General features: G+C 41.2%; 2 protein-coding genes and 1 non-coding gene across 13 annotated transcripts; 1 reads left to right on the forward strand and 2 right to left on the reverse strand.

Moving 5' to 3' along the window:
- Nucleotides 1-7,641: 7,641 nt before the first annotated feature.
- On the reverse strand, nucleotides 7,642-12,715 carry Dbi (diazepam binding inhibitor, acyl-CoA binding protein). 2 transcript variants are annotated; one of them, XM_046456879.2, is made up of 4 exons: nucleotides 12,560-12,715; nucleotides 11,304-11,421; nucleotides 9,287-9,349; nucleotides 7,642-7,936 (listed from the first exon to the last, which is right to left on the reverse strand). In XM_046456879.2, the coding sequence occupies exons 1-4, from the start codon at nucleotides 12,566-12,568 to the stop codon at nucleotides 7,863-7,865; spliced, it is 264 nt and encodes an 87-aa protein (XP_046312835.1). In that variant the 5' UTR covers nucleotides 12,569-12,715; the 3' UTR covers nucleotides 7,642-7,862. The 2 variants fall into 2 exon arrangements, with proteins under 2 accessions (XP_046312835.1, XP_046312836.1); XM_046456880.2 differs by lacking the exon at nucleotides 12,560-12,715 and adding an exon at nucleotides 12,402-12,519.
- On the forward strand, nucleotides 12,693-72,677 carry CUNH2orf76 (chromosome unknown C2orf76 homolog). Of its 10 annotated transcripts, none has more exons than XM_058583275.1 (8): nucleotides 12,693-12,823; nucleotides 39,559-39,628; nucleotides 41,239-41,383; nucleotides 49,557-49,607; nucleotides 53,430-53,467; nucleotides 54,992-55,069; nucleotides 57,600-57,681; nucleotides 72,455-72,677. In XM_058583275.1, the coding sequence occupies exons 2-8, from the start codon at nucleotides 39,608-39,610 to the stop codon at nucleotides 72,487-72,489; spliced, it is 450 nt and encodes a 149-aa protein (XP_058439258.1). In that variant the 5' UTR covers nucleotides 12,693-12,823; nucleotides 39,559-39,607; the 3' UTR covers nucleotides 72,490-72,677. The 10 variants fall into 10 exon arrangements, with proteins under 10 accessions (XP_058439258.1, XP_046312832.1, XP_046312826.1 ...); XM_046456876.2 differs by lacking the exon at nucleotides 72,455-72,677 and adding an exon at nucleotides 65,971-66,147; XM_046456870.2 differs by lacking the exon at nucleotides 72,455-72,677 and adding an exon at nucleotides 65,060-65,959.
- Nucleotides 21,718-21,873, reverse strand: LOC124101142 (small nucleolar RNA SNORA29). The gene has a single exon (XR_006854542.1). It is a non-coding gene; the product is annotated as a small nucleolar RNA SNORA29 (small nucleolar RNA).
- Nucleotides 72,678-107,889: the final 35,212 nt, after the last annotated feature.

The raw sequence follows: 107,889 nt of genomic DNA on the forward strand, positions 1-107,889 counted from the left end.
TCCTCTTCATCTCTCCACATGTGTTCTTTCTGAAATGAGGGGTTTGGTTGGAGCTTCACAGACCAAGGAGTATGTATGTCCCTTGATCAAGTACATTACTGATGGAGCTATGATTGTAACTTAGGACTTCCCAGCTCTGACACCTATTCTATTTTCTACATTATTGTCCTCCAGTTTTTCTTTAGAATTACTATCCATGTCCTTCTTCATATTAAGACCTTTTTTTTTTTTTTTTTGGTGGTGGTGCTGGGGATTGAACCCAGGGCTTTGTGCACACAAAGGCAAGCACTCTACCAACTGAGCTCCCCATATCCTTCTTCATGAAACTCTGTAATGCCTACTCCTGGTGTAGGTAGGGTAAACATCCCTGCCCTGTTGACTTGAGATTTGGCCACAGACTCATTTTGTCTTGGTTTGGTTTTTGTACTGATGCTTTTTGTAGTTCAGGGCCTCATACATGCTAGGCAGTGCTCAACCACTGAGCTACATTTCTAGCCCGAGACTTGTTTAGATCAATGAAATGAGAGCAGATATGACCAAAGCTGTCTTTGACAAGATTAAAGAGCTTGGTTTGCCTCTTGGACTTTCTTTAGTCTTCCAGCAGAAGAACATTCCCCCGTTAGTTGCTGGTTCAAAATGAAGATATACATGGAGCAGACCTGAACCCAGACCTCAGCCTGGAGTTGAACTCGGCTGATCTCAGGAAAGTCTATCAGGGTTGTGACTGATCTGCAGACTTTTAAGTGAGGCCTTGAGTTTGGAGGATTATTTGTTACAGAGCATTATGATAGCCAAATACTGACTAATACGTTCACCAGGCTGGTAAACTCAGGAGAAAGAGTTAAGGATACGATTTTATACTCTTTCTGTTGAAAGTAACAAGAAGCTGTTTTATGTCAGTGTGAAAAAGGAATGTATTGGCTAGCATTTATGAACATTCCAGGATGGAATGTTCTTGCACAGCTGGATCCAGAACCCAGATAATGTTGTGAAGCTTTGTGTTTCTTTCAATCCATCAACTGCTTCACTTCTTTTTGAATATTGGCATCATTTTTTTGTTTTTGTTTTTGCTATGGGAGAGAGCTTCTCCTATGCAGCTTGGAAAAAATGGCACAAACAGTTCTGGCATATAGCATCCCTACAAGTGGAGGGTCCAGAAGTTGGGTGGACTTGTTACCTAGGCATGGCCAGTTAAGGCGCTTAATGCCTCTAGCATGGGACTGGTACGGAGATGCTCAGGTAACCCAAGTCATCAGTCTTCCCTGGGACTTTCATGCTAAGACTCTCAGGAAAATACTAATACACTAGGGATCTGATAGCATTCTGGTACAAGGAATAGGGATGGCAAGGTGGAAGTAAGGGATTACCCCTCAAGAAAGGGGTGCTAGTCCAAGAAAACATAAGAATGGAAGACATATAGTCTCTCCCATTACGAAGTCTGAGCTTCTTCAACAAGAATGTCTCAATTCGCAAAATCTTGAGAACATTGATTCATTCTTTATTCATTCAAACTCTTGTATTGATGTTCCTGTTGTGTATCAGGCACTTAAATATCCTCCTTCAATCCTGCAACTTACGAATTATCCCTGTTTTATAGACACAGAAAATAAAAAACTTGTTCAAGACACACAAAGAACAGAAGTTCTTTTGCTGTGATTTAATCTCAAGTCTATCTGCAATGCCCACCCCCAAATACTGCCTGATAAACTGTTATGGCCGCATCCTTCAGGGCCACCTTGGGCAAAAGTGTGTTAAAGGACAGTATAATCAGCCCCTGCAATCTCCTCCCACAATTTCTTATGGCAAATCTCCTACTGAATGCTGATGGCCTGTACTGGTGGGTGACTTCTCAGTGTGGCCGCACTGGTAGCAACCTTGGTTCTAGCTCTTTCATTTTGTTTTTGTACTGGGGACTAAACTCAGGGGCACTTTACCACTGAACTACATCTCCAGCCTTTTTTATTTTTTATTTTGAGACCTGTCTCACTAAATTGCTGAGGCTCTTGCTAAATTGTTGAAGCTGGCCTTGAACTTGAGATATTCCTGCCTTAGCCTCCTGTGTTGCTGGGATTACAGGCAGGCACTACCATGCCCAGCTCCCTTCAGAAAAGGGAGGCTGGGTATGATGGTGCATGCCTGCAATCTTAGCTTCTTGGGAGGCTGAGGCAGAAGGACTGCAAGTTTAAAGCCAGCCTGGGCAACTTAGTGAGAGCCTGTTTTGAAATAAAATCTAAGAAGGACTGGGGATATAGCTCGGTGGTAGAGCATTTGCCTAGCAAGCCCCTAGGTTCAATTCCCAGCACTGCTCTTCACCACAAGAACAAAAACAAAAACAATAAAACAAAACAAAACAAAAAGAATCTGTAAAGTTCTTCCTTTAAAAGTGCATTGAGATTCTTGAGTCCAACCGCCAGTACAAAAAAAAAGGGGGGGGACTTTGAGAGATGGAGGAAGGGAGGGAAATGGAAGGTACTGGGGAATAAGATTGATCAAATTATATTATGTGCACATATGAATATGGTACAATGAATAATGAATCTCATTATTATGTACAATTATAATGCACTAATAAAAAGTGCCTTGAGAAATTCATTCATGTAACTTTTATTAAAGTACACTGTTACATTTGTTCTACTTTATTATTAATCTCTTTCTATGCCTAATTTATCAGTGAGTTTATCACAAATATGTATGTATAGGAGAAAACATAGTATCTGTGGGGTTTGGCACCATCTACTGGGGGTCTTAGAACATATCCACCATGGTTTAGGGGGGACCACTATATTTCCAAGTAAGGTCATATTTATAAGCACAGGAATTAGGACTTGGACATGATTTTTGCCAGCGGGGGAGGGGGGTACACAATTACATCCACCACAGCAGGGTATTCGGGGGACCTCACAACGACCCCATTAGGCTGCTTCACACCCGCCCCCCCCCCTTAAGTACAGAGTCCTTTTCTGTCTTTGATGCTCAGCAATTTCCCTGGAAACACTTTATGGTGCTATCTTTATTAGCCTCAGAAAAAGGAGAGTATTTTCAGTCTAGACTCGTGAGCATTCCTTACTTAACAAGGCTACTTATTGAAAATCACAAAACATAAGAAAAAGCTGCAGACTGACTCCTGGTCTCCCAAGTATCAGGCTGTTCCAAGGCAAGGACTTGCGAGGCAGAGGAGTATCTGCTTGGAGCAGAGCAGAGAGGCCCACCTAGGGCACTGCTGTCACAGTGGTTTGTGTGACACTCTTTCAGGGCAAGGGTAAGTCACACCCTGGGGTCCAGGGATCACAGAAATAAGCAAGGGAAGAAACATTGTGACCTTCTCTACCGTGGTGCTGCCCACTGGGCAAGAGGATCTTAACCCAACTTAGACTTAAAGGCGCAACTCTGTGAAAGCCCGCCCCCGATGGTGACCTCTCTTGGTTCATCCTCCACCCCAAGTGCCTATAATTTAATTTTGAGAAGCTTTAATCATCTGGCTGCTTATGCCGCCCCCTCACAACTTCCCAGCCTGGCTGTGGTCAGGCTAGCCACCCCAAAGGCCTTCTCTTTCACTCCTCTGGCTTTCCTGGGACATATAATCTTCTGTTCAGTCCTGTTTTATTGGTAAAGAAACTAAGGCTCACAGAGGTGACATAGCTTCCCTGTGTCTATTTAACTTGGACAGTGGCCAAGCCAACATCCCCTAACTTACAATCCAGTGACTCTTCCATGTTCCTTTGAGATAACTGGTTCTGGATCTTGGAACTACTTTGGCGTGGAGGACATCCTTGGATGACCCACGCTTGTCCGCCTGGCTTACTCATCAATTCCTGGAGCACTGTCGAGGCAAGGTGCAGCACTGTGAGGCGCCAGGCCAGGACTCGTCCAGATGGTGGGGAGGGAAAGAGGTGAGCATGCGTGCTAGGAAGACCTCAGGTTGCTGCTGGCAGGCATTGTGTTAAGCACTTTTTCTGCTTTGTCAGCCCTATGGGGTACAGATTGTGCTCATTTTCCAGATGACGGAAATGAGTCTCCAAGAAAACAAGGATCCAGCACCTGAGAATGAAGTAGGATTCATAAGTCTGTCAAGAATTCAGATTTGAAGTAAGACATGTCATGGAGGTGCCACAGAGGACTGTCACAATGAAAGTGAAAATGGCCGAACCCCCAACTGCTATCTCACTAGCTCCCCAGGGGCAGTCTCTGGATGACGCCTGTGGTAGCCACAGAAGCAGAACAGCCCCAGAGGCTGGAGCTGACTCGCTCCCAGAACACCACGCTGATTTTACTTTCTGAGAAACCAGTACAACGGCTTGCTGGTGAGCAGGGGGGGCACTTCACTAACTTGACTTAAGTCCCAGAATCACCTGAGGTTCTTAAAAGTACAGCTCACCTGGGCCTCACTCCAGCTTGAAGATGTGATCTGGTTTTGTAAGACGCTCCTCAGGAATGGGTCCCACAGCCAAGGGCAGGATTTCACAAGAACACCTTATGCTACTCTTGTTATCAGACACACAGCAAAGCTGCAGAGCTGAGTGGTCATGGGAAGGGACATAAAAGGGACATGTGGGACATTCCCATCAAAGAGCCGTGGTTATGGATCTATTTATGTCATCTCAGCCTTAGTTTTTCATCTGAATAATGGGCACAGCAATCCCCATTATCTGTGGTTTTGCTTTCTGTGGTGTCAGCTGCCTGAGGTCAACCATGGTCCACAAATATTGAGTGAAAAATTCAATAATGAACAAGTCATAAGTCTTAAATAATAGTTTATAACTTAAATCACTATAATTGTTCTATTTTTATCAGTTATTGTTACTATCTCACTGTGCCTAATTTATAAACCAGCAGAGATATGTATGCTATAGTTTGGATATGAGGTGCCCCCCGCCCCTCGCAAAAGCTCATGTGTTAATGCAGGAATGTTCAGAGGTGAAGTAACTGGATTGGGAGAATCATAACCTCATCACTGGATTAATCCATTTGATGGATTAATAATTTGAATGGATTGCTGGATGGTAACTTTAGGGAAGTAGGGCTTAGCTGGAGGAAGTAGGTCACTGGGGGTGTGGCCTGGGCTATATTTCTGATTCTATCTATCTCCTGGTTGCCATGAACTGAGCAGCTTTCTTTTGCCATGCTCTTCCATGTCAGCCAGCCACGGACTAAGACCTCTGAAACCATGAGCCCAAATCTTTTTCCTCCTTTGTGTTGTTCTTGTCAGGTATTTTGGTGACAGCGACACAAAGCCGACTGACTACACAGCATGTCGCAGATTAAAAAAAAAACCATATATATATATATATATATATATATATATATACACATACGGATTTTGGTAGTATCTGTGGTTTCAGGCATCCATGCAACATCTTAGAATATATTACTAAAAATTAACAAATGACTATGAGGCTTAATCCCCCTATCAGAGGACTGAGGGGTTAAATGCAAGAACTGAAGTGAAGAACTGGAGTCAGATCCTGGCCCTAGCAGGTTCTCAGTAAATGATGGTCACTAACCAGAGGCCACAGCAGCTGTGGCCCTAAAGGGTCTCGGGTCCAAGACTTTTCATTTCCATCCCAAGAAAGGGAACAATAAGTAGTCAAAACATGGTCTCAGCACAGGGTAACTGCACAGAGCCAAACTGCGGCATCTTTGTGAGGGCTTCCTTAGACCCTTCTTTGATACTGGTCAGTGATGACATGCAGACTTTGTGCCTGGGAGCTAGCCTGCTGGCTTAGCTGCCTTGCACAAGCCAGAAAGAGGCAGGTGCTTCTGATCCCCGCCATCTTTATCAGTGGAGTGATGCTTGCTCACGGACTAAGTCCTCGATACATGCAATTATTGCAAGGGAGGTTTCCAGGGATTAGAGATGGTTTGAAAGCTGATGGGAACAAGATTCCTTATCAAGTGCCACACTTTGAGTGCACACTCCATGCCAGAAGCTTCTCATACTAACCCACCAAACCCTCACCACTCTGGACAGCTGTGCCTGGACTGAGCCTGGAGCCAGATCTGGCTGGACAGGAACAACAGCCTGCACTCCATTTAAGGCTGTTTCTCCTTTAACTTTTTTTTTTTTTTTGGCTTGGAACTAAGACCTGGAGCCTTGTGCATGTTGAGCACATTCCCAGCTGGTGAGATTTCCCTCAGTTTTTTTTTTTTTTTTTACTTGTTTATTTTTTGAGATGAGGTTTTGCCATCTCCTATTGCCTGGTCTGATCTTGAACTTGGTCTCAAGTGATCCTCTCTCCTGAGCCTCCCAAGTAGTTGGAACTGCAGATGTGTGCCACTACACTGGGTTCTTTTGATTTATTCTTGAGACAATAACTGAGCCAAGGAAATGATCCAAACATGGTTCATGTTATTTGGTGGCTGTGGCTCCCCATTGCTTCCCTAGGATCTCATGGACGTGCCTGAGTTTGGTTGCATTAGCAGTCTCACTGGAGTGTGGAGGCAGGTGCAAATGTCGCTGCCATTCAGTAAGTTCCCTGCTTTGGATGCATAGGTGGGTTTTGGACTTTGGCCCATATGCTTTCTTGGAGCAACTTCCCATCTGCACCTCAGTGGCCGGGCCAGAACTGGGGGTGCTAATTCTTGACGGCTATTGATTTACTCAGATCACCTTTTATCATAACTGCTCCTGGGCACTCCCCATGGCCTAGGATCAAATTCCATACTTGCAAGCCCCTTCTCTCCCCAGTCCTATTTTACAGAGGGTGTGCCAAACTCAGCCACCCCAAGTAGCTGTCCCCTGTGTTCCTTCCTTTCTGGAGGTTCAGGCTGGGAACCAGGGTGATCTGCATTTGAAAGCTGGTTCTTAGTTCCTTTACCAGTAGCAGGATGGTGGGCAAGTTATTCTCAGGCCCACTGTTCTTCTGAGGGTGAGGCTGAATTACTGTCTAAGATCAGAGCCTAGTCTATGGATGGAAGAAGCCTGAGAGCTATCTGGCCTGAGTATCTCCCAAATTCTTTTTAGCTTCAGTATCTTCACCTGCAAAACAAGAAAACCATGACTCCTGTGGGACTGCAGAATTGATGGAAGGGAAACATCTGGCAATTTTGATCTTGTCCACTCTTTTTCTTCCTCCTTCCTTTCCAATAACTAAAGTCCTCCAAACTCCAGCATTTCTTGTCTGCAGCCTCCTGGAGTCCTGCTCCCCCATCTCCCTGCTGAGGAATTCTTTGGCTCACTGATCAAACTCACTCCCACTCCAGCTGGTGGCCACGCTTCCTTAGGAACTTTACCTGGGGAAGCCTCATGCCAGATGTGCACCCTCTTCCTGATAGGGGCTCCCCACTCTCTTTGTTTATTTGGATCCATGGACTGGTTGGCCCTTGGACAAAACTTCAAAACTTTTCAACCCGACTCCCCTCCAAACCTGAGGCCAGCCATGTCCCTGACAGATGGCTGGAAGTATCTGCAAACGGAAGTCTCAGCTAGCCCACCCAATCTTCCTCAGTACAGAAGAAGCCACTTCTATAACCCTTTTCCTTGCCACCAAGGCTGAGTCCACCAGGGGCCTGGGAACAGGTGAGACCACCAGGATACAGAGGACGGCAGGTGGAAGTACTGCCAGAGAACGTCTTTAGAAAAAGGAGGTGAGGATGAGAGATGGTACAGGGTGAATCATTTCAAGAATCCAGATTACCGAAGGCTTCAAGTAACAAACATACTTTTAATAATCTCAGATACAAACTATTCAGGGAGGGTCAGTCATCAATTCTGCCCCTAATTTGTGAGAGCCACATGCTGGGAAGCCTTGATAAACTGGGTTAACTGATTATTTTCACTCTTCACATCATTCATGGTATTAGAAGAAAAAAAGGCATTATATCATTTTAGGTTCAATGTGTGGCTGGCAACCAAATCCAGTCTCTTACATCCCATATTTCTTCTTTAGCTCTTCCACTTTGTCGACGTAAGCTTTCATGGCACTTTCCTTGGAAGTTCCTAGAAGGAATCAACAGGATTATCTGTCAGGGAGGCAGTGTGGTAGAAAAGCAGCAGGTTTTAAGGCCCTCATCAGCTCCAGTTGAATTTTCCAGGGCTGAGTTTCTCCTCCATGTGGAGGGGGGTTACCCACATCTCAGAAATCTGCTGATAATTAGACTTAAAAACACCTGATAATTGTGGCCCTGAGTTATACTCTGTAACACACTGAACTCATCATGCATGGAGGGGCAGATCCAATGCTTGTCCCCCATGGGTCTCCCATGACAGGGTGAGACTTAGCCTTCCAAGTCAAGCAAGCAACTGTCACCATGGTGACTTTACTTGTCCTGATGATTTCATGCTTGGTTTTACTCAATCAAATATTTCTGTGTTGGGCTCTTATCTCCTAGAGCTACTAAGCTGGCAGCAAAAGAGCAAAGCTAGCCACACTCTTCTCACCAGAGAGAAGCTAGAAGAGGTTTGAGAGTCTGAGCAAAGGCAGCTGATTCTTGGAGGGGAATGAGGCAAATCTTTCTTTTCCCTGCTGCAGCATAAAAGACACTGAATATATCTTCTAAGACAGTCACACCCAGTTCCCTGGGATTCTCTGGTAAAAAGAGAGGCCCTCTGGGACTTATTCTGAAGTGCCTGATGAAAATGAACAATTAGACGGGCATCGCCCCCCCCCGCCCCCCCAACCCCGCTTGCAAATCCTAGGAGTATATTTATTGTATTGTGGTCTTTTCTGAATTCATGGACTTCTCATTTGCAGGAAGACAGCAGGCTTATTCAGCAACTAGCTAGTGAGGACACAAAAGCTGCCAGGAGCTTTGATGCCAACTTTGGGTCTTGCTGCCACGGGGACACGTGATTCAATAGAAACTTGGATACTTTTCGGCTGTTGGGGCTCAGTGAATAATAGCTTCATTCACTGAGCCTACCAGTGGCTGGCCAGGCATTACCTCATCCCTTTTTTCATGTGCCTTTCTGGCTGGAAGGGAACTGGGGAGGGCCATTCCAGCTAAGGGGTCACTGCTTGGCCTTCCTGTGGAGAGGGGGGTGTGGAATCCACCCTTATTCCAAATGTATCCAAAGACATTACCTCCCAGCCCATTCTCACTGGCCTAGACCCCTAGCCCTTCCCCTCCAGATGATACCCTTTTGCAGAGATGGCACTTTTAGAAAAGGCATGAAGAATATCTGGAGAGAAAGTAGGTGGCCTAGTTTTCCCCACTTGGGCTCAGGTCAGGCTGATTTCCAGCATGTGCCTCCTTTACTTTGTTTCCTTCCTGCCCGTGTGTACTCTACAATGAAGAGTCTTTCATTACTGGGCTTCACAAAAGAGGGAAACTGATTTGAAATAGTTACCTTTCAGCTGATTCCAGGCATCCCACTTGGCCTTGCCTTTGAAGTCCAATATTCCGGGCCGTTCTTAAAGAAGGCAAGGGAATACATTATTAGATTTGCTCAAGTTCTAACATTGAACTTCATCAACTTTCTTTCCATGAAAGTCATCTTTTATTAAACTGATTCCTTCTAGGTTCTCTCATGGAATTTAATGAGTCTTGCACAGTGGCTTCTGCCTTAACAGATCCAGGTATACAGAAATCCAAACTTAAGAATCTAGAGAAAACAGGAGGGAAACTGTTCTCATTACAGGAGAGTTTCTGAATTGCAAGTTACCTTCAAATTCTATCCTTTAAAAAAAAAAAAATCACTTAAAAAATTAAAGATCTATGCACATGGCTCAGAATTCAAAGCTACAAAGGTTAGCAGTATCAAAGTTCCTCCTACTTCTGCTTTCCGTCACCCAATTTCTCTCCCTAACGCATCATTGTTATCAGTCTTCTGGGTATTCTTGCATGTGAACTGTCTGTTCATATCCTGGTCCCATTGTTCTAGCAAGTTGTTAGACTATTTCCAGATGGGTAATCATCTGTAGTTGGGAAACATTCCCTTTCCTCCCCGATGATCTATTTCACTGCTAAGAGGAATGACTGCAGTGTCCATAACCTGGAACACTGTGTTGAAGAAAATAGCAAGTGCTCCTGAGTGCTTTCAAGGCAGCATTCCTCGGGGGACCTAAGAAGACTATACCCAGTCAATAGTAATCACCAGAATCCCAAGCAGCACTCACTGAGCCCTCTATCCACTGGGGGCCCTCTATCCACTGTGGGCATGTATATTTGCAATATCCAATTCAGGATCATTTGCCACTTGTGGCAACTAAGTTTCCCAGAAAAAGAGCTCATGTAGCTAGCACCTGAACTTTAGATACTATTTAACTATTTTCAGTTCTAATGTAAATAGTCATCAGTGGCTAGTGGCTACTGTATGAAAAGTACAGCTCTAGAGAGAGCCAATATCTCCAATCAGGCAGTGATAGACTCCATGTCCATCTACCTACATTTATATGAGAGCAAGTCCCTTTAGCTCAAACAGAGGCCACGCTCTGTGAAAATACTATGTGACAGAAAAGCATCTCAGCCCCTCTGGCCACACCCACTCCACTCTCTTTTCCCTATTTGGGAAGAGATAATTTATACACCTACTGTAAAACTCATCTTTGCTACAAGACCTTCCTTAACTAAGCCCTTGATGTGAACCATAGAGTCTCATTTGGCATTGCCCAAGATCCTTAGTTCTGGGCATTGCTGCAGCTGGCCAGCTGCCAGCCTACCAGCTCCACCCTCCACCCTAGCTCCTGAGGAACTGGGGCTATGGTTCCCCTCCTCTTGAAGGCTCGAGGGTCACTCCTTTGATGCTGACATGACCACTGACTTTTGAGTCCCTGCATGGAATGCATTAAGCTCTCACCTCACTGTACAGTTTTAATTCAGGAACTTAGTTTGTCTAAAAACTGCCCAAGTCAGGAAAGATAACATTGTAGATGATAGCTTCAAAATCTGCAACAAGATTTTTGGATAGGGAACAGAAATCATCAGGAAGGTACAGACTGTAGTTCACAAAAACATTCCTGACTGTCCCAAGACACCAGGTGCTTCTCTGCTTCTCCATAAGGCTTGGTGGGAGGACTGTCCACCCAGGGTGGAAGCAATACTGCTCAACAAAGCTAATTCTGAGCTGAAAGCCTGGAACAGAGCTCTTTTCCTGGGGTTTTATTTCCTCCCCAGTAGATGGAAACTTCTGGTGATAATTAGATAAGCCCTTCTAAAACCAGGATTGGAATTCTGCTACCTGAGTCACTGACGATCCAGGAATATGGTCTTTGGGGAAATTCCCTAGCTTAAACCCCAAGAACTGTGACCATGCCATCCCTGAAGAATAGAGCCTCTGGTAGTTTGAAAGTGAAGTTCCCACAGACTTCCAATCAAGGACTCCCAGCCACTGGCAAGCCCCTGCTTTGATGAGCAGTTCAGCATACCTGTATTTATGTCGCCCACAGTTGCTTGTTTGAAGTGGCTGTAGATGAACAGCATCTCATCATCTGCTGGCTGGGTCTTGAGGTGCTTAACCTCCTCAGCAGCTTTGTCAAACTCAGCCTAAGTGGGAGGGAGGGGAGAGGAATGAGAGTGGATTCCAAGTGGGATAGGGCAGAAAGTGGCCTGAATGGAGCCCAGGGACAGGATGAGAGGATGGAAAGGCAGCATTCCTAGTGCCATGCAGGACAGGAAAAGCAGCACCCCTCAAGAGTGTCTCCCTTCCCCACTACGGATTCAGTAAAATAAAGAGGGGAGGTGCATTAGTTCACTTATTCAACCTACAACTACTTTCTGGTGCTCCTACAACAGAAACATCAGGTGTTGGAAATACAGTGGTGAGAGAAGCAGGACAAGACTTGGCCTACAGTGGGTGGACACTGCGGAAAAGTAGCACGGCCAACTGCCTGGCCACCACTGGGCCAGACTAGGGAATGGCTGAGGTCCCAGTGAAGCCCTAACCTAAGGAGAGGGGTGGCACACTGTGCTCGAAACATCTGATAAAGGAACAGGACACAAATACAGTGTTCTCCAGCAGGAGTCCGCTGGCCCCTTTTCCCATGGGGCCTGGGAGTTCAGCGCTGACCTCTGTTCTAGTGCCCGGAGTGGGGAGAGGCAGGTGGGAGGAGCCAGAGATCGCCCCACATAGCTCGGTGCTGGACAAGGGTCTACATTAGAGGGCAGGGAAAGGCCTCTAGGTCACTTCTACCTGATCAGCCACTCTCCTCTCCCCGCACGCCAGACTTAGCTCTTACTTCTCCTGACCTCCACTACCCAGCTACGGTCTCTTTGCCTTCCCACCTGGCCTTGACTTCGCTCCCCCACCGCCAAGTCCCGCCAGATCCTTCCAAGTGTGGGGCTCAGTCTCCTTGCTCTTTCAGTACATGCAATCACCGTCCCGTCAATCACCCCATCTTTCTATTGAGGACCCTAGCCTCCCACTCTAGCCTGCTTCGCCACGAAGTCCACCCCATGGGCAACTTTCCAGCAGTTGCGGAGTGGGTAGCTGTTTTAGAAATCCACAAACGGAAAGTTCCGCTTACAAGGCTCGGTGCAAAGAATTAGGGCTGGGCATGGGTCCAGGAGCAATAGCAGGGCATCCGTGGGAAGGACTCCGCGGGGTTCTGCCAGCCGGACGAGATCCCCACTCTGGCCTCCCGCCCCGCTCCACCTTCGCAGTTTGGCAGGGCACGCGCTGTACCTGAGACATGCTGGCGGGGTTACAAGGATTCCTCGGAGTGGAAGCGGCAAGAGCAGGAAGCGACAGCTAACAGCGGACTGGCCAGCGCCTTTAAATGCACAGCCCCGGGAGTCCCAGTCTCGCTCGGGCGAGCATCAACAGCCAATCAGAAGCGGCTTCTACGTCGGGGGCGTGTTTAGGTTCATCTCCCCGCCAGCTCCGCCCAAGCTCACGAAAGGCAGATTGCGCACGCGCAGGGCAAGCCGCAGGGGACGTCGGGAGCAGGTGGGGAACGCCAAAGCAGTGGGTGTGCGGTGGTGCGGGTTATTGGTCCGCAGCCGGGTTGCGCTCCCAACAGATGTTGGGGGCTGCATACGGGTCTAAGGGGGAGGAGGCTGAGGCCCGAGGGCAGACGCCTTAAGGGTTTTAAAATCATGCCCGGCGCCAAGAGGCCGGAAGTTGCCGATCCGAATAAGTAACTTCTCAGGCCTGGGGATTGCAAGTGGGACCCGCTGCTCCCAGGGCTGATCCTCCGGAAATGGCCCCTGGTGAACTGTGTGATGGTAGCAAACTGGACTGGTCCCAGAAAGGCTAAGCCCAGGACTCTTCCTCTGAACTTTGGCACGTTCTTTGACCTGTTAGTTTGAAATCCTGATTTTAAACACGTTTGTGGTGCCATGCTTCATCTGGGGCGTTAAAGGCAGGGACAGTGGTTTGTCTTAGTGGACTTGGACAGGAACAGGTGCTCAGCAAACCTTTATTAAGTGACTTTTCATCCCGGATTTTTGTCGAACCTTTGTCAGCTAACTTGCACTGTACTAGACCTGGTGGAAACATCACTGTGCAAAACAGATGAATCCCTGGAATCATGGAACTTACAGTGGGTTAGTAATGCAATAAATTATATAGAGAGTTTTTAGGGACATAGAGTTGGACATTTTAAGTTGGAGGCAGGGTGTAGGGAAATTGATATTTGAGCAAGTCCCACAGGAGGGGAGGGAACGTTCTGGCAGAGAACAAGTGCAAAACAAAATGTGGGCAGGATATAAAGGAGGAGAGTAGAAAGGCATGAGGCTCGGGAGGTGGCAGACCAGCTAGATGATGCAGAGGTTGGCCATTCTACATTGGACTTTCATCCTGATGGAGATGACAAGTAATCAGAGGGTTTTGAGCAGAGATGATGAATGAGACAGGGATCCATCTTTGCAAGGTGGGTACAGAGGCTGATCTTAGTGGGAACAGAGGAGAGGCACTGGTGGATAGAGTAGTTTGAGGGTTGATGCTTTGGAGGCTAAGGGAAGAATTTTCAGGCAGTGGTTAAAAGGGAGTTGGTGAAGGAAGGGAAATGATGGAAAATGCCTTGGAGATCATTAATAAAGAGATCATTCTGAGAATAGGTTTAGAATTCTCTGTCAAAGGCAGGTCAGAGCCACCAGAGGCATCACCTGGCAGGTGGCTGAGGCGGAGGAACCTGATCAGATACCAGGGATTAAGGTGGTGTCTCCCCCCTCATTGCTTCTAGCACTGCATATAAGAAAAAGAAATGACTGGGCACAGGGTCTATGCCTGTCATCCCAGTGACTGGAGAGGCTGAGGCAGGATAGGAGGATTACAAGTTTGAGACCATCCTCAGCAACTTACTTGGTGAGACCCCTTGAAACTTAGTGAAACCCTGTCTCAAAAAGGGATGGGGACATGACTCAGAGGTTAAGTGTCTCGGGTTTCAATTCCCAGTACCAATAGTAATAATAATAATTATTATTATTTCTCTGCAATTCCTGATGTGTGACAAGAGGGCTACAGATCTCTACCTTTTTTAACCCCCCCCCCCCATTTACAGCTGTATGTGTTCAGAAAGGAAGGCCAGGTAGAAGCTTTTAGATGTCACTTCATAACTTAATGTAGGTCAGGCTTTATAAATGGGAAGAAGTGGAACTTTAATTGTAGGGAACAAACCCAGAGTTGTTAGTCTATGAATAATATTGTTTGAGAAAGCAAAACTAAATTAACAAGAACCTTGGGGTTGAATTTGGGAAAATTTTATTCCAACTGTAAGAAATGCAGGCTTCGTCCACAGTGATTCTTCAAAACTTCTTTTCCCTATTGAGGCCTAGGTGAATACTGTGGCAGATTGAAAATATTAGATAATCTTGGATAGTTTGTTTTTCTTATCATTTTTCCAAGATCAGTGGTGTGATTGATCTGCATTTGACTGGAGTCAAATGTAGAAAGCAAGGCTAGTGAGAGTGTTGACGTTAAATATACAGTCTCCAGTTCGAGTAGGGTTGATTGTTGTTGCTTGTTTGGAAGGCATTTCACCCTTCCAAAAGAATTTTTTTTTTCCACGTTGTGGTTTTGAGCTTCCCTGTTAATTCTACAGAAGTTATTTAAAGTAAATGAAGTATGAAATGAGTAAGGGTTGTAGATCCCAGGGAGGAGGATGCTAAGTGACCTTGACTAGGAAAAGAAAGAGTGCTTTTGCTTATTGCAGCGTGCATCCTAGGCCAAATTTCAAAGTAACTGGAGGTGTTCTTTTAGCATACTTTCTGCTTCCTTTCCTCACTTCTCAGTGATTATTTTTGTTACTTCTGTCTAGGGAAATTCCACCTTAAGCCCTTTAGTTGGTTCTTATATTCTAGGAAATAGGGATGGCATTCAAGCTGCCACCTGGGATTTCATTTTTTGGAGTCTGGGTGGGTGTTAAGCAGGATGTTTATCAACCTTTTAGCAACATTAGCAACAACAGCAGCATTCGAACTGTGCTGTTTATAAAACTCAACCATGCATATTATTCCATTCATGAGGCTCAAGAAGTCTGATGGCTTCTGTTTTCAGTTCATAAATAGTAAAAACAAGCTAGATGGATTGGCTAAATTACCTAAAATAAGGCATGCATCCTGTGTCCTGGGGGTTCAGATAGTTGTGTTGGATATCTAACAGCCCTGGCAGCAGGTGTAGGGCTGAGCCCTGGTTTCTCCCTTACATACACATTGGATTTCATTTTTAAATATAAATTTTAGGGTATATTTGAGGTCAATGGATTGTGTGAGTTTTTAATTCTGCATTTCTATAGGCCTTGAAAGGATCATTACTCTTCATAATCCTGAGAAGTTGCAAGATCTCCACAGCTACTCAGGAGGCTATAAGGCAGGAGGATTGCAAATTTGAGGCCAGTCTCAACAGTTTAATGAGAGCCTGTCTCAAAATAAAAAATAAAAAGGGCTGGAAATGTAGCTCATTGGTACTGGATTCAGGCTCTAGTGTGGGATAGATGGGGAGAGTATAAGATCCTCAGCTCTGTTTATGTCTCTATGAGCAACTAACACATGTTGTGATTATTTTATTTATAATTATTTTAATTTTCTACTTCTAAGTTTTCTCCCCTACATAAACTAGGGAGGATAGGGGTCACTGTGTATTGGCCACTGCCTTATCTTCAAGTGCCTGGTGCTTAGGTACTCAACATGATTGTTGGATGAATGAAGTGCTTTTCTCTCTCTGAAGATTTGTCCCTTCTGATTAGCTGTGAACTTGGAAACCAACTAAATTTGTTAGAAACAAATGTGAAACTGTGGGCTTGAATAAAGCAGATGAACTCTGTTGCAAGGTCCCATGATCTCTTTGTAGCAGTCCAGCCTTGGAAGCAGAGTGCCTGGAGGGTTAAAGGAAGATGGGCAACCTGCCCAGCCAACTTGACAGCCAAATTAACCTAGCCAGCCATAGAGAGGCTATTGTCATTGTTGTACCTTGCTTTTGCATCTGTGGGATACCATTTTGACCGCCCATAGACTTCACTTGCTGGCTTTCAGCTTGGTAGGTAAGATATATTAACAGGTGCAAGTGGTTCTTGCCCCATGGGTGAATAACAGTTTAATATTAGGTGTCTTGGTATAAACTAAACCTCTAATTTCTAAAAGTAATCGGATTATTTAGAAGTTACTAGAGAGATTCACTGGAAGGAAATGCATTCATAATTGATGAATTATGTTTATTCTGTATGTGTTTTCCTATTCTTGGAATGTGATTCCTGTGGCAGAGCTTCAGCAAAGATGGGAGGAGGCTTCGGGAAATGCTTCTGGGACTACAGAGGGGAGAGATGGATGGAGTGGAGGGTTGTGTGACGGCTGAGGGAGGTCAGGGCTGAAAGTGATGGGGCAAGAAGAGGCTGGGCAGTGCCCTCTTTGCCATTTATACCCTCTTCTTTAGAGGAATTGCAGCAAGGGGCATGAGATGAGAGTGAATGTGGGTGTGTGGGTGGCGTGCCCCGTGTGTCATTTTTCCCTTCCTTCCTTCTACCCAGGCAACGGGGGTGGGTGGTAGGATGATTGAGGAGAGATAGGGAGAAAACTCTAGTGGGAGATTCTGGTAGGGAAGTTTCCTAGGCTGGCTGGGGGTAAGGAAGGAAAGAAAACTCCCTATAGAATTGCTTATCCACAGTTTGTCATCCACTGGTCAGGCCCTTCCTGTATTCTTGATTAGAAATAGTTATGATTACAGGGCAGAAATAATGGAACATGATGTAAAATGTTTTGAGTTTAATAGTATAGTTCTTGGTCAACCTCACTACAAACATATATTCTACATTGTTTTCTGCATCTTTGCCTGTTTCCTAGTTGCATATGACAAGCACTTGGTAACTGCTTCCAAGTTAAGCTATTAGAGATGAATTTTCTAGGCCCCCCCTTTTTTTGATAGTACTTGGGATTGAACCCAGGACATCACATACTAGGCAAGTGCTCTACCCCTGACTTGGATTCCCCTTTTAAATTTTATTTTGAGATAGGATCTCTCCGAGTTGCCCCCAGGCTGGCGGTAAACTTGGAGTCCTCCTGCCTTAGCCTCCCAAGTAGCTGGAATTGCAGGAGTACACCACCACTATCAGGGAGATGAATTTTCCTACCTCTTTTATCACTTGCCATCAAGGAAATTAGAAATGTTTAAAACCTGGTGGCAAATACCATTAAAAAGAAACTGTTTTGAAATAATGCCATTTTAACAAAAGCTAATTTTTTTGAGATAACTAGATTCAAATGCAGTTGTAAGAAATAATACTGAGTGATCCCTTGTATCCATTACCTACTTCCTCCCAATGATAACTGCTATGATTTGAATATGATCATGTCCCCCAAAGGTCATTAAAACTCAATGTAAGAGTTTGGTCCCCAGGGTGGCTGCATTGGGAATGCAATCCTAGTGGCAGGTACTTAGGTCATTGGGGACTGTGAAACGTCATATACTTTTCCTGCTTTCTGTCATATGATGTGACCACTAGCTCCAACATGCCCTCCTGTCATGATGTTCTGCTCTTGCCAGAGCCCCAAAACAATGGGGCTACCCCATTTTGTACTTGTATCTAGAATCGTGAGCCAGAATAAATCTCTTTACTTCATAAGTAGGCTGTGTAAGGTATTTGTTGTAGTGATATGAGGCTGACTAATACAGTAACATCTTGCAAAACCATGTATAAGACCTAACAGTGCATTGATATATTTGGAGATAACAGAACACTTCCATCAACAAGGACCCCTTGTATTGCCCTATTAAAGCTGTTACCACTTCCTTCCTGCCTCTCTTCTTCCTTAGACCTCAAGAACATTATTTAAATGAAATCATGCAGTGTGTAACTTTTGGGGCTTGGTTTTTCACTCAGTAGTTCTCTGGATATTCCTCTACCTTGTCAGGTGTTATCAGTGGTTTGTTCCTCTTTGTTGTAGAGAGGTCCGTCACCTGGATGAATCAGTCCATTTAACCATTCCCTCCTTGAGAAGGATATCTGGATTGTTTCTACTCTTTGACTTTTGTGAATAAAGCTGTTGCTATCACATATACAGGATTTTGTGTGAGTGCACATTTCTCCTTTTCTGGAATAGATGTCCAGAGTGAATTTCTGGGTCATAGGTGGTGATTTCATGTACAGTTTTGTAAGAAATCGCCATACTGTTCCAGAGTGGTTGCATTATTTTAACATTCTCACCAGCAGTGAATCAACAGTGAATCTTCACATCCTTGCAAACATGGCGTCATTACTATTTTTTTTCCCAAGCCAAACTATCCAGCTTTTTTAAAAATACTTTTCATAAACAATCATGATATTTCAGGCAGGACATGGGCAGATAATTGTTAACAGTGTACAACAACTTTCAAACTCCCATCTTGGATGGACTACCAAAATTAGAGCCACTATAAAACCCAATGAAGTCTTCATTTGATCCTCTGAATAAGGACAGTTTAGAGTGAGGGTTGATGTTTTGTTTTTTTTTTTTTTTAAATTTATTTATTTTTAGTTCTCGGTGGACACAACATCTTTGTTGGTATGTGGTGCTGAGTATCGAACCCGGGCCGCACGCATGCCAGGCGAGCGCGCTACCGCTTGAGCCACATCCCCAGCCCCGAGGGTTGATGTTTCACCTTTAGCATGTTGTTTAACTACTTTTGAATTGATCCTGACTTCCAGGAAATAAAATGAAAATGGCAGAATTATTAATCTGAAGATCTGCAATCTAGAAAAGGAACTGCTGCTCTTTTAGTGGACATTATCTCAATGATGTCACTGGGAAGTCCTGGTTGTAAACCCAATTGGTGGGTGTCAGGTCTCAATAGATCTACGGGTTCAGGGAAGTTAAGTCTATGCAGTTGGCAGAGAGGAGAAGAGGACATAAAGATGATTTGAGTGTTTCCACACCACGAGGCATTTGTGCCAAGGCTATGTGTGCCAACATCAGGGAATTCCTCTTCCTCTGAGCCATGAGGAAATTTCTCAGTTTTCCTCCTCAGCAATCCAGGTTTGGAGACATTCTGTCGGTGCCGTCTGTTCCTTTTCCTCCAAATAACAATGAAGTGTTCTGTGTACTAGCAACATAGCTTAAAAAAAAAAAAAAAAAAAAAAAGTAAAACTCTTCCTTTTTATAAAGCTTGATTAAAAAAATAGTATTTCAAACTTTACAGTCCTCAGAAGTCCACAGTTATCAAAAATGCACACACTTCACTGGGCATCTCCAGTACCTTCTGCTTTCTGTGCCTGGTCTGTTGGGCATCTATATTTTCTGCAGGGTTATTCCCATCATTGCCAGCGTTAGCTCTTCCCTTTTGCCCTTTGGGTACTTTCTCTCCCTTCTTTGCAGGGGCCTTGGCTTGAGCTCTGGAGGAGCAGGTTTAGCAGACAACCTTGAGGATCTTCTCTGTGGTTCGTCTGCATCTTGGCTTGATCTCCTTTAGCATTTCCTCCAGCCTTTCCTCTGGGCATGGTGGAGACGCGATGGGCTGCAGGCACTGGATGCAGAAACGCAGTGTTGTGCAGTTTTGGTCAGTTCAGAGGTGTTCTTACCTCTTCTTCACACTGCTCTAGCACTGTCTTGGGTTTGCCATTTATCTGTTTTCTCCTGGGAAATGTTTTCTCATGTCTTCTGCCCATACTCTCATTTGATTTTTTAGAGTTGATTTTTGAGAATTCTTCATGTATTCTAGATACCAGTCCTTTGTTGTATAGGTAATTTGCAAATATTTTCTTCCAGGTTCTATTTATTTATTTATTTATTTTTTATCCTCCTAGCATTGTTTCACAGAGCCTAAATTTTTAAATTCTGATGAAGTACAGTTCACCAGTTTTTCTTTTTCTGGATTGTACTTTAGTGTTGCCTAGAACTCTTTGCCTCATCCTAGATCCTGAAGATTTTCCATTTTTCATTAACATTCTGTAGGTCTGTATTTTATATTTAACATAATATATTTTGAGTTAATTCTTGGTATAAAGTTTAAGATTTAGGTTAAAAGCCAGGCCCAGTGGTATGTGCTATAATCCCAGTCACTTGGGAGGCTGAGGCAGAAGGATCACTTGAGCCCAGGAGTTTAAGGCCAGCCTGGGCAACATAGCCAGACCCTGATCTTAAAGGAAATATTTAGATTTAAGGTTCTTTTTCCCCCTTGGTGTCCAATTGCTTCAGCACCATTTGTTGCAAAAGTGATTTTTCCTCTGTTGAATTGCTTTTGTACTTTTGTCAGTAATCTGTTAGGCATGCTTATGTGGTGTTTTCTGGGTTCTCTGTTCTGTTCCATTGATCTCTTCCCCTGTTCCTCCACCAATGTTGCACAGTGTTGATTACTGGAGCTACTACCATAGAGTTGAGTCATGTTTTTAAATCTACTCTGACCTTCTCTCTCAGTTGGTGTATTTAGATTATTTAGATTTAATGTAACTATTGACATATTAAGGCCTGCCATTTTATTTTTTGTTGCTTCTGTTCTATTTTATTTCTTTTTCTTACTTTTCTGACCGTTACTTGAGCATATTTTAGAGTTCCTTTTTTTTAAACTTATCTGTAGTGTTTTTGTGTGTATCTTGTGTAGTCTTTTAGTGGTTGCTCTAGGTAATGCATATTATTTGCAGTCATAGTCTTAGTGTCATCATTTTATCAGCTTGAGTGACGTAGAGAAAGTTTACCTCCCTTTATCACCCTCTGCCACCTCCATAATTGATAATTGCTGTAAATATTTCCTCTGTATACATTTTGAATCTTATCAGGTAATGTGGTAACTTTTCTCTTTGCATACATGCATATAATATTCATTTTTAATTATAATTTAGAAAACTCAGGAGGAAAAGGAATGTATTTGCCCACAGTTTTGCTTAGTTTCCTTCCATCCTGTTGGTTCAAGGTGCCTTTTCTAACTGCTTTCTTTTCTGTTTAGACTTTCTATAGCCATCCTTTTAGTTGAGATGTGCTGGTGATTAATTCTTTTAGTTTCCCTTTGTCTGAGAATATTTTGATTTCCCCCTTTATTTCTGAAAAGTGTCTTTATTGGACAAAGAATTTTGAGTTGACAGATTTTTTTCTCTCAGCATTCAAAGTGTGTGCACTTCCTTTTGGCCTCCATAATTTATGGTGAAAACCCTACTGTCATTTAAATTGTTTTTTCAATAGGCTCTTTTGCTCTAAGTCTTCTTCCAATATTTTTTTTCCTTTGCCTTTAGTAATGAAAAGTTTGTATTGTGTTTTGGTGTAGATTTCTTTGATTTTGTTCAGTTTACAGTTCCCTTCTCAAGTCTATAAGTTTATGTCTATAAATAAATTTGGGATGTTTTCAGTCTTATCTTTTTAGGTCCACCCTTTTGTCCCATCTTTTTGAACTCTGATGACAAGAGTGTTACAGTTCCACAGGAGATGTTTTTTTGCCTTTTTTTTCCCCCTCTGCTCAGTTATTTCATATAGAAGGAGAACATTTAAAAAATCCTCTTCAGATCATGGCAACTTTAATCTATCCCAAAAGCATAGCCACAGGTTCTGCTTATTTGCTTATTTTTTATGTCTTCTTTTTTCTCCATTGTTCAGATTGGGTAATTCCTATTGCTTTATCTTCTTGTTTACTTATTCTTTAATTTGTTCCTTCCATTCTGGTGTGAGCCTACCCATGGAATTTTTAAATTTTGGTTATTGCGATTTTTAGTTTTAAAATTTCTGTTTGGTTCTTTATATCTATTTCTTTGATAAAACCTCTTTTTCATTTATTTCCAGATTATATGTGATTGTGTGTTGAAGCATTTTTATGCTGCTTTAAACCTTTACCACATTATCCTAACATCTCTTGGTGTTGGCCTCAGTTGATTGAATTTTTGTTCAGGTGATTTCCACTTCTCAATGTGTCAAGTGATTTTTGTCACTTGAAGTCTAGGCATTTGTTGTTGGGTTCTGAGACTCTGGATCAATTTTAAATCTCTTGTGTTAGTGACTTTCTTTGACACTCTGGCAGAGGAAGGGGACAGCTAGCTTACTTGTTATTACCAGGCAGAGACAGAAATTCGGGTTCTCTGCTTGCTTCTTGTTGACAGCTGAGGTGGCAGTGGGAGTTCTGGCAGAGGTGGATGCTTCTGGGAGGATAGGAGTGCCTTGCTACTGATCCTGACATGTCTTCCAGGGACACTGAGCCAGGTGTGGGAGGGTGGCCTCATCTTGCCTCTCCAGTAGGCCTCACCTGTGCCCACCCATTGAGGGAAAGAGGCTCTTCTTACTGGGAGTCAGGGTAGAAGTATGTGTTCCTCAGATGGTCTTCACCAACACAGGGAAGAGTGGGAGTCAGGCTTGTTATGGCTCGGCTCCCTCTGGCCTTCTTTGGCACCACCCCGGCAGGGTCATTTGGCTTTACTCTCGTTAGGAGCCTGGCAAGGGTGGAGGTCTAAGCTCCCCACACAGGCTTTGCTGGTGTGGGTGGTGGTGGGACCACAGTTTTTCTTGATTTCCTGGCTAGAGTAGAGCAGTTACTATCTGAGAGTTTTCTCACTTGCTAGGCTGCCCCTTCCTGGTCCTTTGGCTAGAAAGAACAGGCTTTTGTTGAGGCTCTTCTTTTCTACGCCTGTTGGTGTTTCCAGTTGCTAATTTCCTTAACTCCAAGTCTGAGACCCAGGAAACTCACCACCATGTCAGGCCTTGGGTCTGGAGTTCCCTAACCTGTCTGCCCTCATCTCATCTTTCAGAGTCTTCTTATGTTTGTTTTATACATAATGCCCACAGTTTTCAGTTGTATTTAGCAGGAAGTATAGGGAAAAGTACATCTTCCACATATAGGACAGCACCATTTATAATTTATTTTTGTTATTGCCATGAAATATATTGGGTCCTGAATTAGTAACTTTTGTTGTGGCTTTTAAGTCTAGTAAAGAGTCATTGTTTCCCTGTTTTCTTTGGGAGAACATTAGCGTTGGGTTGGCCATTGGAAAGATGTGGCAAAGGTTGAAGATTATTATCTACTAAATATAATAGCAGATTTATTTTCTTAAAAAAATCCATGTGGTCAGGTATTTACTGGTTTGTTCATTAAACATGAGTTTCAGTAAAGCCAAATCTAATTTTAACTAGCATTTAATAAAACATCCACTTCTGAGTATTAGCTGTAGAAATAGTTTATTTTAAAAAGCATCCTTTCTGGCATGTGTGTTGCCAAAAGGAAGTTTTGAATTTATCTTTCCTAATAATATTTTCTGATTGCTGCAGTGAAACCAGTTGTTCTTTAGTGTGTCAGATACTTTATTGGTATAATACAGTGGGTAGCTCTTGATGGAAGTATGGAAGATTTGTATTTAGTTACTGAATTACTGAATTAGCATCATTCAGTAACTAACTTTGCTGTATTGTTAAGTGAGGCTTATGGTGATACATCTGAAGCATTTAGCACCATGTTTTACACATACACACACACACACACACACACTCTTACACACTGCGTCACTGTCATTGTTATTACCATTATTGATGAAGTTTATTGAAGCCGCAGCCTTGAAGCAAACTCTTTTTTTTTTTTAAAATATTTATTTTTTAGTTCTCGGCGGACACAACATCTTTGTTTTGCATGTGGTGCTGAGGATCGAACCCAGGCCGCACGCATGCCAGGCAAGCGCGCTACCGCTTGAGCCACATCCCCAGCCCTGAAGCAAACTCTTAACAAAACCAGAGGTCAAATAATCTGCTGTGGTTCTTATCATAAAGTCATAGAATTGAGATTAAGGAGTTTGTGGCCTTTCTTCATTGACACCATTGTGATTTGTCAAGAACTATTCTTTTTTAGCATGGATTGATATGTAAAAAGATATTTGCCTGATTTTTTTTTTTTTTTGTGGGGAGGGGGTACTGGTAGTGAGGCCTCACTGTAAGATAGTCCCATATTTTAATATGTTACTTTAAAAAAAATGAAAGTTTCATTTATTTATTTATTTTGGTACTGGGGACTGAACCAAGGACCTCATGCCTGCTAGACAAGCGTGCTGCTACTGAGCTACACCCCGAACCTGGTATTTTTAATTTAAATAAAGAAACACAATATTAAAACTGCCATTCATACCTCCTTTAGCCCTTCCATCACCCCTTAGAGTCTCTTTCACTTAAATCTTTCCAATTTGGCATTTGTGTTAGTTTCCTAGGGCATCCAGAACAAAGTAGCACACACAGGACAGCTTAAAACAACAGAAATTCAGTGTCTCACAGCTCTGGAGATCGCAAGTCCAGAATCAAGGTGTCGGAAGAGTTGTTTTCTTGTGAAGATACTGAGGGGGAATCTGTTCTAGGCTGCTGTGAGCCCCAGTTGTTCTCCGGTTTGTGGGTATATTACTTCAGTCTCCAGCTCCACATGATGGTCCCTGTGTGTTTGTCTTTACATGGTTGTTTTCTTGTAAGGACAACAGTTATGTTAGATTAGTCTGTACCCTCTACTATAACAGAATACCAGAGGCTGGGTAGTTTGTAAATAATAGCAATTTATCTCATGATTATGAAAGCTTCAAAGTCCAAGATCCAGGGCACTGGCAGATTTGGTATCTTGTGAAGGCCTGATTTCTGGTTCATAGATGGTAGCTTCTAGCTGGGTTCTCATGTGGTAGTCTGGGCAAGGCAGCTTTCTGGGCACCCAGAGAGATTATAATCCATCCTCAGGACCTAATGCCATTACATAAGTACTTAGGTTTCAGCATATAAGTTTTGGGGGAGTTCTGTCCACTGAATCAAGTGATAACATCCATTTTCAGCTCTTTGTGCCTGGAACTGAGGTTGAATAGCCACAGTGGACCAGTGGATGTCATTGGGTTCCAGCTTAGCCAAACCACCTGTGACTAAGGGTGGCCTAAGGATTTAAGCCTTTGAACGTTGGTGAATTGAGAGTCCTTAGGATACAGAAGCTTTGCTTCAAGTGGGAGATGGGGCATAATAGGTTAATCTCCCTTTTGACTAACTTACTGTAGCTATGTGCAGCTACTCCTGCACATCAAGCTGGAGGGACAAACATACCATTTCCATTTAACACGTGAGCTTGTCTGGCCCTTCCCACCTTACAAGTTAGAGTACTTGCTCCAAAATGGGGATTCTATGCTGAAGAGTTGCATGGTCCACGGGTAATTTATTGAGTTTTGCCAGAGCTGGTTATAAGCTCATAGAAGCTTGTCAGAAGCCATGATCTTGATGTGATGTCAGGGAGGTGAGGCATCTAAGACCTAAAGGGGCACATCTAGGTGGAAGCTGTCTCCCTTTGCTAGAGACTCTAGTTGACAAAATCATCAGCCACAGAGACTGGTACCTCAGAGAGGTCATTAGGGTTGAGGGGCACCAAAAGTAGAGAATGTGCCATAGCTTGCTGTGTGGCTTCCAATAGTTGGTTTAGACACCATTCAGGATGCTTGCTTGTGGGTTAGCCAATATAAATGACCACATAGAATGTTCAGATGTGGACTATTGTGGCCAGAGTTCAATGGAAGAAGCAAAACCAGTAAAGAAAAAACAAAAGACACTTGTATGTATGCACACAGGTGTGCAGAATTGGCTTACTCATTTGTGGGTACTGGCGAGCAAGTCTGAAGTCCAGACTGGCAGTCACAAGGGTTGATCAAGAGCAGACAATGCTCTCTAGGCAGGAGCTGATGCTTGTTGTCCCAGGCAGTAGTCAGGAGAGGGACCCAAGGAAAAGGGAGAGCAATGATAGACCCAGCTACAGTTTGTTTTTTTTCTAGGGTCAAGTGAGTCAGACCTACCAGGATAATCTCCCTTTTGACTAACTTAAAGTCACCTTACTGGAGCCTTGAATCATACCAGCAACATCCTTTCTCAGCAGCCTTTCAATCTGATTAAAAAATGGGCAGTGGTGGGTATGTTACAAAATGGCCACTGTTCTACCCAGTCTCTCTCAGGAGAGAATGTCCCTTGTTGTCCATCTGCATCAGAAACACACTAGAAAATGCATTTTGAAGACTGCAATTCATCTAGCCCAGCTGACACATCACAAAGCCATTCCAAGCATCATTTTATATAGTGCATTCTTGGGACATTGGAGGGTAGGGACAAGTGCTTTAAATCCTGACCTACCCACTGGTAACAGGTAGCACCATGAAAAGGGCAACTATATTTAACAGGTCACTTCCTGCTATACATTGAGAGGATTGACAGCAGTATATTGCTTGGCACAAATGACCCTGTTAACTAGGACATGTTTCCCTCCCTGCTAGGGTTTGAATCTTGAGTGTTTCCCAAAGGCCCATGTGTGAGAGAATTGGTCCCTAGCTTGGCACTGTTGGGAAACAGTGGGACCTCTGAGATGGGACCTAGAGGGAGGGCTTTGGGTTATTGGGGGTATGGCTTTGAGGGGGAATATGGAACCCCAGTCTTTTCCTCCCTCTTTCTTGCTCCCTGACCATGAATCAAGCAATTTTGTTCTACCATGTATTCCCACCATGATGTTTCACTGTAGACTCAAAGCAATAGGGCCAACAAATCATGAGATGAAACCTCTAAGCTGTGAGCAAAAATAAACATTTTCTCTCTATAGTTTGATTTCTTCAGGTATTTTTTAGAGGAATGGGAAGTTGACTAATATACTCGTCAATTGTGAATCCTGTTCAAACCCCATTAGCTGAATCTGAGTTCTCTTCCCCTGAGGCCAGGATGTCACCACAGGATGTGCCCGTGTCCACAGAACTATGAAAGTTTTGAGTCTCTCCCACTCCCCCCCCCCCCCCCCAGCATACTTGGATAAGTGCATAAGGCCTTTAGTTCCTCTTAGGGACCAGGATAAGTGTGGTCCATCCTTAATCATCTTTCTCCTTAAAGCAGATGTCAGGCTAGAGGACAAGGGGGAGGGATGGAGGAGCTTGACTTTGCTCCGTCAGCTTTCAGTTTCATGTAGTCTGATGGATACTCTTGGCCGGACATAATGCCCTTTTCATTCACCCGAAAACATCTATTTTCATTGCTGACATCATTCATTTCAACTTTGGGGACTATACTCAAACGTGCAGCCACATTTCCTCTCATCAGGTGATTATTCACCCAGAGGAGAGTGAACAATAAACAAGGACCCACTGGTGGAGCAGCTTGTTTAAATCCTACCCCTTACTGCTTACCCACCAGACATTAATTAATTTTACTCCCCCATGCCTACCACATTTGCTACTGAACCCTAAAGAATCTTCTCATCTCCTAAACATGTAGACCTCTGTCAGTTCTGTTCTAGAAAACCTGTTCTGTTTTAGAAAACCATCCTGTATCAACAGTCAAGAAGTGGGAGAGGTCTGAGATTTTATCCTGTTTGCAAGCTGACAGCTCTGCCTGGCAGTTTACTGGATGCTTTCAGCAGACATGAGACTCCTGGGTCAGAGACAAAGGACTATATTGCTCATGGCACAGCCAACAGTGTGACCTTGTTAAGTGAAAAACTTGAGACAAGCTTTAACATGATTTATTTGAGTAAAGAATGATTCATGTGGGCTGGAGCTGTGGCTCAGTGGTAGAGTGCTTGCCTAGCAAGTGTGATGTGCTGGGTTTTATCCTCAGTACCACATAAAAATAAATGAATGAAATAAAGGTATTGTGCCCAACTACAATGAAAAATAATTAAAAAAAAAGAATGTTCATGAATTGGGCAGCATTAGAAACAAAAAATGCAGAGAGCTCCACTCTATCTGTGAGCAGCAAGCTTTTGTAGGCCAACATACAAACTATAGAAATCTCTGATTGGCTACAGTGAGGTGTCTGCTTTATTAGGTATGGTATAATGAGGCATTTTCTTTATTTGAAAGTGGTCCTAGCAGAGATCCCAGTTGTATAACCAATCAGTAGTTGACTGTTCTGTTGATAGGCTGTGGCTTGTGTTTTTGTTGTTGTTTTATTTAGAATGTTCCCAAATTAAATTCCCAGTTTTTTTACATAAGAATTCTGGTACAGAGACAACCTTAGGCTACTTGCTTCCCTTATTTGCTTCAAAAACCTTCGTGTTTGTATTAGTTCTTCTCTTATTAAATCGCACAGGGACAATGTTGAGTGGCCTTGATGAATGGTGTCCATGTAGTGGGTTTTTGTCATAGTTGAGGTGCCTTGCGTTTAAATAATCCAAATCTTTGTGTTGGCAGAAGTCATAAGACTCCTGGGTCAGAGACAAAGGACTGTATTACTCATGGTAGAGCCAACAGCATAAGCTTGTTTGTGTCAATACTTCTTACACCAATAGTCCCTTATGACCAGTGTAAGGTGGCCTAGGTGGCCACTATACATGGAGTATATTTGTATCACAGATATAGGTGATCCAAATTCTTTATAAAGGGCTACAAGCAACCTTACTCAAGAGGGAGATATTGTCTTTATTTTACTGGACAGTAAGCAAATCTATTCTTGGTTCTGGTGGAAGATCTTATGTCTTGCTGGGCTATTCGCTATGTGCACATCATCCAAAGAAAGTTTAGACCAAAAGCAGCCACCACAGAACAAAAGCAGACACTTTTGCTCATAAGACACGCAGAAGTGCCAGAGGCCCATAGAGAAATGTATCCCCCAAAGCAGGGCAGGATTAACACTCTCACTGATGATTGTGAATCAAGAAAAGTAAAATTTATATGCAGTATACCTTGTTTAACTGTTAAGTCCTATAGTCCCAGATGTGGGACACCTATAAAAACTTAAGTTGAATAACAAATATACCACTCATGGTAACTTTTGAAATAAATGTTGTTTTTGGAGTTCCATTCTTTTGAGAAAAATAAGTGAATGATTTAGAAAACATAATATATTAGCTGTAGATTATAATTTCCAACTTATTTTTATGCACCTGTGTCAATTTTGTTGAAATATTTTCAGAATTGGAAGCTTGGGACTTAATGGGTTAGGATGAAAATAGTTTTTCAAATGGTTGTCTCTAACACTTTAGAAAAATGTGAGAGTCAGAATAATTTCCTGACTCTCACATGCTTTTGGATATTTTCCCCAGACTGTCACAATGAGTGCAGCAGGTTCGTGGAACTGGAAATGGTTGTCACCAGGTTGTGTATTCTAGGTGTGGGTAGTAATCATGGGTTTATTTATTTAGCATTGATTATGATCTGTCCTCAGGTAGGGCTGGCTGCTAAGGTCACTGTGCAATAAAAAAAAATAATACATGTGTATAGTTCTCAGATTTAGTTCATATTTATTTTGGACCTGCTGGGTTACTTAAACACCTGCAAGTAATTGTTTTAAACTACCTAAAAAATGGTTGAGGTCAGAGACTTTAAAATGATTCATAAATTAATCATTGACAGAACATTTCTCAAAAGTTTTATTAAACTTATTCAACTGAATTTCCTAAAATAATGGCACTTTGGTTTGTATGATACAAATTTGAAAAAGGCTAAGAAGTTTTAAAATGTTTATGTACTACTTACATGGTCCTAGTTATAAATGTATGCTTAGTTTCATATTTTAAAATTATGCTTTTGAAAAAATTTAAAAGCAAATTCCTGGTACCTTTTTTCTTTTTATCATAATGACCAACTTTTGGTTTTTCATTGTTCCAGTTTCATTTTTAGAGGAAAAATTTGTTCTCCATTTAAAAGTTAAAAGAAAACTGTGCTTTTGAAATAAGGCAGAATAGATTTAAAATGGAATGAACATTTCCATTTTAGTCATAGTCTTAAATGTGAATTAATGATAATTGATCATTCTTTTGAACTTTAAACTGGAATTTTATATAAAGTTATTAATTTGCCAAGGTTAAGTTCTCTTTAAAAGGTGAACAATTATCACTCACCTACTAGCAGTATGCTGGATGCCGAGTAGTTTTAGAAAGGGTAATAAAAAGAATGTAGGTTCTCCACCACCCTGGCTTTAACCTTTTTTTTTTTTTTTTCCTGTAATGACATTTGAATGATATAATGATATAGAACTTAAGGATTATTTACTCTAAAATCATTAGGGTATAATTCCAGAATCATTTGCATATTCAGTGATTCTCCTCTCAGTAGAATTCTACTCTTTCTGCCCCCGCCCATTTTTTGAGACATGATCTTACTATGTTGCCCAGCCTGGCCTTGAACTCCTGGGCTCAAGTGATCCTCGTGCCTCAGCCTGTCAAGTTACTGGGGCTCTAGCTGTGTGCCACCACACCTGTATTCTTTCTACTTTTATCCCTGCTGTTCTGTGATGGTTTATATACCTAATATGATAGAAGAAAATACTGTCTTCTTTTTATTGGTTTATTTGTTTTAAAAGGAAGGCAATGCCTTTTTGACCTACAATGCTGGTTCCTAACATTAGGGTAAGATGCATGTATATTTTTGTATGTGGTTAGAACCATACTTTTTTTTTTAAGAGAGAGAGAGAGAGAGAGAATTTTAATATTTATTTTTTAGTTATCGGCGGACACAACAACTTTGTATGTGGTGCTGAGGATCGAACCCGGGCCACACGCATGCCAGGCGAGCGTGCTACCGCTTGAGCCATATCCCCAGCCCAGAACCATACTTTTTTGAAAGTTGTTTTTTTTCATATAGTTAAGACCAGATTTAAAGCAAACTTCATATGTGACAATTTTGATTTTACTATACTTAAGGGAATAGATATAACTTTGTAAAATGTTTCAGTTTTTCAAATAATTCTTTCCAGGAGTCTGTTAAAACCCTGCTTCTGTGGGATGAAGGAAGGTCAGCCAGGGTGCTTTTCCAACCCAGTTACTATGGAAGTCTTCTCCATTTAACTGGCTCAGTGCTTGAGTGCTTTTCCAATGCTCTGCTTTCTAATCGTTAACTCATTTTTGATTCCATTCTCAAGAGAAAAGTTAAGGGCATCCTTATTTCAAACACTGGAAGGCAGAGGTGTTGTTATTTTGGAAAGATAGTCCTAATTGTTCGCAGATTCTGTGCTTGCAAATTCATCTGTTCACTAAAGTTTACTCACAATCCAAACCCAAAGCAGTGCTCAAAGTGTTTTCTCAGTCATTCTTGGACATGTGCAGAGCAGTGAAGTGAAGTTTGAGTCACCCAAAGCTCACATTTGATTGACTATCTAAGATCAGTCAAAGCTGCCTTTGGCCTTCTTGTTCTAGCTTGTGTAGTATAAACAAGCATCCATTTTGTAGTCTATGTAGTGCATTTCTTGTTTTTTATTGGTAATTTTGCTGTATAAAATGCTCCTAGGTGTAGTGCTAAAGTGCTGTTGAATATTCTTAAGTGCAAGAAGGCTTCAGTATGCCGTAGGGAGGAAATACATGTGCTGGATAAGCTGTGAGTTACAGTGCTATTGGCTGTGAATCCAATATTAAATGAATCAACTATATAGATAGATAGATAGACAGGTAGGTAGATAGATCTACCTGTATATCATAACTAAAGTCTAAACAGAAACATGAGTGAAATGAGGTTATGTATTGATTGACTGAACTGTTGCGACCAGAATCTTCTAGGAACTTTACCCTATATTTCCCCTAGAAGCAGTGGTTCAGAATATTCTAATTCACTGTTCACTGTGATATAGTGAATGTAACTACTACAAATAACCAGAGTTGACTGTAGTTACATTTTGTTTTTTAAACTGATACAGATCAGTCCAGAGTGAGGAATCAAGTATTTGGGGAGCAGGCATGTTTTGTGTTTATTGTATGCTGGGTTCAGAGGTTTTCTGTGCTGGGCTAGTTTTCCTCTCTCTGGTTTATGGCTTTTCAGTTGGGAATTCTGCCACCAGGAGGGGATCCATCTTGGGAAGGGCAGTAGTTGGGAAAGTTAGGGATCCTGGCGTCAGCTTGCCTGGCTTTCTCTGGTTGCTGAGTTTCTACCACAGGCGCTGAGAACTGGAGGCTGAAAGCCCATCTCAGCTGTAGGGACCCAAAACATGTGTCCCAAGCCATGTGTCCCTCTTCACCATGCTGAATTAAAAGCAGCTCTTAATTCCCAGGGAGGACCAGGAGGTGGGTCTCCAGGCTTCTTTGATGCAGTGATACTGGCTGGGGAACTGGAGCTCCATGGAGGGAGTTCCTACATGGATTTTATTTAATTTAATTAATTTATTTATTTGAAAGAGTTTTGTTTTGCTTTTAATGTGGAGTTTTCTTCATTGTCTCAGACCACTGGGTAAAGTAGCAGTAGGCAGGGAGGTTTAAAGACCCTCCTTAGCTCCCATCCCTCTTACTTCTCAAAGCCTCACCCTGTGTCGAATGAAATGCATTAAAACATGCCCATACCCACATTACATTGAACGTATGTTAATTTTGAAAAGGATTGAGTTGATGTTGAAATGTTATATTTTGTATATATTCAATTAAATCATAATTTTGATTTTAAAAAACATTTTCATATTCTGAAGGAATAAAATTTTTTCCACAAAGTTCAGTCTTACTTGTTTTCTGTTTCTCACTCACTCTCTTTCACTTTCTCTTTTGTTCCTGCCTGCCTTCCTCCCTCCATCCCTCCTTGACCCCCTTCTTTTTCTCCTTCTTTCCCTCTCCTTGTTTCTTTCATGCTGGGGTGGAACACGGCCTCCGCACATGCTAGGCAAGCACTCCACCACCGAGCCACACTGCAGCTTTCGCACGTTTTCCTGTGTTCTATGTCTTTAGGGCAGGATTGCTGCATCAATGTGCCCTTCAGAAAAGGAAGAATTCAGATTTTCCTTAGCCCTTTGGTTGCTCATCAGTTCTGCAAACATGGTGCCTGTAATGTACCCCATGCTACACAAGTTGCTGGGCACAGAAAAATAAACCATGCAGCATTCTTTTCTTCAAGGAGCCCATAGGCTAGACCCCTTAGATAGGTGACTTCAGTATGGTAGCAGACAGAGGGGCCTATAACTCAGCCTCGGTGGGGAGGAGCAGCTGACCTTGAAGGTGTCCTGCAGAAGATAGTCCTTGGGTCAAGACTTGAAGGATGCTTGTATCGGAAGGTAAGGTGGGTGAGGGTGGAAGGGGCTTGAGAGAAGCTAGGGTGGAAGGTGTGGCACAGGCTTGGCAGCAGTGTGGTAGGTGTGGGGAGCTATGAGCCATCATTGCTGTCCTAGCAGCTGGAAGGATATGTGAATAGTAGATTGTGATGGTCGCAGATACCATCTGAGAGTCAGGGAGGGGCTGAGCATGGAAAGCCTTTTGTGCCATCTTAGACAAGTTCCAACTCCTTCTGGCCATGTGACCTGCTTCTCATGCCTCTGACTGCTGAATGCTTTTTGGGTTTATTTGTTATTTCTCAATACATCAGAAGTATAACCAGGTGGTGCTGGGGATAGAACCTAGGGCCTCACACATGCTAAGCAGGGGCTCTGACTCTGAGCTACACCTCCAGGCTAGATGCTGCCTTCAAAAGTTGCCCCCATCTTTCTCATCACCACACTGAGGACCAGGCTTCCAACACATGAACCCTTGGGACACATACTTAAGCCATATCTAAACTGCAGTGCCTTTTGCCCATTAATGAGCACAGGATATTTTATTTTACAGAGTGACACATTCACTTAACTAGTTCTCCACTGATGGACATTTAGATGGATTCTAATTTTGTTAACTATTAGAAATATATTCAATGAAAGAAAATCTTCCTTGAATGTATATCTTTATGTATTTATCTTAAAATATTTTTGTTGTGAAAAATTTCAAGCATATACAAAAATAGAATAGGATAATGAGATAATGAGGTTTTATATATACCTGACTCTTCAGCAGTTAACTATGTTTTATTGTTGTTGTCTTCAGGGCTGGGTATTGAATGTGTACGCTACACCAGCACACTACCACTGAGCTACATGCCCAGTCCTGTCCTAGTTTTTAATCTATACTTCCATAATTGTCTTTCCTCTGCCAGAGTGTGTGAAAGCAAATACCAGTATCATATCATTTCACCTATATGTCCCTTAGTCTTTTAAGACATAATTTCACCTAAACAGAATTAACATATTTCTTAATATTATCTAATACAATGCAAATGAGGACCCAGACAAGGCCTAAATGATGCATTGCTTGAAACAGCTCCTCTAGTCTCTTCTAGTTTAAAACCTACCTCCCTTTCTTCATTTCTTACGTGATCTATTTGTTGAAGAAGCTGAGTCATTTCTCTAGTAGGCTTTCTCACCAGTTGAACTTGGCTGGTGGCCTATTTGTGGTATCACTTAACCTGTCTTCCACAGCCCTCCCCACATAGCCTGGGAGATCTGGAGGCTCCTCCTTTCATTCATTAGGATTGGGTTGGGAGGTTCAGGTGTTGTCAGCCCCTGCTGACTCCCTTCCAAAGTTCCCCATCAGTCTTCTACCTGACAGTTTTGGCACCCTGTCATTTGATGCATTGCCTATATTCCTTATTTTGTTAGGGTTTTCAGAATGATACTTTTTAGAAACTTTTAATTGTGATCCATGGTGGCCATTGAGATTTCACTTTTACATACCCCTGTGTGTGTATATATGTGTGTGTGTGTGTGTGTGTCCATGCATGCTGGTGTGTTCAGGTGTTCTATGCAATTTCATCACATGTATAGGCAAACATGGATAACACCACAGGCAAGGACCAAGATCTGTCACGAGGATCCCTTAGGTTACCTTTTGGAACCACAGCCATCTCCTTCCCTCCCTGTCGCTTACCCCAGGAAACACAAATCTGTTCTCCATTTCTATAATTTTGTTTTTACAAGAAAGGGAATTATACAGTATGCAACCTTTTAAGGTTGGCTTTTTTTCATTCAGCGTAATTCCCTTGAGATCCAGCCAGACGTTTGCAGGTATCAATGGTTTATTTTGTTTTATTATTTAGCATTTCTAATCATTCAAGTATTGAAGCAAATTTGGGTTGTTTTCAGTGTTTTGGTGTTGTATATCAATATGCTGCTAGCATTCATATACAGGTTGCCTATTGAATAATGCCCAAGAATGGGGGTGCAGTGATGTAGGCCTGTGATCCCAGATACTTAGAGGGCTGAGGCAGGAAGATCACAAGTTTGAGACCAGCCTGGGCAAACTAATGGGAGCCTGTCTCCAAATAAAAAGGGATTGGATGTAGCTCAGTGGTAGAGTGACCCTGGGCTCAATCCCTAATACGACGACGACAACAACAACAACAACCACAACAACAACAACAACAAAACCCCCACAATTGCTGGGTTATATAATAAGCATGCTTAGTTTTGTAAGAAACTGCCATATTCTTTTTCCAGAGTGGCTGAACCATTTCATATTTCCACCAGCAGTGAATGAGACATCTAATTTCACCAGCTTTGGGGGTTATCACTGTATTTATTTTAGTCATTCTGATAGCTTTGTGAATGATGATTTTTTTAATTGTTTCATTCTTTTACTACCTTTCAGTTGCAATTCTTCTATAAAGAACTGTTGTTCCTCAGTTATTTGGTGACTCTGAAATAGTCTGTAGAAGAAAGGAAGAATAACATGTTTTTTTTTTTTTGTTGTTGTTGTTGTTTCTCTATCTCCCTCTCTTAAGCCAGTTTTTAGAGAAAACAGATCTGTGCCTTGCCAGCCTCCAGAGTGACTAATTAGCAATTTTTTTAAAGTATCATCATGAAATCATGGATTAAAAAAAATTTGATGTGGTTATCTTCTCAAGGTAAATTATTAGAAGAGAAGTCCTGTGAAAGGGTAGATAAATTTAAAATTTTGATATAGATTATCCCTCTCACCTCCAGAAAGATCATACCATTTTGTGCTCTTACCAATATATAAAAATATTTATTTTTCTATATCCTTGCCAACACTGATTTGGCCCGTTTTTATTTTTATTTTTTTAATTTTACCAATCTGATGATAAATTGATATTTTACTGTTTCTATTGCAGCGCTTAGTTAGAATTGATCTTTTCACATTATTGAATTTTTTAAAAAACTAGCCAGTTGTCTGTTAATTAACTTTACCTGTGTTTCTATTGGGATATTAGTCTTTTATTACATTTTTCTGTTGTTATGCCTATCAGTATTTTTCCTTGGTGGTTTCTGCTTTCTATTTGCTTGGACTCTTTCCTTCCTACCTTAAGATTATAAAAATATGTACTTATTTTTTCTAGTGCCTTTAAATATTTAAATATTATAGCTAAATTTAAATATTGGTTCCACGGAGAGCTTATTTTTATGTAAGAAATAAGGTGCAGCATTACATTTTCCCAAATGTCTGACCAATATCCCCATGTCAACATATTAAATAAGTTATCTTTACCCACTAACTTTGTTAACAAATCCAAGTTCGTTTACTTGGGCCACTCAAAAAGAAGCCCAGTGTATCAGTAAGCCAGAGAAATCAAGAATATAGTGGGCCAGTGCCCTAAAAATCCATCTTAACTCAGTGTAAATTTCAAACTCCTCCTATCCTTAGGTTTGGTGGGGTAGGGTGGAAGCAGGGCTTGCATTAGGTAAGGACTGATGACTGGAGACCTAAGGTGCCACTCCTGTGCTAAGGAACGGGGTGTTGTGAGACCTGGTGGTTGGCAATCTGTCAATCATGATGCCTCTGAAAAATCTCGAAAATATCTTAGTTACTCTCATTTTGGCGTCTTCAGCATTGAAGCAGGAAGAGAAAGATTAGGGAAGTTTCGAGTAAATCAGCCTTGTACTACCAATTCTAGACAAGATTCCTTAAATGACTACCATGCATCCATGCAAAGCTGAGCAGAAGCAGTCTAACCCAAAGGTTAGCGAAGCAACAGATCTTAAGGCAGAAGGGCCAGGCTTTCTTAGCCTGTTTCAGTCACCCCTTGACACCTGGGCAGGCCCAAGTGAAGAGTCAGTGCTTTCTACAAAGGCATTCTCCAAGTCCCTGATAAGTACCCTAGGCCACTGTGTCATCATAACACACACTTCAGAAGTGTTATCTACAGCAAGGCTCGTGGGAAACTAATAATGCATTGCCCCATGGTGTAGCTTCCAAAATTCGTGATTTTTAAAGTCAGCTGCAAGCAGGTGAAGCTGGAAGGTTTACCCTTGATTACAACTTGGAATGCCACTTTTATGCTTAGTTCTCTGTAATTTTGATTCTGAGTTTTCTATTGTGTTCCACTGATAGGTCTATGACTGGTCTCCTGTCACAATTTATATTACCACAGCTTGATTTTCCATTAACATTTTTGTTGCTGGAATTTATGAAATTTTGAAAATTATATGAACTTACTTTTGTATGTCAGTTGCTTTATAATTTTAATTTTGTTGTTGTTTTTGTTTGGTTTTGCAGTGCTAGGGATCAAACCCAAGGCCCTGCAAGTACTAGACAAATGCTCTACCACTGAGCTACGTCCCTAGACACTGTGACATGTTCTAATATATGATTGCTTGTCTCTTTTCTTATTTTATGACTTTGCTGGCAGAGCTCACAGATTGATCCAAGTGGATTTGAAAATATTTGTAAAGTTCTCCAAATACCTTCTATATTTCATTTTAGGAGGACTGATTTTATAAATTTAAACTCTCATGGTTAAGAATGTAGTCTTCATTCATTTAAGTCATCTTTTGTGTCCTTGAGTACTTTTTATTAGCTTATTTCTAAGTTTATTATTGTTAGTTTCTCTGTCCCTTTGTTTGAGGAATGCCTTTTAAACTTGATCAGATTCAATTTTTTTTTAATGAGGTCATACCTTCTGGGAAAAATGTCAGACTTTATTATCTGTAATATTAGCTTTCTAAGCTGCTCCCTAAGCCGACAAGCTCTATTTCCCACTGTCCTTAAGGCAAATTCAGACATAGTTTCCTTCTGATAGTCACTATTGTTTAGTTACCAAGTATAAATTACAACAAATTTCTGAGGAAGACATAATACATTGTTGATCAAAATTAAAGGCTAATTCAAATTTGGAATTTTAAATTGAAAACTTCAGTTATTTCATTACACCATTCAGGCAACTTTTTATTAAGTGACAAGATGAACCTACAGTTATAAAAGATTTTCATAAGGCATGTGTCTTCTGGCCTGCCAGTTTTCTTGGTTGGACTATTTATAGGATCTATTTCATTGTACCTGGGAATTGTTATTTTTTTCTGCTGCTTGTATGAGCTGTCTTAATGCTCAAACCTGTTTTATCCAAAGTACAGTAATAAAGATAAAAGCAGCTGCTACTAACTGAGACTGTCCTATGTGCTAGGCTCTCCATCTTACATATTTAATATATGTTAATTTCTTTAATTCACTGAACAGCTTTCTAAGGATTTCTTATGTTGTAGATAGGAGGTGAATTGAGTGAAGTTAAATCTGTGAGGCTTCAACTCATCGAGGTCTCAGATTACATTACAGACTCCTGCCTTTGTGGGTGTGTGCAGATGTACACATGCGCCTGCATTTTGGAGGACTTTTGTTGTTTGGAGGGGTGAGCAGAGAGAGAAGTGGTCATAGTTTCAGCAAACTTGAAGGCACTGCTTCTAAAACACAGAAGACTTTTATAATACACCATCTCATTCTCAAGAACTATTCTTCATTAAGGATTATGTTCTGCAAGTACTAGACAAATGCTCTACTTCATTATGTTTTAAACTTCTATTTTGTAGATGTTTAATGAACTGCTATTATTTGGTAGATTCTAGGATCAGTTTTCTGGGGAGTATTATAAACTAGGATTAATAAGAATAATATAAATATTGGAATTTTCAAAAGATTTGTTAAGGTTATTATTGACAAGACAAGATTATAAGGTGAGTCATTATTTTAGGGGGAAATCTATTTTCAGATCCTTTAAAACTACTCAATTATAAATAATATGCTAATTATAATTACAGATTTTTAAAATTCATTCAAACAGCAGAACCCTTTGCTTTTCTCATATATATATATATATATATATATATATATATATTCTCTTACTTAGTAAAGTAGCATTCTGTGATTTAGAGAAACTTTCCAGGCAAATCAATTGGCTTGTTTGTGTATGTTATAAAATACTTGAGAAACATTAAAAGGCATAAAGATAATATCCTATCCTTATATCTAACATATTATTGAAGGCATAGAATTTTACCAGTATAACTGAAGTCCTTCTGTACTGCTCTTCAAGTGCCCGATTCTTCCTCTGCCTCAGAAATAACTTATTATCTATTTTAAAACATAATAACCATTTTTGGACCTTGTAAATGATAGTATAAGTTAATTGTTCTGCAATTTGCTTTTTTTCATTCAATATGATATTTTTGAGATCCACCCATGTTGACATGTGTAGTTCTAGTCTGTTCATTTTTACTGCTGGTAATATTATGATCTATAAGCATGTCATCATTTACTCATACATTCTTCTCCTGATGACAGGTAGTTGTTTCCAGTTTTTGCACTTAATAAAACATGCTGTTATCAATGCTGTCTTACAGGTCTCCGTGTGCTTTTTTGCAAGAGATTCCCTAGAGCACTTTTCTATGAATGAAATTGCTGAATCAAAAGGTATGTGTATTTTCACTTTTGCTAAACATTGTCAAGTTGTCACCAAAGGTAGTACCCATTAAGATCCCCACCTTTGCCAATTAGGTCTCTCATTGTTCTATATCCTTACTAACACTAGGTATTGTTGACGTTTAATTTGCCTTTGAGTGATATCTTATTGTTTTGAATCTTCTTGATTATTGTTGAGGTTGACCTTTTCTTCTTGTGTTTATTAATAATATAGATACTTCATCCTATTATGTTTTTCCTCCATATCTGTGGGTTCTACATCGGTGGCTTCAATCAACCACAGATAGAAAACATTTGGGAAAAAAATGCATCTACTGAATGCAGACTTTTTTTTTTTTTTTTTTTTCCCTGGAACTGGGGATAGAACCCAGGGCTTTCCATATGCTAGGTAAATTCTCTATCACTGAGCTCCATCCCCACTCCTTTTTATTTTTTTATTTTCTGTTTTTATTTTTTGTCTCACTAAGTTGTTAAGGCTGTCCCCAAACTTGAAATCCTCCTGCCTCAGCCTCCCAAATAGCTGGGATTATGGGTAATCCCCACTGTGCCCAACTATGTAGACTTTATTTTCCATGTCATTATTCCCCAAACTATACAACATAACAACTGTTTACATAGCATTTATGTTGTATTAGACACTATAAATAACTTAGAGATGACTTAAAGTATACAGTATAATATGCAAATACTATGTCATTTTATATAAGGGACTTCAGTATCTTGACATTTTGGGATCCATGGGGGGTGAAGAGTCCTGGAATCAGTCCCCTGAGGACACCAAGGGATGACTGGACTTACTGGACTTATTGTATATAATGGTTGAAAGTGATGTGCAAATTTGAAAGTAGCATAGATAGATAGAAGTATACCATACTTTTATCCTTGAAATATTGGCAGTTTTGCACATTTTTTGGAAGACATAATTTGGGGGTGGTTTCTTGATTGTATATTTTTAAAAAGCATGTACTTTGGATTGATGCTTGAATCACACACAGCTCCATTATTTATCACTATATGACCTTTAACTATTTATGTAATCTGAGTATCTACCTCTTCATCTTTTAAATGGGTATCTTATGGTTTGATGACAAAATTAGATGTCATTAACACCTAGCACATAGGATTAGTATATAGTTTTAGGATGAAATATACATACTCAGCTTCAATATTATGAAAGATGCGTGATACCATGGTATAAATGTGGATCAGTCCTGATATTTGGAAGCGTGTGTTGATAGTTGACTCTAATATAAATGTACTTTAATCTCAATCAAGGAGACCATTGGCACAGAAAATCCAGAACTATCAAGTGTCTGCATAGGACTGTCTTAGTTCTCCCTGTGTACCCTGCTCATCTTCTGTGCCCTGTCAGACGGCAGTGATAGAGCTGTATGGGACCACCCATAGTGGTGGGTGGGCACAACCTCAGGCCCCTTCTGTGTGCCCCGCAATCTGGCTCTATTTGGGAACCCAGTCAATAACAATATAGCATGGGATAGGTGGGCCATGTGCCAGAGAGCTGATGACAGCAATGCGGACTGGTCAGTCATAGATATTGTGAGTTGATTTCATTTGGATTGTTCTGTTGCCTCTTGACACAGGAATTTCTTCACATGGCTGCTGAGGAAGTAACCGTTACAGTGCGCCTCATTCGTTCATTTGAGCACCGCAATTTCAAGCCCGTAGTGTATCATGGAGTTAATTTGGATCAAACCGTAAGGGACTTTATAGTATTTCTAAAGCAAGGTATGAGACAGTAGAGTCATTTTGTTTTACTGGTGGTTTGAAAATATAGCTGGCTGTGATGTTAATGGTAATCTTTTTAAAACACAGAGGTACTTGGAAGATATTAATCTAGGTTCTGAGCCAGGTGCTAGGCTGGCTCCTGTTCTGAGCCTTGGCATCATCCTGCCCCAAGATTTTTTAATAAGCTGCGTGTGTGTCCTCACCACAGATTGTTACATCATGCTTGACTTAAAAAAAAAAAAAATTAAGATCTGTGTTTTCTTTTCTTTCTTTTCTCACCTGCAACACCAACTTTATTTTTAAATCTGAAAGTGTCTTGGGAGAGTTTTACAAAAAAAATCAACAGAAACGAGTTATGAAAATATTTGACCAACTTTATTCTTTGGTTATTTCTTATTGCGGCTCTGTAAGGACAGACTGTTCCCGAAGCTCCAGCTAAAGCAGGAAGGGAAAAAAAAATCAGTTCAAGTAAGGCGGCTTTTTTTGCTGAAAGCAGTGACTCTTCCCTTGGGCTTGAGCGGGCGTCCAGTGGGGAACAAAAGCAGAATGAAAAGCTTGGAATCTCTGCTTCATGTTGTCTCTGTCCTCTTTGCTGCCTTAACCCAGATTTCTGTTCAACCCTGCCTGCAGACAGGTGAGTCATTTAGGGAACATTTGTATGGAACTGGTAGTACAAGATTGATTTTTACCCTAAATTTACCTAATCTTTCTCCTCCCACTTCAAGCTGAAGACACCGAGATAAAAGCAAGATGTTTTCAAGATTTGCAGGGTATCATGACCCTGTGGTTAGGTATGTTCCAACTGCCAGGCGTCACAGTGTCCAGTTCCATCCATCCATGGCAGTGGTAACTTGAAGTCTTCAGTCATCAGCCCTTCCCTGACCTGAGCCCCCTTCTTTCCTCCAGGCCCAAGGATGGAAGGAGCTTGAAACTTAGGCTAAGATGGGTCTTTCCCTAGGGTGCTGCCTGTTTTGCTGGCATTCTGAATACATCTTTCTTCTTGCCCTTCAGAAGCCTGTCCATGATTTGTTGAGTCCTTTTAGATGGTGAGTAAACAGACCTGGGTAGCAGAGCAGGTCTACTTTGTAGTGATTTTTAAAGGATTTTATAGAAAGGACATAATTACTTATAAGACAACTTTACTGACTTACATAGAGAGTGTAAATATTTTTGCCGTGTTCTTAGGGGAGAATCAACAGTTGTTACTAAGTGGTAATGTTGTAGGGGAGAAAAAATAGTTTTTTCTCAACCCTCGTAAGTTCTTAGATGGAAAGGACACTTTTAACAAAATACAGATTAATAAGCAAAAGTTTATTAAAAAGTAGATTTCATACACGTACTGCAGATGCACAGGGAGTGAGTTATTCTGAAAGAGAAGGCTTTGAATTCTAGCTCATATAGCATTTTCATCAAAGAAGAGTAAGTTTTTAAAGAAGTGACACAAATAAAAAGGTCTTTGAATCCTTGGGGGTGGCAGCTTTGGGGAGGGAGCAGGTTAAAGCTAGTTTTCTAATGTGGATCCCCTCTAGTGCCACCTGCAGACTAGTAAGGGTTAAAGTTGTCTTCAGTGGCTGCCCTTTGTTCTCCCTAGTAGAGAGGGAAAGAGGGATATCCTTTGCCTTTGTAAATCTGTGTAAATCCCACTTTTAGATAAATTGAGGAAAAGCAGAGAGCATTTTTGCATCTGCTTCTTAATTGAGCCTATAGCTCAAAACGATCCTTATGCCAAAGAGGCACATTTTGAGGTGGCATGTTCTGGTCCCCCACGAGTCTATTACAAAGCGTGCTGCTTTTGAGAGTTCTTCACCCAACATGTTCAGGTTTTGAACTAAAAACAAGTCCCTACCTTTTTGTTTCATAATCTTTCTAAGTACTGAGAGTTACGATGCTTCTTGATATTGATACAGCAAGTGCTGTGATGTTCTTGGTACAGGCAGAATAGGTTCCTCTTGAAATCCTTGAGAAGAAAATGTAATTTCCAAGCTGCTGCAAGGTTTTGGGGGAAGTTGTGGAGCCCGCACCTGCTAGGAGGGGCTACAGAACGCCTCCCCAGCAGAGCCCTGGTACCCAGCCCCACTGGATGCTCAGGCCTGCTGCTTAGGTCTTTTACCTGAGTGAGCAGGAGTGTTACCACTGCTTGTTTCAGTTGTGCACCTGGGGAAATGTATTCCACTGACTGTCAAAGGCCAACTTTTTGGGGTACAGATTCTTAAGCTGTGAGGTCTGTGCCCAAGCCTATCTCTGTCATCTGATTTGAGGTCCTATGGAATTCAGAAAAGTTGGCAGGCCACATATTTGCATTTGATGAATTGTGCACATAACTAGAAACAAATGGATTGACAGTGAGACATTTTGGAAACTGTAAAATGATAGCTAACACTGCTGGGTCAGGTGCTGGGCCAAGAATTTTACCAGGGTTTTCTCATTCATCCTCACAGTGTCCCTTTAGAGTAAGAATTGTCATTATCCCCATTTTATCTATGAAGAAACTGAGGAACAGAAAGACCAAGAAACTGGCCTGAGATTATGTAGCTAGTGAAAGGCAAAGCTGCAAATCAGCCCAGGCAGTTTAATTATGAAACATGTGCTCTTAAACACTATCCCAAATTGCCTCTGTATTCTCTTTTGTGTCACTTGCTTAAGTAGGATCTTTGAAATAAGTAGATTCACTTGGTGTCAAAAGTGTCTTTGAATTGTGTTAATCTTGATCTAGGATTTTGAACACTAAAAGCTGGAAGGTTGGTTTGACACTGTGGCATAGTGAATATTTTGCCCACAGACAGAAATGGTCACTGTGATGAGTGATCTTTTGGGGTTATTTTAGATGCCTTATTCATTTTTCTCCCTGTTCTTTGCTTACCCTAGTCCCTTCTGTCATCTGTGGCTTAACCTAGTTAACTGCCTCAGTCTGTCTGCAGCCAAGGAGTGCTGTTAAATTTGATTGACTCTCTATTGAGAACCACTGGACTTAAAAGCATCTATACAACATGGAGTTGTATAGATACAATAAGTATGTGTATTTATAAGTAAATATAAACATATAGGCTGTATTTAGATAAGTATAATAAGTAAATGTAATAAACCTATTGTTGACAAACAAGGAATAGATGAATCAGATATTTTGATTACAGAAGTACCATAATATATTACCTTGAAAAGATGACTAATTTTCTAGATTCAGAATAGTATACAAACCATTTATCTAGCTAGAAGACATTTTCATTGTTCTTTGATTTGGAAGTATTTCAGTGCTTTGTCACGCATCAGGTCTTACTTCTGAATGTCAAGTCATCTCACCTATGAAAAAAGAAGAGTGCCCCGAGGAGCTGTCCAGCCCTCTGGCTTCATTGCTCTCTGTCATCCTCTCCCTCCTGTGGCTTGTTGCTTTGTAAAGCAGTCTGTTCTATTGGGGAAGTGCTAAATGGTTTGATTTTCTTTTTACCTTTTTACCTTTCATATTTCTTCCTGTCTAATGCTTCCCAGTTTCCTCTATTATTAACAGTGTATGTTAGTATGCTGTGTTTGTTCCAATTAATGAACCAATATTGACACATTATCATTAGCTAAAGTCCATAGTTTATTTGGATTTCTTTAGTTTTTACCTAATGTTCTTTTTTCCGTTGCAGAATCCCATATTCCATTTGATTTTCATGACTCCTTAGGCTCTTCTTGGCTGTGACATTTACTCAGACTTCCCTTGTTTTTGATGATTTTTTGACAATTTTGAGGAGTACTGGTCAGGTATGTTGTAGGATGCTCCTTCATTTGGAATATTTTTTATGTTTGTCTCCTGATTATGATGGAGTTGTCTGTTTTTGAGAGTAAGGTAAGAAAAATAAGTGTGGCTTAGACTTATCAGACCACATACATTTCATTTAAATTGCTCTTGAGCCTACTGTCTAGGAACAAGGGTGCATACTTCCACATGACTCATGGTTGGAGATGTTGCTCTTGATCTCCTGGCTGAAGGAGTGCTAGGTTTTGCCACAGTAGTTTCCCCTCCCCCCTCCTACTTTATACCATGCTCTTCAGAAGCAAATCATGTGCATAGTCCACAGTTAAAGAGTGAAAGGTTTTGCTCCCTTCCTTTAGGGTGGAACATCTACATAATTCTTCTGCATGGGGGATTTTATTTGCTGTTCAATTCTTAATATGCTTGAATTGCTCTAGTTTTGGCCATTGGGAGTTCTTTCAGTTGGCTCCTGTGCTGTTCTGACATATACCACCCATTTGACATATGCTCTGTGTGTGTGTGTGTGTGTATGTGCGCGCGTGCATGCGCGTGTGCACCACGTCTGTGTACAGTCTTCCTTTCTGGTAGGACAGGATGCTCCAGGTTTATCTGGGGGTTTTCCCCCATTTTTTTACTGGTTCATTACAATTATGCTTAATGGTGGGATTGGTTATTACATATCCATACATGCACAAAATGTGACAGTATAATTTGGCCAATGTCACTCCCCTTCCTATCAAACCCTTTTCCTCTAATGAGCTCCCTTTGATTTTCATGAGATTCCTACCTCCCTCCCACCTTTCTTTTTCTTTTTCCTCTCTAAATTTCACATTTGAGAGAAAACATACAACCCATGATCTTCTGAGTTTGGCTTATTTCACTTAACATAATGGTTTCAAGTTCCATTCATTTTCCTGCAAATGACATAATTTCATTTTTCTTTATGGCTGGGAAAAACGCTATTGTGTATATATACCATTTCCATTGGTGGACATCTAGGCTGGTTCCACAGTTTGGCTATTGTGATTTGTGCTGCTATAACCATAGATGTGCATGAATCACTGTAGCCTTGCTGACTTTAATTCTTCAGGATAAATACTGAGAAGTGGTGTAGCTGGCTCATGTAGTGGTTCCATGCCTAGTCTTTTGAGGAACCTCCATACTGCTTTCCATAGTGGTTGTACTAATTTACAGTCCCACCAACAGTGTAAAAGCATTCATTTTTCTCCAGATCCTCTTCAACATTTATTATTGTTTGTATTACTCCTGATAACAGTCTGGGCTTATTTACTTTTTATCCCTGTCTTAGACAGTGTGGCTGACCACTTACCTTCTTGGGACCTTGTGCTCTCAGTTTCCAGTTGAAGTGATTAAATTATATTAATTTGTTCATGAGTATTTCTGATTGCATGTGATGTGCTGGGCAATATTTGAGGTCATGACAGCATGATGAAGAGAACAAACTCTAGTCCTTGCCTTCACGGGATCAGTATTTGTTAATCTGTTCTGTGTTGGACACTGTCCTAGGTTTTGAGAATTTATGAATTAGTAGAGAATAGACGACGACGATAGGTAAGTAGACAAAATTACAACTGTAAAAAAAATGTCACAAAGGCAACAACATGGGAGGATACCGCTCCTCTAGGCAGTGTTATTGGGAAAAGCCTCTCTCTGGAGGCGACACTGAAGCTGAGGTCTAAGGGAAGAAAGAGAAAAGGAGCTCTTGTGTGTCCCGGCATTGCCTCTCTCAAGTTCTAATGATAGTAGCTTCATGCAGCCATTTGCTCTTCACCTCTCCCCCTTCTTCAGGGCTTTTCATGATCAAATCCAGGGACTCTGAATGGCAGAACATTAAATAGATTTACTGTTCCTTTCTGATGTTTAATGAATACTTCTTTTCTTGGCCCATGCTTCTTAAGCGAGTAGGAACAAGAGGGATTAAATGAAGTATTTATGTGCTCTGACAAGTCTAAACCAGAGATTTCCCCTCGTAGGTGTCTGCCAGGCACATGCTGTCCCCAGAGCAGTTTCCTTTGGGTACTGGGGGTTGAACCCAATGTAAGCCAGGCAAACACTCTACCACTGAGCTATATCCCCAGCCCTGGCCTGTTGTGTTTTAAATATTGGGAAATTTCACCTACCCGCCCTCCCTGAGTTTCCATTGATACAGATAGGGTCCTGTGGCTGTAGCACTGTGATCAGTCAGAACTGGAAGGCGGCGCCCCCTTCTGCTGGGATTCGCGACTCAGATCTTGCAGCTCCCTCTTGCTGACCTGCTTTCCTCACTTTGTCCTAGCAGCATTGCCTCCATATTGGAATGTTGTGTTAGCCCTTGAAGATAGAGGCTTGCTAAAACTTAATGGCTCACCACTTACGTCACAGAACACAGAGCCGATATAAACACTGCCTTCAAACAGTCTACGTTCTTACGTATAGGTGGCAGGAAGCAGATGGTCTATTAATGTATAACTCAGGATGGCCATCTGTACTAACAAGAAACAGCTACAGAAACCTCGGGAAGTCTGGCCTCAACCAGAGAGGCCTGTGACCTGCAAATTTTAAAATAATTTTTTTTTAGAATAAAGTCTCCTCCTTTCTCAATACCATATCTCTAGACTTGTTTGGCCAGTGTGTGGCAAGCAGACTAATTTGGGTCCAGTGACATGGTTACCTATCTGGTCCTGTGAATATATTCAACTAAAAGATGTTTCAGAAGGATTTTTTTTGTGTGTGTTTAAACATCTTCTGCATATGGATAGCCAGTTTTCCCAGCACCATTTATGAGGGACTATCCTTTTCCCAATGTGTATTCTTGGCACCTTTCTCAAAAATCAGTTGGTGTTAAGTGCCTGGATTTATTTCTAGGCTATTTTGTTCCATTGGTCTATGTGTCTGTTTTTGTGCTAGTGCCATGCTCTTTGGATTACTATAGCTTTATGGTATATTTTGTAGTCAGGGAATGTGATGTCTCCAGTTTTGTTCTTTTTGCTCAAGATTACTTTGGTTATTTGGGGGCTTTTGTGATTCCAAGTGAATTTTAGTATTGGTTTTTGTGTTTCTACGAAGGACATCTTTGGTGTTTCCATAGGGATTGTATCATCTGTGCCCTGGGTCAGCCTGCTACGAGGACTTTCATGACTGGGAACTTCTCTTGGTAATTGCTTATTTATCCTGTACCTGGACTGCCTGGTGGTAGGCACTTGAAATGCTTATAGCGTAAATAAATAAAGCATATTTTAATTTGAGTATATATTTCATCTCTAAGAGGCATGGGTACTTAAAAAACACAAATTCCTTGTTGGTTTTGTTTGCTCTGGGGCCTGGGCCCATCATGGGACTAATTTTAAAATACTTGTGGAATAAAAGAATGAGTTACATCTTGAAAATAAAACAACACATTTCCGAATTCAGACAGGTGGGTTTTGTTGTTTCGTTTTCTTCAATAAGTAACCATTTATGTGGTTTTAAGATCAAAATGTAGAAAGAACCATGATGGAAATTTTGCCTCCTTCTGTTCCTCTCTGACCAGTGCAGGGGCCTCTCACCCCTCAGGCTCGTTCAAGCAAACACCAACAACTATTCTTATTTTACCTTCTTACTGCTTACTAAAAGTGGCTTACCAAAAATAACGTTCTCCTTGCAACTCTTTACCCTTGACATATTTTGAGGATCTTATATTAATAGAGAGCTTCCTTCCTTTTTTTCCCCACAGTTGAAAAAATATATTTTATTGTTTGTGCATATTATAATTTATTTAAAGAGTACCTCATTGAAGGGCATTTGGAATTTTCTAAACATTTGCTACTGAGAATAATGCTGCAGTTGGATCTCTTGAATATATGTCATTATCTCTATGATCAATTCCTAAAAAAGTGGAATGGGCTAGAGTAAGGCGTATACACATATGTAATTTTGATACGTGTTACCAAATTGCCCTCTGTAGGGGTTGTGTCATTAGTAACATATGTGATATTTGAGATGTTTTTAAAATAATATTTATTCTGTTTTGTTTAGTTTTCTTTGATGAGTTAGAGGATTCATGTTGTAGGCTGCCTGAATTTTGATAAGAGTATGAAGATTATTCTAGATCATTGGTTCCCAGTAATGGCCGAAGATCCTCAAGGGGTTTTTGGATTCACATGTTAAACAAACATCAACTTTGTCTCATAGATTCATTTTACAGGTTTCAAGGGCATATCGAGACTGTTGCATTGGCTAGAGTACTGATTCTTCTAATTGCGTGTGCCTGCGTTTCATTAGGAACTGCTCAGCAGCTTTTGATGGTGCCCTTGTCTTCCTTGGCCCATGGATGTTTTGCTGCCATTTTTGTCTCTGTCAGTTGTTTCAAAGTAACCTAGTCTGTGGATGTAGGCGAAAAGAACCAAAAGACTACGTGTGCTATTTGAATATTTTATAATAAAAACATTCTTTCTCTTGTAGATGTCCCTTTGAGAACCAGCCTTCCACCACCATTCAGAAATTATAAATATGGTAACTGATTTTTCTTTTTCTTTAAATATGTATATTCATATAATTTGGCATTAGTTTTTTGTTGACACAAATTCACATTTGGCTTTCAAAAATGAATTTACTATCTGCAAATAAAAACCATTTTGGAAGTTTATTTAGGAATATAAGAATTCTAGAATATTGTTAAGGTCTATTGTAATTTTATAGAGAAGTGCTATATAGGTGAAGAATAGCATGTCTGGCAAAACTATATCTAAGATGTGTTTCTTTGCAGGGAATCAGAAGGAAAAATGAGGACTAAGAGTTTAATATTTTCAATATGATGTAGTAGTTTTATATGATGCAACTGGTTATTTAAAAGTATAGTAAAAAGCTGGTTGTAATTATTCACTATAAATATGGTATTCAGCAGACTTGAATTCGAGACTGTATTTGAAAGTTATGGTGCACCTAATGCATATTTCTGTTAATTGGTGCAGACATTTTAAAGCATAAATTTTTTATTACTTTAGATCATTTTTTTGGAGTGGCTTTTCATTCTGTTCCCATTCGATAGGGCAGCTCGTGACCTACAGTCCTTTGAAATCACAATCTTCTCCGTGCGTCTGCATTTTAATATCCAGAGACTAATTGTGAGGTCATAAGGGGTAGTCAAGCAGAAGTTGAAGGCACTGAGTGGAAAGTACTTTGATTTATTTGCCCTAAAGAATTTACATACTCAATATTGAATAAGAGAAAGGAATAAAAAGCATGATTAAGGTAAATATGAAACTTCTCAATTGTAGCTTTCATGGCTTTTGAAGTGTAATGCCCTGAAATATAACCTTAAACTTGAATCAACCTACAGATGCCATTTCAAATTAGAATAGTTACATATGGTTTCCCTTTTTGCATGGTGTGTGTATCTATATGCAAACCTGTGTTCCATGCAAGTTATTTCAAAAGATAAATTTTAAATAATGAAAGCATCAGAGTATCTGAGTCGCTAAGCAGCATTGGGGTAGATAATGTACCTTTTAGCTTATCCCATCTCATTAACGCTCTTTCATCCTGGTGTTTCTGTATATTCAGGTGAATTGGCAGAAAAAGCTAATACATTTGTCAGAGAAGAAATTATAGAACCACTAGTGTTTTGATAGACTTCAGGTGGTTCTTTCTTTGAGTTTGGCTCTTTAACAATCTGCTGCTTTGTGTTGAGCAGGAAGGCTAGAGTGTTGCTTTTCACCTGTCATTGTCCTCAGTATGCTGCATGGCCCCTGGGAATAGAACACTGTTTTGGGTGGTGGGGAGTAGAAAGGGTGTAAAGTAGTTACTGTCTCTGTGCCTTTGGGCAGAGGGCTGTGGTCTTGGCCACCCACTGTCTGAGATTTCTCAGAACCCCTTCTTCCATTTAATTGTCTTCATCATCATCTATTATTGATTTAACCACTCATGCTACTTATTTTTAAATCCTTACTACCTAGACGTAATACATTTGTGCACACATTAATGTTGATTGATGTACAGCATGTGGCTGCTAATCCCTGCCTGTTTCATGAGGCTGTGTGAAATTAAATTATGCACGGGCCAGCTTGTTAAATGTACCCCAAACAAATGATGTAAGGTTCCTTTCCTCAAGGAATTTGCATTAAGAAAACAATGCCCACAGATGTTGTTTTGTTAATAGCAAGTCTAAAAAAATTGAGTCTGTTTTTTAAGAAGTTAAAACAAGTAAAGGAGATTATTCAACAAAGAAAGAGACATTAATACAACATCTTTTGCTAGCATGTCCTTTTTCCTTCCTTGTCCTCCTCTTGGGTCCTGCCAATTTGTGTCGGGGAGAAAAATCAGGTGAACTTTTCCAATCACAGCATTTCTCTCTTTCTTTCTCTCTCTCTTTCTTTCTTTTAAATGTAGACTTCCTATTGTGGGTTTGCTGGATCTATTAGAGCAAAGTTATTTCAAATTCAAAGGCTTATTAGCAAAATATATAGAACATGATTAATATTTATAAGGTCAAACTGTAGTTTTGCAGCTTGATTATAACAGACTTTAAGCCTCTTTTATTAAAAAAATTACTGTTGACTTCTCTAACTTGTCTCAAGTAATAAACCAATACCTATTCATAGTGAGAAAGAGAATATAATAGGCAACTCAGAATAATAGATAATCCAAAAGTCACATTTGTTTATGTTCTCATGTCCATTGTAATTTTATTTTTAGCATCTGTGGCATGTTTACATTCCTGATGTGCATATTTTACTTGGTTAAATTTATTTATTTTCTTAAAAATATAGTTGTAGGGTATAGGTCTTGTTTAAAATCGCAATTAAAAAATTGCATTGGATAGTTGAAAGTTGACTATTTAAAATAATCGGTAATGTCGAGTGCCAGTTCTTAACTAGGTGATTGGTACCCTATTCTTTCTTCAGCACTAAGACAACATAGTTGAATTGAGGTCTTTAAAAAAATAATATCCTTTTATTTCATATCAGTATTGGAATTTCTTGTTATAGCATTATTGATAGAAATGAATTTTAGTGTAAGTTTTAGAGCTTATTCAGATAAAGTTATAATTTAGTCAATAAATGGCTGAATAAAACTGAGTAAAGAATCAGAAACTTCTGGAATTTAAACATGTTGAATGGCTACATCTGCTATGTAATTAGGGGCTGATTATCTCAGTTAGAATGTTATCCAAGTGTGAAGAAATTGCCTGTTGCAAAAGGACCTTGTGGCCTGACTTCAGGATAAACCGATTAAAGAATGAAATTGGGTTTGAATAAAACATACTGGACCATGGAAGCCTGTGCAGTATTTGAAAACCAAGAAGCAGATCTTGGTATTTTTTAGTCATTAACAGCCCTGCTTAGATTACTGGTGATCCCAGGTAATGTTAGAAATCTAAGAACAGTCACACTTTTTCAGCATGATCATTGAACCTCCTGAGAGCTTAATAGTTTTTTAAACTGCCTTTGTTACTGTCTGTCATTATTTTTATATATAATATATAAATATAATTATATATACTATGTAAATGTGATTATATGTAATACATAAATGATTATAGATAATATATAAATACAAATGCATAAAATTAAACCTGTAGATAAGATTATATAGATGTAATTTTTGATATTATCTGCTAATCTTAAAATTTAGTGACTCTAAAAAACAAAATGGAGTAATGTGATTTGCTTGTCTTCTGTTCAAAGGAAAAAATGAGTCGAGGTGACTTCAGGTTATCTCTCACACACACAAACACACACACATACAGTTGTGTGTCAAAGCCCAAGGCTTTAAAATATCTGTGTACTTTTTTTTTGTTGTTGTTACCAAGGATTAAGCCCAGGGGTGCTTTACCATTGAGCTACATCCCGTGCTTTTTTATTTTTTGAGATGGGATCTTGTTAAGTTGCTGAGGCTGGCCTCAAACTTGTGATCCTCTTGCCACAGCCTCCCAAGTCACTGAGATTAGAGGCATACAGCACCACACCTGGCTTCTCTGTGTACTTTTATCTTTGTGTGTGTGTGTGTGTGTGTGATTTTCTGGTGCTGGGGATGGGGCCCAGGGTCTCCTACATGTAGGGCAAGTGCTCTACCAATGAGCTGCACACCCTCAGCTCCCTTAATTTTAATTAAATGTTAAAATTTAATTTAAAATTTAATTTTATCTTTAATTTTAATGATTTTCAAAAGTAAATTTCCTTTTACTCTATAACAGATTTTTAAGTAAATGTGTTCATAAAATTATAAAGAACTTAGAATTTCTCAATTTCATAGGTACTCATTTGTCTCTCTAATAATGTCAAAAGAAGTCTTAGAATATTCTGTGTAAAGAGACAATTTGCTTTTTTCTTTCAGATAAACTGAAGATTATTCACCAAGCACATAAATCAAAGGTACGTTCCACTTGTGCAGTATCTGGCACTTAGCAGTAATCAATATTAGTTGAACTGGTGAGTAAGTGAATGTGCATGTAAGTCTTTTCCATTATAATAGCATTTTTTATCTTATAGGTACTCTTTCTATAGCCTTACTTTCTGATTAGAGAATTAAACAAACAAACAAACAAACAAAAAAAACTAATCTGTATATACCTGCTCATAGATTCTTTTAAAAAGTGTTAATAAAATAAAGCATACCAGGGCTGGGGATATAGCTCAATAGAGTGCTTGCTTTGCATGGCCCTGAGTTCTAATCCCCAGCACCACACACACACACACACACACACACAAAGCATCCCGTATATTTATATAACATAAACATAAAACAATAAAGAAATATAAGGAAGCCACTTATTATCTGTCAGTCTAGTCTCTTTGACTTTCTTAAGTCCACAGAAGAACTGGGCTAGAAGCTGACCCAGAGGATCTGCTTGCCTTGGTGCTTGCTGTAAGAGAAGGTTCAGGACCACAGCTCACTCTACAGAGGGCGCCATCTGCAATCTGAATTCTGTCCTTTAGCTGTTTGTGTGTGTACCATATGTTTACATTGCTCTTTTCTTACTTTAGTCATGTTTTATTAAGCCACAATCAAAGGTTTACTTCTCATTACAGAGCAATCTTTTTTCTTAGTGGCCTTCCCTATGATGTTCACACAGGGACAAGGGACCATGTCTTATTCTGTATGCCTCTTGTATCTCCAGTACCTTGGGCAATGCCTGGTTCACAGGAGTTTTTCCAAAACAAGTTTTGAATGAAGTATTTATAAAGTTCATTTTGTTTCATTCTGTGTGTAGTCATAGATATACTCCATGAACTCAATCAGCTTTCAAAAAGATGTATGCCACAGATCACAAAGAGGGTATGTCTGTTGCCTCTGGATTAGTAACTTTGTGGGATTTTTCTTTTGTATGTGCAAATTTTATCATATCCATTGTCAAGTACCTCATTCTCACAGGTGTCAGGGATCAAGTGTGGCATCTTCCCCTCCTTTGAGTACTAGAAAGTTCTGCCACTATATCTGGCCACAGACTTCAACCATTTTCTCTTCTCCAGGTCTGAAATGTTTTCAACTTGGTCCCTAAAATGTAGAGAAGAGCAACTGTGGTTCTATTTTATATGGAATAAACATATGTAAATTTGTTATAAAAATATAAATAAAGTTGAAATGAAGCAATATGCTCTTGGAAAAAGTTGCAAAGCAAATTGTGCATGTCATTCTCCATTCAGTGTTAATTTTAAATTGTTGGTCTTGCTTGTAAGCTTATGTTTCCTAGAAAGAGGAATTGGCAAATTCTTCATTCTTTGTAATGAAGACCATGTTCATCATGTTCAAATAATCAGTAGTATATGTAAAAAATATTTTTAAAAAATTTTCCTTCAGGAAAAAAAAATTTGAAATAAAAACTTAGAAGAAAAAAAAATCTTAGCAGTGTTATTTACACTTAAAATGCATGTCTTTCCCTGGTGTGTTATATATAGAGTCATCCCTCAGGATTGGTTCCAGGACACTTGTGGATACCAAAAGCCACAGATTCTCCATGTTCCTTATATAAAATGGTACAGTATTCGTGTATAACCTATGTGTGTTCTCCCATACACTTTGACTCATTTCTAGTTTACTTATAATACTTAATACAATGTAAATGCACTGTAAATGATTGTTATACTATATTGTTTAGGGAATAATGTCAAGAAAAAAGTCTTCACACGTTCAGTACAGATGCAATCAGCATAGTCCAAACCATGTGTTCAGCCTGCAGCTGATTGACTTTGCAGATGACCAACCTTCCATACAGAAGACCAGCTGTAGTTTCAAAATTAGGACTATTTTTTTTCAGTTGAACAAATAATTTGTTTAATTATTTGGTAGATCCCCAAAACAAATGAAGTCACTTAGAATGTTTCTGGACTCTGGCTTTATAAAACTTCATTTAACCGTAACAATCCAAGTCCAGACTCTGTACCCTGGAAAGGCTTCTTGAAGCTTCTAAAAGATAACATCTGTTTTTACAGATACAGTTTTAAAACTTCAGAAAAACTTCACCTACATGTTCTTATTGGTGCCTTATATGACTACAGGACATTTTTCTCATTTCCAAGTGATTGCTGTCTTTTTATCTTCTATTTCCGTCTGCAAGGCCTATAGCATCTCTGGCCAAGCTTGTCAGTTTTCTAGGCCAGTTGGAATTTTAATTTCTTTCCTCAGCCAAAGCGAGAGACTTCCAGCTAACCCTTAATAAACTCGTTCACATAAGGGTCTAGAGACTTTCCTAATTGCAATTACCAGGTGTCCTCAAAAATTTCTTCTTATCACCACAATAAAAAGGCTGTCTGGATCCCTGCCCACCTAACTAAGCCTCCTGTTTGGACTATGAGCTAAGTGTCTTTTAGTGAATGAATAAAAGTAGAATGCAAATGATTATCATAATATTACTGTGCTATGATTATCAAGAAATTCATAAAAATGTGTGTATGAGTATTATGGATTGTAATCAGTAGGCTGTTTATATTATAGTGAGAATAATTTTTGCTAGAAAGATTTGAAATAAAAACTTTGATCTCCATCTTACATTTTGTGGGTTTGGAAATCAAATAGCTATCCTTATTAAAGGAAGAAATCATATCCTCGAATAAACTGTGTAAGAAATGTGCAAAATCTTCAAGAAGGAAATTTTTATTATTAATTTATTGTGCTAGAGATTGAACCCAGGGCCTCACACATGCTAAGCAAGTACTGTACCACTGAGCTACACCCCAAACCCAGAAGAAAATTAAATGCTACTGTTCTTTCCCATCTTCACCACAAACATACTTGAAAAATGAATCCAAACTCTGGGAATAATTATTCAGTCTCATAAAGTAAGCTCCTCTTAAGATCTATGCATTTTATTATGTTAAATTCCACTTTAGTTTAACAACAACAACAAAAAAGTGAAATATACTATGAGGAATCCAAAATAAGACTTACACAGAAATATTTATGATATTTTGGATAGGAACGTGCAATAGTATGAAGATGTCAATTCTTGGTTAATTTACAATTTTAATAGTACCTCGATAAAGTACTAATAGTTGCATATATGTAAATTATAGAAGCTTATTAAAAAGTTAATACATTAAAAGTAAGAAGAGAAGAATTCTGAAAAAAAATGAGTGATTAGCCCTAATATATATTAAGACATTATTATAAAATTCTAATAATTAACATTGTGTGGTACTGTCACATGAACTGGTAGTTTAGTGGCACAGAATTAAAAATCCAAATATGGACTCAAATATACATGTAAATTTAGTGTATAGTAAATATGGCATTTCAAATCTATGGACAAAAGATGGAGGATTCAGTAAATGGTATTGAAATAGCTGGGTTGACATCTAGAAGACTAGTTGAATTCCTATCTTTTTCTTTATGCCAAAATAAATCCCCATTGTTTTAATGACTCATGTAAAATTTAAATTCATAGATGAGGTTAGAGAAGAAACAGGTTGAACCTGAGTTGATAATTTGTTCAAGTTGGGTAATGGGTATGGGGCGGAATTCATTACACTCTTCTATATATATTATATGTTTGAATTTCTCCACAATTAAAAGTTTTAAAAATGAAATTCATAAAAATATGTGAAGAAAACATGGAATTTAAAACATAATCTTGCAGTGGAGAAGTCTTTCGAAATATGATAGAAACTGAGCAATCATAAAAGACTGACATTTTATTTCATTCATTAACTTATTCAATAAAAATAAGTTAGCAGGAGGTAAAGAAGAAGGTACATTTCTCTTCCCCCTTTCTAGAGATGAGGAAACTGAATCTTAGTTTATGTAGTTTGTTTGCACACAGCTGAGTGCTGGGGGAGTCTGGATTTGAACCCACCTCTAACTGGAAAGCCAGGGCTGTCACAGTGCACAGTGTGTGCACTTAGTAGGTCTGCACTGTGTATCCCTTAATGCCATTAAGGGAGTAGAATGTAACTTGATGTGACTTGGATTATTACTGTGACTCCAACTTCAGCTCCACCTCTTTGGGAAGTCTTGCTGAATGCAGAAGCATATCAGTATTGATGAAATGCATGTTTTCTTTCTTTTTAGACAAATGAACTGGTGTTGAGTTTGGAAGATGATGACAGACTCCTGCTAAAAGAAGACAGCACCCTGAAAGCAGCCGGAATTGGTGAGGAAGGGGAATGATCTTGCTGAAGGGGCACTCACATTCCTGGCCTATGTGGCCAGGCCTGGCTGGTTATATTTGATGACTCCCTGTGATCTGAATGCCGCTTGTTGCTCTTCATACTCTCCCATCCCTATTCAAAGGAAGAGGAAAACACATTCTGATCATTTGACCTAGGGCAGTCGTTATCTTCTCACCAAATGTGCAAAATGCAAATAGTTCGTTCAGAAGGTTTGCTCAGAATCCTGTTGAGGGTCATTTTAAATGATTGACAGGCTGTTAGTACCATGTCTACTTACTCTCATCAGTGTCATTCGAGCCAATGGTTTGAGAGAAATGGACGTAGTAGAACTAATGTGGAATAATGAAATGAGATGTTGTTTGTATAACGTGCATTGTGGCTTCTGATAGTCATCCAAGTCACTCAGGGCTGACCAAGGCACAGAATTTTAAATAGGGACCTAGTGTGTGCAGTTGAAGAATTGCCTGATTTAACTATTAAACCTAGAATGTGTGTATAGTTCCAATTTTTAAAAAATGTTATGTGACGTATCTTGTGGCCATTAGATGTCACTGTTATTCTACTTACACGGTCACCTTAAGCTGATCTGGCAATAGAGGAGTACAGATTAGCACAGAGGTCTGAGCAGGTGAAGGCATTGTGTCACTGACACACCTCTGTGGTCTGTGACCATGATGCAACGTCACAAATCACACTTCCTTCAAAACATGCAAGGTGAGGTCCACACTGGGAACCTGTACATTTTTTGTTTGTTTGTTTTATTCTGTTGAGTTTTTTTTTTTCTTTTTAATGGGGGATTAAATGCAGGAGTGTTTTTACCATTGAGCTACAACCCCAGTCCTTTTATAAAATATCCATATTTTGAGACAGGTTCTTGCTGGCCTCAAACTTAAGATCCTCTTGCCTCAGCCTCCCAAGTTGCTGGGAGTATAGGTGTACACCACCTCACCCAGCAGGAATTCACTTTTGAAATGATTCACGTGAATAATGTGAATTTCTGACATGGGCATTTCTATTTAAATAGAATTTTACATGGCAGGTTGTAAAATCAGACTTGTTTCAGTGTATAAGTCTGTGCTATTTGCTAGGATCAGTGTCGTTCCCTATAATAAATATGTGAGATGGATTGTTATTTGAAAAACATTATTTAATTGGCACTTATTTCTTCAAATGTTATTACATTATTGTATCAGGTGGCTCCTGTGTTATTGAGACATGTGGCACCTAGGGGTAGCCCTGTTTGTCTTTAAAGCATAAAGTTATAATGAATATAATAGACTGGCCTTGTTGTGGGAATTGGCAGATAGCTCCATGGAAAAGGTTAGAAAATGCAAAAAACAAACCAAAAAAAGAAAGAAAGGTAAGATTTTTAACAAGATGATGCAGTTGACATCTCATATAAATGGGAAAAGATTGAATTAACCAGAAAATTACATCAGGTCCATTGCCAAAATATTCAGGAAAATAAATTTCAAATTTTATCTCAGTCTTTATTCCAAAATGAATTCTAGATGAAGTAAATGTTATACTGTAAAAATTAAGAAAACAAAATATGCAGCTCAGTGATAACCTAATATTGGAGAGAGAAGAGCTTTCTGAACATGACTCCAAAGGCCAACGCCATCAAAGGGGAAAGCAAGAGATTTGACCAAATAAATCCCCCCAAATTATAAACCATTAAAGGAAAAACAATAAACTATGAAAATTATGTGAAACATAAATGAAAGATAAAGTTATTAGCCAGACTTTTGTAAAGAACTCTTGTATTAGTATGAAAGGATACGAAATCTGATAGAAGGTATAGCTAACATAGGAAAAACATTTGTACCTTATTGGTGATGAGGGATGCACATTAAAATAGACACTGCTTTTTATTATGGTCTAGTGGTTACGAATAACAGCCCAGAGCCAGCGTGTGGGGGTCAGACCTCGATTCTGCTTCTCTCTGGGTGACCTTGGCCAAGTAGCAGTTAGTACAAGATTAGCGGTTGTGAAAAAAAAAATGCAGTACCCAGGGGAGCCCCTGGTGTAAGGAAATGGTGTTCTCAGTACCACTGTTGGGAATGTATGTTGCCTCTCATGTTCCGTAAATCAAGTTGAACATTCTCTTGTGTTTGTTACTAAATCAAATATGTGCTTCTTCAAACTCTGAGGTTGTGGTCTGCCTTCAGAGGGATGGTGGGGTTCTCTTTTACCTTCCCTGTTTGTGAATCACTGACACAGGAATTTTTATATAGCAAAGAATAATGTGCATTACCATTATCATTTGGAAATGTATCCATAGACATGTTTGTATTTGTACACAGAGAAAAGATCATATACCACAATTATAGAAATGCTTTCTCAGGTTGGTGGTATCATCAGTAAACTGAGTTTTTCCTTTCTTCTCTGTATTATCTTAATATGATTATTGGGATTTGCAAATTTTTTCATAGTTTATAAGTATTCCTTATAATTAAGGAACCAGTTTTTCAAAAGAATAATAAATCCCTAATCACTTGCTTTGTGATTAAGCCACTAGGCCTCTCTGAACTTCAGTTTTGTTTTCTGTATAAATGTGAATAATGAAACCTCTTTCAGAAGGTTTCATACGGATTGAAAAGAATGAAGGTGTCCAGGACAATGCATGGAAAAGGCCCTACAAAATAACTATTTTATTTGGAACCCATTTTGGAGATGGCATTTGGCAAATATTTTGAATTTGCTAGGACAGAGTTTGCCTTGTTCTCATTTATTTCAGACTGACTTATGTAACGAACCAACTTTAAAAGCAAGAATCAAATCCCTCTTTTCGTCATTCTTGTTTTCAGGCCACAGAACTTTGATCAGATTCAGATCCTTTTCATGGTTTCTCCACTTGGGTCAGGGTGGTATGGGGAGCAGACCGCCCCTGAGACCCAGGCAGAGCAGTGGCCTTGGCCATGGCGTGACTTCAGTCCCTGCCAGGAGCTGTTTCCTCTGTTATTTCCTAGCAGCTTGTTGCTGTCCTCCTGGCAACAAGCCAAGGTGGTACCCAGGCAAAGAAATGAGGATCCCCAGAGAGCAACAGACAATTCTTAGTAGGAACTGGGTTGCAAAAAATGATAACTGAGAGTCAGGCATGGAGGTGCACACCTGTGATCACAGCTGAGGTGGGAAGATCTCAAGTTCAAGGCCAGCCTGGGAAGTTTACTGAGACCCTCTCTAAAAATGAAATAAAAAGACCTGGGGATGTAGCTCAGTGGGAGAGCACTCTCCTAGCATGTGTAGGCCTGACTTTAATCCCAAGTACCACACCAAAACCACAAAGAAACAAAGACCGTGATACTTGAAGTATGTGATTTTTCTAGGGAATTTTCCCTCCCTCCCTCCGTGCTGTATCTGATTAGGTTTCTAAGAGGTTTAAGAGAAAAATTCGAAGTCATCCCTCTCTCCCTTTTCACCACTTGATCTTGCTGGAGAGCTGTCACTCTGCTATCACAGCCAGTTGCCATGGGAATAATGCCAGTGTAACAAATTTATCATTATGACTCTTCTCCAGGAGTCATGAAAGGGAAAGAAAGACTGGGAGGGGAAAATCAGGGGGGAAACTTGCTTTCAGAGTCTTTCATCTGCACCACAGATCCCCACTGTGTAGTCCACGTCTTACCCTGGTGCAGAAATACATAAATAAAAACAATTTCCTTTGTGGAAGGAAGAGAGAGGAGAATTTTACCTAGAAATGTTGTTTAAGATAGAAAAATTTTTATCTTGTTTTTAACAATAGTTTATGGATTAATTTTTCTAAGTAATAAATTGCAGGTAAGTTGTGGGGTGGGAGATATTTTATCTCTTTCATTTTGCTGCATCCTGCTACTATTTATCTTTTGAATCCACTCTGGTATAAGAAAGAAATTGTGGCAGAGAAATTTTTCTCAAGCCAGTTGTGTTTTCTTGGAAATGTTTTAAAGCAAGTTACAGTAGGCCAGACTGTATGCACTTATTTGAGGAAAGAGTTGTTGTCAAGCCAGTTGTCCCTGTAATAATTCCAAAACCCCCTCGTGGTCTGTTTTCATTTTGCTCCTGTCATCTATCCCCGACTAGAACCTGGTCCTGTGCATCACATCTCTGGTTTTCTCCTCCATGTGGCTAAGACAGGTTTCTTTTCTTCCTGCTTCTTTATCAGGATCATGTTTGACTTGTGTTTCCTTAAGGTTTGGGCCTTTTCCCTATCTTGAGGCGTCCTCATTTTCTTCTTTGACAGAGCCCCAAGTGGCTCCTCTTCATGCTGACATTGTAACAACAATGTTCATTGTAACAGTTGACTTGCTTAGAAATCAGTGATTTCAGAACAAGGAGTCAGAATGCACTGCACAGATTGTTCTTCCCTGGCTTCTATTTATTTTTTGCATTTTTAAAAATTATCTTTGACAATAATTGTACATATTGATGGTAAAAATGAATATTTTGATACATATGTATAACATGTAATGATCAAATCAGGGTAATTAGCACATCTATTACCTCCAACATTTATGTCTTCTTTGGGTAGAAACATTCAAAATCTTTTCTTCAGGCCATTTTGGAATATACAATAAATTGTTGTTAACTGCAGTCACCATACTGGGTTTAGCACATTAGAACTTATTCCGTCTACCTAACTAACTTTATACCCATTGATCAATCTCTCCCTAACCTATTTCCCACCCAGTTTTACTCTCTAATTCTATAAAAACATTCTTTAGCTTCCACATGTGAGAATATATAGTATTTGTCTGCCTATTCTTTCTGTCCCTGGCTTATTTCCCTTAACATAATGTCCTCCAATTCCATCCATGTTGCCACAAATGACAGGATTTCACCCTTTTATGCCTGAATAATATTCCACTGTGTGTATGACTGTCCTTCCCATTTTACTTTCCTCTTGCCACTATGGAAATTGCAGGCACATGCTCAGTCAGTCCAGTCAGTTTTTACCATTTGTTTTCTTAGGTCTGTAGTTTGGTATCTCTTACCAGTTGATCCAAAACACTTTAAAGCAGGTATGACAAGAAGAGCACAGGAGTTGCTCTCTTTACTGGATTGTGAGCTTCTTTGGTGAAAACTTTGAAATAGAACTCAGAGCATCTCTTTGATTTGTAGATTGGGGTTTTGTGGAGTTTGGAAAGATATGGTGGATTCCTGGAGCAGGGCAGAGGGTGAAACTTTGTTTCAGATTTGGTCTCAGATTGCCCCATGAATCTCCTTTAAGTACACACACACACACACACACACACACACACCCGTGGTATAATTTTTAAAAATCTGCAGTGATTACCACATGACAGCTTGTCCTGATCACACCACAAAGCCAGTGCACACTTCTTGGTTTCCTTTCCCTAGCCCACAGGGGCTGACCCTTATACTACTTTGGGGCCAACCAGCTTGAGGCTTAAAAAGCAAGCAGCGAATCCTTGTCAGTAGATAAGTTCACTGAGATAGTGAAGGAGTTAAAAGACATTGCATTTAACTTATTTTGGGATTACCCACTTAAAATTATTTTTTCTTGTTTTCAAGTCATTGTTAACTATTTTCCTGTTAAATGGTGTGTGTGTGTGTGTGTGTGTGTACTCGTGCGTGCACCTGCCTGTCTGTCTGACCCGTTAGGAAGCATTATATAATTGTTAATTTCATAGCCAAAGTTCAGATGTCCTGACTTGTGTTCATTTCATTAAACTAGAACATCAGTATTAAACTGATCCACAAATGCATTTGGAGGGCTCTGACTTGATTTCATTTGATAGTAAGACGAAGGGATGAAGTGGTGATGTATTTATTGGATTTTAGATTGCACATTCATTTCAGATTCCCATGCCAAGGCGCTCTGCACCTGACCGCACTGCCGCCTGCAGCACATTTAATTTAAAACCAGGTGCCCGAGGGGACCGCCACATGCTAGACTTCCTGAGGGTTCTTCCCCCACCATTTTTAAAGAAGCCATTTTAAATAGAATTTGGGCAGCACGAGTGTAAGGGATAATGGTGAAAAGAGCCATTGTGTAAAGGTCTTGAAAATCATTTGTAACTTGTTTTCACTTAAATCAGCAAATAAATTTGCAGTATTACATCCAGGAAATCATTCTCTAATATTTTCAATGGATTTAAAAACATTACTACTTCTGTCATTGAAGTTTTAAAATCCATTTTGTTTTATATTTTTTGAATTTCAGAGAAACTTGGAATGTGTATGTTTTCCAATATAAGGGTGAGCATTTTTTTTAATCACCTTGAATTTTTGAGTTTAACCCATTTGTCAACCTAGCTTTGTTGAAAAAAGAACAGACTCATATGAAAATAAAATCATTACCCTGGATGATTTCATTTGGCGCCTATGAGAGATGGCCTCAATACTTTATATAAATAACAAGTCGCTCTCTAAGTTAATTAGACTCATCGCAACAAAACTGCATTGTCAGTCTTTGCTTTCTGTCAGCTTATTCTGAACCTGCTCTTCCTGTACTGCAGATCTGCGTGACATATTAGCTTCTCAAAAGGAGTACAGATAAATGTCAACTGCAGTAAGTGAAAATTGTAATTACAGGGAGCGTGGCTTGAGCCAAGTGCTGGCCGGGCAAAAACTGTGTAAAGTTCCATGTGTAAATAACACATCACAGATAAAGCCTCGATCTGTGATTTTTCAGGAAGAGGGTCCCTCTTGTTCGTTCTCCATTATTGCAAATTACCTACATCTACCTCTGAGCACACCTCCTTTCAAAAAGGAAACCCATTGAGCTCTTTGTTAAAAAGATCGCTCTCTAAATATCTTCTTTGAATATTGAATTTTCTGATGCCCCCTTTTCAATATGTTGCTGATTTCAAGTGTGGAGCCCCTTCCCCATTCTTTTAAATGCTCTTTCTTGTAAAACTGTCCTGCACACTTACCTGTTTGCTCAGGGTGCCTCTGTTTACAGCCCCTCCTCATTGGTTCCCATTCTCTCTGATGTCTCCCCCACAGTCTCACTGGGATAAGAGTTTGTGATCTGATTTTCATCTACTCAGATTAAATTTAATCTTGAAGACATAGTAGGCACTGAAAACATCATTTTGGTTTTTTCTCTGAACATGTGTTTGTTTTCTATAGTGAGCACAGTAGCTTATGATGGAGAAAGACTCCATTTGATATTCTTGCAAATGGTAAAAACATTTTTAATGAGATGACATGCTAATCTCGTTAATTTCATTCTTTTGTGATAAGTTCTAATGATGCGATTAGAGCTGTAAACCACACACCAGTGGTAATCCATGGCACCCTTCTTATCATCGTATTTATTTGGCTTGAAGAGTTTTACTTGCCTGTTTTTAGAGTATATGTTAATTGCATACTCAGTATTCATTACAAATAATCTCTTCTGTTTTCCCTCAGGATTCCAAAGGCCCTTTTGCTCTTTCTGTAAAAGCCAAGCAGACTGTATTAACTTTTGGTTTAATTTAAAAAACCAATGTGGAACTTGTTGGCGCAACACCTTAAAGAATCGCATGTTTAATAAATTGGAAGGCTTTCCATCAGATTTGTCTCCAGTCTGAATTAATAATGTTGCTGACTTATTGTTTTAGAAGATGGAGTCCTTGACCTGCTAGGTTGAAAGAATTGTGACTGCTCTGAACCTTTGTGGGTCCTTTAGCTGTGCCATCTCCCCAGTGAATAATTAGAGGTATTTGAAGGTATTGCGGTAGAAGCCAATTTGTGTCTTTCACTTTGCATATTGTTGAAGCCTCATGAATTAATCATAAGCAGGGCAAAAAATTAACTTCTTCAGACACATATTTTGATGGGTCATGAGGGAGAATGTAAAGTGATCTGTAAAATATTCTACTGATCCTCTAACTATTAAATTATTATACCTACGGGCTAATTTCAGGGAGGGGAGAGTCCCTCCCCCCTCAGGAACTGAGTAGCATATTGGAAAAAATATCAAGGTTTGTTAGTTTCCAGGACTGCAAAGACTATAAATAAGCGATTTCATGATTTTCTGAAAAATCTTAATTCTTGTGTTAACTCTGGATTTTAATTTTGCAGGTTATTTTTCTTTCGACTTTTAAATTATTTTATTTTTTTTAATTATTTGATTTTTAGATTCTTACAACTACACCTAAAACTTCTTGCTGATTTGATGAAATGTATTGTATCACCCAACAACTAACTGATATTTTTCATTGCAGGCGTCTGAAACCATTCCAAAATGCCAAACCAAAGTAATGCGGATTTCCATACTTGTTTAAAATTTAGTTTTACATTAAAATCTCTTTTCCATTTTCTGTTTCTCTTTTTTTCAGCCAGCGAAACAGAAATTGCATTCTTCTGTGAAGAAGATTATAAGAACTACAAAGCTAATCCCGTTTCATCCTGGTGAACAACGGCTCACCTCGGGGCTTCCTCTTTGCATACCTGTATTAAGCTCTTTATTCCACTAGTGAGTTTTTGAAATTGACAAATAAATCTTTAAAAATTAATCCCAGGCTCTGCTATTTGAACTGAAATTTGGTGATTTCTCTCTCTTTAGCCAGACTGGACTTCCTTCCTTCCTTCCTTCTTTTGATAATATGAGAAAAACGTGATTTTTTTTAAGCGAAAAAAATTGTTATTGAATTAGTGATTCTTTTAGTGGTTTGCATGTTGGGTCCTTTAAAAAGAGAAGATCAAGGTCATACTGTTTATTTTATATTTTTTCCATAGTTTCTGGCTAGCACAACTGTGACTGTCTTTGGCTGCCGGAGATGGGAAGAGGCTCTTAGGACTGTGGTGCCATCTTTTAGATCAGGGAGTGTATGATGTTCCCGCCACAAGTGACATTGAATGGTGTTTACATGACGGAGGTCTTATGATGTAAGAGGGTCACTTTCCTTTTTTAGACATTGTGTTAGTCAGCTTTTGTTGATGTGACTAAAATACCTGATGAGAACAACTTGGAGGGGATAAAAAAGTTTACTTTGGGCTCACAGTTTCAGAGGTGTGGTTCCTGGTTGGCCAGCTCCACGGGGGGACTTGAGGTGAGGCAGAACGTCGTGGCGGAAGAGCGTGGTGGAGGAAAGCTGCTCAGCTCACAGCCACCTGGAAGCAGAGGAAATAAGGTGCCAGGGTTAAAATGTAATTTCGAGGGCAGCCTGCAGTGACCTGCTTCCTCCAGTTACACTCCACTTGCGTATAGTTACCCCCTTGTACAGACGTCCTTTCAAATTATTAATCCATTAAGTGGATTAAACCACTGATTCAGTTACAGCTCTTACAGTCTAATCATTTCATCTCCAAATATTATGAACCTTCCTGCATTGCCTAACGTGAATTTTGGGGGGGATACTTCATATCCAAACCATAACAGTTATCTAGGTTTGTAAAAACAACAGAGCTGGAAATTTTTTATTTTTCTGAGCTGTGTTTTCTGACTTTCATTACAGCAAACTCTAATACATCCAAAGGCAATTTATTTGCAGAGAGGAAGTAGCCAGATATTTGTACTTCTCAAAGTATTTAGAAACAAGTCTACATCCTGGAAGATACATTCTTTCAAAATAATGTAATATTTTTGGTTCCTGAGTGGCTGATGACAGGGACAGTGTCTGAGCAGAAGTAATTCTGTGGGGGCCTCTCAGCTAGCAAGTGTCTCATGGGATCTCCTAGAAAGATTTAGCTCTAAAATTACCCCCATTTTCTGTCTAAGTTGCCTTTCAAGTGATGCAGAGAACTTAGAACTTTATCTGGTGGTAGTTGGGAGACAAGGCAAGATTTAAACAACTAAATTACATGATTCAGTTTTTAATTCTATAAAGTGAGTTTGGGGCTGGTCATGGCAGTACCTGCCTGTTGTCTCAGTTACCAGGGAAGCCGAGTCAGGAGGATTACAAGTTCAAGATCAACTTGGGCACATGAGTGAGACCCTGCTTCAAAATAAAAAATGAAAAGGGATGTAGCTCAGAGGTAAAGCACCACTGGGTTCAATCCCAATACTGGGAAGAGAAAAACAACAATAACAACAACAAAAAAAGCAAAGTGAGCTTTGGTGGCAGCATCAGATGGTGGAAAGACTAGAAGACAGTTGTCATAGACAAGGTGAAGACTGGAGGGCCTGGCCTAGGGTCAGGATAGAGGGCGAGTTGAGGAGAGGAGATGATCTTGAGAGTGCTCACATTGGATCATGCATGAGAGCAAACATGGTAGCCAGTACTTAACATATTAACTACTCATTTAACTTTAACCACAGCTCTCCAAAAGTGATAGCGTTGTGTCTATTTATAGATGGGAAATTGGAGATGGTGAGGACTGGAGCCAAGTCTGCCTTAAAATTCTGACCTTGCTTGTTCCAGCCTATGGCCAGGATGCAAGGTAGAGTGACCTGGGAAGTTTGGGACTTGGTGAGTTCCTACCTGTGGACAGTGGGAAGGGAGGAGTGGAGATTAAGTGACTTGCTGGAATGAGTGGCTGGATTGATAGTGACAGCATTAACCCAAGCAGGAACTCAGTAAGTAGATCAAGTTCAAATATATTATTTTTTCATTTTGCAGATACTCAGTTTACATATGATCTTTTCTTTTTATGTGGCATTAAGCATTCTTTACCTGTATATTTTATTTCTAAGAAATAATACAAAAATTTGTGTGTGTATATATATAAAGCCTTTTTGGTGTGTATTTTCCTTATTATGAAAGATATATATGGACTGTTTTTACTTGTGAATAGAGACTTAAAATATGTTATGACAAAAAGGACTTTTACCAGGAATGGAAGACTTTTACCAGAATAGAAAACCTATCTATGTAATTTATAAAATCTGTAGATTAAAGGAGAAAAAATTTATGCTTGTCTTCATAAAAAAGCATTTAATGATATTTGTCTCCATGCATGAATACATATTAGCAATGTGTTAGAGTCTGTAAACAAGTCAGGATGGCGCCTGGCATTTTGCCAGAGAAATGTTAGAGTCTGTAAACAAGTCTGGATGGCGCCTGGCAAAATGCCAGAGGGAGTGGTTTGTGAAGTAACACCAGCAAGCCATTAAGTGTGGAGATTTCTTATTGGTTGACTGATGTATCTAGTTTATGCTAATTAAGATAAGCTGTGTGGAATGTATAAATACCACTCCTGTCCTACAATAAACGGCTCCCACTCCTGCTGTATCAATCTACACAAGTCGTTCGTCACCCCCCGTTATTTGCTGCAGCCAGACCGCGGCAGCAATGGATAGAAATGCCTTTAGCTTGATCAAGTCTATGCATAGAAGACTTACTTAATGGAGAAGTGGTTATTAAATCTATTAAATACAATAGGACAAGGGTGGCCAATACTGCTGATGCCACTCAGTGTTGTTCTCTGGGTCTTGTTATAGCCAGTAAGAAAAATAATAAGAACCGCAGGTGGGAAAGGTGGAGACAAAGCAATCATTTGCAGACAACATGATTTCGAGAGGATCAAGGGACAAGTTATTAGAACTTGGAGACTTCAGGAGCACTAGATAATGAACCTAAAATGAATTGTTCGAAAAAGCTATCAAGTGTTATTACAGGGCTATAAATGACCGAGAGAGAGAGAGAGAGAGAGAGATTACATGTTCATAAATGGAAGATATAAAGATATAGAATTGTACCTAACCTGCAATTTAGTGTGATCTTAATCAAAATCCCAAAGGAGCTTTATCATGGAATTTGACAAATGAACTAGAGAGTTCATTTGGAAAATGAAATGTGCAAGAATGTCCAAGATCAATTTGGAAAAACACAAAGCAGGGTGGGGTGGGGCGTTGCTTAGAGGTCACAATATACGTTTAAATTTATAGTAATCCAAAGAGCTTGGTAATGATAGAGAAACAGAGCAGTGTGATTGTATAACATGTATAATCAGAAATCAGAAATTATACCCCATCTATGTTTGATATATCAAAATGCATAAATGCATTCTACTATCATGTGTAACTAATTAATTCAAACAAAATAAAAAAATTAATAAAAAAAGATCAATGGAATAGAGGATAGAAACTGACCAATGTGTATGGCAACAATTTATAATAAGAGTAGCATTTGAATCACTGGAGAAAAGAAAACCACTTGGCACACAGCTAGGCATAGACAGGTAAAGGGCCCTACTTCATGTCATTCCCTAACATTTCAGACAGATTAAAGAAACAGGAAAAAAAACGATGAGCTCATTACAATATGGAGTATGTCAGAACCTTGGGATAGAGAAGGCCTTCTCAAAACACAAGCTGTGACTGCTGTAATTTGCCATATTTGAAAAACTAGATTGAAAAAATCACAAAGGCTGAAAGACAAGTAAAGATTTGGAGAAACTACTTGCACACATACAAACAGACAAAGGATTGATTTCTGGAATCTATGAAGAACTCTGACAAATCAATGAGAATGGACAAGCATACAACAGAAGAACAAATGTATCGTACAAAGAAATTCATATAAAAGGAAACAGTCGTGGCTTACAGATATATAGAAAGACGCACATCCCATTTTTTCAGGAAATTCACATTGAAGTACAGGGTACCATTTTCAATTATCAAATTGGCAAAAAGTGAAGGGTTTGGCAGTAAGTGTTGGCAGCGTTGTTGTGTCTGCACTGCCGGGGGGCATGAATTGCACACCGTCACTTATGCAAGCAATTTGGTATGCTATCCTTTGAAATAACAGGTATGTGTGTTATATTGACCCAGCAGATCCAGTTCTTAGGATTTATTCCAAAGAAACCCTCTTATATCTGCAGAAGGAGGCATTTATAAGGGAATTCACTATGTATTACAAAAACACTGAGACAACCTAGATGATATTACTAAGAGAGGTTAAACAAACTATGCCATGCCTGTTTCTGGGTTTCTAATCTAAAACAATGAAGGACATTCAGGTCATTCACTGTCATGGACCTTGAGATATTGATGGATAAAATGACAGAGGGACTCATAAAATGTGATGTCACTGTTTAAGAGAAAGCACAGAATGGTAAATACATGCATATAGAAATGTATGTTGTTATGGTCCAAATGTGAGGTTAGGGTGGGAAGTTGGTTCTCCATGAGGACTAGCCCATTTTGGATCCTGAATTTGCCAGTGCCACCTTCTTAGACTTCCTATCCTCCAGAACCGTGAGAAATAAGTTTCTGTTGTTTATAGACCATCCAGTCTATGGAATTTTGCTTGCAGCCAGAATACATGTGAGCATGAATATACACAATGAGATACATGTCCACACAAGGGTACACACCGAATTTATGACAGTGACTCCTTTGGTGGGGAGAATAGGATTGGGAGGTGGGGTGGTAGGAAGCCTTGCTATGATGTTTAACTTTATCAGGAGAATGTATTTGTGCCAAAATTAACAAAAACAAGCTTGATGTGTATATAGAAATCAAAAGAATCAGGAAAAAACCCCAGTAGGCAATTGTCATGAATATTTTTTGGCATATTTGTATCTAGATTGTTTGCATTTTTAGTGTTTCTGATCTTTTTGATATTTTAAGTTATATGTGCTTGTTAAAAATAACCAACTTTGGGCTGGGGATGTGGCTCAAGTGGTAATGCACTCGCCTGGCATGCGTGGGGTGCTGGGTTCGATCCTCAGCACCGCATAAAAACAAAATACAGATGTTGTGACCACTGAAAACTGAAAAATAAATATTAAAAAAACTCTCTCTCTCTCTCTCTCTCAAAAAAAAAAAATAACCAACTTAGAGGTGAAAATCCTCTTTCTCAAAAGTTTCTCCATTCCATAGCTTGATTATATATTTTCAGATGTTCTTCTCCACATATATTATTATTTAGATATGTAGGTATGAACTAGGTACGGTGTTGCACACCTGTAATACCAGTACTTGGGAAGCTGAGGCAGGATAACCACTTGAACCCAAGATCGAGACCAGCCTGGGCAACATAAAGAGATCTCCTTTCAAAACCTCTCTGTGTGTGGCTATAAAGGATTGGCATAATCTGTTTTTTTTTTTTTTTTTTTGGTACTAGGAATTGAACCCAGGAGCACTTAACCACTGAGCCACATTCCCAGCCTCTCTTTGTATTTTATTTAGAGACAGGGTCTCACTGAGTTGCTTAGTACCTTGCTAAATTGCTGAGGCTGGCTTTGAACTTAAGATCCTCCTGCCTCAGCCTCCTGAGCCCCTGGGATTACAGGCGTGCGCCATCATGCCCCACAATTGTCATAATCTTAAATATGAGAAGTCTTCTCGTTTTCCAGTTGTCACTGTGTGCCAGGGTGCTGTTCATTCAGTTTTCACATAGACCTATGGTCAAGCCCTGGGGAAGCCTGGATTCCCCATGAAGAAGACAAGACCACTCACTGGGTTTGGGGATCAAATGAGACATTGCCTGCGAGGCACTTGATAGACAGGCCTGGCACAGAGTGAGCACTCCTTACCTGACTTGTGTGCTCACAGAGAGCAGGGCAGTGCTCAGCATCCACTTTGCTTCTGAGCAGAGAACTCTGACTCTCCCTGATGGTCAGCCCCTAACATGTTAAGTCAAAGAAAGGTTTCTTTATTCTGGCTTCAAACTCCACTTTCCGCCACTCTTTGAAAACTTGGGGTCTGGGGCATTGGAGAGGCATGGTAGGAAGGTTGTCTCCAGGCACCAAGAGACAGCTCCTGTTTGTGTGGCCTGGCACCTTTGCATGCATTTTTGTGCTTCTCATTTGCAGAAAACCTGTGCTGGCTTCCTGGGCCACAGGAAGGTAGGCGCAGGCCCTGACTAACCAGGCGGAGGAAGTTTCCGGCCACGGCAAATGTGCTTGCTTCCCTTCTTTTTCTTCCTGCTCCAGACACAGGCAGGGGAATGATGATGCCCCCCATATGAGACACCCCAGGAAGTGGCTTGGCCTGGACCCCTTTGGGAAATGGCTGCTGATTGCTAAGGACAAGAAAGAGAGAGTCGAGTGGAGCTTCCTCGTTTCTGCTAAGGTGTGTGTGTGATTTGGGGGTCTGAAATCGCTGGACCATTTCTTTAGTGGGCAGAGGGGTCCTGGTACAGCAGTGTCCAAGGACTGGACTCATCTTTTTATCACTGTGTGCGCACATGCGTGTTGGGAGCTGAGTGCTGATGATTGGTTGCTCAGGCTTTGCCTTATTTTACTCAGAAACTTTCCTGATAAATCAGACTCGTGAAGGTGATGAATGGGTTTGAGGTTAATGTCTTGAACTCCACCATCCTGGCGGGGGACGGGGGGCTCTGGAAAGCACTCTGGAAAGTTCCCATGTCTCAAGGTGACCCCACAGCATTAAACCCACTGTGCGCTTCTAGTGTTTCCAGTGGCATGGGTGTGGAGGAGGAAGGTACAGCCTTGTCATTTCTTTCCATCAAAGGAGACACATTTATTCAATGAAGCAGACCTGAGATCCATCCCTCCCATCCCCAAATGTGCATTTTGGGTTAGAATACGAACATGAGAGTTTAGATAATGGCCTTTGGAGACTCATTTTTTGATCATTACTCAGTGAGAGGATCATATAACGTGTAATGACTTAAAAGAAACATCCAGGAGGTGTGTCATGCTGCTGTTACAAGGTATTTTTTTAAAGGGCAGCCACCCTTCTCTGTCCCGCTCTGGTGGCACTCCCTGTGAGGATTCAGTAAATGATCAGTCATTCATAGGCTGCAAGATTTAAGTTAAGAGAAATCCATCTCGTGTCCCCAAGGATGTCGTGTGACTCCTTTGAAATAAGTAGAGGCAGACTGTTTGGGGAATGCCACCTGAGAGACTCACACTTTTGATTTTGGCCATCTTCCTACTCAGTTCAATACACAGGGAAAACGCCACCGCTGATGATGATATTCTGTGATCAGTCAAATCCCGTCAATCACAGCAGTGACCAGAGTACTCTAAAGGCTCTGATTTATTTTATTTTAATTTTTAGTAGTGGAGATTGAACCCAGGAGTGTTCAATCACTGAGCTACATCCTCGGCTCTTTTATTGACTTATTTTTTGAATTTTGAAACAGGGTCTCAATTTTGCTCAGACTGGCCTCAAACTTGCAATCCTCCTCCCAAGTCACTGGGATTTCAGGTGTGAGCCACCACGCCTGGCGAAGGCTCTGATTCTTTCGTGGAGCTGAGGCATGGCAGGGATGAGGACTGTGCGCTTCCAGCAGCATCTCCAGTGGCGTGGGTGTGGAGGAGGTGGGCTTCTTCCCCTCGTTTCTGACGTGGTGGAGCTGGGAAGACGGGGACAGTCATCCTCAATTCTGCCAGTTTGAATTCTGTTTGGCAGAAATCACCCCCTCACTTGATATCCTGATCTTGTCCCTTCCTCCTGCTCTAGGCCTTGGCTTTGAGTCTTAGGCCATCATCATGCCACACACCCCGTTCCACCCACCCGCCACACTGTTGTAGACTCTTCTGGCACCTCCCTAGGACTTGATGGTTCTGTCACTCTCTTCGACAAGACTCCTGCTATAATTCAGGGTGGACATAGACAGGCCTGATTGTGTCTTGGGACCTCTTGGGTCACTGACAACTGTGACATCTTGTCTCCTCCGTCTTGGCCATCTGCTTCCTAGGTCACCTCCCTTGACCACACCCTCATCCACAGCATGGCCTCAGCATCAGGCCTCTTCTCCCGCTGCCTCCCTCTCCCCCTTCCTCCACCTCTGGGCCCTCCTCCAGTGGTTCCTCACATCCGGTTGTCCTCTCACTCTCCTTCCCCCTAACCTAACTGAGTCTCTGGTCCTTCGTCATTCCTTTGTGTAGACCCTCACTTCCTGACCTCCCCTTGCCCCAGGATCACCTCTGCTGCTCTCCATCTTCCTTACGCCCACCCTGGAGGAGTTGCATGTGACTGGAGAAGGACACATCAGCTGGCCAAGATGCTGAAGTGGTGCTTCCAGTTGCAACCACTAAGCCCCAGGGGGTTCCTGATGCCACCCAATGGTGCTGTCTTTCCTTGGTTCTGTCTCCCTGTCCTGGGTTCTCCTGGGCCTTCGTCTACCAGCCATCTGCTTCTCACTCTGAGCTATTATCCTTGCATCCTATTTCACTGAGTATGTAGAGGCCATCAGGAGATGTCACGTTCCTACTCCACCACTGTGTCCCCTCCTGCGGTGGCACCTGTGTGCCCTGTCTGCCTTCCTGAGCCACTGGGTGAATCGGTTGTGCCTGTTTATAAATCTAGCCTTGATGTGTGCATAGAGGCCACCACCTTTTGGATACGCATGAGCACCACTCCAGCTCTCCTGCATCGAGGGCTTCCCCTCCCCCACCCTCCCCCCAGCATGCACATGCAAGGCAGCATCTTCTGTCCTAACCCCCAATGGCAGGTGCCCCTCTCCCCAGCAAAGGACCCTAGCAGAGTTATCCTCACATTCCTAGTTCCATTTTCTCCTCCGTGATCTCTTGAACTCCCCATTTGGGCTTCCATCCCCAGCCCTCTAATGAAACAGCTCTTGCCAAAGTCACCCATGTTGTCACAGGAACATGCTTCAAGTATTTCACCCCTGAGCAGCTTTTGACAGAATCAGTGGATATTCTTTGCTGTGGCTTGAATGTGTCTTACAAAAGTTTATGTGTTAGAAACTTAATCTCCAAAGCCATCATGTTGATATTTTTTGGAGGTGGGGTCTTCAGGAGGAACTAGGGTTAAGTGGGATCATGAGGGTGTGTCCCCATGATGGCATTAGTGGCTTTCTAAGAGGAAGAGAGACCTAGGCTAGCATGCTTGCTCTGTCTTGCTGTGTGCTACCTTCTTCCATGTTATGATGCAGCAAAATGCCCCTCAAGAGATGCCAAGCAGATTCTGGGGCCATGTTCTCGGACTGACTATCCTTGGAACTATGAGCCAAATAAGCCTCTATTCTTTATAAATTACCCAGTCTTGGGTATTCTGTAACAGCAGCAGAAAACCAAGATACCCTTCCTCTTGCAAAGACTTTCTTCATTTGGCTTCACCGGCCAGTCCTCACTTCCCCTGCTGGTTCTTCCTCGTCTGTTTAACTTTTAAACCCTGGACCACCCCCAAATCCTCCGACTCCTATAATTGAATCTACCCCTTAGATGGCCTCACGTAGTCTTCCATCCTTGAATAACAACCAGATGCTGTGGACTCCTGTTTCATACCAGAGCCCAGATCTCTCCCCTGTGTCCATCTGGCTACGCTAAGTCTCTGTGAAGGTGGCTGTTAAGTATCCACTAATACTGAGCTGCTGAACAACCACGCCCGCCTCTGGTCCTTCCTCAGTCTTCCCTATGAAGGGAAATGACCTGCAGTCCTCCATCTGTTCAGACCCCAAACCTTAGAGCCGCATCCAGTCCATGAGCCAGACCTATTGGCTCCACTGTCAAAGTCTACGCAGTGTCCAGCCTTGACACTATTACCACCTGGCCTGAGACTCCACCATCCCACTCTATGGGATATGGTCATAGCTTGCTTTCTAGCTGGGCTTCTTCATTCCACCCCTGCCCACTACAATTCTCCCCCATCCCTCAGAGTGTTTCTTCCAGAACATGAGTCAGATCCCATCCTGCCTCCACTCAAAACTCTCACCGAGTCAAGGCCAGTTTCTTGCTGAGGCTTATAAGGTCCTAGGTGACCGGCCCTTACCACCTCTCTGACCTCATCTCCTAGCATCTCCCCTTGCCCTACAATGGGCACCTTGGCCTTCGTCTTCTCCCAGTACACACCAAACACTCACGCCTTGGGGTCTTTGCACTTGCTCTTCTTTCTGCTTGTGAGGCCTTTTCTACAACTATGTACATGAGTTGTCATCTCATTTCTGTCAGGTGTCTCTCTGCTCAAATGCCATCAAAAAGGCCTTCCCTGCTCACCTTATATAAAATAGCTAACACCCACATCCTGCAGGATTTCCTGGTCTTTTAACTCTGTGTTACTCTTTAAAAATGTCTTTCTGGCTGGGTGCAGTGGTACATGCCTATAATCCCAGTGGATCGGGGGACTGAGACAGAAGGATTGTGAGTTCAAAGCCAACCTCAACAATTTATTGAGGCCATAAGCAACTTAGCAAGACCCTGACTCTAAATAAAATATTTTTAAAAAGAGCTGGAGATATGGTTCAGTGGTTAAGTACCCCTGGGTTCAATTCCCAGTATTAAAAAAAAAAAAAAATCTTTTTCTGCTGTGACTTCTGCTATTACAACATTCCCAGTGTATAGAACAGTGGCTGGTCTTTAATAGACCAGCATATCTCTTAGATGAATGCTGGCCTATTGTATTTTGAAATTGAATTTAATTTGTGTGTGTGGTGGGGGGCAGGGAGTCTGGGGGTTGAACCTAGGAGCACTCTACCACTAAGCTAAATCTCCAGCCCTTTTAATTTTTATTTTGAAACAGGGTCTCACTAAATTCCCCCAGGCTGGTCTGGAACTTATAACCCTCCTGCCTCAGCCTCCTGAGTCACTGGGATTACAGGCATGCACCACAGTAACCAGCTGTATTTGAATTTTAAAGCAAAAAACTTTACAGATTCTTGAAGCTCATTGAATAGCCCAGTACATGCAGTAGATCTGTGTACATTGGATAAATTTATAATCATTGGATTTGCAAACTGATGTAGACTGGGTTCTGGAATACATGGGTTAGCAGCCCTGTGTTTCAGAGTTAAGGAAGTAAGATTTTAAAATCATGTTAAAAGCTAGTTTGTATTGTTCTGAATCCAGTTGTACTCTGGCACCTGCACTTTTACGTGTCTGACTGCTTCTCTGCTGCTGAGTTCCTGTGTATGCCCAGAGGCAATCCTGGCTTTGTGAAGACTTTTTTTTTTTTTTTTAACCAGCTAGTAAAAAAAAAAAAAAAAATCTAAAAATCCGCGCCATGGCGGTTATTCACAATAGGCAAGATAAGTGTCCTACATTGTCATTTGTTTCTATTTGAACTGTCCCTGGAAAGCTGAGTAGAAAACTGAACAGTGGATTCTACAACCGTACAAATTACAGCAGAATTTTTTTCCCCACTTGCCTTAAAGCAAAGTTGCTTGTTTTAAAAGTGACCTAGAAGTGAACTTGCGGTGACATTTAAAATTATACAAATTGGAAAAGGCAAATGGTGTGCTTTTGCATGGGTTGGAATTATTTATCTTAGTGTGTTTGCTTTAGGCAGGCGTGATGAGGAGGAAAGAACCCTGGCTCTGAATCAGACAGCCCTGGTTGGAAGCCTGCACACACTGTCGCTAGCTTAGAGGTCTGAACTTGGGCAGGCAGCCCAGCCTCTCTAGGACTCGGTTTCTTGCTCCATTAAATGGGGATAACAGTGACCTCACAGAGTTGCTCTGAGGCTACAGCAAAATGACTTAGCATGGTGCCTAACATGTGTGTACTCTATTTGGGGGACAGTTTCTATCACAATGAGAGGCCTTTAAAATTTTTATTTTGGTACTTGGGATTGAACCCAGGCATGCTCTACCACTGAGCTACATCCTCAAGTCCTCCTTATTTTTTATTTTGAGGCATGGTCTTGCTAAGTTGCTGAGGCTGGCTTTGAACTTGTGATCCTCCTACAATGATAGGTTGCTTAGAAAGAATATTAATCCCATCACACAGAAAATTTAGATGCTGAGTGAGATGCTATAGCTTACATTGAACATTTGTAGTGGAGACAGGCCTCCTGCTACCAGGCAGGTGCATTCTGCTGCCTGATAGTTCTTTCTCATCTACCTGTCAGCTTTGCCACATAGCCCAGCAATGTTCTTGGGACCCAGGGAAGGACTTATTTTGTTTTCCAAGAATCCTTCCCTTCCCCCTTCTTTTGCCGAGGTGGCTTGTTATTGGATGAGGATAACCAGGAGCATGCTACCTGTCAAGTGATTCTCTTACATGTCCCTTCTTCTGCTAGGAATGTTTCCCAGTTAGGACTAATGGGCTCATTAACAACAGCAGAAAAATTAAATGTCCTTTTTGTAAGAATAAAGTCACCTCTTTATTTATTTATTTTGGTGCCAGGGTTTGAACCCAGTGATGCTTAACCACAGAGCCATATTTCCAGACCCTTTAAATATTTTATTTGGAGACAGGTTCTCACTGAATTGCTTTAGGACCTCACAAAATTTCTGAGGCTGACTTTGAACTCCTGCCTCTGCCTCCCTAGTCATTGAGATTGCATGCATGGAGAGACTGCCCGCCCGCCGGCGACCGCCCGCCCGCGCCCCTGCCACTGGGTGGCTGGAGACCGCCCACCCACCGGGCGACTGCGCGGCTAGACCCTGAGGCACGGCCCAGCAGGTGCGGCGCAGGGACTCTAGGAAGAGGTCTCTAGCCAGGCCTTCATGAAGTAGTGAACCGGGAGCTGAAACCAACCAGAGACAGACCAGTCCCACCCCTCCTTTCGGACACTCCGGCAAGGAGCCTGGGGCCCGCCATAGCAGAGAGGTGACATCACCGGAGTTCGGCCGACGGAATTCCTTCCCAGCAGAATCCACTTTAGCAGGTGTGTGACTCCAACCCCCTCCAGATACAAGCAGCCAGGAAACCTCGGGAATCTCCCTGGGGGCGTGTCTGTAGGGAAGCAGAGGGGATTCCCGATCCCCAACTCCCCTTACCACCAGCGTCGACACCCAAGGTCTTAGCCGCCAGTTTCCAGGGGCAGGCCCACCAAAGGGGTCCAGAAAAATTAAAACTATTGGTCCCCAGATCACCGCACCACAGCACTGGGGCTTAGATGAATGACGGAGAGAGCGCTCAGTCGTTCGGGAATTAGGACACGTGGTGGGGCTGCAAGTGTAACCGGATCTTTGGGGAACCGCCTCTGGTGAACAGGACCTGGCTGGCTGGCAGGAGGAAGGGGGGGAGGGGCCAGAGAAGTGAAACAGCTCTGGACTAACAGGACTGAGAGACTCCCAGGAGCCGCCTTACAGGGATTGCTATCGGCACGTAGAGGGCAGAAGCTCGGCTCGGAGGGCACAGCTCCGCCTACTGGAAGAGAAGAAAATGGATCTCTAAGACTTCAACTTTTTTTTCTCTCTTTGTTCTTTTCTCCCCTTTTCCTTCTTTCTTTCTTTCCTGTTTCAAGTTTTATTGTTCTTTCCATTCTCCTCTAATCTATCTATCTCTCTCTCCTTCTTTCTTTTTAAGAGCACCTTCCTTCCCCTACCCCCCAACTTTCATCCCAAGCATTATGTCTTCCATTACGTGTAATTGTCTAAATGCAAATAGGTGAATGTTTTGAGGTGTCTATAGGGCTCCTAAATACCTAGCTATTACCAAACACCCTGATCCAATCACCTGTTAATATCCCCCTTCAGTAGAGCAATCTTCCAAAGTAGCCAAGACATACTAACCCTCATACCATCATAGCACCTAACCTAAACATAAAGTCCTAAGACCAAACAACAAATCACTATATGCATACAGAATCTGGAAGCCTTTTATGAATTGAATGAATCAGCTTTAAACCAATAAAGCCCAACATTTCTAGGCATAGTCTACCACCACAAAGGAGAGACAACAGAGATATACAAAACCAAAACAAACTTATAGGAGAGAGCAGAAACACAGCAGTCAAACAGAGCTGGGAAGTAACGTGAACAACATGAAAAAACAAGGGAAAAAAGGATTACAAGCAATGCAGGACAACTTAAATCTACAGGAGGACCTAGAAGCATCAGAAACATGGACAGGGAAAGAACTCAAGGCATACCTAACTCAGATGGAACAGAATATTAGAGAAGACATGAGACAGCAAGTCCAAGCAATGAAAGTATATTTTGAAAACGAATTAAACAAACAAATTCAAATGACAAAGAACGAGCTTTACCAGGAGATAGAGATTTTTTAAAAAAATCAAACAGTAATCCTAGAAATGCAGGAAACCATAAACCAAATTAAAAACTCAAATGAGAATATTACAAGTAGACTAGATCAAGTAGAAGTCAGAACATCAGATAATGAAGACAAAGTTTATCAACTTGAAAAGAATATAGTCAACACAGAAAGGATGCTTAAATCTCACGAGCAATCTATCCAAGAGATATGGGATGTCATAAAAAAACCAAACTTGAGAGTCATTGGGATAGAAGAAGGTATAGAGGTTCAAACCAAAGGAATGGACAACCTATTAAATTAAATAATCCTAGAAAACTTCCCAGAGATGAAAGATGGAATGGATTGCCAAATCCTGGAAGCCTACAGGACCCCAAACATTCAAAACCGTAATAGACCAACTCCAAGACATATAATTATGAAGATAGCCAACATACAGAACAAGGAGAGAATATTAAAAGCTACTAGAGAAAGGAGGCAGATTACATTCAGGGGTAAACCAATTAGGTTAACGACTGATTTTTCATCACAGACTTTGAAAGCGAGAAGATCCTGGAACAACGTATTTCAAACGCTGAAAAATAATGGATTCCAACCAAGAATACTGTATCCAGCAAAATTAAGCTTCAGATTTGACAATGAAATTAAAATATTTCACGATAAACAAAAGCTAAAAGAATTCGTAGCCAGAAAACCAGCACTGCAAAGCATTTTGAGCAAAATACTACAAGAAGAAGAATTGAAAAATAGAGCCCAAAACTAACAGTGGGAGGTATCTCAGTAAAGGGGGAGAAAAATAACCAAAGAGGAAAAACTAGCCAAACTAAAATAAATAAATAAATAAACATGACTGGAAGTACAAACCATATTTCAATTGTAACCTTAAATGTTAATGGCCTAAATTCACCAATCAAGAGACATAGACTAGTAACCTGGATTAAAAAAACAAATCCAACAATATGCTGCCTTCAGGAGACTCATATGATAGGAAAAGACATACACAGGCGGAAGGTGAAAGGTTGGGAAAAATCATACCACTCACATGGCCCTCGGAAGCAAGCAGGAGTGGCCATACTCATATCGAATAAAATCAACTTCAAACCTAAGTTAATCAAAAGGGATAAAGAAGGACACTATATACTGTTAAAAGGAACCATCCACCAACAAGACATAACAATCATCAATTTGTATGCACCAAACAATGGTGCTGCAACGTTCATAAAACAAACTCTCCTCAAGTTCAAGAGTCAAATAGACCACAACACAATAATTATGGGTGAGTTCAACACACCGCTCTCGACATTAGACAGATCCTCTAGACAAAAGCTGAATAAAGAAACTATAGAACTCAATAACACAATCAATAACCTAGACTTAACCGACATATATAGAATATATCAACCATCATCAAGTGGATACACGTTCTTCTCAGCAGCACATGGATCCTACTCAAAGATAGACCATATATTATGCCATAGGGCAACTCTTAGTAAATATAAAGGTGTGGAGATAATACCATGCACCATATCTGATCATAATGGAATGAAACTGGAAATCAATGATAAAAGAAGGAAGGAAAAATCCTGCATCACCTGGAAAATGAACAATATGTTACTGAATGATCAATGGGTTACAGAAGACATAAAGGAGGAAATAAAAAATTCTTAGAGACAAATGACAATACAGACACAACATACCGGAATCTATGGGACACAATGAAAGCAGTTTTAAGAGGGAAATTCATTTCCTGGAGTTCATTCCTCAAAAAAAGAAAAAAACCAACAAATAAATGAACTCACACTACACCTCAAAACCCTAGAAAAGGAAGAGCAAAACAACAGCAAATGTAGTAGAAGACAAGAAATAATTAAAATCAGAGCGGAAATCAACGAAATTGAAACAAAAAAAAAAAAAACCATTGAGATTGCATGCATGCACCACCATGCCCCGCTACCCCTTTATTTTGGGGCATATATTGCTTCAACCACTATGGAATGTAGTGGAGGAATGAATGGGGGCAGAGGAGTCCAGATAGACTCTTTGGGAAAAAAAAAAGTCTTGCAAAGACTGGTTTTGCAGCCTGAATTTTCCAGATACCTGCCCAAGCACCAGCCAACAAATGCTTAGCCTTTAACCTACAGATAGTGTAAATTGGCTGTTACTCCAATATGACAACTTTCCTGGAGTTTTAGCCAATATTCTTTGTAGAATAGAGTCCAGGCAATGAGGTCAGGTGGAGTGAAATCCGCTCTGGACTCACCCTCTTGTTCCAACTTCAACCACCAGGTGGCAGCAGAGTCTGCCGAGGCCTGGAGGACAGGGTGGCAGAGATGGTGAGTCATTTGTTCATGACAGTGCATGGTAGGGTAGGTTTGTCCGCCTGCAAGTCAGTCCTTAAGCTAAAAGTCAAAGCCTTCAGCTTATAAATGGTGTGACATGTTGTACTAGAGCTCTAAAGCCATCGCAGATTGCTACTGCCTAAAATCTTATTTAAGTCAGTGCCTAATTACTTCAAATCCAATACCTTACTGTAGTCATTGTACCTCTATCGTCTTACTTATTTGTAGAATACCAATAACGTGTTAACACTTCAGACAATACCCCTGCTTATTTGTTGAGGATTATTTTTTAAAGCTGAGGATTGAAAGGCAGTGAGCAAATTTTAATAGATCTTTTGCTAAATGCTTCCAAATACACTGCATTATATGCAGCTTGCTTTGTTTGGCCAGGGTGAGATGCTTAAATAAATTCTATCCCAAACCAATTGCAGAATGTATTCTGCGCAGTGGCAGAGGGGCTTGGGAGCTGTCTTTTTGTACAAGCAAAGTAAGCCTTCAAGCAGTGGCCAGAGCTTTGGGAGCAGAGTGACTCCCACTGCAGGGACATAGAACTTACTCTTCAGGAGGAGATGTTCCTCTTTCTCCTGAAGACTGGACATTTTCATGTGAGATCAGGCAATGCCATTAACTCTTTGCATAGTACATAAGTACATAAGACTTTGTGTCTGTTTCTTGATGTAAAAATCAAGCAATTTCATTTTAGGTCATGAACACAGTAAAAACTAATTTGTCAGAGTGCAAAATAGTGCCTCCCTAGGTTTTCTGCCTGGTTCTGCTTGACTCTGGGCATGATATAGAACTATTATAGGCAGAGGATTGAGTTGAGGCTAGGAGCAGAACCTGAGAATAAGTCTGAGGTGGCAGGGTCTCATTACAGTTTTGGAGGGTCCTTTGGTATCTAGCTTCAGTCCCAGTCCGGGCAATGCCACGAAGATCTTTAATGCATGCTCCACAGCTACAGATGCTTCTAACTTGAGATGCTGGGGAGAAAACGAGGTTAAGTGTAAAATAAAACATGGAAGCTAAAAAGGAGAATCACAGAAGGCTTATTTGTGGTAGGTGCATAACACAGCATGCAAACTCCTCCCAGGTCCCTGTCTTCCAAATTCTTACCGTCCTGGGTTGAAGAGGACTCCCCCGACCTAGTGCACATTCTACAGTCTCAAGTTCCCAGTATTTGGCAGGAATGTATTGGGACCTGCTGGGCAAGTTCCTGGTACTGATCTTCTTCTGGGTTCCCAGTTCATGGGGGCAGAGTAGCTTATGAGACAACAATTTGCATGTGGTTTTCTGCCTTCTCTCTTCCTGTCTTTGCAAGAAGTTAGGCTCTTTAGTGTCCTAGCCCAGGGATACTTGTAGGGTTGAAAGCTAAAGCAGCTTAAAGGCAAATTGAGTCTTGCCTGAAAGTCTTAGCCAGTCAGGGAGATTTTATTGAGTGACTTGAGGTAGAGAGGATAGACAGGAGGGATGGGAGCTGTAGTAGTTCCCCTAGGCTGGGAGAGGATGGAGGCCTGTGGGGTCCACCGTTGGTGGGTGTCTGCATTCTGGGGAAGTGGCCCAACATCAGAGGGGTTTAATATTTGCCCCTATGCTGCTCACACTCAGACCAAGACTCCAGGCCTCTGCTCAGCATGGGAGCAGCCTATGGATTGAGATGACAGGCATCTCTGGGAAACTGAACTGAACACTTGAGTCCCCTGGAGTACTTTGCCCCAGGATCTTTGTATAATGGGGAGGTGCAGGTGGATAGGGAAGGCCAATTATGTCCCATATTGAATTACAAGTTAGATGGGAATTTGGAATCAGATTTTTTTTAAAAATGCGAATTTTCTTTCATACATATGTTTATAATTGCAAATTCACATACAAGGTACCAATTGGCCTAACCTAGTAGTTAAGGGAGGGCAATGTAACACATACACACGGATTCACTTTTGAACAAAAAGAATAATTTAATAAAAATGGTGAGTAGTACAAACTTCTACTTCCAAATTATCAAGAGGATCGATCTCCCATTTTTAAGAATTAAAAAATATATACCTTTTTCATTTTTACCCAGTTAAAAATTTAATAGGACTGAAAGTCTCATATAATGGTTTTCCTGGGGCTGGGTATATAGCTCAGCTGTAGAGTGCTTGTCTAGCATGTGCCAGGCCCTGGGTTCCTTCCCTAGCACTACACAAATAATAATACTAACTTAACTCCTTTCCCTGGTCTCAGGGCTCCAAAGCAACTATTTTATACTTCTCTTAGCAGTTTCTTCTGCTTTCTCCATATTTTACCTGATACTTTCCCATTGCTTGACTTGTCCATTCCATGAGGAACCTGTTGACTTCCTGTTACGATGGGTGAAGATTTAGCCCACCCTCTTTTCATAGGCCTGTTCCCTGCTCTCACCCTACATTGTGAAGGTTTTCAGTTAACAGTCAGTATTTACAGGTTATGGTTGTGCCTTTTCTTGGACATTTAAAAAATAAGCTTTCCCCCTCACTTGCATATAGTTGTCGCTATACTTACACAAGGTTGTCCCAGGAGACTGGTCATAAGACTTTTGTTACTTCCCCCATCCCTATCCCCAGATGTTGAAGCCTGTCAGACACCACCTACCCCCTTTTCTGAAATATCTGTGTGTTCCCATTTGGATGGATTGGTCCTTTGGTCTGCTGGAGGACCAGGCTGCCCTGGGACTTTGTGTTGTCCTTATCCTGGGGCTTCTCTTATTTGTTTGGCTTCTGGTTTCCAGAGTCCTGCATTTTTGGCTGTCTTGTTTCACTGACTCACTGTGATCTAGTTTCTAGTTGTTTCCTAAGAATGAACACATGGAAACTACATATTTGAAATGTGTGTTCCTCTTGGACACTTTTGGTGAGTGTTGAATTTGAGGTGGAAGGCCTGGCCCATTGCTTACAGGAAGCATCTGAGGTGGCCACAGCTATTCTAGTTTCATTTCCTTGTATATAAACAATTTTTTTCTCCCTAAGAACTTTTAGGATATTCTCTTTTTCCTGGTGCTGAAGTATACTTCAGTGAGGGGGTGTTTTCAGGCTTTGAACTTAGTATTTAGTGATCCCTTTTACTCTGGAAACAGGGCTTTCAGTTTGAGGAAATTTTCTTGTAGAGGTTCTTTGATGATTTTTTTTCTCCTCTGTTTACTTTGTTTCTGGCATTCCTGTTAGCAGAGGTTGGACTTCCTGGATTGTTCCTGTAGAACTTTTAATTTTGTCTTCTGGTTTTCCTTTTTGTCTAGGAAATTTACTGAATTTTATTTTCCTATTTTTCCATCGATTGGTAAATATTTCTGCTTTTATGTTTTCAATTTATTTCTAGTTCTCAAATTTTTAAAGTATCATTTGTTTTGCTGGGCACGGTGGCATACACTTGTAATCCCAGTGACTCAGGAGGCTAAGGCAGGAGGATTGCAAGTTCCAAGGCCAGCCTGGGCAACTTAATGAGAACCTATCTCCAAATAAAAACTAAAAAGGACTGGGGATGTAGTTCAGTAGTAGAATGTCCCTGAGTTCAATCCCTAGTACCACTACCAAATAATAATAATAATAATAATAATTTGCTTATTTTATAGGTGTAATTTCTTTCTTTCTTCTTTTTCTAAATTTTTATTTTGTTTTACTTACAGGATCTCAATGAGTTGTTAAGGGCCTTTCTAAGTTGTTGGGACTGGCTTTGAACTCCAAATCCTCCTGCCTCAGCCTCCCCAGCGGCTGGGATTATAAGCACGCACCACTGCACCCAGCTATAATCTCTTTACTAAGGATGTTGTTTTATTAAAACATCTTATTCTGCTCCTTGTGTTTTCTCTGTTTCCTCTGGGTTCCTTTTCCCAGTTGCTTACTTTGGCTTTTTTGTTATGTGGTAGAGGTAATTCTCAAATGTCTGTCTCTTTATATTTAAGCTTAAATTACTAAATGCTCCTTAGGACCTGCAGATTATATTATTTGTTTTTATTTTCATCTGCCTCCTGCATTACCTTTATTCTTCTGGTTCTCCTTTCCTTCTTTTTTGGTCACGTCTTTTGTTGTACTGGAGGGTTTTTCTCAAATGTTGCTTGAACTTGGTCTGCGTGTGCACTAGGGAGTGAGGGGTGGGCTGGTGCAGGGCAGGTGTGCTGCAGGGCACTTGGGGCCAGGACACTTTCACCAGGGATGGTAACCATCAGCATGTCCACATGCTCCCCTGGCTTCCCCCCTTTCCCCACCTCCCTGCTGGTGGGCAGACCATGGCTGGGCGGGACATGACTGGGCTCTACCCAGTGCAACAATTACAAACCAATGAGGGCAGTTCTGTCTTCTGTCCGTTGTGGAAGTGGCATACAAGATGACAGAGCCAGGAGATGGAGCAGCCTGAATTCCTGAGGCCCCACATGGACAAGGACAGCTGCTGCAGAGAGGAGACCTCTGCTTTCACGGAATGCATCTGATGATTAAGCCATTGAGATTTGAAAATTAATCTGTGATCACAGCATAGCTAAGACTACTCTAATATATGATCAATTTATAGACTTTTAATGTTCATTTCTGGAGATTTTTTTTTCAGTAATTAATCAGTTTCTCCTGAGAACAATCCTATTTATCTATTTACCCTCTGAGAGCAGGGTCAGGGAATTGGCATAGGATTTACCCCTTTTCTCTAATATGCTTCAATCCTGGATTCCAGAGACTACCCAGGCTCCAACCCAGGCAAGGCCTGAAGCTCCTGGGATTCTGAGGGCACAAGGCTGGCTTCAGGCAGGAGTGGCTTTCTGTCAGCCCTGTAGTGGGAGCTCTCTCCACTCCATCAATTCAGACTCCTCCTATCACTTTCATTCTTCACAAATTGTATCAAAGTCTGGGGCATAGCTCAGTGGTGGAGCACTTCTGGGTTCAATTTCTGGGGGGTGGGGTGGGGGAAAATTGAACTCAAATGTATGTCTGACCATATATATATATATATATATATACCCCCACATTATTAGCCTTCCCTTCAAATCACCATCTGCACTGTGTGGTGGGTCTGGGCAATGTGAGTACAGGTCCCTCCTGAGGTGAGTGGATCTTTGGTCATGAGACAGAACCAGAACTGTCAACCTGTTGAGGACCTAGATGTCCCACTTACCAGGTTCCTGTAGACCTGAGGTAGGACAGAGAAATAAAGATATCTAGAAAGGAGACTAAAGGGAAGAGAAAAGAAGCTGAACCTTTAAATCTAAAAAGCTCTAGGAACACCCCACCTTTATTCCCCAAGTTATAAAAAGCCCTTGAATCTTACTGTGAGTCCAGATGATTGATGCCTACACACATTGCTAGTTCATGCAACATATTTTCTTAATAAGGCCCAGGGAAAGTATCATTAGAGACTCATGATATAGGCGTATTCCAAACATTGTCTATTGCCTGGATGACATCATCCTAGAGATCCTGAAAGAACAGACCTCTATGGCTGCCCTGTGCTCCGCAGGCAGGAGAGTTGAGCTCAGCAGTCTGAGGTCACCCCATGTGCTTCCCAGGTTCACTGTCTACAAAGCTGCCTTTACAAAGAAGAGCCTGTGACCCCAAGAGTGCCTGTCACTCTGCAGGGCCTGAACTCCTCCCTTTGAGTGCATATCCTGCCCTGTTGCTTGCTTTTCTGAATAAATGGCTTTGCCTTCCTAAACAAACTTTAGTGCCTTTTCCGATGGGTCCTGAAATTCCTTTCTGTGGCATAAGTCAAGAACCTGCCGGGCTGAATTGGGGTTCTCTTCCCTTCTGGGGGGCTTCCTTGGACATGCCTTCCAAAACTGACAAAAGATGTATTTTAAAATTCCTAATATTTGTCCCACAATGAAGTTCAGCAAGCCCTAACAGGCTAAGCCATTGGAAGAGAGACTGAGGTAAAACATGCAGCATTTATGGAGTGCTTCCTAGGCCCAGTCTTGCTAAAGCCCTTGTGCATACAGTTGTCCCTTGGTGTCCAGGGGAATTGGTTACAGGATCACCCCCGCCTGCCCCCCACACAAATGCCAAAATGTGTGGCTGCTCAAGTCCCTTTACAAGATGGTATAGTATCTGCACATAACCTATGCACACCCTCCCCCATGCTCTAATTCATCTCTAGCTGATACAATGCAAATACTATGCAAATAATTGTTATACTGTATCATTTTATGGACTAATGGCAAGGGTAAAAGTCTGTATATATTTGATAAAGACACAATTTTAAAAAGAAATTGTTTTCTATCTGTGGTTGGTGGAATCCAGCGATGCGCAGCCTGCGGACAGGGAGGGCTGACAGCGCATGCTCACTGGTGCTCATGCCACCCTGTGAAGCGGGCTTTGTTGGACCCTGTCTCCATCCCACAGATTCAGAGCCCTCACTGCAAGGTGTGGACCTGTGCAAGGTTACCCAGCAACTGAGCCTTGTTCATGACCAGCTATGGGGAGGGACTTCAAGGGTACCAGACCACTGCCCTGTCCTTCGCCTTTCACTACCCGCTGCTACCTGCCTGCCTGGATTAACATCCATCTCCCGAGAGCACCCTCCCCTTCTCTTTCCTTCTTCCCTGTCCTGGTTGGGGCCTCTCATTCCTCATCTTGACCACGGAGACAGGCTCCTGTCTGGTTTCCTTCCCTGCAGACTCTGGCCAGTCCATCCTTCATGCTTGCTGCCAGCGCCAGCCATCTTTTAAAAATGCGACTCCAACTGTCCAGCTCTGTTGAAAACTGTCTGACCATCCCTGCTTCCTTCTGGATCAAGTGCACACAGGGTTTGGGGACTTGTTTGACTTAATCTGTAGTCAGATCTCCCCCCCCCCCACTTTCCTCTGCCTGTGTGTGTGTGTGTGTGTGTGTGTGTGAGAGAGAGAGAGAGAGAGAGAGAGAGAGAAACAGGGTCTCACCATCCTCCTGCCTCATCCTCCCCTATAGCTGGGACTACAGTCAAGCACCACACCTGACTTTTTCTCCTGCTGTGTGATTTAGCACTCCTCTCCTGCCTCTCATAGTTCTCTACTATCCCCTCTGGACACACAGGGCCATCACATCCCTTGGACTTATCCTTCTGTCCATGTCCCTTCAGATTCAAGTTTATCTTGGGAGACACTACCAAGAATCATCTTGCCCCTAAGGCCTTTCCTGCCCCATCCTTCCCTCTAGCTCATGGCCTGTAGCCTGGATTATGCTCCCTTTTGGGTCCTCCTCATGCTCTGGGCCATCTGTCATCGCACTTGTAACAGGTTGTGACCTTGCTTTCCGCTCTTCCCATGGGGCTTTCCCTGAGTCAGGGGATCAAGCCTTGCTTGCTGCTGTCTCTCCACTCCCTGATACATACAGGAAATTAATAAATGTACAGCTCTATTTATTTGTGGACGAATGAGTGGATTGGCTTCTCCTTTTGCATTATGTAGTCTTCTAAAAGTTTCTGGGCTTTGCAGAACTTATATTGAAAAATTCAGATACCAGCAATCATATCCAGGCTCAGCCTCTGCCCAGAGTGCTTGACAGGATTATCTGTCCCTCCAGGTAGAACTGCAATTGCTACTCTTTTATTCTTTGTGTGCCATGATATAGTATCGGGTATGAGCTACCTGTTTATAGTTTATTTGATTGGGATTGGCTGGGTGTTGGGGGAAGGATAAAAAGACAGAGGAAATGTCGCAGCTATGGAGGATCTGACATGTCAGAAGGGAGACAGGACAGATCCTGTGGGGGGAGGAGCCTCATTAAAGTCAATTAACGAGGTTTTCCTCCACCATCCCCAGAGATGCCCGAACACATCTCCAAGAAGCTCTTCTGAGTTGTGTGACCCTGATGAAGGTCTTCCTTCACCATATGATTTGTTGCAGTAAAAATAAGGAAGGAATTGGAAGCAGTTAAGGTCACTTTATACTGAGGCCACAGCGCTATATCATGTTAAATAAAATGTCAGTTGATAGTTATTGTGTCATTCTTTTCAAAGGATTTTATGCATGGTAGATAATTTTATCTTATATATATTTGTATAATTTGGATTGGACCACATTTTCAATTTTTAAGAATTTAGTAAGAGCATATAAATAAGTCTGTATTACCTACTTAAGGAAACCCGAAAAGGACCTGAGAAGAGTAATGATGCTCGGTGAGGAACCCTGATGGGCTTTTTGTCTATGTCCTTGTCTGATCTCCATAGATACAATGTCCCCTCCTAGCAGGTAAGAAAACCAAAACTCAGGTTAATCTGCCGAAGGTCCCTTCCACAGCTCCATGCCACAGAGTATGAGTTCAAATTTTAGGTTTTCCACAATATGCCACCTATAGATATTCAAATCTAAATCCATTCACATGAAATTATGGGTTAAATTCTTTAGAAAATTGTCAGCCAGTTGGCAAATATCTGTGGTATATTTGTTTTAAAAGTGTTTTTACCCTTGCATGTATATTTCTGTTTTAAACATGAAAAATATTGTGGCTGATAGGTGGCAAAAGAGAGGAAAAGAGACAGGGGGAGAGAGAGAGAGAGAGAGACAGAGAGAGAGACAGAGAGAGAGAGAGAGAGAGAGAGAGAGAGAGAGAATACAAAATAAACACAGACTGATTTATATCAGTATTTCTATTTAGCAATAGTGTGAGGAAACCTGGGACAATATTTTAGGGGTGGAGGTAATTTGGCTATATATACCTAAATCAAAATTACCCCAGCCCAGTGATCCATCAGGGCCTCTTGGGGATCCTATGTTCACAATGACACGATGGTGCCGTAATTAAGGGCAGAGGCCCTGGGTCGCCAGAGACCTGCTGTGGAAATGTTTTCTGCCCTTAACGAGCTGTATGACTGTGGGGAATTGAGTTGGAGCCCCATTTTCATCATTGGTGAAATTAAGCTACTAGTTCCTACTTCCTGGGGCATCGGGATTGAATGCTGGGATGTCTGTCAAGCACTTGGCACTGTTCCTGTCCATCGCGTGTCCCAGCCAGGGACGGGAGCTCTTGTCATGGCAGGATCGCACCCTTCGTGGTTAACGAGGTACACTCTCCTGGCTGTGAAGACTGAGGACGTGCAGCTGTTGGTGCGGGCTAATAATCATGGAAGCTTCTGGAACCTCAGTGTTTGGAGGGGAAAAAAAGGATGTGGCTTAGAGACCTGGTGTCTGAAACTGCTTTCCTCTCACAAATGAGCAGAATGAAATCCAGATTCTGCCAGGAAGCCAACACGGAAGATCCCGGCAATGCTCACTTCATCACGTACTCACTGGGGGCCAGCTCAGACGTGGACTTTCTGGGCACACCCAGTGGCCAGACTTCAGACCTGTTGTCAGAGCCCCATTTCTGGTTTTTGGATTTGGTTGTGGAAGAATGTAGAAGTCTGGGTATGTAGACTTCATAAAATAGAAACGGACATGGGGAAGAGGAAGAGGGAGCCATGGGAGCAGGAGAAAAGAGTTCAAGAAGGACGATGGAGGGAGGAGAAAGTTGGAACCAAGGCAGACCCTGGGCTGAATGCCCAGGAGCGTGGGGAGGTGGCATCGCTGGGGGGCGGGCTCCATGCTTCCTGGGGCCAAGCACATTACATAAATCACAGAGCAGGAGGGCAAGAGGAGGCCAGCAGGCTGAGCACTCTGTGTGCCCTGGCTCTCAAGCAGCTCCCTGGAGTCCCCTCTGGCCCCTAGACAAAACTTCAAAGGAGGTGGTGCCTTTCAGGTACCTGAGTATCTCACAAAGGGAAGTGGAGAAACTTCCTGGGGAAGGGGACTAAGTAGGACCCTGCCTAACTGAAAACGGTTAAGCTGATTTTTTGTGACACCCTTTCAAGGTAACTGGATTTTCGGGGCTTCTCCTGTGTTCATCCTCAGAGAGAACCTCAGGAGTGGACCTTCTTTGTTTCAGGAGGGACTGAGAAGGAGTCTCTCAAGGGCAAGCGTGCTGTTTCCAATCTCAGCTTTGAGGTTTTAAGAGAGTGAAATGAGGGTGCTTTGTGATTCTGGGTTTAATGCTCCCACCGATTCCCCATTTCATCATACCCCTCAGTGCTATGAAATCTGGATTATTTTTTAATCTTCCCATCCCATTTTTGTTGTTCTGGTGTTGAACTGATTATGCAGAACTGTGTGTTGATGGCTCTGTGGCACCTGCCCTCCAGGGATGGAGCTCTGCTTTCGAAACATCCCCCTTAATCCTCTTAAGGAGGGAAGATGCACTGGGGTGCTCACCCTGTCCATCAGGGCGCACCAAGACTGACGCGTTACAGGTGCTTGTAACCTGGAACATGCCAGACAGGAGGCTTGGAGGGGCCAAGATCCCAAATCTGCCTCCCACCCCTCTAGCCATTGTCTCAGGTGGCTAAAGAATAAATGCATGGAAATGAAGAGCCTTCTCTTCTGTCTGTGAAAGAGAAGAGAAGGCAAGTTGGCTGTAGGCTGTCACCTGGAATCACCTCCCGGAAGCGCTGAGTCACCCCAGATCAAGGACAGAAAGGAGGCTTGGTGAGTGACAGTCCCACCCTGGCGATACCTAGGACAACACAGCTTCAAATTCAAAGTGAAAACAGATTCAACCTCCCAGTGCAAGATACTTCACTCTCAACTCGGGGATGTTTGTGATAAATAGATCAACACAGGGTGGCTGCTTTCATTTTTCATTTATATGGGCTACTCTAGGACACCTCTCACTTCAGCAACTTTTTACATCTTAATGGCTTTTCTAGAATTTTCCAGAACATGTACTACCCACTCCTAGTGGGCCTGGGGGTAGATTTGGGTGGTGGTATAATGCAAAAGTTACTCTTGCTAATTCTCTTGCAGGTTTTCCTGTTGAGGGAAAAGGCCATCTCACAGTTTGGTGCTGGCAACGCAAATCTTTAGACTTGCTAGACTTCTACTTTCTGTTTTATTTTTTAAAAGAGACAAAAGGTCTTCAAGGGGGACCTCATCCCCAAGCAGGTAAATACTTAGCTAGAATTTAATTTTCAATAAATTAAAATAACTTTTTTGGGGTGAGTGGGTGCTGGGAATTGAACCCAGGGGTACTTTACCACTGAGCTACATTCCCCAGTCCTTTATAAAAATTTTTATTTTATTTTTAAATTTTATTTTGACACAGGGTCTTGGTAAGTTCCTAAAGGTCTGGCTAAATTGCTGAGACTGGACTTAAACTTGTGATCCTCCTGCTTCATCCTCCCAAGGTGGTAGGATTACAGGTGTGCGCCACCATGCCTGGCAGATTCAAATAATTTTTAAAAATTTATTTTAAGATTGTATTTCTTTCCAAGTCTTGTGGCAAAGTATATGGTTTCCATTTACATTACAGCACTTACTCTGGGAATGGTCTGTTTTAAATGTTTTCTAAAAAAGGAATTGTGATTCTCATATGCTAATAACAAGTCTCTGCAGTGAGAACTGTAGTCACCCTCATTTTCTAGATGGGGAAACTGAGGTAGCTGGGGGTGAGATCGGGCTGGGAAGGGGCGGAAGCAGCACTGAATCTCTGGCAGAGGCAGCGCAGCTCCAGGCTGTGTGTTCTCTACCTCTGACCCTGCCGCCTGCCTCTCTGCAGGAAAGGGGGGAAAGTGAGTTGATTGAGGGATCACTGATATTAAGAAAACAAGGGAAATCACCAGGTGGCAATGGCAGGTATTGTGGAGACAGACTAACAGGAACGTGGATCAGACTGAGCAACCGACCTCAGCCACAGCACACTCCCAAAAGGGTCCTTGGAGCTTCAGATAAACCTTCCTGCAGCGGAGTCTGCTGTAGAGAAGTCTGGTAGGAGTCACCATATTGGTAATCATCTGTACGTGCCTACACACACACACATGCCAGCCACAGACACACTCACACACATACACTGCTTCTTTTACTAGGTACCAGGAACTGAGCCAGACAGCAGTCTGTCAGTCTTCATGAAAGCGGATGGGCTGGTTCTCATCCCCCCTGCAGGTCAGGAAGCTGGGCAGAACTAAGCTGCAGGACTTGTCTGGGACAGGCAGCTGACAGGGGTGGTGCTGGGCTGGGAGACAAGGGAGATCTCAGCCATTGTTCAGTCACTCTTAGAAAGAGAACTCGGGTTTCCAGTATTCTCTCTCAGAATAGAAAGTGTTGGGTCTTAGCATGACTTTGGGCCATGATTCTCAGACTTTGGGGTTTAAATACTCAAGAATTTAAATCAGAACTTTGGGTTTCCCTCTTTGATTTACTAAGTGTCTTACTCCATTTGCTTTTACTGTAACAGAAATCCTGACACTAGGGAATCATGAAGAAAAGACATTTATCGAGCTCAGGTTTCTGGTAGCCGAAGAGTTCAAGATCAGGTGGATACACATGCATAGCTTTTACTGAGGGCCCCTTCGACAAAAGGCGAAAGGGCAAGTGGGCTTGGGCTAGAGAAGGGGTCGGAACTCCTGCCACACTCACCATTCCTGGAGAATGCTACGCCCCCTGACTCAAGCGCCTCCCACCAGGCCCACATCCTAACCCCTGCTTTGTTGAGGAATTCCATCACATGTACTCCAGGAGGTAAGGACAGTAAAAACAAAGTCTGCTTTCCTAAAGCAACCACCTATTACTACTATTAATGCATCAATGAAAAGACACAGAGAGAGACTGTAAACATGGAAGTTTGTGTGTGTGTGTGTGTGTGTATGGGTGTGTATATGTGTGTATATATGCATGGATCTCATGTTGCTTAAGACAAAGAAAGCCATGCCCAGTGGCACACACCTGCAGTTCCAGCTCCAAGGGAGGCTGAGTTTGGAGGATCCTTTGAGCCCATAAGCTTGTAGGCTGTTCTGAGCAACACAACAAGATCCCATCTTGGTAAATAAATACTTTAGACAAATTAAGACTTCTTCATGGAAGTGAATCGGCAGTGTCTGGGAACTCCTGTCTTAGAGTGCTTGTCTACTGTTTCTGCTATCTCCTGTTGGCTGCCTTAATTATCTTAATTTTAAAATTAACTCCTTCAAGTGATACCAAGAAGGTATCTCCTAAGTCTCCTGAAACTGATGGTTCTGATTATCAGTTGTCCTGGCTCTTACTTTTAAAAAGCTCCCTCATGCTCAGCACCCTCTCCAGCAGTAAGTCCAGGGGGCTGTGCCCTGTGGGAGGGCAACGGTGGTATCTGTTTCATTACCTGCTCCTAGAACCCAGCACAGTGCCTGGCTCACAAGAGCTGTTTGTGAGTAACTGAATGGCTGGTGAAAAGGAGAATTTAATTTTTATGATTTATGTGCAGATCCAATAAGCTCTTCATATAAAACACATTTGTAAATTCTGAAACACGATAATAAAAAATGTGCTGTGAACCCAGCCTATGACTTAAGAAAAACAACCTTGTGTGTAGGTCTCCTATTATATCCTCCTTGCTTCTCTAGAAATAAAAACTGTCTTCAATTTTGAGTCTGACATTCCCTTACTTGTATATAGTTTAAAAAACATATGCATATTCCTAAACAATATTAGTCTTTTCTTGTTTCTAAGATCATTATAAAAAAGAGAATCATCAGTATATTATATATCCTAAATTTTGTGCTTACCAGTTTTGCTTCCTTAAAATATAGTTCTAAAAATCATTTCAAAAGCTGGGCTCTGTGGTGTACTCCTCCCAGTGACTTGGGAGGCTGGGGCAGGAGGATCATGAGTTCAAAGCCAGCCTCAGCAGCTTAGTGAGGACCTAAACAACTTAACAAGATCCTGTCTAAAAAAAATATAGAAGAAGAAGTAGAAGGAGGAGGAGGAGGGGGAAGAGAAAGAAGAAAACAAAAGAAAAAAAATCATTAAAAAAAAAAAAAGGCTGGGAATGTGGCTCAGTGTTTAAGTGCCCTGAGTTCAATCCCTGGTACCAACCAACCAACCAAAAACAAACAAACAAAAATGAAAAATTATTATCCCTATACAAGATATTGCTCAGCTTTTTCTTGGTGTCTGAGGTTTATAACAATGGTTTCATGTTGCTTTTTCCCCGTGCCACGCCATGTTTCTAAGTTTTGCTTCAGCTCATAGGTTTCAAGCCACAGGTCACTTATTCTCTTTGTTGCAAAACAGGGCATCGTCTGAACAGTACCATTGATTCACACAGCCCCTTCTGATGGAATCTGGGTTGTTTCCAGTCTGGAGCAATTATGAACAATACTGCTCAGAACACTGTGGAATGGCAAGGGGTGGGGACAGGAGATGGATAGGAGATGGACAGGGGAGGACAGAAAAGCGAGGACAGGAAGGATGAAACGGTAGTGTTTAGAAAAGGGGGGCACAACTGCATGGAAACGAGGCATCTGACACTAAGGCCAGGCTAGAGGTGACTCCTGGTGGAGAAGAGAGCTTGTGTTTGGGAAGGGGAGGTGGCAGGCTTATGGGGTCAGGGACGGTTTCCTTTCCACGAGAGCATTTAAAGGCATTCATCTTTTAATTTCATTAACCTTTCATTTTGTTTTACACTATGTGCACACATTTGTGTGCAAAGTTATTTTAATAACCAAAACTTTTTCTTTTAGTTCTTTGTTGTTAGAAATAGTTGATTTAAAGTCTTTATCTATGCACTGGGGATGTAGCTTAATGGTAGAATGCTTTCCCAGTAGGATTCGGATTCCGCCTCCAGCACTGGGAGGAGGGATGGGGAGCATCTTGTCCATTAAGTCCAATGCCTGGGCTTCCTCAAACACTGTTTCCATTCATTGCCTCCCTGCCCCAACGATGTGGGTTATACTTTCTCGTTTCTTAATGTGTCTCATAATTTTTTTCTCAAAGATTCCATATTTTAAATAATATAAATGTGTCAACTCTGTAAGTCAACTTTGCTCTGGTTTGAATGTGTCCACTTCTAAATCCAGTGTTAACACTTCATGGGCAATGTGATGGTACTAAGGGGTGGAGCCTTTAAGAGGTGACTAGACAGGAGGGCTCTTCCCTCGTGAGTGGGATTGAGACCCTTAAGAAAGAGACTTAACATAGCATTCAGCCCAAATTCCCTTCTGCCTTCTGCCGTGTGAAGATGTGGTGTTCTTCCCCTCTGGAGGATGCAGCAATAAGGCACCATCTTGGAAGCAGAGAGCAGCCCTCTCCAGACACTGCAGGCATCTTGATCTTGGATTCCTAGCCTCCAGAACTGTGAGAAATACATTTCTTTTCTCTCTTTCTCTCTTTTTTTTTTTTTGGTGGTGGTGGGGGCAAGTAATGGGATGAACCCAGGGGCACTTGACCACTGAGCCACATCCCCAACCCTATTTGGTATTTTATTTAGAGACAGGGTCTCACTGAGTGGCTTAGCACCTCACTTTTGCTGAGGCTGGCCTTGGAACTTGCAATCCTCCTGCCTCAGCCTCCTGAGCCCCAGGGATTACAGGTGTGTGTCACCCAGTCTCTGTTATTTGTTATAGCAGCACAAATAGACAGACAGGATTCTTCTCCTCACCTATAGTTTATTATGGTTGCTATTTCTTCTTGTTGTTTGCTTGGTGATCCATCTGATTTAACTCAGTGAAGACTGTATCCTTTGTTGCACGTGAAGTCTCTGCTTGGTTAGCTTAGCTGTCAGCTAATGATTTGACAGGGAATAGCTTAAATGTCTGGAACCAATGAGTCTCCCAGTCACATAACCCAGTCTTAACCCTTACTTCTCTCTTACACAGTGCCTCAAGGTCCGTCAGTTCTTTCCTAAATATTTGTATAGCCCCAGCCCTGTTTTGAATTTTATTTAGAGATGGCTTCTCACTGAGTTGCTTAACGCCTCGTTTTTGCTGAGGCTAACTTTGAACTCATGAATCTTTCTGCCTTAGCCTCCCAAGTTGCTGGGATTACAGGGCTGAGACACCATGCCTGGCCCCATCTAAGCTTTTTGATTTGTGTCTTTTTTGATTCAACTATTATCCAACTTCTCAGGCAGCCACAAAGTTAAATAATTGCCTGTAGTCATTTCAACAAATGCCCGGGAAGAGCTTTTTTTCACGGAGTGCACTTGGAGTCAGGTCAAATAAAGGCAGTCTTGCTGTCTAGAAGTCTTCATCACATTTTTGACTGCTCTCCAGAAATGTGGCTTTGAAGGAGCTCTACTCCTCTTCTAGGCTCTCCAGTGGCTGCCGGGTGCTAGTTTCAGTGTGGTTGTGGGCTGCTGACTTTCAAGTGCAGTGTTGGAGTGACAGGGATGGGAGGAAGACAAGTCCAAATACCACACAGCTCTCTGTTCTCACTGAGATTCAGCAATTTCCAAGAATAAATATTCCCTAGATTGTTGTAAGCCTTTGGTTAATTTCTAGAGTCCAGAAAATGTTGATTCTGACCACATTTGCTCATATACCCTGGCTTTTATGGAGACAGAATTTCAGAGGTCCTTATCCACCATTTCCCTGACACTCCTTGGAGTAACTGATTCCATGTTTTTCCACAGAATATGAAACTTTGAACCATCAAGAACATTGTTGATACATAATTTTCAAACTTATTTTTTGAAGCATAATAAGCATACAGCTGAAATGTACAGATATGAAATCAATGAGTTGTTGATGCTCTACAATTGTACACTCCCACATAGCACACAGTCGAATCAGTATTCAGAACATTTCCTTCACCCCAGAAAGATCCCTTGAGCACATTCCCAGTCAATCTCTATTCCCAGAGCTGTCCTCCCTTCTGATTTCTCTCCCCATTGACTTCTATTCCCTTAATATTTTACTATATATAGGTTAAACTTACCTGTTCAAGAATTTTATATGAATGGATTCACAATATGTACTTTTTTTTATATCTGGCTTTTTTTGTATCAGCATGAAGTTTTTTGTGGATGAACCACAAAAGCTGCTGTTGTGTATTAATAGTCCATTTTTTTTACAATGCAGGACTTTTTAGAAGAGTGCTTGCAATGTCTTTTTCTGGAATTTTCTTCCATGTTGCCGATACCTATTCTGAAGACTGCAGTAAAAATACTTTCTCAGTTTTACCAGAAGGTAGCTATAAAAACCACCAGGACTCATACTTCTTTTTCTAATATTCTTTAAATCATTTGTTGGCTGAAAGATCAAGTAATTCAATGGGAATCAAAGTCTAGTTTGAGTATTTGTGGGGTCATAACAATGAAGCATCTGCTCCCTGGCCAGTAGTGATGATACATGTAAGTGGCATTCCAATTTCAGAGAAATTAAAATATGCAAAATGTGTGTCTTAAAAATCAATAAAATATGGTGTCTCGAGTTTCCATGTCATGCAGGTCTGTTTTTAGGTTCTCTGTTCTATCTATTCCTGGGCTTCTACCACATTGTGTTAATTAGTATAACTTTAAAATGCATCTTGATATTTGGTAGGGCAAGTTTCCACATCTTATTCATCATGAGTTACCTTAGCTTGTCTTGGAATTTCACTTTTCCACAGAAATTTTGGGATAAGTTTATGCCTTAGCCATGTTTCTAGCTTGTATAAACCAAAAACTGTCATATCTGTCCTACACACTCATGACCGATGCACCTAATTCTGGACAACCTGATATTATGACTGAGTCACCTTGCCCTGGCCCCCTGCCTTTCTGTCACCTGTCCCTTGGGAGGACTTCTCTTCCTGGGGGTACACTTTTAAAACACATTTAAAAGTGTGTACCCCCAGATACTCCTTCTTTGGGCTCTCACAGTTCAGGGCTCTGAACAACTACTCTACTCACCTTAGGCCAGGTACCAGACAACCAGAGACAGCCCCTATGCCCAGACCCTTCTGCAATCCTGAACCTGCTTTGCCGCAGTCTGGCTGGGCACACAATCACGAGCCACCACACAGCTTGTAGATTCAAACAGCAACTCTTTATTCCCGAACTCACACCAGCCGTCTACCAACACGTTCTGGGGAAATCCACGTTCTCTTCCAAAATCCACATTCTCTGCCCAAATTCACGTTCTCTGCCCAAATTCACCTCCACTGGGCTTCTATCTCCAAAAATATACTGTCTGAATCCCGTGAGAACTCAAGGGGAACTCAGGCAGCAGGATACGCCCTATTCCCAGCAGGAATAATCTTAAACCTTAAACCTGGAACCTAAACTGGGAACGCCCTAAACACGATTATCTTAAAACCGGGAACACCCTAATCTGCCTTGGTCCTTGAGCAAGGTCACCTACATTCAATGTCACTGCAACATGTCAGCAACATGGGGTACGCTGACAAGGAAATTGTCATACCTACTTGGCTAATGGCTCCCAGCACTGCTTGCCTTGCCTTGCCTGTTCCATCCCACAGAAACCAGAGTGAGGGCGCTTGTTCACATCCCTCTCATCCCATGATCTCCTGACCCACCTCTCTGAGGGCCCCCAGGGATTCTGTGAAGATAACAACAGCAGTTCTCTTGTTCTATCGGCTGTGCTGTACCTAAATAATGAATAAGCTTATTAAAATAGCTTACCAGCTTTTTTAAAAAAAGCTTACTGGGGGGCTGGGAATATAGCTCAGTTGGTAGAGTGCTTGCCTTACAAACACAAGGTCCTGGGTTCAATCCCCAGCAAAACATACACACATATCCACACACACACATCCACACAGCTTATTGGGTTTTTATTGTATTAAATCTATAGATCATTTTAGTGAAAACTGAGAACTTTAAAGTATCAAGTTTTCCATTCCAGAAACATGGTATATATCTTGCTCTTCTTTACTGTTTATAATAAAACTATATAACTTGTATAATTTTATGATTTTCTCATTATGGTCCTCCCACAGATATATGAGATTTATTCTAGGAATTATATTTTTATCACTATTATAAAAGGTGTTTAGTTAGTTGATTACTTTAATTATTTATTTTTTTAGAGAATTGAATCCAGGGGCACTTAACCATATCCTCCCTTTTTAAAAAAAAAATCAGTTTGAAAAAGGATCTTATTAGTTGCTTAGGGCTTTGCTAAGTTACTGAGGCTGGCTTTGAACTTGTGATCCTCCTGCCACAACCTCCCAAGCTGCTGGGATTACAGGTGTGTGTCATTATACCCAGTGGGCATTTATTTTTTAATGTTTCCTTACCAATTGTTGCTGATGTATGAGAATTCAATATATTTTCATATGTATTTAAAGCAGCCACCTGTCTTAACTCTCTTTTAGTTCCAATAAGGTTTATATTCTTTTGGGTTTTCAGCGCAGGTAATCAGGTTATCTGTAAATAATGACAGTTTTATAATTTCCTCTCCTATTCTATCTATCTTTTGTTTTTTTATTAGTTTCTTCTTTTGCACTGGCTAGGACCACTGGTATAATTAAGTAGAAATGGTGATAGTGGCATCCTCGTCTTGTTCTTGATTTTTGTTGTAGTTTTTATTGTGGCGCTGCTGAGGATCAAACCAAGGGCCTCTCACTGCCTAAGCAAGCTCTTTATCTCTCTCAGCTATATCCTCAGTCCTCAATCCTTATTTTAGGTGAGCTGCTACTAATATTTCACCAATTGAATAGTATTTGCTATTTAAGGTTTTAATAGATGACCTCTGTCAGGTCAAGGAAGTTGCCTTCTATTTCCCATTTGTTAAGAGGCTTTTAAAAAAAAATCACGATTGTGTCTTAGTCTATTTTCTGTTGCTATAATAAAATACTCATGGCTCAGTAATTTACAAATAAGAAAGGTCTGTTTAGCTCACAGTTTCAGAGGCTGAGAGTCCATGATTGGGCAGCTCCATCAATTTTGGCTCATGGTAGATGGCATCACAGTGGCAGGAACATGTGTAGAGAGAAGAATCCCATGGTCAGACTGGAAACCAGAGACCTGGAAGGGGTCAGGGGGCTCTTTTTATAACCTGTTCTTGCAGAAACTAACGGGGCAAGAACTACATTAGTTCCTTCCAAGAGCAATTCTCCCAGTGATGATACAACCACCTTCCACCAGGCCTCTCCTCTAACAAGCCGCACCATTTTTTTCTTGGTACCAGCAATTTAACCCAGGGGCACTTTACCATTGAGTCATATCCCCACTCCTTTTTACTTTTTCTTTCTTTCTTTTTTTGTTTGTTTTTTTGAGGGGGGCGGGTGTGGTACTGGGGATTGAACTCAGGAGCACTTGACCACTGAGCCACACCCCCAGCCCTATTTTGTATTTTATTTAGAGACAGGGTCTCACTCAGTTGCTTAGTGCCTCACTTTTGCTGAGGCTGACTTTGAACTCAGGATCCTCCTGCCTCAGCCTCCCGAGCCGCTGGGATTACAGGCGTGCGCCAACGTGCCCGGCTTACTTTGTATTTTTGAGACAGAGTCTCACTAAATTGCTTAGGACCTTGATAAGTCGCCCAGGCTGGCTTCAAAGTTGTAATCTTCCCCCTCAACCTCCAGAGTTGCTGGAATGACAGGCATGTGCCACCATGCCCTTCTGCACCTCTCCTTAATAGTGCCATATTTGGAACCAATTCCAACACCTGAACCCTTGGAAGACAACTTCATATCATGAAAACCTTTAGCAAAAGGGTTGTTGAATTTTATTCTCTTCTAGCTATTGAAACAATCAAAAATTTTAATGTGATATTCATAGAGTTTATGGGAAACCACACTTGCATTCCTGTAATAAAACTCAAACTGAGTCATAACTTGTGATCTTTTATATTTATCACAAGATTAAATTTGCTAATATCTTTGTTTAGGATTTTTGGATTTATGTAAGGAGTGACTTTGGCCTGTGATTTTTCCTTTGTCATATTTTTCTTGTCTAGTTTTATTATCTCTCATAGCCTCTTAGAATAAGAAATATTAGAAATTAGAATAAGAAAATATTTTTTTGGAAGAAATTATAAAGATAGAAGTACTCATTTCCTGAATGTTTAGCAGAATTCTGCTGCACAATCATCTGGGCCTTAGTGGGGGTTTTAAATTCTTGATTTAAGTTTTTTAGTGATTTCAGGGAATATTAAAGCTTTCTGTTTTCCTGAGACAGTTTTGGTAAGTTATATATTTGTCTATTCCATCTGAATCTTCAAACTTATTTTAATAACCTCATGTGTAATATTCTCATTATCTTTTAAATTTCTGCTTATTCTATCATTTTACCTTTGTCTTATACCTAAAATTATTTATTTGAGCCTCTTCTCTCTTTTATTTTCTTGATCAGTTTTGTCAAAGAGTCATCCATCAGTTATCTAAAATCCAACCTGTGACTTTGCCATCTTCTCTATCTTTGTTTCCTATGTCACTAATTTCTGCTCTTATATTTAGTATATCTTTCTATTTACATTCTGTGGGTTGGATTCTTTGTGCCTTGATTCCTAGCAAGCCTACTGATTTCCTTCTAAGTAGATTCTGGCTGCATCCTCAACTATTTGAAATAGTGATTTTATTTTCTTTGCAGTACAGAGATTGAACCCAGGGGTGCTCTTCTGAGCCACATCCCCAGCCCTTTTTATTTTTTATTTTGAGACAGGATCTCACTAAATTGCACAGGATGGCCTCAAACTTATAATCCTCCTGCCTCAGCCTCCAGAGCAGCTGGGATTACAGGCGTGCACCACTGCACCAGGCAATCTCATTAATTCGCTGGCTGCCTCTAAGAGCTTTTCAGTATGTCTAAGTGTGGCTTTACTTTTAAATTCACTTTTCCACCTTGTGGTATATGTTGTGTTTTCTACGTTTTTGAATCCAGTCTTTTGTTGGCTTTAAAAAATCCTAAGTTTCTGTCTCTTTAAAGTTTGCCTGTATCCCTATTCTTTCTTTTGGAACTCCAGTTATGATTATGTTAGACTATTTCATTTTAATAGCTCTTTCTTTTAACTTTCTTTTTATATTTTCAATATATTTGTCCTTTTTTGTATTCTGAGTCGTTTATTCAGCTCCATTTTGTGGGGGTGGGGAGGGGTGATACCGGGGATTGAACTCAGGGGCACTCAGCCACTGAGCCACATCCCCAGACCCATTTTGTATTTTATTTAGAGACAGGGTCTCACTGCGTTGCTTAGCACCTTGCTGTTGCTGAGGCTGGCTTTGAACTCGTCCTGCCTCAGCCTCCCAAGCCACTAGGATTATGGGTGAGCACTACTGTGCCCGGATTCAGCTCCATTTTTGAATGCACTAATTTCTTCCAGTCAACAAATTTGGGTTGTTTCCAACAATTCTTCATTTCTGAAGGTTTTATTTTTCATCATGCCTGGTTCTTCATAGTGTCTTATCGATACTTATTTTTCAAGACTCTAGTTCTTTAGATATTTAATATATCATCATTTTCAATTTGACAATTCTCCTTTGAAGTCCCCGGTGGTGGTTTCTGTGGATTCTCACCAACGGTTTGTTGATCATAGATGCCAAGTTCCTCTTTAGTTGGCATGAACCCAGGTTGTTTTTCACCAGAAAGGACTTGAATTTGCTCCTGCCATGAGCCAAAGAGAGCTTTGTCTTGTTTGTTTATCTGTGTGTTCCCGTTTGCTTTCTGCCCTGGTGATTTCTCTTACCTCCTGAGAGTTCAGCAGCGCTTTCTAAATATGTCTTTTGTTCAGAAACTATAGCTGTTTTGCAACAGGGGGACCCTTCAGAAAGTGGAAGCCCTAATGAGTTCTTTGGGCAGGGAAAAGTTTTCACCAGTGACTAAAATTAAATTTTCAAGAGTAGGTTCTGCACAGGATGGGAATTATAGAAATAAAGTAGATTTCTGGTCCCATAAATAATATGAACACTCAGTGAACACGGGGTTGATGGCTGACTTCACGGGAGGGCTGGCAGTGGAGGATTGGGTTGCTTAGTGCATCAAAGGGTCCATTTGTGATTGTTCACTTCTGAACTAGGAAAACAAAAACACAGCCAAAGTGTTTTTGAGTAACTATTAGAGACTAAACCCAGAAAAAATAAACTCTCTGGAATTATGGTAATTTGTGGGAGAAAACAATTTAACTGAACAAAATCCATTTTGCACACTTCCCAGGAAACACAATTAGATGCATTTCTCTTTAGACCAAAAAACAAAAACCCCAAAACATAAAACCAAAAAACCAAACCAACACAACAACAAAAAAGAAAAATGAACGAAACCTATAATCAAGTTTTTTTAAAACCCTACTATGTGTCTCTTACCAACTCCCTTTTCACTTTCTCCAACAATTATCTTTAACCCTTGAAGCCCAGCCTTCTTTCCCTGTCAGTCTCAGCAGATGCATTGTTTATTTTTCCATAAAGGATAAAGATGTCATTGGAAGGGAACTGCCATAGTCAAAGTCAGTCCCTTCCCCCATTGACACCTCCCCTTTCCTCCTCCTTTCCTAGTTTTAAAGGACAAGCTGTCGACGCCCCCACCTGCCACATAACATACACGTCACCTGTGCTCTGGCTCTCAGCCTTTCCGGTGGCCTCTAGGACTTTGATGTTCTCTCATTCTTTGTCTCTGTCTATCATGTCTTCAACCACTCCTGTTCATCGAATGTTCCAGACATATTTAAAATGTGTTCAGGTTAGAACCATGGAAAGCATAACCAACCCTCCTTCAACTCCCCTCTTTCCTATTACCATCCTTTCTCTTTCCCCTTCTTTCCAGCCAAGTTTCAAGAGAGGTGTCCAGAATTCCTGTCTTCATGTCTTTGCTTCTTATTACTTATTTCCAATCTGGAAGTTTACCCCCAATGATCTATTGAAATCTGTACCATTAAGTTTCGTATTTCCAAACCCAGATGACATTGATTAGGTTTTGCTCTATTTGACTTCTTCATAACTTTCAACACACACACACACACACACATACACACATTTCTTTAGCCTTTATCTTAAAATTTCAGTTGTAGAGCAAAAGGGTTATTAGCTTTCTGTCACTGTGACAAAATACCTGAGATAATTCATTTATAAGGAGGAAAATTTATTTTGGCTCATGGTTTCAGTCCATGGTCAGTTGACTCTATTGCTTTTGGGCCTATGCTAACATAGTACATCATAGTGGCAGAGAGGGCTGTTCACCTCATGGCAGCCAGGAAACGGGGGGGAGGGATGGGGGTGACTGGAAGGGGCCAAGATCTTAATAGTATTCTTTAAGGGCATGCCCCCCAAAACCTAACTTTCTTCCTCTAGGTTGATCAACGATGTTTAGTTGAATATCACTGTATTTATCTTAAAATCAACTTACTGTAAGATTATTGCTCCATATGATAGTTGCTATTACTATTTTAAAGGCATATTTTAAATCAACTTTATTCCTAGCTTATATTTTAGACCTTTGGATTAAAAATTGTATGTACAGCTAAGTTATATTATTTCTGTAAGTTATATTACTCACTCCAGCTGAGTAAGCAGGGATTTTCAATGTTTGTTAGAAAAGGCCAGGGCTGGTCTGTTGGGACTGAGAATTTCTGCTTTGGTGGTAACAACTTACTCTTAATACAGAGACCAGGGAAGCAACCCAAGACCAGAAAGCTGCATTCCCAAGGGCCAACTCCATTGTTCTAGGAAAAGTTTCCACTTGCCCAATAGCCCAACGGTACCTCCCTTTCCAACTGACGGGAGCATTGTGGCCATTCCTTAGTTCTTGTGTGAGCTCTCTGAGTCGTGGGTACTTCCCACAGATCTTACTACTTCTTAGCCAACATCACTCTCCCAACATTAAGGGTGGGGGGACAGAGAGTAGAAGAGCAAAGCCCCAAGCATGAGATTGCTTTCACCTTAAACATTTTTTAAGTGAAGTTATTCTCCGGACATGGCTCTTTCTGTAGATAGCACATACCATGGACTCAAGATGGAGAAACCATTTTTTGGTTGTGGTTGGAAATGTGTTTTAGCTATAAGACAGTCTTCTGCCTGTGGGTTTCTTCTTTTCCTCTGTCTACAATAAGACTATCTAGTGACTTCCACAGAAAGGCCTGAGTGACAAGTGGGTGGTCTCCGAAGAGAGGACCTCTGTTCTGATGGGCCCAGGGCACCCAGGGGATGTAGTGCATGTCGTTCAAAAGTGCAAGATGGTGGCTCCAGGGGTGGGGTGTTTTCTCCCTCTGCTTTTGTGGGAACAGGATAGCGGTGTGCACAGGCACATGTGGCCAGGGCCCACAGGATCACGGGGCAGGTTAACGGTGCAGAGAGATGTGTATGTGCTGTAGACAGCAGAAGCAAAGGAAGCCAACCAAGCTCTTCTTCCTCAGAGTGTCCAAGGATTGACACCACCTGTGTCACCAGGGAGCTTATCAGCTATGCGCAATCTCAGGACTCACCTCACACCAGGCATGAGAAGTTGCATTTGAACCAAATTCTCATGCGACTTACAGGCATGTTATCATGCAAGAAGCACCACTGTTCTAACCCGCACTCAGGGCCTGGGCCTTCAGACC

Source organism: Marmota monax, unplaced genomic scaffold, assembly GCF_021218885.2.
Source record: "Marmota monax isolate L192 unplaced genomic scaffold, Marmota_monax_Labrador192_F-V1.1 WCK01_AAM20220418_F8-fsc00121, whole genome shotgun sequence".
Lineage (NCBI taxonomy): Eukaryota > Metazoa > Chordata > Mammalia > Rodentia > Sciuridae > Marmota > Marmota monax.

Bases quoted from the DNA above. Each gene is read 5' to 3' on its own strand.
- CUNH2orf76 (XM_046456870.2), top strand. From the start codon at position 39,608: ATGAAATTGCTGAATCAAAAG. The intron at 49,608-53,429 runs GTAACTGATTTT...TTTTTCTTTCAG, and splicing joins ATTCAGAAATTATAAATATG to ATAAACTGAAGATTATTCAC. The intron at 53,468-54,991 runs GTACGTTCCACT...TGTTATATATAG, and splicing joins ACCAAGCACATAAATCAAAG to AGTCATCCCTCAGGATTGGT.
- Dbi (XM_046456879.2), bottom strand. The intron at 9,350-11,303 runs GTATGCTGAACT...GCCTTCTTTAAG, and splicing joins TGTGGGCGACATAAATACAG to AACGGCCCGGAATATTGGAC. The intron at 7,937-9,286 runs GTAACTATTTCA...GATTCCTTCTAG, and splicing joins TGCCTGGAATCAGCTGAAAG to GAACTTCCAAGGAAAGTGCC.